Source organism: Mus caroli, unplaced genomic scaffold (assembly GCF_978045245.1).
Source record: "Mus caroli unplaced genomic scaffold, Mus_caroli_1 scaffold_13, whole genome shotgun sequence".
Taxonomy (NCBI): domain Eukaryota; kingdom Metazoa; phylum Chordata; class Mammalia; order Rodentia; family Muridae; genus Mus; species Mus caroli.
Genome location: NW_028227268.1, coordinates 58,515,917 through 58,660,095, shown reverse-complemented (window position 1 = coordinate 58,660,095; position 144,179 = coordinate 58,515,917). Strand labels below are relative to the sequence as shown.

The 144,179-nt window shown below is 42.9% G+C and overlaps 1 protein-coding gene across 1 annotated transcript; it reads left to right on the top strand.

Annotated features, from left to right (window-relative positions):
* The first annotated feature begins 49,865 nt into the window (after positions 1-49,865).
* Hs3st3a1 (heparan sulfate-glucosamine 3-sulfotransferase 3A1) lies at positions 49,866-137,019 on the top strand. Its single transcript, XM_021178009.3, has 2 exons — positions 49,866-51,304; positions 134,363-137,019. Exons 1-2 carry the CDS (start codon positions 50,745-50,747, stop codon positions 134,982-134,984), a joined length of 1,182 nt encoding a protein of 393 aa, XP_021033668.1. The 5' UTR covers positions 49,866-50,744; the 3' UTR covers positions 134,985-137,019.
* Positions 137,020-144,179: the final 7,160 nt, after the last annotated feature.

Here is a 144,179-nt window from a genome sequence, read left to right as displayed (position 1 = left end):
GGGGCATAGGGAGTATAGAATCTCATCTATAACAAATAACCCAGTGAACTGTTTTTACATTAAAAATTAAACCGTCTCTCTGGGTTCTCTAAAAAGAACATCAGTGTACTGTGAAAGTACTGTGTTTACATTTTGACTTGACAAATGAGATTTGAGCCAAGGTTGCCTTCATTCATGCAATGCCTGTTCTTTCTGTTACCTATCTTTCCTCAGTAGGCTCAGATTTAGAGCCATGGCTTAAATGATAACACAACATTATTTTCTTCTTATAACCAAATTATACCCTTAAATTTAAGAACAACTCTAAATTGATCACACACACACACACACACACACACACACACACACACACACACACAGGTGCTCACGAACATGCATGTAGGCACACACTGGAAAGAGAAAGAAAGTGAAGAAGAAACACACATACAAAGTGGGGAGGAGAGATGAAAGGAGGGAGTTAAGCACAAAGTATTGAATTATGTAGCTCTTTCCCCCATAGAAAGGTATGCTTAACCCCTAACACTATATGTAGGGACAAAGATCTATAAGGAGGTAGGTTAGTTACTTTTCTATTGCCATGACAAAGCACCATGACCAAGGCAACTTATTTAAGAAAGTGTTTAAGACCAAGGGGCCTCTCTTCCCAATGATGGCTGACTAGGCCATCTTCTGCTACATATGCAGCTAGAGACACGAGCTCTGGGGGTACTGGGGTTAGTTCATATTGTTGTTTCACCTATAGGGTTGCAGACCCCTTCAGCTCCTTGGGTATTTCTCTAGCTCCTCCACTGGGGGCCCTGTGTTCCATCCTATAGATGACTGTGAGCATCCACTTCTATATTTGCCAGGCACTGGCATAGCCTCACTCAAGACAGCTATATGCCCCAGTACAGGGGAAAGCCAGGGTGAAGAAGTGGGAGTGAGTGTGTAGGGGAGCAGGGCAGGGGGAGGGTATAGAGAACTTTTGGGATAGCAATTGAAATGTAAATAAAGAAAATATCTAATATAAAAAAAGATAGGATCAAACGCTAAAAAAAAAAAAGTGTTTAATTTGTCATATGGTTTCAGAGGGTTAGAGTCTATTGTGGAAGATCAAAGTCATAGAAGCAGGAATAGCTGAGAACTCACATATTTATCTGTAAGCAGGAGAGAGAAAGCACTGAGAATGGCGTGAGTAGATGTGAAACCTCAAAGCCTGACCCCAAAGACACACCTCCTCCAACAAGGCAGCACTCACTGAACCTTCCCAAATAGTTCCACCAACTGGGGACCAAGTACTCAAACAAAAGAACCTATGGGGGCCATTCTCATTCAAATCACTACATTGTACTCACTGGCCCCATGAGCTGCTGGTCAAATCATAATGCAAAAATGCATCCAGTCCAACTTCAGAAGTCCCCATAGTCTTCTGTTTCAACTCTGTTTTTATAAGTCCAATGTTCAACATTTTTTTTTCTGTTACTCATGGCAATCTCTTAACTGTAACCCCTGTAAAATAAAACAAACAAAACAAACCACAGAGTTTCGATATATAATGGTACAGAATATGCATTACTATTCCAAAAGGGAGAAGTGGAGGCACAGTGAGGAAATACTGGACCAAAGCAAGAAAAAAATCCCATCAGAGCAAATTCCAAATCCTTTAACTCCATGTCTGATGTCAGAGGGCTTAGATGGCTCTACCCTTCAGCTTTGCCAATAGCAGATAACAACACATTTCCCTCTCTGGGTTGTTCAACTTTTTGCATGCAGAGCTCCGTGGAAGATGTCTCATGGCTCTGGCATCTCCAACATCTTGAGATTTTCAATGCAATCCGGGGTTCAGTTTCATAGTTTCACACAGTGGCCTCTCAGGGACTCCATGCAGGGACTTCTCTGTGTCAGTAGCTCTCCTGAACCACGGAAGAAGATTCCAGAACCACTTTGCTCTTGTATCCTTCATGACTCTAAAACCAGAACCACATGGATGACATTGAAAAGTTCAGCTGCCTCCTTGAGATGGAGCCTGAGCCCTTTTAATCATCACATTCCTTATATTTTAGGAATTTAAATATAATTAAATATAATTCCTTAGGTTTAGTAGAAAATTCCTTAGGCTATTTTCATCCACGAGTTGAAATCTTAACTGGGTGGGGCTTTACCCTGAGGGCACCCTTCATTTAATTCAGTTGAGGACCAGACCTCCTCTTAGCCTCTATTTCTTTCAGCGTAGTCTCGAACAGAAGTTTAGATTTCTGATGCTCCTTTTCTCTTCACATTATACATTTTGTATTTATATTTAAAATACTTGCTTTCTTTTCTTTTTTTTTTCATTGTAGACCTGCATGTGAGAGGTTACTAACAACCACACAACAACATGAATAATAGACTGTCTTAAAATCTCTTTCACCAAAGAATTCAGTCAATTACTTTTCAATTTAGCCTCAGGCGAATTCTTAGGTCAGGGGCAGAAAGCAGCCATATACTTTTCCAAATATCACAAAAATGGTCTCTTGCCTAGTTGCTAATATTGTTCTCCCCTGAAACTTTTTCAGTTGGGCCTCCACAGTGCACATAGCTCCCAGAACTACTGTTTCCCCAGATCCTACTGTGATGGCCCATTAAGTTCTGCTTACACCATTCAATTGCTTTCCTACTCCAAAGTCCTTAAGTTGTCAACATTCTTCCAAAAAACCAGCATGGTGAGGCCTGTCACAGCAACAGCCCACTTCCCGGTACCATTTGCCTTATTTACTTTATTATAGCTATGATAAAATATCATGATCAAGGGACTTATTAAAGAAAGCATTTGATTGAGATTATGGTTCCAGAGGGTTAGAGTCCATGATGGAGGAACAAAAGCATGATAGAAAGAACAGCTAAGAGCTCAGATCTTCTCAACCAGCAGAAGACAGAGTATAGTGGGATAGGCATGGCTTTTCGAAACCTTAAAGGCCACTCTCAGTGACACACCTCTTCCAATAAGGCCATGCCTCCTATTCAGTCATTCCCAAATTCTTTCCTAAATAGTTCCAACAGTTGAGGTCCAAGTATTCAGACATGGGCCTATTGGGCTATCCTCATTCAAATCACCACAGAGGTAATTAATACTAAGTAATACTACCAAACCTTGCTCTGGTAGGGTGAGCATCTTTATAAGGAGAGATTCCAAAGTGATCACGACTTCCATGCACATGGACCAGGGTGATACCCCCATGAGAGTAAGTAAGAAGGCAGCTACATACAAACTAGGAATTTTCTCATTAAAGTCCAACCACACTGATACTTTAATTTTTGATTCTCAGCTCCCAGAACTCTGAAAAAGTAAATTTCTACTTGTAAAACTACCTAGTCTATGGCCCTCTTGTTATAGAAGCTTAACCTACCTCATACAGTCCTGAAAATACTAGTTGATTATTCTTAGCTGGTGCCCTTCACCCTGAAGTGTTTCTGTTCTATTAGAAGTCAGAGTTACCACAGTTAGTTGAGTCAGAGTATGCGGAACCACACGTGCTCAATAGGCTATTTAAGTAGACAAAATAATAGAGGAGGGAGTGAGGAGAAGGCTGATTGGATAAAACTGATTGCTGGACAAACATGAGATCCCGAGTGGGAGTCTTCAGCATCCACACAAAAATCTAAGCATGATATTGTGCAAGCTTATAGCCCCAGTGCTGTGGATTGTGTATGTGTGGGAATGGGGGCAGGGTGAGGGAGAATCCCTGAGCATTTCTGGCTGTCAGCCTAGTTCAAGATTCAGGAAGGAGAAAGAAATCAGTCTCAACTGAATTCCATGGGGAATAAGAGACCAGGACATGTCCTACCCTCCTCTAGCCTCCATGCACATGCATAAGGGTATTCACATACTACACACAGGAGGAAGACGAGAGAGGAGGAAAAAGAAGGAAGGGAGAGGGATCGAGGAAGGGAGGGAGAGGAGGAAAGAGGGAAGGAGGGAGGGAGTAATGAAAGGAGGGAGAGAAGGAGGGAAAAGAGGGAGGGAGGGAAGGACGGAGGGAGGAAAGGAGGAAGGGAGGAAAGGAGGGAGGGGGGGAAAGGGATAACCCAATCAAAAATAGAGACAAAGTAAGTGAAAATCAAAAGAGGGAGATTTCTGTAAGGCTGTGAAGAGGAAAAGAGGCTGAGAGCCATGCCTGCCCCCCAAATCCGTCATTGAGACATAAAGTTCGGGTTTAGACAGCGGGGAATAAAACTACTACTCATCTCGATCCCACCCATCACTGAGTTATCACTTTCTGGGCTCCAATCTCTTCAGCAAGGCGGCTTGGCAAGTTGTCGGAATGATGTAAAATCTCTTCCTCAGAGACAAGTTTCCCCTGGCTTCAGCCTTTTCCTCTGGGCACAAGAGTTTTGGGGAGACTTCATTTTTTTTTAGTGGTTTGAAGGTCATTTCAATAATTTGAAATCCAGGGTGCAGGCACAAGAGTCCTTTCAGATTATCATTATTCTTGCCAGGACAGGTTACAGTTGTTTAGACAGTTCTGACTTTCCTTCCAAAGCTCCAGTGAACAAGGCACAAGGCTTGACTTTGTAGCTATATTTCATGAAGTGTCATTATCCTTCTGCCATAGACAACTAATGGATGGCTGGGAGGAAAGATACAATTTGGAGGCAATTAATTCTGCTTCAAGTCCCAATTCACCAAAGCTGCATAGCACTTGAGTCCCCTGCAGCTTTACAGCAGCCTATAGGCAGCTTGGGTTCTTCCTCATGGTTCCACTCTGCATAGGACCTGCCTTTTCTTTCACTTTCTGAGCTCAGGGGCAATTGGCTGGGTGATGGGGCTGCCCCTACTTCAGTTTGCAGGGCCCACAGGCTGCTTATGTCCTGATTTACAACACGGAAGAGGAAGAGAGCCCCTGGTACACTGGGGCTTCTTCACACTTGTCAATTTGTCGCCACCACAGCAGGGCTCAGGCTGCCATCTGCTTGTGATGCTGCAACAGGGACACTCAGCAGCCTCCTGTCTTTCCCTCCTCCCCCACTCCTCCCTGCAGCTGCTTGCTTTACACTGAACTGGAAGTTGGATCAGCTGGCTAAAGATGCTTTGCTTACTCCCATCATCCTAAACAAGAGGCAGAGGCTGGCCCACAGACATAACCTCTGGGATTCCAGAGGCTTCATCTTCCCAAGGGGAAAACGGTTGTTAGGCAACTGCTGCTAAGAGATCAGCTCTTAAGCCCCCAACCTCTTCTTCTTTTCTTAGTATAGGATCACTGCAGCAGAAAGCCCTCTGGGAGCAGCTAGGCTTGCTGACTAACTCTGGACAGCGAGTCTAGGCAAGTATCTCTTATCCCTGATTCTACCACCTCAGGAGGTACATTGCTGTACCCTTGCCTACATGGTCTTAAGTCAAACTCAGTCACTGACTGGCTGACTTTCTAATTTGGGCATAGCTCCCACCCCAGTGTACTTGCCTCTCATCTTCTCATTGGGGTTATTTAGGGCTGTTCGGTACAGCACGACAGCTTAGCCAGGACCTGGGCAGAGCCAGTCTCTGCAAATGTGAGTGTTACATTGAGCTTTATATTGGCATATTTCACTCACCCCCATTTATAGTGACCAGTATGGATGAGGGGAAATCAAACAAGCACAGGCAGGTTAACATGAGTATGAATGGATCCACTCTACGAGGCGAGGACAGCAGCTCACACCTGGTGGCAGCAGTTCAGGCTGACGTTCTGTGTCATTTCCATACATTAACTCCTTACAAATTTCACAATATCATGAGGTAGTTACTATCTCACATGAGCACACATGGGGCCTGCAGACATGAAATAATGCCATGGCCACATAGCTGCATACTGAAATCTTAACGCTGGTCTGGATTATTGTACTTTGGGTCTAAAATGCCCTCCGTGGCCTTCGAGATAACGGCTTGAGCTTCTGTTTCACACTTTTGGGAGGTGAAGGGACCTTTCATAGGTGGGACTCATAGAAGGAAGTTAGGCCACTGGAGGTAGGATTATGGTGGGTGTACTGAGATTCTGGTCCTTTTCTTCTCTTTGCTTTCTAGACGGCATGATGGGCCTCTTATCACAGTCACCATCAGTTTACAACTCTCCACAGATTCCAAAGTCACAAAGGCTACGGACTATGGATTGAAATTTCCAATGCCATGCACCAAAATAAACCTTTCCTCCTTATCAGATCTCAGCTTATTTTGTCACTGTGACAAAAATAAGTTAATTAACACAACATGCTCATAATGTCAACACTACCCCAGCTTTACATGGAGGAACAGTGTGATGAGCCCAGAGGGTCTGATTTGACAGTACCACATAGAGCTCCATGCCGACTTGAATAAACTTTCCCCACCTTGCAAAGGAGGAAGCCAAGAGTAAAGTGACTTCAAAGAGTGAGTTTGCTGTGCAAGTTTGAAAACCAAGGGGGATTTGCTGAGCTTTGTCACTGTGTTCACACCAGCTAGTGACACTCCACATCCCACACTTTAGTCTGATTCCCATATCCTGAAGTCACCTGCCACAAGTGCCTCACAAGACTAAGGTAAGGAACACTTAGGGTAAGGTTCAACTGCAGCATCCAACAGAAGTGGCCTAGCCTGAGGTTCTTGCTCTGATGGCTGACTCCATGATTATTTCCGCTGCTTGTTGTCTGAAGGGCACCAAAGCATGCACATAGGCCCGAGGTGAAATCCTGCACAGATCCCATTCTGCACATAGGATTCCTGCTTCTATCCCATGTCCTCACAGATGGGTACTAGCATGAAGTATAGACAGTGGAAGAATACTCCCAGGGAGGGTGATACCTGAGCACTCTGCATGAAATACTTCACCGTGTATGGAATTTATGGTAAGAGAAAAGAGAGACTATCTGCAGTGTTCCTGAGCCCACATTTCCCAGATGTTCAACCTTCATGTCCCAGAGGTTCAACCTTCATGGCAGCCCAGTGTTTGGAGTCCATTGCCAGGTGTCATGTTAGAGGTACCCGAAAGACATTTTCAGGCAAATGGCCTTGAAGATGGCACAAGTTCAAATGTCATGCTAATGAGAAAATGGGATGGCATCCAACCAGGTACTAAGCACATAAAGTATGAAAACAAACTAATTTCTTAAACACAGTCTCCAAGAAACAAGTGTAGTTTAAGCCATTTCATGCGTGGGACTTAAGTCATAGCCCGGAGTAGACTTGGAGATTGATTTGAAACAAAGAAACCATTTTTCTGTATTGTATTGTTTTTCAACACAATATATACATACACCAAGTAGTTTGCAATATATATCGCATATACTACTTTATTTAACCTTCAATGAGTCCTTTGTAGGCTGTCTTAAGTAACTTGGCTGATGTTTCATAGCAAGTAAGAGAACAAAATTTGAGTTTAATTTTTGTGTCATTTGTATCAAACCTATGCTCTTTCTACATGATATCATTAGATTTCCATCTCTTAAAAAGGTGGCTGAAGAGATGGCCCATTGCTTAAGGGCACTTACTGCTCTTCCAAAGGATTCCAGTTGTATTCCCAGCACCCACATCAGGTGTCACTCACTGGCCTGTTAACTCCAGCTCCAAAGGATCCACCCCTGTTCTAGACTCCCCAGCATGTGACTCAGGTGTATGCCCACTCACACACACGAAAATGTAATTTTAAAATAAGTCTTTAAATGAATGATCTCCTTAACTTCTTCCTGTATCTTAACAAAGATTCTCAAACACATTATATGCTATGCAAGTATTAGCATAGTCTGTGTAAGCACTACCAACCCTTTTCTGTTTATCTTAGGGACCCAAAAACTCCCACCTGCCTCACCCCTTGGTATTGCCAGATGACATGACTTCCTGTAACACAAGATTTCTAGAGCAAGTCTTTGAAGTCTTGAAAGTGGCTTTGCTGAGACACCTGCAGACCTTTCTTACGAGATCTACTTGAATCCCATAGTGGGACTAACCCTTCCTTTGTGCATATCCTGGATCCCATATGTTTATGGCTCCTGGGTTTTTACCCTGCCTTGTTTGAACCCTTTCTGCATCTGCTCCACTGGACCATGCTCAGCTGAGGGACTCTTTGTAGTCTCCCCTTGCCCTTCCCTGGCCTCAGTTCATGGTGGAGCAGTAGCATCCTGACAGATAGTTAGGCTAGATAGGTCTATAGCTGAGCTCAGGACTTTGCAAACTGACGTTGATTCTCAGCTACAGTGACCAGCCACCCTGAATGTTTTCATACGAGAACTTAAGCCAAGCACCCCGAGACATCCCTAAGTCTTAGACAGATTGGATGGTGGGACACGCCATCCTTATGAGATGAAAATCAAAACCAAACAGTAGAGGCCTGGATAATTAAACTGTATAAAACACCATGAACTCTCTGCCTAGACATCATCTATCTTGAAACACAGAGACTTTCTGTGGTTCAGAGCCCCGTGGAGGGTATGTGAAAAATACAGATGGCAGAGCTCACAGGGGTTCTGATTCCCCAGGTCAGGGCTGCACAGTGAAGGTGCGCTCCTGAAAGACGGCCAGACAGCAGTGTGCTGCTAACACAGGTTCACAATCTGAGATGCATGCGCCAACCACTGATGGTGCTTCCTGCTGGGAGTGCCAGATTCCCCCAACGTCGATGACACCGGAACCTTCTTGCCACTAAGCCTGACCTTGTACAGCCCATTGAGCTATTTCATTCTTCTAAAGTCTTGATTGTTCAGAGAAGGAGGGTGAGCGATAGACCAGCAACATGGCCACCATTGATTAATGAGCCCCCCGCTGCCCTTGTGCCTTCAGGACTCACTGGCATGCAGCTTTTGCCCTCCAAGCCCTGCATTTAGAGGAAAGAAATAAGAGGTCTCTTTAGAAAGCCTTGAAGGGCCAAGGCGAGAGGGGTTGGGCAAGGCTACAGATCACTGGGGAAATACCAGCCTGACCCTCTCCAGCCCTCAACAAAACCTTTTCTTGAGTGATTAGCCCCAGAGAAAGGTGATTTGTTAAAACCCTGGGTTCGTGGCTTTGTGTCCCAAGGCTAGGACATCTGGCAAGAGCCGGGGAGCTCTCTGATAGCAGACTGGAGCCCCCTTTCTCATCCACTGGACTGTGCATCATTGAAATACTGGTTACTCATTTTCATGCTAATCCCTGAACTCCCAGAGCAGATGTGAAACGTTTGGTTCTGTTCTTGCTCACTTGTAAAGAACTAATGCAACTTTTTTTTTTAAAGGGAAGGGCAGTGTTGGGCTGGGAGAGGGGTGAAGGTGAAGGGGGAAGGCAAGGAGGGGCCTGGCGTGAATTCCAAAGAGAAATGGAGGTTTACTTCAGTGGCTTTCTTTTTTGGTGGGCCTGAGTGCAGCAGGTTATGTGAACTTCAACCAAACCGATATGAGCCAAGAAGTATACATGAATATTATGGTAGGGAGATAAATCCAGCGTATAATGCAGACAACATTTACATAACAAAGGCAGAGAGACACAGGAGACTCTACTCAGTGAGATCCTTGGAGGCAAGATTTTTTTTTTTTTTTTTGCCCTTGAAAGATTTTCTTGACAGACATAGGTCATGTTTTTATTACGTTATATTTACAACAGTATTAGAAATAATGCTAGCTTAATTGGAAGGTGGTGGTTGTCCAAGGGATCTACTTCTGTTTCAGTCCACAGTCCCCTTTTATTATTGATGGAGAGAGCAAGGGACTGATAAATAACTTCAGAAGCTGTCAGGCGTTTAATACTGTTACTCTTCTGCGGCTCATTTGGCCGAAGTGCCTATATTATTGATGAAATGGTAATTCTGTTAATGACAGCATTGATTCCCTCCAATATCCAGATTTGTTTTCCACACTGTCATCAAGAAAATTCCCAGGGAGAAAGACTTATGATGCATTTGCTGATGGCGCACTGTCCCTCTTACGCAGGATTTGTGGGCTGTTTAATGCATGCCACAGACAGAGGCTGACACCCGCGAGGTATGCCAACTCAGGATTGTTTACACCTCTCCCCCAAATGTCCACTGTGCCCCACTAGCTCCCATCACTCACCTTAACAGGTCTGCTGCCTCCAGAGCCTCTGCATGCTAAGTGGGCAGGCATCTATCTCTGACCTGTCAACTTTTGTCAGTCAGTGGCTTAGACATCCCCAGTCATAAGAGTGGCCTGATGGCTTCTTAAACATAAGACCTTTCATGGGCTCCTTAGAGTCTCATTTCATAGCTACAGTAGGACCACTAGAACCCCAGGTGAGTCTGGCCAACAGGAATATCTGGGTTACATCGCTAAAAGATGTTTGTGAGTTGTTCATAGGATGAATGGACACCTGTCATGTACGCTGAGCAAAGTGCCCTTTGTCCTGGCCTTTCTCCTGCCACAATGCTGCCTGTGTTCCTTTGCAGGTCAGACGTTTGGACCATCTCTGACTGTTAATGCCTCAGAGCACTTATTATCCAAAGGGAGATGTGGCATTTCTAGAAATTTTTCTGCAGACACCTCACCCTCACCCTCCCGAGAGGCTTTCTCTCACCATTCTCCATGCCTAGGGAGAGACTTCAGGAGCCATTCAGGCTTTGCCTCCCGATACCCTAGAGGAAAGTGTTCTCAAAATAGTGGCTTGAGATGCTGATAAATACCATTATTTTTAACTTTAACACCCATAGAGACCCAATTAAGGGGGCAAAGGGTTAAAGCATAAGGCAGGCTCTGGCCTTGAGGCCACCACTCCATAATGGCTTGTCCTGAGATGAGCACATATGAGTCCTTTTTGCATGATAATTTCTCTGAGTGATCATCTCATCTATACACCACACAGGCTTGAATACACCACACCCACACCCACCCACACCCACACACACACACACATGCACACACATATATACATACACGGAAAGAGTCAGATGTATACATATACCTTTAAACCCCTCACACTTATTTTCAAATATCTACCTCTGCTTATGAGCCAAGTCCACATGTCTTTTCAGGTCAATACTCTGCTCTTCTGAATCAAAGGCGACATGAGGTACTATCCAAATGACCCTGAGTACCTATATACGAAGGAGAGTACTTCTCTGCCTCCTGAATCTAACTGAGCCATAACAGAACAGTGTCAGCAAACATCACAGCCCTGTAGACAACCCAGCAGTGACAGCTTGCTTACACCCCATAGAAGGATTACCCCTTCCCCTAGTCACAATTAGCCCACCCAGCCTGTCCCTCTTCCTGCCTGGATGTGCCAGTCATCGAAACCCTCTGGCTTGGATGGTCTCTTTCCTTTCCTTCTGCCTATAAAACCATAACCTCTAAAGAAAGCCCCTTCCATGCAACCTCCTACTCTCCTGGGCCTTAGCAGAACCTCACAGTCATGATTGCCTGGTAGTGTCTACTATTTGCAACACAGTTTTGCATTTAATGGTGTGACATGTATCACTTAGCATCATTCAAACCTACCCTTAGCTCTCTGGCATTCCACTGACCAAATTCTATGTCTATGCTGGATCTTTCCTTGCTTTCTTTCACAGTTAATATGCATTCACTGCCTATTCCATGTTCCTACATTAGTGGGCTAGCTACCAAAGGTTGGCTGGATGCCACCCTTTGGTTGGAGACCCTAGTTATCAAACCAGACTAGCTGTCACCCTTAAGGCTCAGACTTCCAGTTGCCTCCAAAGAGAAATTATTTCCTCAAACATAATCACATATATTAAGGTTTTGATTACCATTGCCGGGATACCTTCAAATTGCAGCACAAAACACAGCGTTCTTGAGTTTGGCTTCACGGCATTTTCACTGTCATTCTCAAATCAGTCAAGTGAAACAAAGACAATATTTACCATCAACTGAAAACCTCTTCTGGGCAGACACTTTAGCAGTCCTTTATATAATATGAACACAATCTGCGAGCACAACTCAGCCCTGAAAGTCTCTTTAGGAGTGAGCATCGTTACTGCACCTCTGATGACCAAGAGACTGGAGCAAGATTAGGTAAATAGCTTACCCAGATAGGGTAGCTTAGGGATGGGGAAGCTGGGTTCCAACCCAGGGAACTCAGCTCCAGGACTCAACACTGCTCACCACTGGGACTGTTTCTAGAACTGTTGTTATGTGATGTTGCAAATCTCCTTTGTATTTTTAGGGTTTTCTTTTTCTTTTGAGACAGGGTCTCACTATGTAGCTGTGGCTGTCTGCCTCTAAAGGCCAGGCTGGCCTCAAACTCACGGAGAGTGTGCTTCTGCCTCTCCCTCCTGAGTGGGATTAATCTGCTGGTATTAAAGGCATGGACCACTATGACTAGCTCATTTGTATTTTTAAATTATTACATTTTCAGATTTGATTTTCTTACTTAAATCCGATTCCCAAACTACCTAAAAAGAGCTTCCTTTTTACAAATTAATATTATCAGTTTAAATTGTATTGATTTTCAGATTTTTTTAAAGTGCTAGCAATTTTAGAAGATTTTTTTTCTGTAAGTATAAAAATGCACACTATTTTCTATACCTCTGACTATAATCTTTACATTGCTTTTCTGACCGGTGGTTCCAGTAGGTTTATAGTACTTTATTTATGAGAAGTGTTCCTTCAGAATGTATGTGCATCACTCTGCTGTTTATCGGCATTTGACTTACAGCAAGGGCTGAGGCTAGCAGCTATCCCTGTTCGGGCCACTTTCCTTTCTACCTGAGTCTCCTGAGTGCCCTGTCTTTAGTAGCACCTCCTCACAGGACAAAGATTCCCTGTGCTTGCCTTTCTTGACAATTCTCCTGCACTTTAAATCAGCTTTAGCAGTTGGCTACATTCATTCTGCGCTGTATTTCAAGAGCAGTGAATATTTATATATTTAATTGTATTTCTTTCTTCTCCATTTCTATTATCACCTTTCTGTGTTTACTCTCGCTCCATGGTTTCACTTTCCAAGGTTTCAATTACCAAGTCATTCACAGCTTACATATAGTAAATGGAAAATCCTAGAAACAACTTTTGCTCCATTCTAGGGAAACTTCTCCTAGTTGTTTTCTCTTTTCTTTTTTCTTTTTTTGTCTTTTTTTATTACGTATTTTCCTCAATTACATTTCCAATGCTCTCCCAAAAGTCCCCCATAGCCCCCCCCCCACTTCCCTACCCACCCATTCCCATTTTTGGCCCTGGCATTCCCCTGTACTGCGGCATATAAAGTTTGTGTGTCCAATGGGCCTCTCTTTCCAGTGATGGCCGATTAGGCCATCTTTTGATACATATGCAGCTAGAGTCAAGAGCTCCGGGGTACTGGTTAGTTCATAATGTTGCACCTACAGGGTTGCAGATCTCTTTAGCTCCTTGGATACTTTCTCTAGGTTCTCCATTGGGAGCCCTGTGATCCATCCAATAGCTGACTGTGAGCATCCACTTCTGTGTTTGCTAGGCCCCTGCATAGTCTCACAAGAGACAGCTCCTAGTTGTTTTCTGTTCCCCATCTTCCTGAACACTTTTTATTTCTGATGAACTTTAATATCTGTCCCTGCTCATACCACCAACCTTCTCTTCTGTAGTCCTGCACGCTCCCATTTCCTTTCCATCTATATTGTCTTCTCATTCTTTTTTTTAAATTAGGTATTTTCTTCATTTACATTTCAAATGCTATCCCAAAAGTCCCCCATACCCTCCCCCAGCCCCATTCCCCTACCCACCCACTCCCACTTCTTGGCCCTGGCATTCCCCTGTACTGAGGCATATAAAGTTTGCAAGACCAATGGGCCTCTCTTTCCAATGATGGCCAACTAGGCCATCTTCTGATACATATGCAGCTAGACACAAGAGCTCCGGGGGGGGGGGTACTGGTTAGTTCATATTGTTGTTCCACCTATAGGGTTGCAGACCCCTTTAGCTCCTTGGATACTTTCTCTAGCTCCTCCATTGGGTGCCCTGTGATCCATCCAATAGCTGACTGTGAGCATCCACTTCTGTGTTTGCTAGACCCCAGCATAGTCTCACAAGAGACAGCTATATCTGGGTCCTTTCAGCAACATCTTGCTAGTATATGCAATGGTGTCAGCGTTTGGAGGCTGATTATGGGATGGATCCCCTGATATGGCAGTCTCTAGATGGTCCATCTTTTCGACTCAGCTCCAAACTTTGTCTCTGTAACTCCTTCCATGAGTGTTTTGTTCCCAATTCTACGAAGGGGCAAAGTGTCCACACTTTGGTCTTCATTCTTCTTGAGATTCATGTGTTTTGCACATTGTATCTTGTATCTTGGGTATTCTAAGTTTCTGGGCTAATATCCACTTATCAGTGATAATTCAGTACATATCATGTGAGTTCTTTTGTGATTGATTGGGTTACCTCACTCAGGATGATGCCCTCCAGATCCATCCATTTGCCTAGGAATTTCATAAATTTATTCTTTTTAATAGTTGAGTAGTACTTCATTGTGTAAATGTACCACATTTTCTGTATCCATTCCTCTGTTGAGGGACATCTGGGTTCTTTCCAGCTTCTGGCTATTATAAATAAGGCTGCTATGAACATAGTGGAGCATGTGTCCTTCTTACCAGTTGGGACATCTTCTGGATATATGCCCAGGAGAGGTATTGCTGGATCCTCTGGTAGTATTATGTCCAATTTTCTGAGGAACTGCCAGACTGATTTCCAGTGTGGTTGTACCAGCTTGCAATCCCACCAACAATGGAGGAGTGTTTCTCTTTCTCCACGTCCTCGCCATTATCTACTGTCACCTGAATTTTTGATCTTCGCCCGTCTGACTGGTGTGAGGTGGAATCTCAGGGTTGTTTTGATTTGCATTTCCCTGATGATTAAGGATGCTGAACATTTTTTCAGGTGCTTCTCTGCCATTCGGTATTCCTCAGGTGAGAATTATTTGTTTAGCTCTGAACCCCATTTTTTAATGGGGTTATTTGATTTTCTGGAGTCCACCTTCTTGAGTTCTTTATATATATTGGATATTAGTTCCCTATCTGATTTAAGATTGGTAAAGATCCTTTCCCAATCTGTTGGTGGCCTTTTTGTCTTATTAACAGTGTCTTTTGCCTTACAGAAACTTTGCAATTTTATGAGGTCCCATTTGTCTTCTCATTCTTACTTCTTTATTTTACTTCACCAAGTACTCAGCAAATACTCTGATAAGTCCACTTTCCAGTGTTATCTAGAAACTTCTAGTTTTCCTGCGGTCTGATGTCCTTCCATTTCCTGTTATCCATCCAAGTGTAAGCTCTGTCTAGGAGCCATGTTTGATTCTAACTGTTTTTGTTTGTTTGTTTTTTGCATTTCTTTGAACTTTGTTTTTTTTTAATTTTTAATATTTTTATTACATATTTTCCTCAATTACATTTCCAATGCTATCCCAAAAGTCCCCCATAGCGCCCCCCACTTCCCTACCCACCCATTCCCATTCTTTTAGCCCTGGCATTCCCCTATATTGGGGCATATAAAGTTTGCAAGTCCAATGGGCCTCTGTTTCCATTGATGGCCGACTAGGTCATCTTTCCATACATATGCAGCTAGAGACAAGAGCTCCGGGGTTCTGGTTAGTACATCATGTTGTTCCAACAATAGGGTTGCAGATCCCTTTAGCTCCTTGGGTACTTTCTCTAGCTTCTCCATTGGGAGCCCTGTGATACATCCAATAGCTGACTGTGAACATCCACTCCTGTGTTTGCTAGGCCCCGGCATCATCTCACAAGAGACAGCTATATTTGGGTCCTTTCAGCAAAATCTTGCTAGTGTATGCAATGGTGTCAGCGTTTAGAAGCTGATTATGGGAAGGATCCCTGGATACGGCAGTCTCTAAATGGTCCATTCTTTCATCACAGCTCCGAACTTTGTTTCTGTAACTCCTTCCCTGGGTGTTTTGTTCCCAATTCTAAGAAGGTGCACAGTGTCCACACTTTGGTCTTCATTCTTCTTGAGTTTCATGCGTTTATCAAATTGTATCTTATATCTTGGGTTTCCTAAGTTTTGGGCTAATATCCACTTATCAGTGAATACATATTGTGTGAGTTCTTTTGTGATTGTGTTACTTCACTCAAGATGATGCCCTCCAGGTCCATCCATTTGGCTAGGAATTTCATAAATTCATTCTTTTTAATAGCTGAGTAGTACTCCATTGTGTAAATGTACCATAATTTCTGTATCCATTCCTCAGTTGAGGGACATCTGGGTTCTTTCCAGCTTCTGGCTATTATAAATAGGGCTGCTATGAACATAGTGGAGCATGTGTCCTTTTTACCGGTTGGGACATCTTCTGGATATATGCCCAGGAGAGGTATTGCTGGATCCTCCGGTAGTACTATGTCCAATTTTCTGAGGAACCGCCAGACTGATTTCCAGAGTGGTTGTACAAGCTTGCAATCCCACCAACAATGGAGGAGTGTTCCTCTTTCTCCACATCCTCGCCAGCATCTGCTGTCACCTGAATTTTTGATCTTAGCCATTCTGACTGGTGTGAGGTGGAATCTCAGGGTTGTTTTGATTTGCATTTCCCTGATGATTAAGGATGTTGAACCTTTTTTCAGGTGCTTCTCTGCCATTCGGTATTCCTCAGGTGAGAATTCTTTGTTCAGTTCTGAGCCCCATTTTTTAATGGAGTTATTTGACTTTCTGGAGTCCACCTTCTTGAGTTCTTTATATATATTGGATATTAGTCCCTTATCTGATTTAGGATAGGTGAAGATCCTTTCCCAATCTGTTGGTGGTTTTTTTGTCTTATTGATGGTGTCTTTAGCCTTGCAGAAGCTTTGTAGTTTCATGAGGTCCCACTTGTCAATTCTCGATCTTACAGCACAAGCCATTACTGTTCTATTCAGGAATTTTTCCTCTGTTCCCATATCTTCAAGGCTTTTCCCCACTTTCTCCTCTATAAGTTTCAGTGTCTCTGGTTTTATGTGAAGTTCCTTGATCCACTTAGACTTGACCTTAGTACAAGGAGATAGGAATGGATCGATTCGCATTCTTCTACATGTTAACAACCAGTTGTGCCAGCACTATTTGTTGAAAATGCTGTCATTCTTCCACTGGATGTTTTTAGCTCCCTTGTCGAAGATCAAGTGACCGTAGGTGTGTGGGTTCATTTCTGGGTCTTCAATTCTATTCCATTGGTCTATTTGTCTGTCACTATACCAGTACCATGCAGTTTTTATCACAATTGCTCTGTAGTAGAGCTTTAGGTCCGGCATGGTGATTCCACCAGAGGTTCTTTTATCTATCTTTTGCTATCCTAGGTTTTTTGTTATTCCAGATGAATTTGCAGATTGCACTTTCTAATTCGTTGAAGAATTGATTTGGAATTTTGATGGGGATTGCATTGAATCTGTAGATTGCTTTTGGCAAGATAGCCATTTTTACAATGTTGATCCTGCCAATCCATGAGCTTGGGAGATCTTTCCATCTTCTGAGATCTTCTATAATTTCTTTCTTCAGAGACTTGAAGTTTTTATTATACAGATCTTTCACTTCCTTAGTTAGAGTCACGCCAAGGTATTTAATATTATTTGTGACTATTGAGAAGGGTGTTGTTTCCCTAATTTCTTTCTCAGCCTGTTTATTCTTTGTGTAGAGAAAGGCCATTGATTTGTTTGAGTTAATTTTATATCCAGCTACTTCATCGAAGCTGTTTATCAGGCTTAGGAGTTCTCTGGTGGAATTTTTAGGGTCACTTATATACACTATCATATCATCTGCAAAGAGTGATATTTTGACTTCATCTTTTCCAATTTGTATCCCTTTGATCTCCTTTTGTTGTCGAATTGCTCTGGCTAGGACTTCAAGTACAATGTTGAATAGGTATGGAGAAAGTGGACAGCCTTGTCTAGTCCCTGATTTTAGAGGGATTGTTTCAAGCTTCTCACCATTTACTTTGATGTTGGCTACTGGTTTGCTGTAGATTGCTTTTATCATGTTTAGGTATGGGCCTTGAATTCCTGATCTTTCCAAGACTTTTATCATGAATGGGTGTTGGATCTTGTCAAATGCTTTCTCCGCATCTAACGAAATGACCATGTGGTTTTTGTCTTGAGTTTGTTTATATACTAGATTACGTTGATGGATTTCCGTATATTGAACCATCCCTGCATCCCGGGGATGAAACCTACTTGGTCAGGATGGATGATTGTTTTGATGTGTTCTTGGATTCGGTTAGCAAGAACTTTATTGAGGATTTTGGCATCAATATTCATAAGGGATATTGGTCTGAAGTTTTCTATCTTTGTTGGGTCTTTTTGTGGTTTAGGTATCAGAGTAATTGTGGCTTCATAGAATGAGTTGGGTAGAGTACCTTCTGTTTCTATTTTGTGGAATAGTTTGTGAAGAACTGGGATTAGATCTTCTTTGAAGGTCTGATAGAACTCTGCACTAAACCCATCTGGTCCTGGGCTTTTTTTAGTTGGGAGACTATTAATGACTGCTTCTATTTCTTTGGGGGATATAGGGCTGTTTAGATCATTAACCTGATCTTGATTCAACTTTGGTACCTGGTATCTGTCTAGGAACTTCTCCATTTCATCCAGGTTCTCCAGTTTTGTTGAGTATAGCCTTTGGTAGAAGGATCTGATGGTGTTTTGGATGTCTTCAGGATCTGTTGTTATGTCTCCTTTTTCATTTCTGATTTTGTTAATTAGGATGCTTTCCCTGTGCCCTCTAGTGAGTCTGGCTAAGGGTTTATCTATCTTGTTGATTTTCTCAAAGAACCAGCTCCTTGATTGGTTGATTCTTTGAATAGTTTTTCTTGTTTCCACTTGGTTGATTTCGCCCCTGAGTTTGATTATTTCCTGCCATCTACTCCTCTTGGGTGAATTTGCTTCCTTTTGTTCTAGTGCTTTTAGGTGTGTTGTCAAGCTGCTAATGTGTGCTCTCTCTAGTTTCCTTTTGGAGGCACTCAGAGCTATGAGTTTTCCTCTTAGAAATGCTTTCATTGCGTCCCATAAGTTTGGGTATGTTGTGGCTTCATTTTCATTGAACTCTAAAAAGTCCTTAATTTCTTTCTTTATTCCTTCCTTGACCAAGGTATCATTGAGAAGAGTGTTGTTCAGTTTCCATGTGAAGGTTGGCTTTCTATTATTTATTTTGTTATTGAAGATCAGCCTTACTCCATGGTGATCTGATAGGATGCATGGGACAATTTCAATATTTTTGTATCTGTTGAGGCCTGTTTTGTGACCAATTATGTGGTCAATTTTGGAGAAGGTACCATGAGGTGCTGAGAAGAAGGTATATCCTTTTGTTTTAGGATAGAATGTTCTGTAGATATCTGCCAGATCCTTTTGATTCATAATTTCTCTGTGTCCCTGTTTAGTTTCTGTTTCCATGATCTGTCCATTGGTGAAAGTGGTGTGTTGAAGTCTCCCACTATTATTGTGTGAGGTGCAATGTGTGCTTTGAGATTTACTAAAGTTTCTTTAATGAATGTGGCTGCCTTTGTATTTGGAGCATAGATATTCAGGATTGATAGTTCCTCTTGGAGGATTTTACCTTTGATGAGTATGAAGTGTCCCTCCCTGTCTTTTTTAATGACTTTGGGTTGGAAGTCAATCTTATCAGATATTAGAATGGCTACTCCAGCTTGTTTCTTCATACCATTTGCTTGGAAAATTGTTTTCCAGCCTTTCATTCTGAGGTAGTGTCTATCTTTTTCTCTGAGATGAGTTTCCTGTAAGCAGCAAAATGTTGGGTCTTGTTTGTGTAGCCAGTTTGTTAGTCTATGTCTTTTTATAGGGGAGTTGTATCCATTGATATTAAGAGATATTAAGGAAAAGTAATTGTTGTTTCCTGTTATTTTTGTTGTTAAAGTTGGCATTCTGTTCTTGTGGCTGTCTTTTTTAGGTTTGTTGAGGGATTACCTTCTTGTTGTTTCTAGGGCGTGGGTCCTGTCCTTGTATTGGTTTGTTTCTGTTATGATCCTTTGAAGGGCTGGATTCGTGGAGAGATAATGTGTGAATTTGTTTTTGTCGTGGAATACTTTGGTTTCTCCATCTATGTTAATTGAGAGTTTGGCTGGGTATAGTAGCCTGGGCTGGAATTTGTGTTCTTTTAGTGTCTGTATAACATCCGTCCAGGCTCTTCTGGCTTTCATAGTCTCTGGTGAAAAATCTGGTGTAATTCTGATAGGCTTGCCTTTATATGTTACTTGGCCTTTTTCTCTTACTGCTTTTAGTATTCTATCTTTATTTAGAGCATTTGTTGTTTTGATTATTATGTGTCGGGAGGTATTTCTTTTCTGGTCCAGTCTATTTGGAGTTCTGTAGGCTTCTTGTATGTTCATGGGCATCTCTTTCTTTAGATTTGGGAAGTTTTCTTCTATAATTTTGTTGAAGATGTTTGCTGGTCCTTTGAGTTGAAAAGCTTCATTCTCATCCACTCCTATTATCCGTAGGTTTGGTCTTCTCATTGTGTCCTGTATTTCTTGGATGTTTTGAGTTAGGATCTTTTTGAATTTTACATTTTCCTTGATTGTTGTGCCAATGTTCTCTATGGAATCTTCTGCACCTGAGATTCTCTCTTCCATCTCTTGTATTCTGTTGCTGATGCTGGTATCTATGGTTCCAGATTTCTTTCCTAGGGTTTCTATCTCCAGTGTTGCCTCATTTTGGGTTTTCTTTATTGTGTCTACTTCCCTTTTTAGGTCTAGTATGGTTTTGTTCATTTCCATCATCTGTTTGAATGTGTTTTCCTGTTTTTCATTAAGGACTTCTACCTGTTTGATTAGGTTATCCTGTTTTTCTTTAAGGATTTGAAACTCTTTAGCTCTGTTCTCCTGCAATTCTTTAAGGGATTTTTGTGCTTCCTCTTTATTGTCTTCTACCTGTTTACCAGTGTTCCTTTGTATTTCTTTAAGTGTGTTATTAAAGTCCTTCTTGAAGTCCTCTACCATCATCAGGAGATATGCTTTTAGATCCGTGTCTAGCTTTTCCGGTGTGTTGGGGTGCCCTGGACTGGGCGAAGTGGGAGTGCTGGGTTCTGATGATGGTGAGTGGTCTTGGTTTCTGTTAGTAAGATTATTACGTTTACCTTTCGCCATCTGGTAATCTCTGGGGTTAGTTGTTGTCGTTGTCACTGTTTAAAGATTGGAGCAGAAGCTGTGTTCCACTCACCAGCAGTCTCAAAATCCTGTGGCGGGGGTCGTGGGTAGCTGGCAGTACCCTGGTGCTGGTCCAGCCGGAAGAGGCCTGTGGTCCTACTCAGGCAGGTTTTCTGCTTCCCTAACTAATGCAGTCTCAGGTCCCGCGCGCAATTGGATTGGAGCAGAAGCTGTGTTCCACTCACCAGAAGTCTTAAGATCCTGTGGCGTGTGTTGTGGGTAGCTGGCGAGTGTCAGCCGACCCTGCGCCCTCGCTACCCCGGTGCTTTTCTGACCGGAAGAGGCTTGTGGCCCTATGTAGGCCGGATTTCTCTCTCCCCAACCTGAGCAGTCTCAGGTCCCGCGTGATTGGACTGGAGCAGAAGCTGTGTTCCACTCACCAGCAGTCTCAAAATCCTGTGGCGGGGGTTGTGGGTAGCTGGCGGGTGTCAGCCGACCCTGGGCTCTAGCTACCCCGGTGCTGATCAGGCCGGATGAGGCCTGTGGCCCTCGAACTTTGTGTTTTTTATTGTGACCCTAATGAACTCAGAAACAAGAGTATAAAAAACAGGAAACAGAGTCTGTTGCATGAAGAAAAACAAAGCACACAAATTAATCTCAAATTTTGTTTTCTTAAATAGTTAAAGCATGTAATAACCCTTGGGCCACAAGGAAAATGGAAAGATTAAATGTGCTAAGTTGCCTGGAAAAGAATGAGTGTCTTTTTTTCTTATATTACTGTCTGCAGATTTAGTTATCCCAGGCTGGTACATGGGTAATATGAAGGCTTTGCATATAAAAAAAAATTTGTGTTGGAATCCCACATCTCACATCATTGTAAAGTTTCGAATACTGTAAGCAAGTCCTTCATTTTTAATTTTCATTTCAAAAGAACGAACCCCCACTGACTCCCTTTAAATAACTCCCTAACAATTCTTCAATGGCATACTTCTGGAAGTTTCCAGAGGAGGTAGGAATTATGTTGGTTCTGCCAGTGTTACTATGTGTGATCACATAGGATATGAACATGTCCCATTCACTTGGAGAAACAAGGCCTCCTCACCTTCATCTCTCTCTCTCTGTCTCTCTCTGTCTGTCTTTTTTTTCTTTTGGAAACAATGTTTCTCTGTGTAGCTCTGGCTGTCCTGGAAATCACTCTTTAGGCCAGACTAACCTGGAACTCAGAAATCCACCTGCCTTTGCCTCCCAAGTGCTGGGATTAAATGTCACCTGATGCCCTGATTGCCACATCTGCACCCAGGAATTTGTATGATTGCTTTCCCCCATATAGAGACCATTTTATTTAGAAACGACTGTAGAAGCCTCCTTTATCCATGGTTTCATTTTCCATGGTTTCAATTACCAATAGTCAACCGCAATCTACATATTAAATGGTAAATTCTAGAAATAAACAACTCCTAAGTCTTAAATAAGAGACATTCAGAATAGCTGGCTTAAATCTAGGACACGCCTCTCCCTTCGGTCAATGTACTCCCTCTCTGTAGGCTCCCCTCCTTTAGGATCACGTAGGAACCATTTTGGTTATTAGCTGACTGGTTTTATGTTTGTGTTCTAGTCATCCTTATTTTAACTAATCACGGTCTTGCATTAGTTACTTGGTTTATTACTAACTTCTCCAGGGCTTACTCTTTCAGAGGCATATAGTATCTGTTATGTCAAGTCAGGGCATGGTGTCAGGAGCAGGAAGCAGTTGACCACATTTTAATCCATACACAGGAAGTAAAGCAAGCAGGAAATGGGGTGAAGCCATAAATCCCTAAATTCTGCCTCCATGACATACTTCTTCCAGCAAGGTTGCACCTCCTCAAGGTCCCATAACCTTTCCTGCAAACAGTGTCACCACCTGGGGAACAAGTGTTAACATGAGTTTATGGGGGGGATATGTTTCATTCTAACTGCCACGGACTCCAAGCATGAGAGAAGTGGTTCTGGCCATTTGAACACCCCAAAGAGGAGCCTCAGGATACCCATCTGACATCATCCCAAGAAGGCTGAACTTAACACACAAGATACTTTGAGAAAAACAGAGCATTGTCATACAACTTATATTGCAGTATTTTGTTCTATTGCCTCCCTTTAAAGACTAGCTTTAAACATCATTTACTGTATGTACTAAACTATAAATTAATCTTTAACACAGGCTTGAAGGTTTAGAATTTTACAGCTTTCATAAGTCTGCCAAATAAGTTCCTTCTTCATGTTTTTCTCATTATAAAAATGTCCTACCTTTTTCAAGTGCCCAGGGTATTGATTTGGAAGTAACATTTCCTTCCACCAAATCTAGAAGAATTGATTGTAGAAGGCAGAAAGATGCCTGCATTGCAAAAGCATCCTTCTCTGATATTAAAACCTTTTGTCTTTTATCTATCTATCTATCTATCTATCTATCTATCTATCTATCTATCTATCTATCTATCTAGTGTGTGTGTGTGTGTGTGTGTGTGCGTGTGTGTGTATGTATGTATGTATGTATGTATGTATGTATGTATGTATGTATTTCCATGTAGGTGAGTGCAAGCACATTCTGCAGCACTCACATGGATATCATAGGACAACTTGTATGAGTAAACTTCCTCTTCCTCCATGTGGGTCCCAAGGGTCGTACCCATGTCCTTAAACTTGGCAGCAAGTCCACTTCACCTCAACAGCCCTCAAAGCCGTTCTTAGAAAGGGCGTTTCTACTTTAACAACATTATAATTTCTTCCTACTTTTTGCCATTCCTTGTTTAAAGAGGGGAGTGTGAGGCAAATTGTAGAATGAGCAGCAAAGAAAAATGTGGTGGAATGGGGGCAATGGGGAGAAAGGCTCGGCTTGCTCAGGCCAGAGACTCTGGCATTAATGTTTATTCCCAGCCATGGGCTTACATATGGTATTTGTGAGTGCTGTAGGGGGTCAGGGTGTGAACCTTTCTATGCAGGTCAAATCCTCTTGCTGCATCTCATCTTCTCTGTCTCAGCTTCCCAACCTTAAAGTGGGAATGAGAATTACTCTGCAGGGTTGTAAATGGAGCCAAAAAACTTGAAAAATGAGGCAAGAGACAAGTGTGTCAGCATCACCATCTCTTAGTGACCAGTTCCAGGTGCACAAAACGACATCTTGTGTTAGAGGTCATGCTGGATCCCATGCTTCAAGCGTCTGAATTTACTTTTATTTTTCATCTTACAACAGTACTCAGGTGACACACTACATTCAGAGATCTGAAGTTTCATCTTTGCTCAGGCTGGCGACGTGGCTTGGAAAAATGCATAGTGCTGGGTATCAGTAGCAGAGGCAGTTCCCAACAGTCATCCAGTCATCCAGGGAACAGCCCATTGGAGGTGCACCGAGGTGCCGAGCTTGACCGTCCAGTAGCTAGGCTTATTGCATCAACTCAGAGTATATTCAGTTTATGATGGGCTTATGTGGATGTATCTCTGGTCACCCAAGCAGCATCTGTACCACCAAATTTCTGGTCAGAATTTCATCTGTGCCTAAGTTTCCAAATAAGTGTTAAATAGTAAATGTATTGAATTGAGAGAGTCATCACTTAGTGATTAAATATTAGATTATAGCTAAACCATGATTCAAGCACACATGAAATTATAATTTATGCCTATTTTCCTTCTGCCGGTAATCCTTCATTATGTCAGTTTGGTGATATAAATTTAATTCCATTAAACTCCATCAGCTCAAAATGGCATTGCACTTCAGCTGTGATTGATACTGGCCTAAGCATTCTGATGGGGCATGTGGCAAAGTCAGTTACTCAGTGGAAACCATGGGCTACAGACAAATGCATATTGCCCTGTGAAGTCATTCACATTGGCCAAATTAGCAAAGACCATTTACTAAAGATTGTTGGGTTTGCCTTATTGTTGTTGTTGTTGTTTGTATTTCTCAGACAAGGTTTCACTGTGTGGTCAACCTCTGAACACATACTTCCATACTCTAGAGTCGTAAGTGTTTCTTTAGCCATCAGGCAATCTCAAGTACAGAAGAGTGGAAAAATCCATCCATCCAGGTCAATGTTCACATCACTTGGACCTTTTAAGCATTCTGTACCTGGTTCACTAATCCAGGTTCCCAATTGAGTAGTGTAAGATTTAGGATTTGTGTAAAGAAAGCATCCACCATACAACCAATACCAATTACACTGTTTGCTCTTCCAGAAGTCCTGGCTTCGACTCACAACATCCACACAGTGCCCCTCAAACCATCTGTAACTCCAGTCCCAAGGGATTCAATGCCCTCTTCTGGTCTCCATGAGCACCAGACATGCACATGGTGCACAGACACACATGAAGGTAAAATACTCTACAAAAATAAATAAATCTTTTAAAATATTAAGATGAGGATTAGAATGGTGTGATCAGGGTCCCTTGGCTGCTAGATACCTAGGTTGGGATTTGAAGTCAGGTGAGCCCACAGGTATAGCTGTTCTCACAGAGGTCCTCAAACTGGTCCTTAACCAGTTTTACTAGGTTTAGTAAACTGCAGTAGGTATACAACCTGCTACACCTTAGCCTCAGTCAGGGAGAAGTCCTAAGGGCAGGAGGGGCAGTGGCCCATAGTTTATGTGCTCCAAAGGCAGAGTGGCTGACTGTGCCAGGTAGTTAGGTTCATTGGGGAAGGGGAATCTCAGATGGGAAAAATGCCTCCATCACTTTGGTCTATTGGCAAATCTGTGAGACATTTTCTTGATTAATGATTTATGAGGAAGGGACTAGTCCACTTGGGCAGTGTCACCTCTGGGCATGTTGTCCTAGGCTGTATGAGAAAGCAGGCTGAGAAAGCCACAAGGAGCAAACCAGGAAGCAGCATTCCTCCATGACCTCTGTTTTCCATGCCTCCAGGTTCTTGCCTTGCCTTTCTTTCCTGGAAGACTATGCCTGTAAGCAAAATAAACTCTCTCCTCCTCTAGTTGTTTCTGGTCATGGTATTTGTCACAGCAATGGGAAGGAAGCTAGGTTAAGTGTCAGTACACTTAAGACCTTCTGCTATGTTGTTCTCTGCTGTGGAGGGTTTCATTAAAATGTCCTTTTTCTAGTGATCTATTGCTACTTGAACATTTTGTGCTATGTTCTCAGATAAATGTTTGTGTGTGGATCAGCCTCTTTCATCTTGATCTGATCTCTGTGTCACACCAAGAGTTACAGGAGGAGTATCAACCACCTTCATGAAAGGCTACTAGGATTTTAAATAGAATTTCTTGAGAATGGCATGGATTTAAGCTGTACATCTTTGGCAAATATCTATTTATGCCACTGCAACAACGTAAGTGGAACACTACAAATTTTCATTCATGGTCAGAAGCCACCAAAGGTATGATTACAAAGACTCCACAGTTGGCTTCCACTATTTAGGCTTTCCTGTGTATTGATTATCCCTTGAAGGGCATGAAATGCCAATTTCTGTTCAAATTAAAAAAATATGAGTGAAGCAAAATTCATAATAATCACTTTTAGGTATTTACCAAGGGACATGCAAGCACATGTCTATGTCTCTTAAAAGTCTTAAGTATGAATGTGCATAGCAACTTACATGAACAGCTCCAAACCAGAAAAAATTTCCATATATCCAGAACATGTAAATGGATAAGCAAACTGTAATACAGCCCTATAAACAGAGCACAAATGTCTGATTGAAAGTAGTCAACTATTTATAGTCATAACAACAGAGATGAATTGTCAAGTAAACATACTTAAAGAAGTCAAACTGCAGGGGACACATATGGCATTGTACTAATTACATGGAATCCCAAACAATGTAAAGACAATATAGAGCCAGGAAGAGGATCAGGGCAGAGACAGAGCAGGAAGATATAAGAAGGGAGTCACATATTTCTTATCTTGATTATGATTATGGGCATATTTATGTGTCAAAAGCTAAGATAGATACATTTTAAATATATGTATGCCAATTACAGCTCAACATGCCCCAGCAGTTAAGAGCAATTGTTTCTCTTGCAGAGGACCCAAGTTTGGTTTCCAGTCTCCATGTTGGGTGTCCTGTAACTGTTTGTATTTCCAGCTCTAGGTGAAGTGATGACCTCTTCTTTCATCTGGGGGCATCCCACCTACATGCAGGCACATATGTGAGTGAGTATACAGTATGTAAAGAAAACACAACCAACCAAACAAACAAACAAAAAGCAGGCTGTTTCATCAGGCATTGTGGCGACTTCAGCATCCACATTGAAAGTACATTCTGAATGTTGCTCTCTATGCTGTTTTAAAATCCCCCTCCTCCTCTCCAACAGTCTCCTTACCTCTTCTCTGCCACCCACTGCCACAGTCATACCCAACCCTACTGCTTTACAAACTACATCGGGGTTCATTACTTAATGTGTTATGAATTGAATTGAGTAGATCACAGCCCATGACTTGTGATAGAATTAACCACAAAGGACAACAGTATTTCTGATACCATCTTATTGCATCTTGGTCATAGAATCAATATGCTTAGAAGCTTGTGAAGGTTGTCAGCTCCGTGAGCAGTTTCCAGGCTCCAATCTTTAACTATAGGTTATCATCACCAAGTCTTAAAGATGTGACCTTAGACTTTCTTATGGCCATAGCTATGGTGTTTCCAGAGTCCTGTAGTATCTGGTCATGCTCTCATACATATTGATTTTTACAAACTCACTGACATCTTTTCTAAAAAGCCCATGAACTTCCACACACTCTCTTTCATTACACCCTCCAAAATTCTCCTTTCTTCCTTTCTTCATGGTATTTGTAATAGGAATCCCTCCACTGACTTAGGTCAGCTTAGACAGCTAGGCAGGACACAAGGAAGTGCCCCTATGTTGATTTAAATGTTTTTAAAGGTATATGAGCTCTCTATGCTCTATGCCTGACAAATCCACACTCCCAGATGAAGGAACAAAATTCACACCTTTGCCTCCTCTCCCAAGCCTCCTCCACCAACGTCTTTCCTCTGGCTTGAGAAAGCAGAAACTGTAAGTTTAAAATGGGCAATGCAAAACTTACTGGAGTCCTTGGAGAGGTAGTGGAGTGAGACAGAATCACCTGTGTGTGTGTGTGCGTGTGCGTGTGCGTGTGCGTGTGCGTGTGCGTGTGCGTGTGTGTGTGTGTGTGTGTTGTGGTAGTGGTGGTCAGTTTGTGAGATGCTTGGGGGAAGAAAAGTCAGTTCCTCATCTTCTTGCTCCAAAAGCTGTATTACTGTGTACCTATGCCCAGGTGCTTAGCCTGAAAGTTTGCGTCTGGCTTTCTTACACCTGTGTACCACCCCACCCCTGCTTCTTGTCTACCCAAGGACTTAATTCCTATAGTCTCCTCTTTCCCCTTTAGACCAAGTCCTTCCCATCAACAGACAACATCATAATGTATCATCCTAACTCTTCTTTACCCTCCTCTCCCATTCCCATTCCCACTCCCACTCCCACTCCCACTCCCACTCCCATTCCCACTCCCATTCCCATCCAATTTCTCTGCAGTCACCTGTAATTATGTCCTCTGTTAAGATATTTTCATTAAAACCAAATATACTCCTATGGATAACATTTCTTGTCTGGAGAAAATGAACTTCTTCCTAAGGCTTCCTGCATTGATGAAGCCATTCACTCCGAGCTCAGGAATAGTTGATGCCTTCCATTCCCCCATGAGTCCTCACTCCTGATTCTACTTGGCAGATAGCACTTGAGTGATATAGTTGATTCTTCTAGAAACAACTCTGTTCTTTATCTCTTTGTACTCTGCTCATTTTCTGTCTACCAACTGATGGTAGTGTCTGAGTTTTCCTTTCCAGTCCCTTCCAGATGTTTCAGCGTCCCACTCCAAAGCCTTGGTGCGCTCTTATTAAGAGCTGACTAAGTCACGGAGGCCCCTTCCTCGTGAGTGGGACTAAGATCCTTATAAGAGAGACTTTAATTCTAGTTTTTCCCCCCTTTCTCCTTCTGTCAAATGAGGACACAGCACTCCTACCCTCTAAACACACAGCATACAAGACAGTATTCTAGAAACAGAGAACTAGACCACTGCCTTTAGACCCACTCTATTATCTTAAGTGGGCCCCTCAAAAATGGCAGTGCCACCAATAATGCAATAATTTGCAGTATAGGCTCAGTTCTTGCTGCCTTCTGACAGGCTAAAACAGGAGGATTTCTGGCACATAAACAAAAGCCTAAAATCAGTATTTCTCAGACCGTTGTGAAGCAGTTTTCTTTCTGTCGGGTAAATACTCCTTACCCTATCTGCCCCTATAGCCAACTACCTATGACAAATGGGTCATCTAGTCCTCTGCTAACACATACCTGTAGCGCATATCACAGTCTGCCATGCACTTGTCCCTAGGCTCTTCTGGCCTACACACCTCCCCTACAGCGGCTCTTACTTCCAAGCCAACTCTCTGCTGCAACACCTGTCTCTTGAAAAGTGGCAAGACTCTTTACCTCCAGTCAGCTATTCTCTTAGTCTCCAGAGATATCCAAGAGAGCTTCGAGGAACCTCAAATAAACCTTTCTTCCCTCCCATAGAGTGCTTCAGTGCTTTTCCTGTGCCCTCACACTTTCCTGTGAGAAGATAAATTCCTGTTCTTCATAATTATCTAGACGCCAACACTCAGTGTTATGCAGCAGAAACTGGTGATGGTAATCCCCATATTTCTAGTCTGAGTATAAAACTGTCTCAATGCTTAGTATTTTTTTCTTTATACTTCTATCTACCCTGTGATGAGATCTTGCTCACTTTCATGGCTTGGACTGTTTTTAACAAGCTGACACTCAACATTTACATCTAGTCCCAATTTATCATCTGATCAATAGACATATCTACCTATTTGACATCTCTATATGGAGGTCTGGTGATCACCTCAAACTCAGAAGAATCCATTCTCCTTTGATTTCTGCTTTGAGGTATTCTACTCTAACTCATTCATTCATTCATTCATTCATTCGTAACAGTGAGCCATCTAGCTCTTTCATATTTGTATAATCACACAAGCATTCTCAGAGTTGCTTAGATCAAAACCAGTGAAACCACCCTTGCCTACCACTGCCCCTTAATTTCTCACCCTTACTCCCATTTCCCATCCTTGCTTGCACTCATATTCATCCTGTCCATGACTCCCCTTTATTGTTCACCTTTACCCATACCCCTATTTCTCATCATACCTAACCTCTACTCCATTTCTCAACCTTGCCCTCCCTCACACCTCTCACTCTTGCCCTCCCTCCCACTTCTCTCTCTTGTCCTCCCTCCCACTTCTCACCCTTGCCCACCCTCCACTTCTCACCCTCTCCTAGCTTCCTCATTCATTCATCATACCAACCCACCAGCAGATCTTGCTAAAAAGTACATACCACATGTGTCTCCACTTACCAGAGCCAACACCCCAAACAGCTCATGACAGCAAGATATCTCCTATGGAGTGTCAAACCAGTGCCTTCAAGTGGAGCTGCTGGTCCTCTGCTGTCTCCCTAAGTTTATTCTCCATGGAACACTAGATTAATCCTTTAAGCAGTAAAGCACACCCTGTTGCTCTTGCTCAAAATACTCTGGGTTCTACCAACAGAACTAAAAGATCTCTGTCCTCGTTTCCTAAATGATGTAGCCTATGTCTTCAATGTTATATGTGCTCAATGAAAGAGCACATGAATAATGAATGAATAAAGCAGGAATTCTTAATGGTTATACATGTTGGTATTAGTTTCCTGTGAATATGTTTTGGATCCACCTACTAAAAGTTAAGAGATCTTGAGAAATTAACTCTTTAAGGACTGGGTCTCAAGTGATAAGAAACCATTGCAACTTGTGTAAACTAAAAGGAGCTAATGAAACTTGGAGATTTTGCCTCTGTGTTCACCTTTGGATGCTCTGATGGCAGCTGTAGGATTTGTCTCATTTTGCCCATAACCCTCAGTAAGTACCCTTGTAGTTTTCTTCACTCTCAGGCAACATCCATCAGTCACCTGAATGTTGGTCACTTGCTTGGTTTTATACTAAGTGCTGTGGCTAAAGCATGGCTTTTTCCTGCTCATCTGTTTACTTGCTACTCTGATTAGTTTGGACCCACAGCTTCCAAGAACTAATCGCAGGGGCACCTCTCAAGAGACCATTCATACCTTAGACTGTTTTGAAGGTTCATAGGCACAGTACACACAGCTCAGTCCTTGCACAAGCAAGTTGTCCATTAGTGTTAACCTCACACAGACACAAACAGCATGACCCTAAATGTTTGGAGATGGGTAAAGCTCTACTTAGATAAATCTCTAAACACTTCTGTTGGTGAGTGTAGGCTTAGATGTTTTTAAGCCTACTTTTAATAAGGGTATTTAAGTGCTTTAATGTCTCTTCTATACCACCACCCACCAGAGGTAGTGGAAAGGAAAGGTTAATAGAGCAAGGAGGATGTGGACATGTTTAAGAGATATTTTTTGGAGTAAATCTAATCTGTGTGATCAGGAAATCAGCAGTTTAGTTTATATGAATCAGCAGTGGCAGCTTGATCCACTGGCAAACACCATTTAAGGATCAGCAACAGCAGGTCAATAAAGATGAAACTACAAGGTTCTGCCAATAGGCTGAGTCTGTGGAAGTGGCAAGAAGTCACCAGAATACCACCAGAAGATTTTTGGTTTATTTCTCTCTATGAAGTCATAACAAACAATGCCCAACAAAGAATGGTAAAGCACACCAATACCACTCAGAATCATCAGTGAAGACCAGCATCAGCAAAGCACAACGATGACCAGTAAAGAACAGCAAGGCATACTAATACCATCTAGCATCATCCACTGTCCATTGGGCTATATTTATACTTTCTAAACATCACATGTTCTCTCAAGCATCCACCCAACAAAACATCACATGTCCCTTTTCCAGGCTGCCTCCAGAAAAATACTCATAAGACAGTTTCCAGAAAAACATGACATGACAAAACTAAGTCTCCAAAGAAATCAGAAAATTCCACTTCAGGTGAGTAAGAAAAAAGACAATAAAAAAAATACATGATCTGTTCTTGCTCAAGATTCTAGACTTGTACAACAAACACAACTGAACAAAAACAAAAGGAAATAATGCTGCATGCAAAAATAATCAGTGAATTGGAAATTATGGATGCTAGTTATATTTCTCATGGCTTAATAAAATAATAGCTCAACTGACAAGCTTTGAACTTTATACAGGACTTGACTGATACAATGATTTTTACATGCCTATAATGCCTAGTTGTTATTACATTTCAATAATTGTATTATTATGGAAGGATGTCAAAGAACTAAATTACATGGGCAGCTCCCCTTTGCATATCCTTCCCTTGTACTTGACAAGAGTTGGGTGTTTGGGTCTGGAACATAGGTTAATGGCAAAATGTTAGCCTTGTAAGCATAAAACCCTGGGTTTACTTCCAGACACTACAAAAAGAAATAAACCTTTTTATTTTCTGTTAGTGCATTTACAGGTGTACACATCTGTCTTCTCACCACTTGGGGACATATACTATGACATGCCCACATTTCTTTGGAATTTGCTTTATCATGCAGCTAAGGAGTTGATAATAAACCTGGTAGAGGCATAGGTGTCAAACTCACCCAATTTTGCAGCCATAGTGCATTCCCCAGAGAGGCAGGCTTTTAACTATTTAGCTACTTTATTCACAGATATCATCAATCCAGCATGTCAGTGGACACAGTCTTAGGCACACGTGCAAGAATTTCTTGAGCATAAGTCCCAAGAAGGGCTACTATTTCTGTACCGATTGAGTGTGGAAACTTTCCTTTCTAGCCACTCAATACTTTCCCCATAACTCTTAGATTTTCTATCTTCATTTTGTTCTTGGAAACGTTTTCTGTCTCTGGTGTTGTTAGTCTGCAGTTTTGGGGACCACCTGGGAATTCACTCACATATTCTGAGGTTCCCTAACAGGAAATTCTACTACTTATTTTCCACAAAAGCAAAAATAAAGACACTTGCTCAGTTTTCTCCTCTTTCTACTCAGAGATATTAGTGCAATTCTTATAAATTCCCAGAGTAGCTCTGGGTGAGTAAATGAAGGTATTGACACAGAAGGTATTCTTCCACTCTGCTCCAGCCGAATTAGATTATCTTTTATTTACTGTAATAAGCCAATAGATTTCATAATGGGAAGGAAATAAATTGTTTTATAACTTTTCCTACTTTGTCATATTGGAAAAGATGTTCTCTGTGAAGAAATTGCAGTCATATGACAGAGGTCAAACTATTTCTTTAAATCTTTGTATTACATTGTGTGTGTGTGTGTGTGTGTGTACATATGGAGGTTAGAGGACAACTTACAGAAGGCGGTTCTTACCTTCTGAAGTATAGGTCCTGGGGATTTAACTTGCATCTTCAGGCTGGGTGAAGGCAAGCACCTTGGTTGTGAAGCAACCTATCAACTTGACTTTATTTATTTATTTTTTTTGTGAAAACAAAATTGCCTTGATGCTCACTGGTCCTAATTTTGCTCATGGAAGGTGATTCTGCTGTTGTTTATGTTACAGCCATTTTACCTCCCAGGATTCTTTCTGATCTTACGTTTTTCTGCTCCTTCACCTTAAGTTCTGTCTTTTTCTAGTGGTTCAAACTGGGTGTAACCAAATGTCACACCTGGTGTTTGTTTTGTAAATGTCAAACACAATGGGTTCATATTAGAATCTGCCTAATATTTGGCTAATCTGTCAAGCATCCTTATATTCTTGCCTTGGTTTTTCCATGGGGTCTGGTTACTATGGCAAAGGCAGGAACTGCCTGCCAGAGCTCAGTAGACAATGTCCTCTGAGAACTTCTGTCAATGGACCACGAAGCAAGCAGTGAGGTGGGATGAGAAGAAAAGGCCCCATGAAACTTCCTATTCTGTCCATTTGCCACAGTCCACCTGCTGCCTCTGGCCTTGGAACCACCCAGGGTCACTCTTGTCTCCCAAATGCTTTTCTCCAGTGTACTCAAGGCTGCAGGAAAACTTGTACTTGTGCCAAAACCATATGCTCAGCTACATCTGATTTCCATGTCCTTGTAATAGCAAAACTAGTGCCGTCCTAAATATCCATCAACAGAAAAGTGTTAAGTAGTGAAACAGACAACCCTCCTGGGCACTACTCCAAGGCAGCAAAATTGAATGAATTAGGATGTCTGTCAAGTCTAGGTTGATTGTGTCTCCCTATCCACCACCCCCCATTTTGCATCCACACGTTATGGATCCTGTCCAGTTTACATCATCCTATTTTCCCTTTCTATCTGTAATTCCATTGGTTCATTTTGAGTGGGGAAGAATCTGTGAGTATGTGAGCATGGTCACTTCACCACATTGATATTATTTCTTGTTGGTAGTTTAATGAAAACTTAGAGTCAAGAAATATGAAAAGTCAGAACACAATGAAAATGGGAACAATTTTAATGACTCAAACATGGGAAAATATTAACAATAATGGAAATAGCAAAATGAATAAGGAAACTGTTTTTTAAGTTTTATTTATTTTTTATATCGTTGTCACAACCTAAGCTCGAATCTGCCAAAAGGCTTGAAGTGATGTAATTCTCTATGTTTTTAAAAAGGATTTTATTAAAGCCTGGCCTTTCCCAGGACCACAGTAACAAACCTGTAGATAAAAAATCTTAGTAAAGCTCTTGTAAAATATAAAATAATCAATAACAATACCAGACAGATGAATGAAGATATTTAAAAATTCAGAAAAGTTGATGTGACATGAAATGTCACTGGTTCACAGAAGGGGAAAAGGAAATATTTCACTACTTGTAAAAGACACCAGAGAGCAACTGCCACTTAGAAAAAGTGTGTACTTTGAATACTAGAAAGAATGTAGAGGATTCCTTAATAAGGCTTGCTCCTCTGTTGGAGAGGAGGACCAACAACATACTGAATGATGGTAGGCAGAAGTATCCTCATCAGTAACACGGACAGAGCAGCCACAGCACTGCCATCTCTGGACCACACACTATCTTCACTGTTCTATCCAATAAACAGCCAATGCAATGAACAATGTGTTGTTTGGAGAGAGGATTTTCCAGAGGTGCCCTACACAGATGCCAGATACTGAAGACTCCTACGCAAAGGTTAGGACCGCGCATACATATCACATGACGTTGGTTGAAAATCCTATGGGGTAGAGATTAGCTCACCAAATAAGCGTCTGAAGATTCAGGCATATATAGAATGAGTGATACAGAGATTTTTTTATAAAGACCAAAAAAAGTGTTTCCTGTGTGATAAAATGGGTTTCTTGAAAGAGACTGAGGACATAAGGTATTCTTGGGCAAGGTTAAACACATGGACATGAACCATGCCGTAAGTAAATGAAAAGAAATGCTTAATTTGGGGGTAAAATAAATACACAGAATTGATCAATTCACCTTATCATTGTGGTGTCTTAGCGTGGGCTTCTTCAGTAAATATTTATTCCTCATGCTTCTCAAGCCTGCAGTCCAAGGTCAGGTAGCAGCCTGGGTGGGAGCTGATAGGAACACATCTCCTTTATTCTCAGAAATGTTCTTGCTGTATTCTCAGGTTGTAGGGAAATGACAACCCCTGCCCCCACGTTCTCTAACAAAGGCAGTAATCTCATCCGTAGGGCATCCGATTTCATGATCTCCAAAGAATCTACCTCCACACACTATGGATTGCATCTTCCACATAGAATCTGGAGTGGAACTGACTTTCTATCCACAGTAGTTGGTTTTGAGGTCATAAGATGACTTCATAAGTCCATGACAATAACATGCTATTGTGATCAACCAACAATAACATAAAGTGCCTCTGGATGAATTTCATGTGATCATATTAGGTACAAGATAGACCTACACTTTAGAGGGACATAGCCATTAGAGGTCTTGGGAAACTAGCTCATTGCTGGGGTTGGGAGGACATTAGATTGTTTCCTTATGACAGGTACACTGATGAGGTATGCACTACAGCTTGAACATGGTTTGTCCCACCAAAACTCATAGTGAGATTTACTCGTCATGGCCTTGAGATTGGTGGAACCACTAAGACATATGGTACCCTGGGAACTTTTCCCCATATAGCTCTTACAAGAGTGCTCTTCGGGGAGAGCAGCTTGCTCTGAGGCACCTGTTCTTCCTCTGCTTCTGCTTGTGCCCTTTGCCGTGGTGCCTTCAATGTAAAGACTTCAACAATCACATATAGTCTTCCTATGAAAGCCTTATGTTTTCAGTGACATGAGTCTTAAAAAGCTACACACTCATATGGCTGGCACGGTTGAAGGTTTGAGTTATTCTCAGGCCTTAAAAAGAATGAGCTGTGTGTGAGAGGTCACCCTTATAAAAAGCTCAAAGGCGAACTTGAACCTATAGTGTTTAATTAGCAAAGTTTAGTATTATCTTTGCAGGCTCAGCTAATATTATTCTAACAGTTAAAGAGTCAGGGGCTATGGAGAGCAGTGGCCACCAGGTCAGTCAGGCCGGTAAAGTGTGAAGTGATCCTGTTTTAGAGCTGGAAATGAAATACACCTTCAGAGAACTGAAACCAGGTCTCTCTCCTCCTCCCTCTCCCCCTCCCTCTCCCCCTCCTGCTTCCCCTCCCTCTCATCTACCTTCTCTCCTATTCTCCTCTTAAACTTTAGGAAGCATGGAAGAATCTGTGAAAATAGCATCTGTGGGTGTAAAAACTAACAAAACTGCAAATGATAAAATCCCTCAGAGAGGACATCACCAGGGCTTTCAAATTGGATGATGCTTATTAGCCCTGCAAGTGTGAACCAGACCAGCAGGAGCTGAAGGCTGGGCTAGCCTGTTTACAGTAGTCAGAGAAGCTGTAAGTTCCTTAAAGAGGTAGCTGTTTAGCTAGGGAGACACCCAGCCTCCTGGTGGAGGTCACCTCCTTTCCAGTCAGGGAGCAGGTCCTGCAAGCCTGGCCTTACAATTTACTAACTAGTCAGCTCTGGCCTGTGTTTGCTCTTCTTGTTTAAATCCCAGTTCCTCCATCTGTCAAGTGGTGTGTGCTCTCAGTGGGTCCTATGAGAACTGACACAAAAGATGCCAGGCACTGATCACAATAAAAGCAAAGACACAGTAGCCCTTCTGTATTCTCCAAAGGCGTGTTCAAGTGCTAGCCCTTAGTGCCCACACATACAATCTCCTTTAGAAATGCCGTGTTTCTAGTTACTTCTGATTTTGCTGTGGAGAATATATTTTGGCTCACAGTCTCAGAGGAACTCAATGTCTCATGACTGGGAAGGCAGGGCAGAGCACCTGACAGCAGGAACCCAGGGTGGCATACCAAGGAGCAAAGAAAAACCCGCTTCAGGAGCTGGGCATTTGGAAAATACATTAATGAATGGACAACCTACTCCTACTAAACAGATATCACCTTCAGAAGATCCCACAGTCTTCTAAACACTGCCACAGCTGGGGACCATAGGCTCAAAACCTGTGCCTGTATATTACATTCCAGACTCAGACCACCCCAATATTGTGTTTTTGCAAATTGAGATATAATTGAAAATGTGGCCCTATTGGATAGGATAAACACTAAGTTCAATCTATGGTACTCTTACAAAAAGGACATAGATACAGACACACAGAGGGAAGATGGCCACATGGCTATGGACAGCCATCAAGGAATGTCAGCAGCCATTAGGAGCTTGGCAAAGCCAAGGAAATATCCTTTGCAGAGTCTTCCAGGGTAGCAGACCTCTCTTGCATCTTGAATTTGGGACGTTCAACCTTGAGAACTATGAGAATATAAATAAATGCTGTTTTAAGTCACCTAACTTGTAATAATCCATGACAGCAGTCCTAGGGGAGGAACACAATGTATACTTTAATTGGTTCATAATATTCCTGCAAAGGGATATTGTGTAAGAATCAATAATATGACTAAACATGCACATTTGCTTTACTATCACACTCTAGGTCTTTATTTAAAAAAATAAATAAAATGATACAAGCATTTGTCTCAGAAGGTCTGGTACAATATACCACAAATTGACCTGGGAAAAGTCGGATGCCCATTATCTGGAGAGAATGGCATGGGGTCCTCAGTCTGCTCGGAAGCATGCAGTAGAAGAGAGTATAGAGGAAGGAGGAGTGTGGCCCTTGACACTGGCTCGATCTGCAACCCCGAAGGGAAGAAAGCAAGAGCCCTCCTCCTCTGGCCAGCACTTGCTTCGTATTCTGCTGCCTTCCTATGCAGCCAGGGTTTTTATGATTCTGCAGGCTCTGTGAAAATCACTATTGTTTCCATTTGCCTGACATGCTTTGAGAACTTGCTGATGGTTTGTTATAGTTTAAGTGTTTTTAAAAAATCAATTGCAGCTGGGCGTGGTGGCGCACACCTTTAATCCCAGCACTCGGGAGGCAGATTTCTGAGTTCGAGGCCAGCCTGGTCTACAAAGTGAGTTCCAGGACAGCCAGGACTATACAGAGAAACTCTGTCTCGAGAAAAAAAAAAACCAACCAACCAAACAAACAAAACAAAACAAAACAAACAAACAAAAAACAATTGCATTTTATTTTAAATGATAATAAAAAAAAATCATGGTCTTATGACACAAGAAAACTTCACATAGGGTTGCGGTGCCTGCAAGGAGTACCCCTTCACACAGAAAGTTCTGCTCTTGTTGGGATAAATTACGTGACTCGCAGAGAGAAGGCAATTCATGAAGCAGGAGGAAATGCTTGCAAATCACACATCTGGTAGGAAATTAACATTCGGGGCTCATAAAGAATACAGAACCAAACAGTAACAGACACCCACGTCAAAGTGGATTTGAATACACCTTTCTCCAGAGGATGTACAAACATCCAGCAGCCACCTAAAACTGGGCAATGTCCTTTTCGCTTTATTTTATTAGAAAGGAATAGTTTCCTGTCTCCTTTTGTGACTCATACATCATATTCCCTACAGTTCATCCTTCCTCCTCACCTGGTGTTAGCTTCTCTTGGTCTCCTTTGAAATGTTGGATTATACCTGTTTGTATAAATAGATGGACATGTTATTGCTTACTCATTTTATATCTTGAATGTTCCAAAAAGGCTCCTGTTTTCAAGGCGTGATTACCATACTTAAGACACTGTTGGGTGGTGCTAGAAGCTCTAAGAAATGCCTAGAAGTGCAATTTAGTAGGAGAAGGCTCAGTCACTAGGGACATGTTCTGGAAAAGAATACTGTGCCCCAGTTCTCTCTCTCTCTCTCTCTCTCTCTCTCTCTCTCTCTCTCTCTCTCTCTCTCTCTCTCTCTCTCTCCCTCTCTCTCTCTCTGCATCATGAGATGAACAGGAGTTGTCCACCATTTGCTCCTGCCTGGGCATATTGTGGAACTATAGACGGAAAGCAATAAGACCAAGTGGCTATGAATCAGAACCATAGGCCAAAACCAAACCTTTCCTTCTTTTAAGTTAACTCATCTCAGGTCTTTTGTCACAGTGATGGAAAGTTGCCTCCATTCACTCAAGTAAAGCCACTGAGTAACTGTGGGGCATATGCAATGCAGAGTATGCTACTTCCAGTTAGTAGTCTTGTATAGTTACATTCATTATTTTTTTTTAAATCAATCACAAGAAGGGGAAAGATGAGTCCTAAAAAGCCAACCAATGGAAATCTCTTGCAGCAAATATGAAATAATTTATGTGTGTCTGGATCCTTATCAGGATGCCTCCCTGTACTCCAGAGAACAACAGCACCAACAAGACGCTTTTGGCTAAAGAAATAGAGGCAATGTGTCATTTGATATAGCTCAGGTTTTAAAATTTTTGTTTTACTTTTTCAAGCCGTGTGTGTGTGTGTGTGTGTGTGTGTGTGTGATATGAGTCTAGGTGCTCACAGAGGCCAGAAGGGGTGTTCAATAGCTGTGGAGCTGGGTGGGTTCTGGAAACCAACCTTGAGTCCTCTACAGGATCCACACTAGCCCTTGAGCTCTGAGCCTTCAGTTCCAGTCCCAGTACCTCAGTTCCTAAAAGCCCTGAAATCTAGTAAGAGCTATTTAGATCAAAGGAGATTATACTGTCCAAATTTAAAACTGTATTTAATTGTAACCCAAGGCAGTGCATATAAAAATTCAGTCACTGGGAGTCCTTTACTTTTAGTATTTAATATTGTGACTGGAAAAAAAACCTATGCTGTTGTGCAGAAAAATATATAAACTAAAAACAAAACAAAATAAAAACCCTTTAAGCCTTTTGTTAAGAAATGAAGCAGGTAGGAAGGTGTTTTAGGCTCTGGCACCTGATATCATTCTTATCAAACCCACAGAGAAGCTAACCTACTTCAGTGGGTCCTGCAGACACAAAGTTTCAGCCTGCAGGCAGTGTGCAAAGCCCTTCCCTGTGCTCTGTGACAGGTGTATTATTTTGTATTGTTTTGAGAGCCATATTAATCCATCTTCTGTTACCCAGAACACCGAAGACCAGAGTGTTTATAATGAAAAGGGTTTTTTTTGTTTGTTTGTTTGTTTTTTTTTTTTTAGCTCGGGTTGTGGTCTAGGGTTAAAGGCTGTGTGTAGGGATGTCCTGGTTGGCACAGTCTCGGGGAGACCTGGAGGATGGCAGACATAGCCATGATAAAGGCCGAGTCGGATAAAGATGGAGATAGACATTGATCACCATCCAGAACTACACATTCACTTGGAGACCAGTGTCTCTCATTCCTAGTGCAGTCACTGTGAAATAAGCCTAAGTCCCCCTTAAAGACCTAATCACTGCCTTTAAAGACCCCACCACCTCTATATCCTCATCCTGGGGGATGAAGCCTCATGTGAGTTTTGGTGATAACAAGTCACAGTCAGACCTCAGTGTTAATTAACCCACTGTGTGCCATTTCAGAATCCCTCATCTCATTTCACAACCCCTCCTTTGCTGCCTCTAGATCTGCTGTCTGAAGCCTCCCCTGGATCCATCATGAGGTAATATACTTGGCAATGCCTGGCTTTCGGTCACCACATCTCTCCTGGACTATTTTCTGTGGCTCTCCTGGCTTCTCCAGATTTCCCATACCTTTCAGTCTTGTCTGAGCCCCTCTTCCATCCTTTTGGAGTTTTGAGGGGAGGCTTCCGAGATGGGCCTCCTGATGAAGAGCATCATAGACCTTCTCCCCTCTGGCAGCTCTGTACTGGAGACTTCCCCTCTGGGTTCTTTCTGGAGGTCAATGCCCCAGCCTCCATTATGATCAGATTCCCTTGTCTCTGCTCCAGCGCCTGTTAGACTTGTGACTTGAACAGTTCCTACTGCCCCCGCTCTTCTCTCCCCTGCCTTCCTTGCCTACAGTCCTGAGCCTGTTTCTGACCCTCTTGCAAAGGCGTGAAACCATGACACTCACTCCTACAGACTCTCTTACTACTCAGCTCTGCTCTTTATATCCCTTACCCTTTAAATGGCCATTGAAAAGATGACTTTATTTTTTTTAAATAAAATTTTTAATATAAATAAATTTTTAAAAATTTACTATGAAGGCATATGGCATCTTTAAAAATAAAAGTACAAATATTCATATTAAAATAAAAGCAACCACAGGCCTGTGCCCTTTGTTTTTGGAAAGTAAACTGAGAACACATGGAATAACCACATTGTAGAACCACCTTTCAGCACTATGTGACAGATTTAAACGTGGTCTCAAGTTAAGCCAAGCCCCAACTCCATGCAGCGGAGGCCCCAGCATGCTCAGAAAGCATCCATCCTTCCAGGTTCCAGACAGCCAGTAGCCCTGTAAAGCACAGACTTGGATGTTGACGCACTCTTGACGCATGCTCTTCAGAACAGTGGATATAACCAGGTAAGGAATAGGCAAAAGGAATCAATGGTCCAAATGGTTTGGAATACAGTGGCATTAAAATGATAGATTTAAAAGTCTGTCTTCCAACCCAGAGTTCTCTTTCCTTTGATGCTTAATTTTTACTTCAGCCAATTTTGGAAAGCTGGAAATGTCTACTCAAAAAAGAAAAGAAAAATCTCCCCAACGCCACTGCTTGATAAAGCATCTTTCAAAACCTGCACCCATTTCTTTCATATGTCACAGAGCAGGAAAGAATAGACTAGGAACAAAAGCAAGGAGTGTGTGCTGCCTATGTAATTATCAACCTTTCCAATTATTTTTGGCCAAATCAATAATTCATGAAAATTACCATTTGTCAAGACCTTAGTTAAAACCCATCCCTTGAGGAATGTGGTTCCCAAGAGAGATGATAGAACAAAGAAAACCCCAGATACTTGGTGAAATATCTTCCACCTGGTCTCAAGCTAAACCAAGCCCCGACTCCATGCAGCTGAGGCCCCAATATGTTCAGAAAGCATCCATCCTTCCAGGTTCCCGACGGCTGCTAGCTCTGTAAAGCACAGACTTAGATTTCTTGATGAATGTTCTTCAGAACAGTGGGTATTACCAGGCAAGGAATAGGTAAAGGTAGTCTGTGGTCCGAAAGGCTTGCGATGTAGTGGTGGTAAACAACATTTGGTGGTTCCATTTCTGCAAAGTCATCTCGGAGTTGATGGTATGCTAATGTGTATCACAAATATTCCAGAAAGGATAGCATTTCCCAGATGGATTTCCATCAAAGATTGATGGATTGTTTTATGGAAGGTTTCCCAGGATCATTTGGGGACTTATTGGCCTCTTCTGATATTGCAAACAACAAGGAAAGAAAGAACTGAGTCTCCCAAAAAGAGAGACTTGCTAGGATCAAGCTTTGGTGCACAGCGAGATGACAGCCCTCTGATCACTGGCTCTTTGTCTCTTATCCTTTCCTTCCTTTCTGCTCCAAGACATTTCATTCACTGAGAACACTTCTGATAATTACATTCTAAATAAGTGCTTTATTTGTTTTGATTTTCAAATCTGGAGCAACTACCTTCTCAAGTCCATTACAAATGTCGTATGTCTGCAAGGTCTTTCCCCAAATTCCCAGTGATTCACATTTCTCTGGAACCCACCCACCACAACTCATAGCTTAACATCAAAACTATTTTTAGTCATTACCTCACCTTGATATTGAAAATGATTTTATGTATAACATGAGATTAGGAAGAACTGTATATATTTTAGACAATGGTAGGAGAGTGAAACGGTGTTCCAGGTTCATCTTCCCTCGCTAAGAAATAACTTACAGCTCCAGCTCAAGCCTGGTAGTGTCTTGATTCAGACACTTGCTTGGCCAATGCCTGCTGCCCAGGCATTAGTCCTATTATATTAGTATGTCCCAAAGTCAGGGCACATGCTAAAACAGACTTTCAAACATACCAGGTAAACTGTGAAAGGCTCAGTTCAGTGTGGGCAAACTTTGGTCTTCTTTCTCCCTTCATTGGCTGTATCTCCTCCATCATAAAATGTTACTCACTCTTATTTGTAGACCAGTTTAGATTTTCATCCTCTGATCTTCCCTTTGATAATGCTTTCATTACATGACTTCATGTCTGGCTCCAAAGGAGAGCTTCAAAGTGTGCAGTTGACTTTTAGTTTTTTCAGTTCATCCAGCACACATGTCTCAGAATAATTACTTGTATGGTTTTTCTTTGTTAGTTCTGACTCTAAGAACTAGAAACCAGGCTCTTGAGTTGGAGGTCTGAAGATCTTGGATATGAGCTTTCTGTATCCTTGATTTCATTTGTTTTAACTATAAAAATACCTGATATTTTGAGTCCAAGTAACCTTCGGATCCAAGAAGGGCTAGATCAGACTTCTAATCTCCTAATAATGTTGGGATTAAAATAAGTTCAGAGCAAAATAGTATCCATTCGCAAATAATAGACCTTTTAGAACCTGTACTGGGAAGATGTGCGAATACAAAGTCAACACAGGTGGATTTGCTGAATGAGAACAATCAACTGAATTTCAAAAGCAGACACTGTAACAAAAATCAGAACTAAACAAAATAAACAAAACACACACACACATACACACATACACACACCCCAAACCTGGTGTGTTACATCCCTCACACAGTAGACTGTGTGGTGAATTTTCTCCTTCTGTTTATTCTAGGCTCTCTAGAGTTAGGCGACATGGCCACTGTTCATTAGGCTACCAGCCTAGAAGCAGGAGAGTACATCCAGACAGACAGGTGAGAGTAGATGTGTCCTAGCTGGTCTCAGCTGGTGAACATAAGCAGCCCTAGCTGGGGTCACAGGTCAGACCACCGAAGGGATAGCTGGTGCAATTAAGGGAGCCATGTGGCTCTGAAGGCTCAGTGAATGTTTAAAACACCACCATCGAGGCAGGGTTCATCAACATGGGTAGTTAAAACTCCCAGGCGAAGATGAAGCTAGCACTTCATGCCAAGTTTTCTGAGATCTTGCTTTTATCATAAAGGAAAGTTGGGCTTCAGCAAGGCTGAAGACTCAGGCTGCATCCTCCTAATCTGGAACGACTTGGGAAATGACAAGAATTCCTTACCAGCGACTCCAGCAAGCCCTTTCTTGGCGTACTCGTATCATTTACACCAAACGCCCTGGATAGGAAAATGGACTATGCTGCCTATAGCCAAGGAGTGAGGCCAGCGTTATCTGGGGTTTGGAAGAAGAGTTTGTCCAGGAGGCTGCATGCTGATATCTGAAGAAGGCAGATGCTCACCACAATCCTCATAGTTGCCTCTCCATGTAAAAAATACCTTCCTGCGGGTCTCACACTCATCAAGGCAAAACTGGTCTGGGAAAGTACTAGAATCCATGTGAACTGGCTTAATCCAATGACACAAACTAGGTAGAGGCTCAAAGCACGCCCCTCCATCTGAAAGAAGACTCTCATCACAATCCACAAATCTTCAGCAAGTTCGGCTATGATTTCAAGTTTTGTTTTTCAACCCCAGAATTTGTGGGCTTGAAAAACACTTCCACAAAGTCCTGTGCTAATGACATTTCAAGGCAGAACCTTTGGTAGGTGACTAAGTAATACACATACTGAATGGTTATCAAGGGAGTATGTTGGTTATCACAACAGTGGGCATGTTATAAAAGACAATTGGGCAATTCCTTATGAACCTCTCACCATAAAATCACACTGTTCAGCCAAGCCTTGGAACTGGACTGAGACTTTTCAGCCCAATAAGGCTTTCATTAGAGAAGCCCTCCCTTGGGCTTCCTCTCAGCCTCTGGGACTTCAGGGGAATTTTTTTTTCCTTACAAACTACACACACAAACACATGGCTATTTAGTTATAGCAACAGAAACTAGACCATCCTCGTGAATGCATGATTATGAATGTGTTCACAACTCACAGGAGCCAACAATGCCTAAAGTTTGCTTTCCCCTTGCTTCTCATACTACAGGAGAGTAGGGAAATTGTGTAAGGTCATCAGAAATTTATTGATCATGGTATTTCTGTTTGTTCTAGAAGATGGTTTCTGGAAATAAAGTTCTAAAGCTGAAATGGCAGAGAGAGAAATATTGGGTGAAATTAACCAGAAAAAAAAAAAAGGTGTGTGGCTTCACCACTGTATGCTTCATAGTGAGGTGTAAACCAGAGGGAGAGAAAAGAGACCAGAGGAAAATGTAGAAGGCTGGAAAAGGTCCTGAAGTTAAAGGTAATAGAAACACTTACAACAACAACAAAATAGACAAACAACATCAAAAAAGAAACAATAAAACAAAAATTAAAAAAAAAACACAAAATAAAACAGAAACAAGATTCTGCTTATGGAGAATATACATTTTACAGATGCTTAGAGTCCTCTAACAGATATTTATTGACTGCCTCTTAGGGTCACCATGTTTACCAATGTTACTCAAAATACAGTAGCGGCACCCCATTCTTCCAACACATTTTGAAATTGATGGCCTCCTCTACTGGCCCTTCATTTCCAGGAAATAACTGAATGTCATTTTTGCTGTCTGTAATAAGGATGGTCACTCCATTGGCTCCTGTCCTGACTTGGTAAAAGAAAAAGCTCTGTTACAGAGGCAAAGGTAGCCATGTCTATGTTCACAGACAGCCTACCACAATGGGGACTCTCATAAAAATCATACAAGTTATTCAAGATCTGGCTTCTACTTTTACCCCCTCATTTCTTATGGTCTCTAGCTCTCATTAACATCTTGCCCAGGCTAATCACATAGTTCATTCCCATTGAAACATGTGCAGTTTACAGCAAAGCACTGTCCCTCCTGTCTCTTAGTCTTTCTTTTTCTCATTGAATACCCCTCCTGACTTAGTCGGGGGTTTCTATTCCTGCACAAAGCATCATGACCAAGAACCAAGTTGGGAGGAAAGGATTTATTCAGCTTACACTTCCACATTGCTGTTCATCACTAAAGGAAGACAGGACTGGAACTCTAGCAGGTCAGGAAGCAGGAGTTGATGCAGAGGCCATGGAGGGATGTAACTTATTGGCTTGCTCCCCCTGGCTTACTCAGCTTGCTTTCTTATAGAACCTACGACTACCAGGCCAGGGATGGCACCACCCGAAGTGGGCCTTTCTACCCTTGATCAATGATTGAGAAGATGCCTTAAGCTGGATCTCATGGAGGCATTTCCTCAAGGGATGCTCCTTTCTCCGTGATAACTCCAACTTGTGTCAAGTTGACACACAAAACCAGCCAGTACACATCCCCAATCTTGTAGCTGTTCTCTTGATTCATTGGCTCATTCAGCACATCTCCCCAGGACATATCTTTGCATCAGATAATATGTTTGATCTTGAAGGTGTACCAGCGAGCAGTGAGGTACTTATAGCCTAAGGGGGAGGTATAGGTGGCTAGTCGTCTCTGTAACTCTGGTCCTTTCTGAGGTTCTGAACCAGGATCTTTCATCAAAGGAAAGAGAGGAGATGGACGAAGAAGATGAATTTTGAGTTGGAATCTACAGGATTGTTAAACATGAACACCATTTGACTTGAGAGAACAAAAAGGAGTACCATCAAGAACTGAATGTGGAACATACAGTCTGGTAGTTTGTTGAGTATAGCGCTATCCTCTGATGAGCATGGGTAGAGAATTTTTCTCACGAAGCTCATAAAACCCATGTGTCCTCACAGGTGAGACACCATCGATCTCTTTGCAGTGTTCCTTGTTCCTGCTGCAGGTAGATGACCTGAATACTTGATACTAGCCAGCTTCTGAGCTTTCTGGCTTCTATGTTGGTTAGTCCATCAGGGCACACTGACTCTAGATGTTCCAGATGAAGGCAGGGATACAGAAGGGGAAAAGTAAGCGACAGTGAAGGGGACATTAGGGTGGTTTCTTATATATGTTTGCTTCCTGGGGATGGAGAAATAAAAAGAAAAGTCTATCATGATGTTATATGTATTATCTATCATCTGTTTATTTGTACATGTGTGCATGTGCGAGCTCACACACAGACACACACACACTCAGATTCCTTTCCTAGAAGGTCATCTTAGTCTAGCTTTGTCCAAACACTAAGGTACAGTCCTTTGCTTTACAACTGGCTTTTTCTAGCTATGATTCCCCCTCTGCTTACGATACATCTCACCTCTGTAGATGTAATCCTCATTGCTTCGAGGCAACTAGCCCAGGAGTCCTGTGATAAACTCAGGCTCTGTCTCAGCTACTTCTCTGTAAAATTCTTTTGTTCATAAAGCTCCCATGAGTTATCTTTATTTAAATGTGGGTGTCTTACTACTGCCCAGAGGACCCCCCTCCTCTGAAACAGCACTGTCTTCTGGGCTGTCACTTTAGTAGTGACAAGCTACATGTGGGTACTGAGCATCTAAATTGTGGCTTCAATTAAGGTGTGCAAAGAAGAGGAAAATACACACTGGTATCCAAAGGCTTGGATGAAGAAGAGAGAAAGAGAGAGAGAGAAAGGAGGGAAGAAAAAAAGGAAGGGAGGAAGGGAGGGAGGGAGGGAAGGAGGGAGGGAGGGAGGGAGGGAGGGAGAGAGAGAGAGAGAGAGAGAGAGAGAGAGAGAGAGAGAGAGAGAGAGAGAGAGAGAGAGAGAGAGATGTTCCAATATGGTTTCTGTTCTTCACACAGAGTGCCACAGACTGGGTCAATATGCATAATAGCCATTTATTCAGCTTATGTTTCTGCATGCTAGGAAAAGTCTGGGGGCTTGGGACCACATCATTCCTATGCATGATGTATATACTATGTACAATATCACCTTATGATGAACTACAGGTGAACTGGGAGCCCAGTGCTTTCCAGATGAGAAAACATATATTCTGGTGACCATCTGCACAACAACACACTTTCAGAGCAACTTTTAAATGGCCTCTGTTTTTGTTGTCTTCCTTCTACAAACCAGACTGAAATACACAGAGGAAAGTTTCAAAACACATTAAACCTTAAGCTTCAAAGTGGTTTGTCAATATCCAATTTTCAGACATAATAGGACATGGAAACTTGGCTAGGCATGTTGCTCATCCTGGGCAAAGGCCAGTGCTTTCTGGTCTCTGCTTCTAAACAGATCTTCATTGGTCTGGGAATCAGCTGTGACTGGTAGTTTATGAACACAGCACTATTCTTACCCAACAGGCCACATGTGATCCAGTTCTATCCAAGCAAACTTAGAATCAGTAGGGCCCCTGTGGAGGCTGAAAGGCAACCCCCTAACTTACACTTCCTTGGTCAAATGGGGGATGAGCAGGAAGAGGAGAGAAAATCTGAGTGTCAAGGCTGGGCAGCCAGGATTCCTAGTGAGTTTCCTGAGACCTAGCTCTCTTGACTGCTGGACTCTTATTAGCATAGGGAGGGGAGGGGTTAGGGAGTGTGGCAGGAAGATGTCTACAGAGCACAGGATTGGGCTACAGTGACCAGGGCACAGCCCACATTGCCAGGTATCTTGCAGGAGACAGAAATAAGGAAGCAATACGATTAGGACAAAAATGAAATATCTGGTGGTGGAAGAGATGGCTTGGCAGTAAGAGCCCTGGCTGCTCTTCTAGAGGACCTGGTTCAATTCCCAGCACCCACATCTAGGCTAACAACTAGGAACTCCAGTTCAAAGAGATTTAGAACTCTCCAGCTGGCACCAGATACCCACGTGGTGCACTGACACACATGCAGGCAAAACAGCCATACACATAAAATACAAATAAATGAAAAATTGAAAACAAAACCACCACAGAGTAACAGCCAAAGAAAGCAATCAACCCTTCAACATCTCCTGAAGATTTTACTACTCACCTCCCCAGGAGCCAGCAAGGGGCAGATTTTACCTCTTTGTGACTTGCTTTGGGGGCACAGGAAGGGTATCTAGGGGTCAGGGGAAAAAAGAGAAAAAAGGAACCCGTTGTTTAGGGAAGGACTCTTAACCCTCAAAGAGTGAAAACACATTCACACATGTGGGTGGTGCACATATGCAAAGTATTAAACTTTATCAACAACTGGTTATACGTATTTGGAATTGTACTTATTATTTTTTTTAAATGTAATTTCTGTTTTGGTGTATTTATTGATCTATTTTCTAAGGGGTTCCTTTCTAGGTCCTATGAGACTCTTCATCTTTTAAAATAAATCCAAAGGAAAAACAAACAAACAAACAAACAAACAGACTTGTAAGGGTCCTCAGTGGACAGGGAAGTGGAAGGCATATCTGTACTGAAGTTGTCTCTTTGCCCAGACAAATGGGGGCGTAGCCTGCCAAGAACTCCTGGAAACAAAACTTCAGAAGTCTCTGGGATGAGAGGGGATGGAATGGGTGGGCTGGAGAAGGGTAGGAATACAGAAGCTGGGACCAGAGGGAAGCAGGAAGTGGGGGTCTGGGGGTGTTAAGGCTGCTAAGGACTAAACTGAGCTGGAGAGGTCTGAGAACCCCCCAATCCGGCAAGGGGTGGACTGGCTGGGCGTTAGACTCAGGCAATCATACAGGCGCTGTAAGTCTGACAGCGCCCAGAGACCTAGGGGTGGAGGAGGAAGGAGGAAAGGAGAGAGGGAGTGCGAGGAAGGGGCGTCTCCTCTGTCGTCCGCGCCCTCTCCAGTGTATTGGGCGGTGCCTCGTCACCTTTTTTTCCCGGTCCCACCCCTTCTGCCTCTCTAGCCCGGCCCCTGCGCCTCTGCTCTGCACCCTGGAGCGGATCCCCGCGTTGGTCTGGCCTGGGCCGTTGACGTCACCACCAAGTTTGCTGTCCTTCGCGTCCCACGTGTGGCGGTAGCGGCCAAGGAGGCTGCGGGGAGAGCCTAGGAGCACAGAGGCAGCGGTGGCTGACAGGTCCCGCGCAGCGGGGCCCCTCCAAGCTGTTCCCAGCTGGGGCCCCAGAGGAGTGGGTAGACTTCCGGAGCGCTCAAGAGGCCAGAAGGCTTGAGTCCCATTCGGACAGAGGGACTAGGGGGACTTTGCTTGCTCGCTTGCTGAGACGAGCTGAGCTAGGACTCAGGGCACGCTCCTGGGCGGGCCAGGAGAGCAGAACAGCTAGCGACTGGAAAAAGGGTCACTCGTCCTAACCGGAGCGCACACAATTCTTCGGCCCGGGAGTCCTGCGCCCGCTCCACGGGGGACTGAGCCAAGGATGCGCTATCGTTGAGCCAAGTTCCGCACCGCTCAGGACCCTGCTGAGCCGAGCACCTTCGCCACTGCCGCCGCAGAGACTCCCTTGCCCGGCGACTCTCGGAGACCCAGGGCGCGGAGCTCTGTGCAGCTAGGCTCAGGACTTGGGCGCGTTTCAGACCCAAGACCATGGTTTCTTAAGCACGGCCCCGCACCCCTTTCCTCCTCGTCGTCCGGGGCCCGGGACCCCAAGAAGGGCTCGCAGTGCTTGGTCCCTAGCTCCAGCCCCTGCTGTCGCCCGGCGGGGCAGCTCTCGGGCACGCAGGGCGGTTCAGGCGATGCGGCCGCGGGGCAGCACGCTGACTGGCAGCGGGGATGGCGGAGCTCCCAGCACAGTCGTGGCCTAGCATGGCCCGTTCGCCGTCCGAGGTCGCCTCTGGCTAGGATGGCCCCCTCGGGTCCCACCGGCGCCCAGCCCAGCCCGGCGGAGCCACTGTCGCGCAGCATCTTCAGGAAGTTCTTGCTGATGCTCTGCTCGCTACTCACTTCCCTCTACGTCTTCTACTGCCTGGCGGAGCGCTGCCCGCCCGGCTCCGGCCCCGTCGCGGGGGTCCCGGGGCGCGGCGTCCCTGCAGGACCCAGGGAACTGGCGATGTGGCCCGCGGGAGCGCCAAGGAAGCGCCTCCTGCAGCTGAGGCAACGGAGAAGGCGCGGGCGGTCGGGGCCAGGAGACAGCAGCGACCAGGACGAGCAGAGCCCTGGGCTGGCCGCCGCACCAGGAGGCTCCGGGGCGGGAAGCAGCGTGGCCGAGGCCCAGCCGGGGACCCTGGCCTTACTTCTGGACGAGGGCAGCAAGCAGCTGCCGCAGGCCATCATCATCGGCGTGAAGAAGGGCGGCACGCGGGCGCTGCTGGAGTTCCTGCGCGTGCACCCCGACGTGCGCGCCGTGGGTGCTGAGCCCCACTTTTTTGACCGCAGCTACCACAAGGGTCTCGCCTGGTACCGGTGAGCGCGGGGACCCCCATGGGTACTTCTGAGCGCTGGCTGTGCAGAGAGGGAGACTAGGAAGGGATGGCATAGGGGAAGCAGTAGCTGTCCCCATCTTGGGCTCCAGTTCTTTCCTTCTCCCTTGGGGAGGGGCAGATGGAGAGAGGAATGGAGATCTTGATTTTAATCCTCAGGGCTCCCCAGTTCCCCAAACATTCTACTCCTTGAAATCGCCCTAGTAATTAGATAAAGGAAAAGAAAAGGAAAGATGAGAGTTTCCTTTTAAGTTAGAAAACTGTTCCTCATTACTGGGCTTACCAAGGGAATCCAGCGTCTATTCCTTTATCTTTGGGGTAATTCCCTGTGGTTAACATGGGTCTTTGCTCCGGTATTTATTTGCCTTGACCCTTTGCCAGATAGTTGTCCAAGGTGGTAAGTCATCTAGAGACTTAGTAAAAGTGTCAAGAGGCCGTGTAGTTTGGATAATCTATGTCTCAGCAAGTGCCAGCAACTACTAACTGGGTTTTAAAGAACACTTCGTTGGTAATACTATCAGCCTGACAGAAATTTTTCTAAAGATCTCCTAGCCATTATCTTTACAAATAAGATAGTTAATTTTATAAGGGGGGGGGGGGAAGAATCATGGGGAAATGCGCTGGATACAATTTAGGAAGTAAAAGTCATTTACGGGATAAGCTTATTTGCCACTGTCAAATTCAGATCACCTATAATATCAGAGTTAGCCAAACTCTAATAAATTCTAGCGTGGCCGGGATTTGGTTTGTGGTAAAAAATACTGATTGTTTCCCCCTCTCCTTCAAGTTCAAGGACAAAATTCATATGGTTAGAATTTTCTCATTTTTATAAAGTTCAGCCTGTTCATAAAATATTCATTCTCATTATAACTGAAACAATATTAGAAAAGTTATGACACAGTTGAGGTACACGTGGAAGGAACCATTCATAAAATACAGATAGACATGATGTGACGAGTTTATTCACTTGTAGAGTCAAGAACATGTTCAGATTGATTTCGGGAGCTGAATTTATAGTTTAGTCCTAAAAAAATAATAATCAAATTCAAACATTAAACACTTCTAAAAACAGTAACTTCCCAGTCATTGGAAAGAAAAACAATCAGCTTTCCCCTGATATAGCATATATATCATTTAAAATCATCAGCCACTTAAATATACTCCCTCCCCCATGCTTCTGTCATTTATGCCCTATCCTCTGGGAAGCTCTTATGCAGTGACCTGTTGAGTCTGGACAACAGGTCCTTCTTCTGGACACAAAGGCTGTTCTGTGCTATTCCCCAAGGACACAAGAATGAAGTGATTAAAGACCCCTAAAACTCTTATCTAGAGCCGCTCGCATTGAATGTGGCCTCATACAGTGCAGGGAGAGACCCATTTCAAGCCATCAGTCTGAGACATACAGGCCTGCCCTGGGCTCTGAGGTACAATTAAATATAGTGAAACATTTAGTACTAACCCCCTTCATTTTTGCTTTGCCCTACTAAACTTTATTTCCACAAGATGGGATTGCTTCTTCTTACTCCAGTAACGTCTGTTTAAGGGCATGGTATATCTACAGACCTGGATCTGATTTTCTGTGGAACTTTCTGAAATCATGTAAAAGCAAGAAGGTTTTGAGGTAACTCGAAACACAACTACTTAAAAAAAAAGCATGGGAAAAAAAAAAGAAGAAAAAGTCATAAACTTTAAGGCCGCCCTGTCCTTTAATATGAAGAAAATCTCCTTGGATTGTTTATCCAGTAGAGGAGTTTTATAAAGCAATTTATGGTGGTTACAAAAATAACTGCACAGTAGGCTTCATGGTTTGGTGAATTTAATTTTCCAAGTGTCGGAACAATGTCTTTGTTTTAACATTCACAGTGGAGTGGGTTGTTTTTTATTGAATGCATAAATTTAAGCTCACTGAATTATATGAAAAACTCTTATTTAAGAGGACCCAACCTGTGGAGCCTGGATTATGGGATTATTTAATGAAAATTTCCCCACAGTTTCTTTTCATCTTGACTCTGAACTTGGAGTTTGATGTTTGCGAGAAAGACTGAAGACTGAAGTCTCTATCAGCCACACAGGCTGCCTTGAAGCTGCTGTTCATTTTGGCTACTTATATTTACCTAATATTCAGAAGAAGGGTCTGGTGAGACTGTTGTAAGTTGTCCCAAATTTGCAATATAGAATTTTTACGCATACTTAAGACCACACACACACACACACACACACACACACACACACACACACAGGGCAGGGGCAGGAAAAACCAACAACAACAAAACCAAACTTTTTATTTGCACCCTGAAGAAAGTTAGAGAAGAGAAAAATATAGGTGATACTTTTGATGCTTAGTGATATGGGGAGTCTAGTCTGTCTGTCTGTCTGTCTGTCTGTCTCTCTCTCTCTCTCCTTCTTTCTCAGTCACTATTTGTCCTAACAGTTTGCGGTGGGAGTGCCCCCTACTGTCCTCACAAAAGGAGAAAGCGTTTGCTTTAAGGAAGTTTGAAGAAATCGCTTCAAGAGGGAGTTTGAGAGTTAGAAATTTCTGTTGCTGAGGTGTTTCTCTATTTCTACCATCAAGATGAAAATAGAAGTGTAAGCTGTGTTTCCAGAGTAGAGTATATATCCATCTTTGAAAAAAAATATAGTAAAATGAAAATGAATTTGTTACTCAAAATCTCTAGACAGGATATTATTCTTATTGATTTAAAGTGTTTTAATGTTCCTACCAAACACCTAAATTGTTTCTTATATATATATAACAACTCAGCACACTCCAGTAGAAGTATCTGGGTATGAAACTCCTCATTGTTGAGTTTGAAAACCATCTCCCATGACTTCATGGAGCAGAGAGTATTAATACAACAAATGTCTATGGCTTGTGTGTCATGGGATAGTACTCATTCCAAGTGAACAATATCCACTTCTAGTGCATGAGTGGTATGATTATAAAAGGGAGTGTAAATCCTTTTCCTTTCTTCAAAATGTAAACATCTTTACAGAAAGTCAAGACTGGATCTCTCTACTGTAGTTCCAGGGCAGGTGAGCTTTGAACTGAATGAAAAGGGCCCTCTCCCCGTTTGTCTATTACATCAGTACCAACTAAAAGGTATTCCATTTTCCTTACAGAGACAAAGGATACTTATTTGTAAAGTATTTCAATAAACTACACATGAACATGTATATGTTCACATATATACACTCCTTTTGGTATCTTTGGGGCCATTGGTCCCATCCCCCTGCATGTATCACACTTTGCAGATGCTCCAGTCTCTCCTATAAAATACTACAATATTCACACATAACTTAAAGCATCCTCCTCTGCACTTTAAATCATGTGTACATTATTTATAATGTGTGATATGACATAAATGTTATGTAAAGAGCTCCTACAGTATTGTCAAAGGAATAATAGCAGAAAAAGTCAGGACATATTCAGCACAGATGCAATTTTTTTTTCTGTAGGTTTCATGTAGTTGGCTGAGCCTCTGGGTATACAACCTATAGATACAGAGGGCCTGCTGTGCATCTGTCTGTCTTCTATCTATTTATACATCCACACATGCACACATGCGCATAAGTGGCTCCTTGAATACTCTATGCCTTTATTTGGACCATATTTGGAAGCATTTACTATGTCATCTTTATACTACCACGTCCCATATCTTAATTCCCATCATTAGCAAGACTGGACCATCTCAGTCAAGAATATCACATTATCACATACAGAAATGATGAACAAGTACTTAGTGTGAAGACTTGAAGCTCCAAACTTCATCAAAATATGAAAAAAATTTGACCTTACAACATCATAGACCATGGCCTTCTTTTTCAAGGCCACTGGAGTGATGACTTGAACAAAGGCACTTCTGGTTTCTGGGAGAGCGCTGCATCTCGTGGCAGCTGGGAACAGCTGCACAGCACCTCCAGGAGCCAGTCCCACCCTCTGGGCCACCATCCCTTTCTTTCACAAAGAGTTTGAAACTTAAGCCAAAGGAGGTGCAGATCCTGGCCACCCATGCAAGGTCGTATGGAGTGAAGTCCAGAGTCAATGTCCTTGAGTAAGCAAAGAACCAGGGCCAAGAGGACTCTGAGCCTAGGGAGTCCACGTGTGTAGAGAAAAAGGGAGGCATTTCCTCCATGAATATAATTCCCAGGAACTCTGAGTGACTAGACACTTCCCACCTGCTCTCATTGTCTGGAATTCTGGGCTTTCTCCCCCATAGATATCATTGGCAACTTAATCAGCTGTGCATGTGTGTGTGTGCTATACATGTATATGTGTGTGGAAGTAGAAATACAATAGAAGGGGGGAGGGGTGGCATTTGTATGAAGAACTTCATTAAATGATTGGGGAATATCTAAGAAATGCTGGGTATAGAAGAATTGCAATACCTCTTGTAAAACCTCAGGTCTGCACTTCCTTGTGTGTACGTCCCCTTATGATCTGAGGGTTAGAGCATGTAGATACACTTTGTGTGTGAACGTGAAGACCATCTCTGGGTGGAAATCCTCCCACAGTGTTATGATCTCCTGCTCCCCGTCCCCCTTTTAGCAGAAAACACGCTGGCCCAAATATTTGTCTCACATAAATAAACTGGTTGATTGGCCAGGGAAGAATAAGCGCCAAGTCTGTATTTTAGAGGGGTCATGGGAATAAAGTCAGCCTGTGCAATTAATGACAACAGGGTCTAACCTTACATAGACCAGATGTTCACATCATGAAGAGTGTTGGTCACAAAGCAAACAACCGTCCTTGATATAAACAACCATAAGAAGTGGTCGTCTCTCTATGGGACACATTTGAGCAAATATAAATTGTACCCACCATCAGTTCCATGTCTGGGTCCAGGCAGGGACCCTGTATACTTAGCTATTTTTATGGGGGAGAGGAAAAGAGCTTTACCCCCACCTAATAGAGATGCGGCATATAAAGAGAACTTGTTTTGCCAGGCACAGTGACTTACCTCGTAACCCAGAACTACGGAGGTTGAATAAGGAAGACCTCAAGTTTGAAGCTAGTTTGGTTCCCTAGTGAGGAACTACATAAAAAACAACACCCTCCCAAACAAACAAACAAACAAAACACAAAACAAAACAAAAAACCCAAAATATAAAACAAGGCGATCTAGTGTAGTTTCTTGGTCTCTATTTCCCAACAATATGAAACCCTGGGCATCTAGGAACTTTGTTATCTTCAAGCCATGAGTTAAAATTGTGCAAGTTTTTCTTACCAGACATGTGCCTTTTATATACACGCACAAGAAAGTTTTCAGAAGCATCACTTCTGCCCGATAGCCTTCGCCTTAATCAGAGGCTTCACACTTGAAAGTTTGTGTTGATTTGATTTCTGTGGGATATATGGATACAACTAGTAAGCAAACATATGTGAACCCAGTGCTCAGATCTCTCCTAATTCCTGCTTCCAACGATAGATACAACTCTTGAGTAGCTGATATTTCTCAGGCACCTGAACACGCACGATTGTCCAATGGGTCTCTTGAGTTCCGCACTGCAGAGTACAGTTTTAGCCGGTCTCAGGAGTTGTCAGACAATGGCAGATGTCTGGCAGGAAGGGGGGAGTGTTTATTAATAATGCAGTTAAGTACTTGCCATTAGGAATGCAAGAGAGAGTCTTTGAAAGGATATAAACAAAATTCCTTCTTGCTTGTGAGCCACCTACTTTGGATGTGTTGTATAGCGCCACCTAGTGGCAAAATACTCAGTAAAATTCCCTGACAGAACTTCCAGACTAATTGTGTTGGAAAGGAAAGGAAAGGAAAGGAAAGGAAAGGAAAGGAAAGGAAAGGAAAGGAAAGGAAAGGAAAGGAAAGGAAAGGAAAGGAAAGGAAAGGAAAGGAAAGGAAAGGAAAGGAAAGGAAAGGAAAGGAAAGGAAAGGAAAGGAAAGGAAAGGAAAGGAAAGGAAAGGAAAGAAGGAAAGGAAAGGAAAGGAAAGGAAAGGAAAGGAAAAGAAAAAACAACAATGAACTTAGATAGCAGGTATCGTCCTCTTAGCCCAGCTGCTGCACTGAGCCTCTTTAGGTATGGGTGGTTCTCTCTCTCTCTCTCTCTCTCTCTCTCTCTCTCTCGGCAGTTTATTTGTTGGAGAGAAATAAAAGACTTGACTTGACAATAAACCCAAAAAGCAAGATACAAATGATTAGAGGATTTATATTAGACATGTGCATAAGGAAGGAATGCCATATGCCCAGATTACTTTTGTTAGTGCATTTTGCCTCTGTTTCTGAAAGCTGGCTTCAGATGAAAACGCTTCCAGATGACTTTATGGCAGGCTTATTCCTTCCCCTGTGTGGTGCGGCGATGGAGGAGGGTCTTAATAGAACAGGAGGCACACAGAAGCCAGCTTAACCCTTCCAGCACTTGTCCTGTGCCTACCAAATGCAGGACAACTCTTGGGATGGTGATGACATCGGTTAGAGATGCATTTCTGGGCCTGTGGATAGGTGGGGTCAGGTTAAAACAGCAGAAGGAGTAGGGACATGACTGGAAGCCTGGCAGAAGTGACCTTAATCAGTTAACCCGGGGCCTCTTTTGCTGAGATCTTCTACGTTGTCCTGATATTATTCATTGAACATAATATTATTTCATCTGTGGGTATTCATCCACCCCCATCCCCTGTGTCCAGAACCCATGTAAATAAGACAGTCCCAAGATTCCAAATTGAGCTTTGCAACACACTGGTGCAGTGTGACTTGAAAAACGTCAAGGTGGCCTAAAACCTGGTAAGGCGCATAATCTCTTTCACATGGGAGAAGACAACAGTGACTCATTATTAAGAAGCATATACATTTAGGGAGGTGTTCTCTTAATTGGGGCCTAGAACAGAAGAATAAGTGTTTGTGGAGACAAATTAGGCACACATGAATGCTGCAGATAGTTGAATGAATGGCATTATGTGACAGCCTCCATATAGCTGAGGTTCCACTTACCGGCGCTCAATCATAGTCTAAAAATACATCAATGGGGCATTCCAGAAACAAACAATTCACGATTCTCAAATTTGGAGCCTTTTTGGATAGCAGGATGTGGCATGGTGTTCTATGGGACATGAGTCACCCCTGTGTCTAGTGTACTTAGCAACCATCTCCCTTCCCAACTCCACTGTCCTAGTATCCTCCGTGCTTCTGGGAAACCAATCTTTATTCTACTTAATATGAGACAAAGCCCAGGAGTTGGTATGCTGGCGAGTTGGACATGAAGAAGAAGAGGCACAAAGTGCTTCCCTTAAGTGAAAAGTCCAAATCTGAGTCAAGGGAGAGATTTCTCTCGAATCCTGTGTTAGTGAGGTCTGTAGCATGATGAGTCTTCTGTCTGCAGAATTCTGAAGGAAAAAAAAAAAGAAATCTGTACAAATTTTTTCTTGTATGCTTCAAAGTGCAGAAGCTGTGGCCACAGCATGGAAGTGCTCAGTGGCTAGGTAAAAGCCATTACATTTATGTGTGAGTGCATATAAGTGGTTTGCACTTAGTGCTACGTTACGTTGGACACTCTCTGGGGTTCTTGGAAGAACTCTAGGGTGAATAGAGGGAGAGGTAGGTTCTCATGTTTGTATGTGTTGTTTCTTGTTTGCAGATGGCATCTCTGTATGTAGCCTAGACTGGCTGTCTCAGCCTCCCAAGTGTTGAGGTTATAGGCAAGTGCTACCACATTCAGTCTAGTTAACTGAAATGGATACCTTGGTTTTCACCAGTGTGTTGTACTTGACCTACGCCTGTGTAATGATGCCTCCCTGGGAGGGGTAGTTTATATACCAAGGATTTCTTTGTGCTATTTTGTGTATCTTAAATAGCTAAAATTATCCTAAACCCCCAAATGAAGACATCAAAGGAACCAAGAAGAGCTTAGGGAACGGGAAAGGCAGCTTGTGCTACACACAATTCTGTGTCTCACGCTCCTTTACCTCAGAGGCCGCTGTGGGCTGGGCTGGCTGCCTCCCTTCTTGCAGTGCCTCTTGGTCCCAGGCACGATGAGCCTCCCCTCGACTATTTTTTTTGGGGGACAGGGAGCCATGGTGCAGATGACAGGACTTGAGGAAGAGAAAGAGCCAAAATAGGAGTCAGGCAAATGAGACACATGGCTTTAAATTTTTTTAAAAATATCTATCATATATCTATCTATCTATCTATCTATCTATCTATCTATCTATCTATCTATCTATCTATCTATCTATCATCTATCATTTTTATGTGCAGGTGTTTTGCCTGCACGTAATGTCTGTGCCCCATGTGCGTAACCTGCAGGAGTGTTAGATCCCCTGGAACTGGAGTTACAGGTGGTTGCAGATTACCATGTGTGTGCTGAGAACTAAATCCAATTTCTCTGCAAGATCAACAAGTGCTCTTAACTGCTGAGCCATCTCTCCAGAGTCACCCCCCCCTTTTTTTTTTAAATTTTTAACTACAAACATATGAGAAGTAGGTCTCAGAGCTGGGGAAGCTGGTTATGGGGTATAGACGTTAGTAGGGTTGACAACATGGCTTGGAATATCCTGACCAGCCTATGTAAATCTCCTCATTAACTGGGCTCAATGTCTCTGCTATGGTGCAGACGCTCCCAGAGCAACCTGAAGCTATTTCTACATTCCAGGTTGGAAGAGATGGAGAGACCCATTGTAGAGTGCAGGAGAGTCATGGTGGAGGATGCATCCTATAGCTAAGTGGCTTCCTTGCTGAGTTCACTGTCTGTACTGCCAGCATTATCAGACTTGCAGCCCCTGCCTAGGTGGCATACTGTCATTTTTGTGCTTCCATTTTTAACCACACAGTTGTGTTATCTGGGCTTCTCATTCAACAGAGTGCTGACAAATCTTCCTTCAAAGATCTCCCCTCTGGTATTTATAACAACTGTAAAAATAGCTTCATCCACATTACTTTTTTTTTTGGCTTAAAGCGAAGCAACAGCAGCTCCTTCCAGAGCCCCCAGGAAGCCAGTAGCTTTTCCTTTCAAAGGCTGATTGGCCAGTCTTTGGTGAATCTGATTTAGGCATCTTTGTGGATGCTTGTGCAAATAAGATTAATTATGTGAATCAATACCAATCAATTCTCTACTATTGTCATCCTTTGCCATTTTAATGGGTAACAACATGTCTGAAAGTTATTATTATTATTTTTTTTGTCAAAACAGCAAACCAAATATGTGAAACGTGTAACAGGTATTTGACAAAGCTCGCCACTTTTGGTATAAAGTAGCTGAGACCTGTTGCATTGAGCCTTCACTGTGTGCTGAACGAGATGAAAGGTAGCTAGTCTGAATGACGTTATGAGGGTCAAGATTTTAAGCATTTCCTGCATGCTACATAAGAGAAAACACAGGTTTGGAAAGGAAAGTAACTTACCCACAATGATAGAATGGCGTGACTCCACATTGACCCACATCTAGCCCTCCAGTGCGCTTCACCCCCTGGGCATTCTTGGATTGTCCCACAGAAATGTCCATATGTTGTTCCTGCCCAGCTATCGAGTCTTGGTCCCAAAGATGATGACAACTGAAGGCAGCCCATGCAGTAAAGTGACTTGGAACTATTTGATTCTGATCAAGGACCATTAACTATAAAATTGGGCAGCACATCAGACTCGAGCTGAAAAAGCAAGTTTGAATTAATATCATTGTTAGCTTATTGAAATAACTGAAGCCATCTCAGGCCAGGCATTGCATGAATTCTATTGTGTATATTAATAATACTTTACCAGTCAATGGGCTCTCTCCATATCCATTAAAGAAAAGCAAGAATCTCTAGCCAACCTCTTGAGTGAGCCAAGCAAGGAGTGTCTGAGCTGCTGCACACAGAACCCAGTGCACTGCCAGGACTGTAGTCTAAAGGGTGCTTGCACTCTGGAGAGGGCCACGGTGGGGTGGTAGCGGTACCCAGGGTCGAGAGTTTCAGGATAGTCCTGAGGTCTCCCTTGTGTGTAAGGATTCCCAGCAGGCCTTCTTCTTGTAAGCTGCAAGTCTCTACCAAAGTGTCTGTCTCACTCACCTTTGGACTGATGTTTTATTTTTTTGTTATTAAGGTATGCTAGTACCCCAAGTCAGAACACAGCCCACTGTTAAGCCAGCAGTATTCCATTTCATGATTATAGTCCTGTCTCATGGTCATTGTGAACACAGAGCTTGTCCACAGTGCCCAGGCCACACCTACGTATGCCTAGCTATTGACAAGTATGCTCCTTAAGTTACCTTTATTTAGTTTGGGTTTACACGCAACAATGACAGAAACTCTGCGGAGCTGGGGCCAGTTGTGGGATAAGTTTTAGTTGCCCAGAATTGGTTAATTAAAGCCTTGACTCTGTTTGAATCTGGTCTCTCCTCATTTGCCTGGCTTTTGGCTCTTCAGCATTTTGATGCATGTTGGTTTGGGGATCCCTCTAGCTTGCCTGCCTCTTAGATCCTTGTAACCAATTTGTGTTTTATGGTGTTGCCTGCTTGTAAAAGATTAGCAGGAGAAACTGGAGACCAGACCGGAAAGGCTTCGTTTCTTTCTATTTTTTTTTTCTTTCGGTTTTCCTTGAGTGTTCAGAATAGGAAGCAATCAATCAAATTATGGGAATAATATTCCTTTGCCATTTTCAGTGTTCTTATGTGAATTAGATTTCTTTTCTCACTAGGAAATAGCAAAGTTGCCAGGGTGGGTTGAATGGAAAAGTCAAAAATGACATGTTTGTTATTGTCATAAATTCTTTTAGATTCTCAGTTAAGTTTGGGTGTTTACAGAAGAGATCAGATTAAAGTGCTTCTAGTCCATAGAGCGATGGCTCCCAGTGCTACCTTGCTTAACTGAAGCTGTGTTAGCCCTAACTTCATGTTGAAAAGTTCTAGACAAGGGAAGGGAGGGAAATGGTCCTAGAATGTAGTGATTTTATGTCACAAACAGTGATTTTAAGTAAACATAAACTCATGCTTATTTTTCTTTCTTTTGAAAAAATTTTCATGACGGACTCTAATTATTTTTGTAGTTTCTTTCATCATCAAATGTGGGTTTGCTTTTCTTTTTCTTCTTTTTTCTTTTTTTTTCCTTTAAGAAATAAAATTGGTTTGTTTTTCTTCCTAATGGGGCCTTGCTCTTTCTTCTTGGTGTAGGAGGCCTTGGGATTGCAACAGTATCTGTTTAAAAGGCTTTTCCTGAAGCCAGAGGGTTGGTTAGTATGCCCTGGGAGAGTTTAATGATGGAAAGAAAACAAATTGGATCTGTTTTATATTTGTATGGGGGGAGGTCATAGAGACCTGATGCTTGCGAAGAAAATTCTTGGGATTTTCAGGTGTGTTTGCCCCGTGGTGAAGAGGAGCGATAAGAGAGTAAGTGTGGGAGAAATTATTTCTCTGTTTCTGCTGACTTTGGCGTGTAGAAAAGAAGGCTCATCATTTCCATCTCCTTTGACATGTCAGAAGAACATAGGAATACTCACTCACGCCTGAGTGTGCCAGGCTGGCATCTGTCTGCTGGAAATCCACAGGCAAAGGAAACAAGTCCGCTTGTGTGCCCTCATCCAGTCTGAGGAGGCAGATGCCTGCCTCATGCACACTTCTTCGCTGAGGCCAGGAGTTAGGTAAAGGTAAGGTGGTGGGTGACATGACACGTGTCTCTTAGGACACTAGTGTGTAATAAAACCGACACTTTAAGAAGTAGAGATGCTATACAGCTATGGCGGAGTATAAAAGAGAACCTTAGAGTGGATCCCACATATCAGAAAGAGCCTTATCACTTAGACAAACCTCATTTTTGTCACCTGCTAAAAACTTTGGATGTAAAATATGTTTGTCGCAATAATAATAATAATAATAATAATAATAATAATAATAATAATAACAATAATAAGACACACCCCACTGGGTCAAGACTCTAAAGTAATTTTTTAAACTGGAGAGGGCCAGACAACTCACACTGCAGGCCTTATGGACACTGAAGTTTGGCCCCTGGATGCCCAGCCCTGCTGTTAGCACCTCTGCTGCCACAGACAAGGGGGCACTGCCAGTCTCTTGCAGACTTCAGGCTCCAGGTAAAGCCTTTCCATAGCCATGGTGCTTCCTTTTCCTTAACCTCTCGTCCCTTCCGCTGAGCACCGGCCAGGGACACTTGGGGGGACATGTGAGAGGAAATGCAGTCCAGTAAGTTCCATCCCCGTCCCACTCAGAAGCCCACAGCATGCCTGCTGTGGTGACAGTTGGTTTAGCATTCTCTGCCCTGGGACAGCATGGCAGTAGCCCAGGGAAATGTGAAACATGCAGAATGGCTCCAGATGAGGCCATTTTGCAGAAATGCAGTTATTGGCCCAGCTACAAACATTCTGTCTTGGAAGGGACACACAAACACCAAAGTAGCTGTCGCTTGTTTCTTTATTTTCAAAGCTCGATTATCCATTTTGATGTTTCCTAGACTTTGAACTTGAGTGTGTTTGGTTTACTGCTCTTCGCTGGCCACGCCCCCTTCTTCCTTTTGCTCTCTTGGGTACTTGGGCATCAGTAATGAAAACACAATGACGGAAATCTGGCTCACTGCCACCAGACCTACAATTTGAACAGCAGCCTCCCAGTGTAGATGAGTTCTCCGTTCTGTCTGTGGAGGTGAAGAGGTGTCAAGTTGAAAATGAAGACTGGGTAAAGATGTTCTGAGGTTCAGGTTCAATAGATGATGTATTACAAGAGTTAGGGCTTTATTTTGGGCCACTCTTATCTAACAGGAAAGTAGACATGTAATCCAAATATCCATAGCACAAAAGAATGGGAACCCTTAGGGAGGTGGACATGCTAATTATACTATTTGGTTAGCATCATTTGTATAATGTATTGGATTATCGCATTCTATTTTATAAAGAGGCACAATTGCTACATCATTAAAATAATTTTTAAAGCAATTTAGTGGAAATTATCTTTGCAAGTTAAGCATTCTGTCTAGTGCACACATTTAAATGGTATGGATAAAAAGACAAAAAGAATCTAACAATAATTTTTTTTCAAGATAGGGTTTCTCTGTGTAGCCCTGGCTGTCCTGAAACTCACTTTGTAGTCCAGGGTGGCCTCGAACTCAGAAATCCTCCTGCCCTTGCCTCCCAAGTGCTGGGATTAAAGGCATGTGTCACCACTGCCCTGCACAATATTATGATTTACAATAATATGTGTATAATATAACACCGTATGTACTCATAATAAAAACAACTAATAAGCTTGCTTGAATGCATTTCTGACTGACACAGATCTCAGTTCTTTTTAGCCTTCCTTTAAATGGTCCATGACCTCAGGACATTGGCTGCCATCATGCTTCTATGCAGCTCCTGGGGCAGGGCCCTGTGAGAGGGAACTGGCGATCTGTTGGAGGTTTGGCTTTGCATGCTGCCTTGACTTTGGAATCCCAGTCCTCATACGTAGCATGTGGATTCATAGTCACTTGGGTGCCTATTGAGGGATCTAGATGATGGTGAAGATGCTTTGTCTGTAGAGCTTATAAACCTGTGGAGAATGCTATCAGTGATGAAGGGATGGGCAGAAACTGGAGACTATTTGAACATTTTATCTTGAGTATATTGTAGTTGGTATTAATGAAAGTGGTGGCAGTGGGCGCAGGAGGAGGAAGGACATATATCCATCCAAAAGAATGAACTCTATTTAGATATGAAAGTGCAGCTGCCTGCCAGAGTGCATGAGTGTGTCAGAGCAGGCTAGCATACACTGGGCGTGGCCTTAGTAACCCCCTCTAATCCTGTGACCCTTCAGTACAGCTCCTCGTGTTGTGACTGCCTCCAACAATGGATTTACTTTCATTGTTACTTTATAACTGTAATTTTTGTACTCTTATGAATCATAATGTAAATATCTGATATGGCAGCTATCTGATATTTGACCCTGTGAAAGAAATGGCCATCGACCCCAAAGGGGGTCACACATAGGCTGTGAACCATTGTCTTAGAAGGTCATGCTAACCATGAGCCCACTGAGTGTTAAACAGAACTCAGCAGTGGATAGAAAGAGTTCACAGTTTGATCTTATGGAAATAGATTCTTCAATACATGTTGAACATGCAAATATACTTAGTAGGAACTCTATAGGTGTCTATGATTTTAATTTTAAATAACATTTAAACAGTTGGGTTGCTATATGTATTTCTTTAAATATTGGGTAGAAGAATAGTTTAAAATGTCAATAAAATATCAAAATATATATTTAGAACTGAGTCCCTTGGTAGATGGGTGTTTATTGTAAAATTCTCTTGAACCTGTTGTCTTTAGAATTTACCTAAAATGTTGGTGTGGAGTAAGGGGTGGTCTCAAGTTCAATGCAGTGGAAAGTTTGTGTAGAAGGTTGAGAATATTTGCCTTGTCAATTAAGAAGTCTTTTGTGACTTTAAGACTTTGTAGGCTGTGTGGTGCACAGAAGCCAGTAATAAGTTGATGGGTCAATGGGAATTCATCAGTGAGGTAAGATTCCCAGGACCGTATCATGTATGTATCTGACCTTTGGTACCTCCGGAACAGTCCTGGACTTGAATTGACCAGTGAGTCTTCATGATTGCCTTGTGAGCACACTGGCTACTAATCAGTAGAAACAAATCTTTCTGAAATGAAGAGGGTTGACAATTGTGTTGTTGGGTTTTTGGTGGGGAGGGGTTGTTGTTGTTGTTTTGTTTTTATCCTGGTTTGTACATTTATGTGGTTACATATGGTGGTTATTTCATTAATAGTTTCTTTGTCAAAGAATTCCAGCTAAGTTTGTATTTTTTACCAAATTGTGTGTGTGTGTGTGTGTGTGTGTGTGTGTGTGTGTGCCTGAGGAGGCCAGAAGAAGGTATTGGATCCCCTAGAACTAGATTTACAGGTATAAGCCATAGTAGGTACTGGGAACTGAATGTGGGTCTTCTGGTTGAGAGGCCAAGACTCTTCACAGCAGAGTCATCAGTGTTTGTGTTCTTTGAAAGGATGGAAATGGTGTTCAGTGTTAATTGTAGAACATGCATGCCATTCCATGTGTTCATTCTGTCTTCTTGAACATTTTGGTCACATGGTGGTTGGCTGCTCCTGAAGGAAACAAACCATGAAGATTTGTTTCTGTGGGTGACTAGTCAGAGTGGTCAGAAAGGTCATATCAGCCTGTTTTAAATTCCATGTGTGTGAAACAGCAAAACTGACCTTGAACACTTGCCGGAAAGTCCCATGAACCAACGAAGAAATTTATTGGACGTTTAAAAGGTTTCGGCCATTGGTTATATGTATTCTTGTGGGTTCTCCATTCTTCACTGTGAACACCAAACCACAGTCAACATTCACACTCTCAGACATGGTCCTGGCACTTTATTCTCCTCCCTGGACATTTGGTGTTGATGAGCAAGCACTAGAAATGAAATAAAATAAAGAATGCTCAAACATGAGAAAATCAAGCCAGCTTATTCCCCATCATCTGAGTCACAAATTTGCTGCTTGTGGCCCCAAAATACACTGTTACAATGTTTGATTGCTCGTTTAATTGATAATGATTTTATTTCTCCAACTCATAGACTTTCACAGAGAAGGAACCTGGAGAATATTTCCTGATGAGCCTGATTTAGAATAAGCATAGTTGTGGGTAGTAATTATTCCTCTGATGTCTATGTTCAACATTAGAATATTGTAAATAATTTATTCTTTACCACAACTGTCTTTATGGTCTACTGACAGATCCATTGGGGAGCAGAATAGCGAGTGATTCATGAAGGGGAGTTTTTAGAGGGTGAGAGGGAAGTGGGCCAAGGGGCAGGTCTGGAAGATCTAGAGAATCAGGAAGGAAGAAGCAGAATCCTCTTGGTTCAAACTGAAAGGTTCCCCAAGTCATCGCTGCTGTCAGTCAGCCTTTGTGTAACTCTCCCTGCAGCTTAGCAGTGACAGCACTGTAATTGCCTCATCTTGTGAGTACAAATGCCACAGATCTCTGGTTAGAGGAGAAGACAGGCAGCAGAGGGGAGAGGGCACTGCAGGTGGAGTGCATTCAGGGCCAGCATTGCATTTGCTCTGTCAGTGCAAAATGGCCAGCAGGAAGAAAAGTGTGATTTAAAAGCAGTTTTGAGTCCAGAAACTTAGAATACCCAAGATATAAAGTACAATTCATAAAACACATGAAACTCAAGAAGAACGAAGACCAAAGTGTGGACACTTTGCCCCTTCTTAGAATTGGGAACAAAATACCCGTGGAAGGAGTTACAGAGACAAAGTTTGGAGCTGAGACGAAAGGATGGACCATCTAGAGACTGCCATATCAGGGGATCCATCCCATAATCAGCCTCCAAACGCTGACACCATTGCATACAATAGCAAGATTTTGCTGAAAGGACCCTGATATAGCTGTCTCTTGTGAGGCTCTGCCGGGGCCTAGCAAATACAGAAGTGGATGCTCACAGTCAGCTATTGGATGGATCACAGGGCCCCCAATGGAGGAGCTAGAGAAAGTACCCAAGGTGCTAAAGGGATCTGCAACCCTATAGGTGGAACAACAATATGAACTAACCAGTACCCCCCCCCCCCCCCGAGCTCGTGTCTCTAGCTGCATATGCATCAGAAGATGGCCTAATCGGCCATCATTGAAAAGAGAGGCCCATTGGTCTTGCAAACTTTATATGCCTCAGTACAGGGGAACGCCAGGGCCAAGACGTGGGAGTGGGTGGGTAGGGGAGTGGGGGGTATGGGGGACTTTTGGGATAGCATTGGAAATGTAAATGAAGAAAATACCTAAAAGAAAACAAAGATATACTTATACATATCTAAAAGCACTTTGCAATATTAATACCTGTTAATGATGAAAACTCTCAAGTTTCTTTTAAAAAAGCAGTTTTGAGAGACTAGAGAGACAGTTCAGCCATAGAGGTATTTGCTGTGGGAGTAAAAAATATGAGGACTGGAGATTAGATCCCCCACAACCTGTATAAATATCAAAGGATCGCCTTTGGAGGCAGAGAGGAAGGATTCCCATAGCAAGCTGGCTAGGTAGACCAGATGTATCGTGAGCTCAGCGTCGAACTGAGAGTCTCTGCCTCAATGAATCAATCAAGGAAGACTCCTGATGTCAACCTTAGGCCAGCATGCACACACATGCAAGCATACCCTGCACACATGCACATCCATACTCGTGAGAGCATGCATGTGCATATAACACACACACACACACACACACACACACACACACACACACAGGAAAAAAGGAAGCAATTTCAGATTCTTTTCATTGTCAACACTGGTATTTCCTGGATCTTCCCCAAGAGATGGATGAGTCTTGAGGTTCCCAGATGGAGAATGCATGCACCCGTGCTCCCCGGCGTCTAGCCTTGGTCCTCTTTGTGCCTGAGGGTTTTAGTGATTCCTTGTACCCTTGCTTGAGCACATTGTCAGCTTGAACATGATTTTGTTCCCTTGGCTTTCCTTCATGAAGATGCCTTTTAAGGGATGGTCAGTAGTGTGGTTTTCCCAGAAATTCAAGCCATCTACTACCACTAGCAACTGGCTGGACCTCATGGGCTGTGCAGCCCCTTACACGCTACCCACAGCCAAACAGGGTCCCTGTGTGTGTGCACTCACTGAGGGTCACACTTGCTGACAGTGTTGGAAAGCTGTGGCAGTACTGTAGATGTACTTTCCCCTTGACTGACCCCTCCATTAGAAGAAACACAGCATGGGATTCATTGATAAAATACTTCGAGGAAGGAAAGAACAGTGCCCTGCAGCTGTGAAGAGGCGACTCTGTGACGTAGTTAGATATCACTGGATGAGAGATGCTTTTTTCTACGTATATGGTTTAATTGTTTCTCAAACTACATCAGTGGATAGGTTGTGTTTTGGCTCTAATATTATAAACGCAGTTATAAAGCAGCAAAGGGGGTCTATGGGGAAGTGAAAGCATTTGTTGACAAGGCTGACCCAAGTTAAGTCCTTGGGTCCCATGTGGTGGAAGGGGAGAACTGAGTCCCGCTGACTGTCCTCTGACTTCCGTATGTGTACCATGGCTTGCCTGCCTCACTCCACCCCATGCACAATGCAGTTTAAAAATCTTTAAATAGCAAAGATGCACGAGTTCTCAGAAGCACTTTCCCAAGTTGGCTTAGACTACCATGATACATGAGCCAGGTTTCAAAGCTTTGGCCAAATCATCGCCCTTTAAAGTAGGAAATTCAAAAACATAAATCACCAGTTGGATATTTAAGCAACTTCAGTGCACTGATGTGAACATCTGACTTTCCTATAGAACTATCAGAATTCCAGGGGACAGACTGGCTCCATGCTGGGAACTCAGGGAAAGCCATTTTCTCTCCTCAAGGCCTCCAGAAGCCTGAACTGTTGAACCCGGATGTGAATGATGAGGTGCCATGCTTCCCAAGGTAGTTTCTCTTCTCTAATCTCCACCAGGGAGAAAAGGAAGTGGGTAGCCGGACAAACTCTTTCTCGGGAAGGCCTTTTGTGTTTGTTTGTTTAAGTGAAGGTAGTTTTCAAGTGAGAGGAAGGCTTTCTGCTGTTCTCAGGTAACAGCGAGAAAATGGATGAGTCTGTGGGCTGGGTTTTATTGGCAAAGGAATGTGGAGATGGCAGTTCAAGAAAATAGGTGTCCCTAACCCGGAGCAAGGAATTTAAATTGTTTAGCAGTATATGCTACGGGAAAAAAGAAAGAAGGAAAGAAGGAAAGAAGGAAAGAAGGAAAGGAAGAAAGGAAGAAAAAAAGAAAGAAAAAAAGAAAAAAAGAAAGAAGGAAAGAAGGAAAGGAAGAAAGGAAGAAAGGAAGAAAAGAAAGAAAGAAAGAAAGAAAGAAAGAAAGAAAGAAAGAAACAAAGAAAGAAACAAAGAAAGAAACAAAGAAACAAAGAAATGGTAGAAAGAGGCAACATTTCACGTCCATATAGATTTTTGAGCTATATCTACAGTGAAATGTAAAAGTGCATTAAATTTTTTTGCTATAAATTAGAAACATATCCACTTGGAATGTGTGACTGAATGTATTTTTATAATACTTGATTCCTATTGAAAAATGATGGAGTTTGCACTAAAGCACAGCCCTCTGGGAATGGAACTTATTAATTCATATTTTAAAAGCCTTATTATTAAGGAAAAAAAAGCACACTATTGTTATACCCAATTATTGGGATTAGAAATGACCTCAGGGTTTTTTAGCCCAGTTCTTAACTGATTAGCATTTTAAAACACATTCTGGAGCTATTAGTCTGTGCACAACACATTTTAAATTTGTTTTTACTTATTTCATGTGTGCGAGCGTTTTGCTTGCATGTCTGTCTGTTCATCACAGGCGTGCACCGTCCACAGAAGCCAGAAGAGGGTGTTCGATCCCTTGGGCCTGGAGCTGTAAACTACCATGTGGGTGCTGGGAATTAAATCCAGGTGCTCTGAAGAACAGTAAGCACTCTTACCTGCTGAAGCCTCCAGAGAATATTCTAAGATGCATCCTCACACACTGACATAGTATAACTTGTTTGGACAGTAAACTTCCTCAATGTTCATCAAAGAGATTGTTGTCCTTGTGACTGGTAGTTTGAATACAGCGTAGTGCCTGTGAACAATTTTAGGAGAGTTATTTTGTTAGCTCATATTCACATGTGTTTATTTATTAGGAACACAGCGTCATTCATTCTATATCATTTGACTTCTCTCCAGGGAGCTTAATACATTTTTTAATCCATTGGAGCATCATGGGAATTTTATATTTTCTTCTGCATGAATCCATCCATAGAAAAATACAGAAAACTGTCCCCACCGAATGCAGCCAACAGGGACAATACTCCCACAGTGACTGTTTCAAACACAGCTGCCCAAATAGGTATGGCAAGCCCACTTAGAGAGCTCTCATCTCAGCATTCCACAGTAACACACAAGCTGCAATTCTTCCAGTGCCTGCTTCCTGGAGAAAACCTTAGAGACTTTTGTGCTGGTGGCAGTATTTCAGAACTGATCATTTATCACTCAGAAATCATTGCTAGCGTTGTTGCTGATTTTTTTCCTAATCGGTGCAATTTTCTGTGATTGACATTTTCACACAATGGCAGAACTGACTGCCTTTGCTCCTCCATACCTAAGACCTAGAAACAAACAAACAAGCAAACAAACAAACAAACAAGCCAGGACATCCCCTTATGGCTAGCTTGATGTTTGTCTTGTCACGCATTGCCTATGTGACACTGGTGTGCACATGGTTGTTTCATATGCCGCAGCCCATTCGAAACATAGGGCCAAAGTAATTTCTAAGTGGCAGTGTGAATTCATACCCTGAGCAGGCTCTCACAGGTAGAAATGTGAGTGAGTTCTTGCTCCTGTATGATGCAGAGTAAGATAGGTGCAAATTTTCATGTTAACGGAAAAAGGTGTCCAATTGCATGGATGTTTGATTTTGTTACAAAAAAGATACAGTGTGCTACTCTTGGGTAGTTGAGATCTTGTAATTGTGTCATGGGGCCAAAAGTGCCAGCTTTCTGACAGCCTGATGTTTTCCTTGGAGTTTAGATGGTGAATCATTACAGGTGGCATGAGTATCACTGATAATGGACAATCAGCATCTATTTTTGACTTATGAAAAAAATTCAATTTCAAGCAACTGCCACTCTTGCAGATACTTTGTCTATTGACATGCTGTTGGCTTTGCTCTTATTTAGGGAAGTGGGTTCATCGCTGCCTGAAAATATGACTCAGCATTCAAGAGCACTGGCTGCTCTTCTGGATGACCCAGGTTCCATTTCCAGCACACACGTGGTAGCTCACAACTTTCTGAAACTCAAGTTCCAGGGAAGTTTGATTTCTGCTAACACCACACACATGTGGGGCACAGAAATGCATGCAAGGAAAAGTCACTTGAACATATAAAATAGAAATAAATATTAGCAGAAGAGGGCCCATCCAGCGTCACACTAAGAGGGTGAATGACAGTCTTTCACTTCCTTTCATTAAGTTAGGACCAAATCCCTTGTCTTCCCTGAGTACTGTGATCCCTACAATTGGGAACAGAGGCAAAGGGGCCCCAGGCTTCAGAAAGGGTTGGAAAAATAAATCAAAGTTCACCATGGAAGACCTGGCTTGTAAATGGACTTTAAAGACTTATTAAAATGAAATTAAAAGTTTCATAGATTCTGCTCTCTGGGTTCCTGTGAGTCATCTGCACCAGCCACCCTGCTGTTCAGCGTTTAACACAACTCCAGCATTTCACTTCCACAAACAGAACTGTCATGGCCCGACTTCTGTCATCACCGTGACAGAAGAAAACTCAGGCCAGGCTCTTTAGCTTTGGTGGTTTTTTTCCTCTAGACCTAAAGTCTGTGTTGCACAGAAGTGACTGAGAAGGGGGGGGGGGGGGCTCAAGCGAGGCTGATAGAAAGGAATTCATGGGTACACCAGGCACTGGGAGGGGAGAGCACTTTAGAGGACTGGGAATGTAGACCAGGATTTGGAATGAGTATTGATGGAAACTTCAGCTCTGTCCATCAATAGCATCTTAGGTAGGGCATTTTATCAAACAAATACCTGCTTGGCCAACTGTCAGCACCAAACGTGAAAATTGTAACAAATAATACCACACAGTTCACTGGCAAGACAAAACACAACAAAATAAAGGCATTTGGGAGAAGGTTATTTTCTTTTGGATCAATGAACTAAATCTTAACATATCTCTTGATCTTCTGTGGAGCCGTACAAATTAAAATGAAATGCCCTAGATTCCATGTAATTTTAAAGGTTCTTTTAGGGTCACTTCCAGCACTGGTGTGGAGGTCTTAAAGAAACCTCTGTAAATTATTATTATTATTATTACTATTATTATTATTATTATTATTATTATTATTATTATTATTATGGAGACAGGGTTTCTCTGTGTAGCCCTGGCTGTACTGGAACTCACTCTGTAAACCAGGCTGGCCTCAAACTCAGAAATCTGCCTGCCTCTGCCTCCCAAGTGCTGGGATTAAAGGCATGTGCCACCACCGCCTGGCTCTGTAAATCCTTTGATACTCCTTCCTTCAAAAGCTGGGGTAGAATCCTTTTCTTAACTGTGGGGCTGTTCCCACTCACTCACCGACAAGAAACAAGACTCAGTGGTAATGGCTGACTTCCTCTTAGGAGTGGCTTTCAAAGACTGGGCTGTGGGTCTTATATTGGCTTAGCTGTCAGAAATTGCGGAAATTAGCTGCCTGGTTTTGTGAGCAGTTCTGCGGAGAAGCAGCAGCATGGTAAGGAGGTGAAACCTCTCCCAAAAGGCCATGTGCATGGGCTAGTAATGGGTCTATTGATCAAGTCAAGCCCCGATGTGGCTGTGAGTGGCTGGACTTTCAAAGAAATATGCCAAGCCAGAACCACCCATTCTTGCTGCTCCAAGGTTCTCCACATGGGGCATAATCAATGATTGTGATTGTAAGATGATTATTATCCACAGTCAATATTTCCAGCACCACCAGCTCATGAGGCAGAGTGTCTCAACGCTGACAGGTTCTCAGAAGCTCCTTAGAATACAAGGTTCTGGATCTGAAGACCAGGGATGACTCTAGTGAGTCAGGAGGCCTAAGGAAAAGCCTGAGAATTGATGTCCCTATGTCCCTACTATGATCCCCTGTGGTGCTGACACTATAGTTGGGGACCATCCCATATATGCCAAGCCCCTTAACTGTTACAGGACCTTGCTGTGAATGAGCCACCCACAGCTGGGGGTACTTTCCCACTCACTGCACTGGGAGCCTTTGTCTTCTCCCTTCATTGAAGGGGATGAGGTATAGCATTGGACAGGGAATACTTCCCAGGCTTCAAAACCTGCTGGGCTCCAGCTCTCTAGTCAAGCCCCGCCTACTTTCCATTCATTCCTTTCCAGTACCATTTTCTTCTCCTCTTACCATATATTGACAACTCTCTGCTTGGGCTCATGCTGTTTGGGAGTCTCTGAGACTGTCAAAGGAGCTAAACTTATAGAGTGTTGTATCATGTAAGAGCTATCTGCCAAAGTGGTTGCTCCATTCTTTTCCCTGTCAGCCCCTTGGACACAAGTCACAATTGCACGGAATGGAACAAACAAGGTTTTCTTAGTTGGAATAAGGACTGAAAAAGATGTAGTAGACTCATGGGCCCAGGATCTCTTTCTCCTTCCTTAGAAATTACCCCACTCTTATCTGACTAATGCATCTCACCAACAAAAGCTCTATCAATCTGGAAAATTAGGAAATCAAAATAGAGGCTTAGAAAAATCATAGCTTTCTTCCTTCCATTTTTCCTCTTTCTTTCTTTCTTTCTTTCTTTCTTTCTTTCTTTCTTTCTTTCTTTCTTTCTTTCTTTCTTTCTTTTATTTTGAACATCCTTATGAAACTTTAAAAAAAAAGCTTTTAAAAGGCAAGTTTTATTCTTCCTTAGTATGGAGTGCAGTTTAGAGAAGAATCACAAAGGCCCTAAGAGATAGCGTGTGTAATAAGACAGGAACTATATAGATCTGTATCAGTTTCTGAACTGGCGAAAGACTCTTTAATGAGACAGTACTGGGGGGGGGGAGTCTCCTTAATGAGACAGTACTGGGGGGAGTCTCCTTAATGAGACAGTACTGGGGGGGAGTCTCCTTAAGGAGACAGTATTGGGGGAAATCTCCTTAATGAGACAGTATTGGGGACAGTCTCCTTAATGAAACAGTATTGGGGACAGTCTCCTGAGTGTAACATTATTTGGGGGAAATTCTTTAGAATGAGTCAGTACTTTAAAAAGTGGTAAGAATTACATCACCAGTGAGTCGTTGCAGAGAAACTCCAGTTGAGATAACTGCAAGTGGAGGAGGAGGCCTAGGGAGGATTGATGTGACTGGAGTGGATATTTTGTCTATGAGAAGAATTTCAAGTTAAAACCAGAATGAAACAATAGAACCTCGTTTTTAAAATGTATGCAATTTTTTTCCCTATGGGAATGGCAGCATTTTTGAGCAGGGTCATGGCAGGCAAAGACATTTAAATACTTAGGAAGTGGATGTTGGGTAGATGTGGGCTAAATTGATGCAGAGGATACTGGATGTGTATGGAGAACACTGGGGATCAAACTCCAGCAAGAGGTCTACTAGTCCATTTGAGTTGTCAGAATGAAATCACTGTAAACTGAGTGACTTGAACAAACTGTTGCTGTTTCCTGCTATCTGTGCTGGAAGCCCCAGGTCACACCACTAGATACAGAGATCTAAAAGAGACACCCTCCTAGTTTGTAGACTATTACATTCTTGATGAGTTTTCCCATAATAGAGAGGACAGAGAAAATGATCTAACCACTCATAGTCTTTAGAAGCTATTGACTCCATTGTGCCCATGACCTCATTTACATCAGATACCCCAGGAAGGCCAATCCCATCACACTTGAGATTAGGGTTTTCATTCAGGAATTTTAGAGGAATTAAGACACTAAACCTTGGGTTCCTGTATGAGAGGGGACACTCCTCCAGGCAGAGGGCTGTGGGCACAAAAGGTGCTTCCTGGAAGCAGGAACACTAAAGATTAAAGGGGTTTGGCAGCCGGGATGGCAGGATGACAAATCGCATGGATGACCAGTATTTGATCATTCAACTTTACTGGATCTGATTGTAATATTTTTCCACATCCCCTTGAACTCCAAGGTTATGAATAAGAGAAAAATCCCTGTCTGTCCTTTGGATTAGACTGTTAAACTCAAGATCACATAATATTTGAAGATTGGCTGTTTTCTTCAACATAGGTAACTGTTAACTAACCCTTTTCATATTTCCCACATCCCTAATAGGATGTTTAACTCCTTGAGTCGGTGTTTTTCTCATTTAAAAAAAAACTGGGTGTGGTTTTGGCACAGCATAATTACCTGGGAGAAACCTAAATGTTAGTTGTTTAATCTCCATCTCTTTAATAGTGTACAATAAGAGATTGGGTCTGAAGGTTGGGCAGACAAAATGACCTAGAAGATTGAACACATCCAGGACCCTTCCTCTAGGAAGCCCATTTCTATGAACAGAAGCCAGAATGTTCAATAGCCAATTCTATCATGAACTCTACTTCAACCTCAGGTTTGAACCCCTGTAGCATTTTTCACAGCTCGTTGCTAACCACCATCAGATGTTGTCAGCATCGTTTTTTCAATCACCCCCACAGAGAGAAAGGGTGGGAAAGGAGAGGGGAAGAGATGGGGAAGGAGAGAGAGCTGGAGGGAGAATGAGAGGGAGGAAGATGGGAGGGGAGGGGAGGGGAGGGGAGGGGAGGGGAGGGGAGGGGAGGGGAGGGGAGGGGAGGGGAGGGGAGGGGAGGAGAGGAGAGGAGAGGAGAGGAGAGGAGAGGAGAGGAGAGGAGAGGAGAGGAGAGGAGAGGAGAGGAGAGGAGAGGAGAGAGCACTGAGACTCTGCTGTGTAATTTAGGGCTTCTGCCACTGAACCTGTCCTTTATTGACTCGTTTGGAACAAGTTGTCTTCCTTCATAGGACTTTGTTTTGGTCTTTCAAAAAGGCACTTGATTTAAACCTTAGACATCGTTAAACAAATATCCCTAAGTGAAACCTAGATTTATCAGAAGCAACAGTTTTGACATTTTCTCATTTTAGCATAAAAAAGCAAGAACTGGGTTTCAGAGTTATTGGCCTAAGCAGAACACAGCCAGCCATTCAGGTCAGACACTGGAGTACCACGGTGGGAAGATATCAAATAACCAAGCCCACACTTGTTCCATTACTGCGCATCCTGACTATGGCTGGATTTCTCAAGGGCAGTGAGAACATTTGAATGTAGGTGGTTCTTGAAGATGCTGTCACTTTAGAGCCAAAGGGGATCTCAGGAGGGTGGAATGACTGTTTGATGACCTGCTAACTCCCATCTTCTGTGTGGTGCTGTTCTCCAGGAGGGATTAAGAATGTCTCTCAGAATAGAGCTCCCAGCCTACACAGCTAGGACACAGCTCCTGGGAACAGGAAGGTGGGCAGAGGCAGGAATGGCTAGAGACCCTTTTGAGACAGAGATGGATGCATATTGTGGCCACAGTGAGGTGGCAGCCTGTCTGGAGTACGTAGCCTGGACATTTACTTTAGAAGCCTCTTGTTTACCTTGACGAAGTTTCCAGCACGAGATGGACTAAACTGGGGGGAGGTGCCATCTTCCCCCCTGCTCCCACTGTGGATAAACATGAAAATGTTGTGTAAAACAGCACAGCTGCCCCAAACAAAACAAATTCTTGCAGCTAAAGTTCCAGAAGGAAATCCTACCCGTATTGGGGCAATGTTGCAGGGGACAAGGGAGAGTGAGCCACAGAAGGGTTTCAGGGAGGGGCCTGGGATTCTCAAATTCACAGGAGCCTGCATTTTCGGGGTTTAGGGTTGGGGTCATAGGCGAATGAACTGTGGCTCCCATAAAAGCCAAATGCCCTGACAAGCTCCATGCCTATCTTCATAGATTAGAAAACACCAAACTTCCTGGGCTGAGAAGAAAGTTTCAAGAAAGCTGGCTTTTTCTCTAAACAAACAAATGTCAAAACAAATGAAGTCTAAGGAGTTAAATCTGTAGGGCTGGGCTGTGTTTCCATGCTTCCTGGGTGTGTGATGCTCTACTCAGGAAATGAAGTGAGGAAACCACAAGTTAAGAAAGCATCCCATGAACTTACCTCAGGACCACTGATACCCTTGCTGTCTTTGGTAGTAGAGAATCTCAAGCCCTGTTCCAGGTGATTTTCACAACTTGATTCTCAGGACGCTTCCCATGCTGGCCCACCATGATCTAGGATGAAGATTACTGTACAGTAAGGAACAGAGTTCAGTCATGTCAGGAACGAAACTCATCCTGAAGACAACCTGTGGACCCAGCAGGTCTGAGCAGACCCCAGACACCACAGAACACTCACAGAATAAGATACACTCATGCCTGCTTCACACCATTGGACAAATAAAATGCCTGATCATAATGCAAAAATAAGAGGACAGCATAAATCAGATTGGGGAAACAATCAAACCAAATGTGAAATAAAAGTTACAGGACATCGGGGATGGAGAGACCCCTCAGTGTTTAAGATCACAGTCTCCTGGATCCCATGTGTGCATGCACAGGCATAGACACACCTAGGTCCATGGTATATGTAATAAGTCTCCAGTGGTTGGAATGTGAAGATCATTTGGTAAACAGACCTCTGGTTAGCAGCTACCCCTTGCCATGCTGAGAGGAAGAGTGGATTGGGAAGAGCCGAGATGATGAACAAGGAGCCTGCAGGTTGTGAGTAGGCAGAGACTACAAGACTCATAAAAAAGTAAAACATTTGTCAATCAACAACAATTTTTTTTATTAGTAGTAAAATTAAAATAAGGAAAGGAGAGGTAGTGCTCAGTGTTGAGACCTTGAATCTTCATTGACCGGGAGACTGCAACGTAAGCATGAGATCTTAAGTTTATTACTATGCAAAATAAGTTTTATATAAGGACCAAAAAAAAAAAAAAAAAAAAGAAATCATCTAAATGGGCAGGGATAACACAAGCTGGGAATGTTAATCACTCTAGTAGAGGAAGCAAAGAGACAAAACTGTGGATAGAAAGCATTAAACAAAATATTAATAAGTCATGATTCATGTTGTAAGTAATCAAAACAATAAATACATTCAGATGAAATGGTAAAGCTTCCTCAGCTTGGAGAACCATCTCTGAAAGCTAAGCTCTTGTCCAAAAGATCCTGATTAGTTTGAGAGCCTGCCTTCCAGCATCTTCTAGATATTTCAATTCTTGTGTCTTCTATAACAGGCTTCTTATACTATTTTTTAATGATTGTTTTTACTTATGTATAAGTGTGAGTACATATGTCACATACATACAGGACCCCGAAGAGGCCAGAAGAATGTATCAAATCCCTCAGGACCTGGAGCTACAGCAGGTTGTGAGGCACCATGTAGGTTTTGGGAACCAGACACCAGTCCTCCAGAAAAGCAGCTGTATTTGTATTTCTGGGCCCCTCTCTCTAGCTCCTTTTAAAACATTTTAGGCTGCTGCTGACCCATTGACCCTGAGAAATTATTATGCAATCCTACATCTATTAAATCAGCATGCAGATGAAATGGTAACTGATAATAAATTATAAAGAATTGTGTTTTAAACAAGTCTCCTTTGATGAAAACATAATTTTACCACTTATTAAAGATGAAAGCAAAGTTAACTTTTAATGAGGTGGATGAGTATGCTTGTTTTAGATAAAGAGTTGCATCTTGGCTTAATACTTGATGCTGCAAGGTGTACAGCATCTTCACCATTTTCATAGATGATTTTGGTATTCTTATATTATGACAGTCAGTGGTGAGAGAAACCTGCTTCATAGAAAGGCATATAAAAACTACCAGAAATAGACCTACTGCCATATCAAAAATTGTTGAAATTCTGTTCACTATAAGCCAAAAATTCATTGAACAATTTTACTTTCAATAAAATATTTTATTTCAGTAAAATTTTCAATTGAAGTTCAAGACAGCAATTCAGACTGTAGTCTTCATAATCAAACACTTTGACACGGAACATCCCAAAGGGATGCTAATTTGATACCCTACATGCTAGGGCTTAATGGTAGGAAACTATTAAAAGTCTGCTTTCTATGATTAATTTGCTGTTTCTGTAATATCAGGAACTTTCTGGCGTAGCAAAAACACCACAATTCAAAGTGAACTTGAATCTAAGCCTTGGTGTTTGAGGCAGTGTTCATTGGTGTAGTATGGTATGGGACATGCACAGTTTGTGAGCATGCTGTGTGATCCAAACCAAGGCTTCAGTGAGGTTGTGTGGCTCAGTGCAGGCCAGTGCTCCCCCAACCAGCTTGAATCCATTGTGTGTGAATCGATGTTGGACCCTGTGTGTCAAACATTACTGTAATGAATGTTTTGTGAACCGCCATTACCACTTACCAGACCCCATATGAGGCTGTGACCCATAGTTTAAGGTGCTTGTGGGGTGTATATAACTGTGGAGAGGTAGAATGGAGCTACATATCTAAAGTTGGCATTAGCCACAGCATGAGGCGCTGCTCTGGGGCGGGGGGTGGGGTGGGGATGAATGAAACGTGGGGAGACAAGGTGCTCAAAGTCATGCAGACTCATCTTCAGGAAAAGCACTTCAGATTTTCAGTGTAGGCATGCATCCAAGTGCTTTATTGCACAACAGTAATTTGGTTCATGCATTGAGCCATAATCAATAGTAAAAATGATGTACCTGGCACCAATACTCATAGGTGCTGTTCTGTGATATTCAAGCTATGTGCTTACTGCTGCTTGATAATATCTTATAAATGTAGTGTGTAGGAGGTTGTGCCAGGAGGGTCTCTGGAGGTCAACACAGTAACATAGTGGGAGAGTTAGAGGGGGAGGAGTGAGGGAGGGAAGAAAGAGAGAGACAGTGAAGGAGAGACAGAGAGACAAAGATAGAGCGACAGAGACAGAGAGAGACAGAGCTGGAGAAATAAGAAAAAGAACAGCCATGTTCCTTAAGGTACATATCCAGTAGTAGGAAGGAGGAGGGGACGCCTTTCAGTCCAATCCTGGGGCTCTGTGACCCTAGGGCAGGTTTTAGTGCTTTGCTGGGTTTTTCTGTCCTCTGGATTCTATCGATTTAGTGATCCTTAGAACCAATGAGTGTCAAAATGAAAGAACCAGCCAGACTTCCATTGAACTGTATCTAGATGTATGCCTGTGTCATCACTGCACAGTGGTGCACAGTGCCTGGATACGGCCCTTATTTTCTCAGTTTACCTGTATTTCCTAACCCCAGTTTATCTAAGAGACCTAACTCTGCCTCCCCTAATCCCAGCTAATGAGGATCTGTGTGAGTGTGCAACGGTTTCAGTGGGATAAAATCGGTACCAACCCACACGACTACCCTTCCTGAAAGGGCAAAGAGCTAGCCTCCCATTGAAGGCTCCAGTTCCTGTTCTAATCCCTCCACTTCCCTTACGCTTCAACCTCAGTGTCCTTCGGCACCATGGCCAACCTGAAAGACAGTTGTCCACTCTTTCCTGGGGATTTGGTGCTGTTGGGGAAGCTTAATTCCTTCTGTCTCACAGGGAGGGAGGTGTCTGTGAATCCATGAAGAAACCAATAGGGGCTTCAGGTGCCATCTGTATTATGCAGGACAGTAGGCATATATTTTCCCACTATGTATGAAATCCCTGGGAATCTGTGGCATCTTGATCAGGGTCCCGTTAGGTCCCCTTAAATTCCTTCATCTCAAGAGTGAGAGAAGCCTGCAACTGGCTTTATTCATTTAAACACTGTGTGCACCTGATATGTGAGCCCCTAGTAAAGAGAAGCTGGGGCCTTCCAGGCGTAGGAAGTTAGGGGAAAAAATCATCCTTTTATGAACTCAAATACTGTGCTGTCATAGGTAAATAGAGGATGGTTTATGGCCACAGGGCACATCGATCAGCTTCATAAATGCAGACCTCTGGAGCTCAGCTGGGTGCCTAGATATTTGACTCTTTGGATGGGGTTCTGCCCAGTGGAAATGCTTGCCAGTGATTTCCATCAATGTAGAAAAACAGAACTTACAGCTCATAAATTCTCTGCCTGGCCAGACCTGGGGATTGGGGATGGGCTGGGGGTGGTAGGGCCTGGGGGGAAGGGCTGAAGACAGAGCGTGGAGGATGTTAAAGGAGCGCCATCAGGATAATGTTTCCTCAGTTTCTGAATCTGTCTTTCACTCTGGACATTTTTATAGGGTCATTCAAAACCCAGGATGTAATGGTGATCAGAGCCAGAAGGGAGGGGGCTGCAGTGTCAGGAATTGGCTAGCATTACATCCCCTCCACTCTCTGTCCCTCCTGTGTGCCCTGGCAGCCCTGTTGGTGACAGGATGTGAAATGTTTGCAGAATGGATTGGCATGTCTGTCTTCGGAAGACACGTTTGTCCCTGCCCTTCTTGGCTTGTCCTGGCCATGTCTGTGTCTGTGTCTGACTCATCTCTTGGCATGAGTCATTATCTTAAAAACCCTCTCCCAGACTGCCCAAGCTGCTTTTGACTAGAGACAGAGCTGAAGTTACTGCCCAAACATTCCTGCAAACATGGGGTGGAAATTGTGATGGAATGGGAGAAAGAAATGGTGGAATCCAATCAGTTATTTCTTCAGTTTAGGGATTTGAAAGGGTCTGAACATCGATCCTTGCTTGCAGCTTTGCTGTCTGGAAAAGACATTTGCTGCATGACCCTGTCCGCAGTCAGGGGCCAAGCTCCTTGGCCTAACAGGCACATCTGCCTTCAGTGCCACCCAGTCCAGACAAACCATAACCTCATACTGCTGTGCATATATCCTCTCCAAAACCCATGTCTGGAATGTTGGCACCAGTAAAATGTACAACCCACCTCCCCTGCCTCCTCTCTCTCTCTCTCTCTCTCTCTCTCTCTCTCTCTCTCTCTCTCTCTCACTCATCTCCCACTGGAATTCCCTTATGTTTCCAGCTTTGTGGGATGTCAGATGGCCTATAGCTAAAGCATTGAGGGATGGTCCAGGTTTGCTACATCTCAGAAGGAAAGATTAGCAGAGAGAAGGATTTCCCTCAGAGGGAAATCAAGTAGCAAAGGGCAAGACAAAAAAAGAGTCTAGCATTCTTCCCCAAGATGAGAGAGTTAGAGATGGTCATCAGAGGCCCACAGCCACAGTTCTCGAACAGTGGGCCCCCTAGCTGGTTATTTATTGGAATCACCTGGAAGCTTATAAACACTGTGGGCTCAGTTTCATCCCGAGAGACGTGTATCTTATCCATCTCTAGGTGGGTCCTAGTGCAGATTTAGAAGCTCGAGAGGTGATTCTGTGGTGCTTGGAAGAATTGGGGCCTTTTGCCTGCGATGTGCGCTGAGCAACTTGGAAGTGGGACACTTCCTCTCTGGTCTCCCACTGTGGGTCTCACACACACAGGCCCTGGACATTAGGCACTTCAAAGTTCTGTATGCATTTTACTCTACTAGAACTGGAGTTTGTAAAATAAATCAGTGATTTTTGTTCATTGACTTATGTAGTTGCTATCATTACACCATATGATAAGTGCCACTATGAGCCCTCATATAGAAAGAGTAACACTATGAGGCATTGTAACACTATGTTCAAACAGTCCCCGAGATCTACAGTTGGATCTGGGCCTAGACCATTATTGCTATTATTATTATTATTTATTATTATTACTATGTGTCTAGTATTATGTATCAGGTTACTTAGGGTTTCTATTGCTGTGAAGAAAGGCCATGGCAACCCTTATAAAGAAAAACATTGGAGATAGCTAGCTACAGGTTCATAGTTTTAGTCCTATTAGCATCACAGTGGGAAGCTTGGCAACATAGGCAGACATGGTGCTGGAGAAGAAGCCAAGAATTCCACATCTGGATTGGCAAGCAGGATATATATATATATATATATCTGCCTTTCATATATATATATATATATATATATATATATATATATATATATATATATATATATGAAAGACAGAGAGACAGAGACAGAGACAGATAGACCATGGGCCTGTCTCAAGCATCTGAAACCTCAAAGCCCAACTCAGTGAAACACTTCTTCCAACAAAGCCACACCCACTCCTACAAGGCCACAACCACTTCACTAATGCCACACCCACTTCAACAAGACCACACCCACTCCAACAAGGCCATACCTCCTAGTTGTGTCAGTCACTCTGAGCCTATGGGGATCATTCAAACTGCCTCACCAAGTCTGTTTTGAACCACTGTATTATATCAATGGGCACTTTGTTATTAACTTTTCAACAATACATGATTTTTTTCCCAAGGGCTATTTTTTGACATTGACATTTTCTATGCGTTTTCATGGCAGTTATTTAGACATATATTTAGGTTTTGAATGGTCAATTCTTTTATTTTCAGATCTCTGCATTCTCCAGTTCTTAAAAGAATGTATGAAATATATGAACTTTATAGACAAATTCTCACTACTTGAGGTGGCATCTATTGTCTTCAGGAAGCTGCAGACATAGTGTTTAAAGGAATAAACTGGTCTGGTCACAGGGGAGCTGCTTGCCATGATCTTTGCTGGGACTCTGCTTAGAACTGTCAGTCATTCACTTTTATACTTTGAGTTTTATTATCTAATTGGCTTTTGGTTTTTAAATTCTGTATTTGGAACTTTAATTTTGATTTCTGTTTGTATTCTTTGTAGTTTAGACAACAAGGCATATTTTTTAGCATTTAATTAAGATTTGCAGGTCCGATTGTTTTTCCAAAAATTTTTAACAAATAAAATTTCCATAGAACATACCATTTGTGAGTATACGTTTTCCCTCACACCCAAACTTAAGGTATTTTCTGGTGTGAAGACCTCAGTCATTTTCTTTTTTTCTCTTCTCTTCTCTTCTCTTCTCTTCTCTTCTCTTCTCTTCTCTTCTCTTCTCTTCTCTTCTCTTCTCTTCTCTTCTCTTCTCTTCTCTTCTCTTCTCTTCTCTTCTCTTCTCTCTCTCTCTCTCTCTCTTTCTTTCTTTCTTTCTTTTGACAAGAAGTCTCTCTTCCTAAAACACCAAATGTTGACCATGTGCTTATCCCTTTGTCCTGTCTCAAGAACTCTGGTCTTGGTGGATGTTTTCAGACTATGACCCTATATCTTGAGATCTTAACGTAGCTTACGTGCCTCATAGGGCTGCCTGCAGCATCCCCCACCCCCACTCCCCCGCCTGTCTGCACCTTTCTTCTCTGTGATATTTAACATTTCGGTGTTTTGTTTTGTTTTAACTTTTCTGTTTCAGTTTTTGTTCCTGATGGCACCCGTTTCCATACCATATGCAAACTCCTGCCTTTCCGCCCACTTTTGCTCAGCCCGACTCATCTCTGCTTCTGGAAGAAGCACTTTTGTTTCTGTGAAGGCTTGGGCAGCTTCACTGAGGCCTCTCCTCGGGTTCAGTCTACTACATTTCCTCTTCTTTTTTTTTTTTTTTTTTTTTTTTTGGTTTTTCGAGACAGGGTTTCTCTGTATAGCCCTGGCTGTCCTGGAACTCACTTTGTAGACCAGGCTGGCCTCGAACTCAGAAATCCGCCTGCCTCTGCCTCCCGAGTGCTGGGATTAAAGGCGTGCGCCACCACGCCCGGCCACATTTCCTCTTCTAATTTTGGCTTCTACCGCTCCCCTCATTCTTAAGGCCACTCTTTCTCTGGCTGTTGTGGGGCTTTATCTGGTGACCCTGGCTCAAGGGTATAGTCTGTCTTCTAATTCACTCCAAAGGAAGAGTACACGATTTGTCTCACACAAGGGGCGATGCAGCTAGTGAAAAGCCCATTCTAATTAAGTGGTTCCGAGCTGCCAGGAAGCTCTGCACATTCGCACACAGGAGAAGGAGCCCGGGTGATGGTCCAGGACCTCCATTCACAGCTGCCTTCTGCCTGAGGCATCTTCCAGGATTGCTCCTGTCTGGAGGCTCCTTGTGTTTGTTTCCTTTTTGGATGACTTCTCTTTGGGGATTTAGTTTTCCTGCCTTGCTCTCTATGCTGTGACCTGCTCTTTCAGGGAGACTTTTCCTGTTCAGAGGGGTCTGTGGTGATTGCCTGCGTTGCTGCAGTGTGACTATCCTGAGTTCTGTGAGTTTTCCTTAATTTTATAACCCTGCCGAAGCTTTGGAGAGCGAACTTCTGGTTAGCTCACACTTCTCTATTGTGCCATTCCTCTCAGTTGCCAAACAGAATTCCTGTGAGTGAAATGGGTAACGCTGACGTTGATGCCACCCATTTAAACAAGGCTGGCTTCAGCTTCCCTTCCTCCCACTATGTGAACCCTGTTTAGCACAGCAAATAGTTTGGAAAGACTTTCTGGAATGAGATGGAGGCTGTACCAGGCAGGAAGATACCTGAGAGACATGGGTTCAGTATGTGCACAGGGAGACACGTATGCTTTGTATCAGCGGATATGTAGGCTATAAACTGGGATGTGATTCACCAGAGAAGCCGGGAGACTGGGCAGAAGAAGGCTGCTTGAATGGGTGGGGGACAATAGAGTTTTTCAGGTGTAAATGCTGGCGAATTCTTTGCCGGTCTCCTAGATGCCTCTGAATAAAATTTCAGGAATGCCAGGCTTGGGTGTCTGGGGTTGGACTGAGCACATCAGGAGACATGGTCAACTCCAGTGGGCAGTGCTGTGTGAGAGCCTTGCTAGTTTGAGATAGTAAGGTATAGAGGGTTTCAGGTGGAGGGGATGGTAAAGCAGGCTGGGGGAGGTGATGGAAATGATCTTCCTTAGAAGCTCAGGGATGGTTCTTACTCCTCCCAAGCAGGTTTGGAAAACTTTCCTGTTTGAAAAATCAATCCCTTGCCTTATGTCTCTTTCAAGAAGAAAGTTTGAGTATCTGATTGCCTTGCCATGTCAGGGACTAGGCTGCCTTCCTGGATGGTGGGGGTGGGGTTTGGGGATGGGGGTGGGGGTAACCTGCTGATTACCATTGTGGAAGTAGCACAGAGCTTGTGAGCTCTCAACAGTATCACAGAGATATCAGCACCCGCTGACAGTGTGCGGGGCGTGGGGCCATCAGACATTAGCTCTGATGATGACTGGATCTTGGTAAACTCTGTGGCATTTTCCTTCCCCTTGTGGGCACTTTTGGTTTTTTATTTTTAATAGGCTTGATACATTATACTTTGCTCATTTGCTACTAAAATTGGGACCAGTAGAGCAGTAACTGGCAATTACCTCCCAAGTGCTGTGAATTTCCCTGCTGCCTCTCTGGAATGTGTGCATGGCTCCAAACTGTTCATGCAACTAGAGCCTGATCCTGATCTCTGCCGCAGGCTTGGTGGAATTGAAGAAACTCTTTCCTTTCAGCTACATAGCCTAGTCACACAGCTTTAGGGGACAAAATTCCTGTAGTCAAATGGCTTTGGGGATGTATGGATGAACCAGGAAGCCCCAGGATTTCTTCTTCTTCTCTCTCTCTCTTTTAAAAATTATCATTAGATATTTTCTTTATTTGCATTTCAAATTTTATCCCCTTTCCTCATTTCCCCTCCAACCTCCCCCACCTTATCCCCTTCCCCCTGCTCACCAACCCATCCACTCCCACTTCCCTGTCCTGGCATTCCCCTACACTGGGGCATCAAGCCTTTACAAGACCAAGGACCTCTCCTCCCATTGACGTCCAACAATGCCATCCTCTGCTACATATGCGGCTGGAGCCTTGATTCCCTCCATGTGTACTTTTTGGTTGGTGGTTTAGTCCCTGGAAACTCTGGGGATACTGGTTGGTTCATACTGTTGTTCTTCCTTTGGGGCTACAAACCCCTTCAGCTCCTTGGGTCCTTTCTCTAGCTCCTCCATTGGGGACCCTGTACTCAGTCCAATGGATGGCTGAGAGCATCCACTTCTGTATTTATCAGACATTGGCAGAGCCTCTCAGGAGATAGCTATATCAGGCTCTTGTCAGCAAGCACTTGTTGGCATCCACAATAGTGTCTGGGTTTGGTGACTGTATATGGGATGGATCTCCAGATGGGGCTGTCTCTGGATGGCCTTTCCTTCAGTCTCTGCTCCAAACTTTGTCTCTGTATCTCCTCCCATGGGTATTTTGATCCCCTTCTTCTTCTTCTTCTTCTTCTTCTTCTTCTTCTTCTTCTTCTTCTTCTTCTTCTTCTTCTTCTTCTTCTTCTTCTTCTTCTTCTTCTTCTTCTTCTTCTTCTTCTTCTCCTCCTCCTCCTCCTCCTCCTCCTCCTCCTCCTCCTCCTCCTCCTCCTCTCCTCCTCCTCCTCCTCCTTCTTCTTCTTTTTTGTTATTCCCCCACTAAGAAGGACTAAAGTATCCACACTGTGGTCTTCTTCTTGAGCTTCATGTGGTCTGTGAGTTGTATCTTGGGTAGTCCGAACTTCTGGTCTAATATCCACTTATCAGTGAGTGCATATCATGTGTGTGCTTTTGTGATTGGGCTACCTCACTCAGGATGATGTTTTCTGGTTCCATTCATTTGCCTAAGAACTTCATGAATTCATTGTTTTTTAATAGCCGAGTAGTACTCCATTTTCTAAATGTACCAAAAGGAGGGCAAAAGAATAAATAAATAAATAAATAAATAAATATATTTTATAGAATAAATCTGTCTTTACAAAATTTCTATGTTGGCATCCTAGTCTCCATTGTGATCAGGAGCAGGGCTGTGGCCTTTGGAAAGATATCAGGATTAGGTGAAGGCATTAGGCTGGAGCTATCCTGGTGGTATTAGTGTTTGCAACAACCCAGAAAGAGGCCAGTGTCCTTCCTATCTCTGCTTTATGAGTGTACTACAATCCCATGGGCATTTGCAAACCAAAATGACAAGACATTTGGCCACATCTTGACCCTGGACCTTCCAGACCCTACAGTTATGAGGAACACAATGTTGCTCAACTCTCACCATCTATGGTATTTTGCTACTGAAATCTAGACCCGAACAAGTATATAACACTAAGATGTGGAAAAATAAGTTAGCAATGTGGCTATTACAATGAGTGGAGTTAGGGCAGTATGGATTTGGACTATGTTTTTAAACATGGAGACTTAAGCATTTACACATACAAACATCACATCCGGCACAAGTATGCTTGTTGTCTCCTTACAAATACGATCCTCCAAAAGCTCTAAATTGTTGCCCAAGGTTAGAATCTGGTTATGAGCTCAGTCTCATGAGAATGTTCCAATTCAGATACTTCCCTACTCATGAGTTCTGTCCTCCTGGGATATAAATTAGGGCTCCTGTGATCCCCTTCTCAGACTAAGTAATAGGCAAGAGCAACTCTCAGAATCTAGCAAACATTTAACTTACTGGGACTGGGCAAGATGAGAGGAATGTTTAGGATGAAGCAGGGCGGATGGAGATAAGAGCATCCTTGCTTCCTTGGGCTACCTCACATTCCCAGAATCTGTCCCATGCTCGCCAGCCCAGAATTGCTCTGACTCTGGCTTGAATTTCTATGAACACTTATTATATAAGTGAGATTCTATGAATCATTGGTCCTTGATGTTTAACTTAATCTCTAGCTGATTTGCCCTCCTCAGACATTGATAGATTGGAACCTCAGGTTTCAGCCCTCAAAGCCTGTCTTGGACTTTCTGGCAAGTCTCTATTCTGAAGCATCAGGGTCCACAGTCACTGGCCATTTTGTTATCCTACAAAAGACATTAATCTATCTCTCCAGGGATTCCAAGGGTATGGGAGAGAGAGAGAGAGAGAGAGAGAGAGAGAGAGAGAGAGAGAGAGAGAGAGAAAGGATTGGAGTTTTATAGGTAAGACACACAGTGTTGAAGATTTGGGCAGATACAGTTAATAAAGTTAAAGAGTCCCTTTCCCCCCTGATGGATAGGAGTGAGGGGCAGGTCTCTGTGAAAGAGACTTGGCATCAAACTGCACAACCAAAAGGAAATTTGGTTGTCATTAAGTCTAATGTAATTCTTTGAGAGGTTTCTAGGCAACCTGAAAAACACGAATTCCATGTGAAATAAGTCTGCTCAATGTCACATTCCATATGATCTTGGAGCTTCACCCAGCTTCTTAGCGCATTAAGAGATCTGAGGGATCTTCGGCTAAAGACTAAACACTCTTAATCTCAACTCTCCCCAAACTTATCTGTCTTCAGAATCCATCTTTCATGCTCCAGATATTTCATTCATTCAACAAATATTTATTGGACACCTAATATATAGAGCTATAGGAGGAAAGGCAAGGTTAGTGTGGTAGAGGGCAAGTTTTGAAAATGATGTCACCCTCTTTGCTAACGAGGTGAGGAGATTAAGGTTCTGAATCACTGAGCTTCAGTGAAGAAAAGGAAGTTGAAAAGAGACTCAAAAAGGGGGTGTGGGTTACATTGGGCGGTCAGGGCTCCAAGCCACCAGAGGATGAAGAGACTAGAGGATTGAGCTGGAGCTTGTTAATGGAGTTGGCGAGGCAGTGCTATTTTTTTCTGGGAACCCATCTATAAAGGACGAGTTGAACTTACATGTATCCTAGTAGGGAGCAGAGGGGCTGCCCAGGATTTTATGATGCTGGAGGAGGATGTTTGCTGGAAACAGCAGAGAAATGTGCACATGTGCTCCTGTATTCAAACAAAACCTGCAGCCAGCAAGGAGCTGGATGTAAAGGGTCACATGGGAGTTTTTGAGCATCGTGCAAGATTCTCTGGGTGGTGTGGGCATGGGCAACAAAGGTTTCTTCCATGGCTTCTTTGAAGAGATGACTGTGCCTCACTTCCAAAGGCTACCACTACTCAGACCCAGTCTTAGCTGTCTTACATCAGATGTGACTGCAATAACATTGTAGAGTGTGAGAAAACGTAACAGCAAATCTAAACCCTTTTCTATGCCTAGAGATGTTTAGCTGCCAGGTAAAACCAGAGAAGGGGTAGGCCTTCCAGGTAGCCAGGGGAATTGAACAGAAGAGAAAAGGCCAGAGCCCCAAGCTTTCTCATGATCATAAGCAAATGTGCTACACATTGCAGGGAAGTATGTCCTTGTGGAACAATGTCTATGGCCTCATTCACTCTCCAGGTCTTTCTCACCAGGCTTTTATTACTCTACACAAACTTGTATCATTAAGATATCAATTTTGTTTGGGGAATGTCTGCATTGGCTGAGTAATATGTCTGGGTAAGGCTAAGCGTTTATTCATGGGCGATCTTTGGTAGTCATTAGACACCAGCTTGGAGAGGAAGGCACGGTGCCTGAGGAATGCTAATGCTTCCCAGCTTGTCATTTGACAAACACACAGGCCATTTATTGCCAAGCTGATTATTTCAAGCCTCAACAACACATACATCAGCCCCCTTCACTCAAGATTGTCACACGCATCCATCTTTTCATAAACAATTATCTGACAAGGGCACCGAGAATTGATGGTCGGGGGGTACTTTGCACAACGTGAGTAGGTCACAGGATGCAGCAAGCTGAACACCCCTGTTAGCATCATCATTTCATTAATCAGACTGGGACAATGACCCATCGAGTGAGTGCCGTGTTCATAGACAATAATCAATCTGGGGGCTTTTGTGTTATCTGAGTCTTGGCTGCATCCCTGGGTAGAGGATGCTACTGTGCAGGTCCCCCTGGAAACCTTAGGTCCCTGCTCATGCCATCATTGTCCCATTTATAATAATTATGCTTGTTGTAAGGACCAGGGTGTGGGAGTTGCTGTGTTTGTGTTGTTACCATCTGGTCCTTATTGCTCACCTGAGTCACAGCCTCTTGTTAACACTTCTCCATAACAGTGCCAGTCAATGAGCACACAAACAGGCTGGGCTGGTCCAAAGAATAGGGGGCTTCAGTCATTGTTCCAAATAGAGGGCCTTCAACTGGTGACTTGTAGAAAAGGCTGTTTGCTTTCATTAGAAGGGTCACCTCAGACTCTCCACAATTGAAGACTGGATTAGTTTATGCTTCTCTATTTCCATAGTTTATCCTCATGTGTCTTACCTGTTTTGGAATGGGGAATGCCTTGCCCATCTCACTTAAACCTCGTGTTGTTGTTCTTTTTATGTAATACACATTTCTAGCATTGGGATTTGTAAATGTCTCTACTTAGTTGTCTTCTCAGGGGACACACATTTACATTTATGCTTTCGATTAAATTGAAATGAAAATATTTTTTGCTTATCTTCACTTATGTATATCTATAATGCCTCATACTTTGAATTATGTATGTATGTTATCTGTTTAAAGTATTTTCATTTTATTCTGCAAATAGCCATTATGATGATGATGGTGATGATGATGGTGATAGTGATGCTGGTGAGGATAATGAAGTGATGATTGGTGTTGGTGTTGGCGATGCTGCCGCTGCTGAAAGGTGAGGTTAGTGTTGATGATGATGATAGGATCCTGGTGACACTAATTACGGTGATTTATTTTAGTTATGTGTATATGTATATGTCTGTTTGTGAAATCTACATGTGAGAGCAAATGCCCACTTAGTCCAGAAAAGTGCATCAGATTCCGAGGAGTTGGAGTTACACGTAGTTGTAAGATGTCTGATGCAGGTGCTAGGAACCAAAGGCAGGTCCTGTGCAAGAGAAGTACCTACTCTTCATGAGTGAGTCATCTCTTCAGCCCCACAGCCTTTGATCTTACAATTTCCAAATATTCCTACATTTCTTTGTGATTCTCGACATTGAAGCCTCATCTACAAATCAGCATTTTTGAAGGATAAGGATATAATTGTGATATAAGGATAAAGATCTTTCCCCTTCTGACTATGGCAGAGGGGAAAATAGACTCCTCTCTATTCGACTTCATGCAGCACTGAGCACAGCACTCCTGCCAACGAATTCTCCAATAGATGTCAGCCAAACATGAACTTCAGTTCCCACACTTTGGACCTAGAGATAGTGAGAGATCTCACAGGTTATAGGCTCAGTCTCATCAGATGACCACTTTCTTTAGATGTTATGTTTAGGTGGTAGGTTGCCACCTACGCTTCTGTCAAATAGCTATAGTGGTGTCTCATCACCCACTTAGGGATTTAGTTATTTGTTTGTGGAACACAGGCAAATCTTTGATTATATTTGCCTGTTGCTGGGAAAGTTGTTACAAAAAAATGTATGATAAGAGGAGGGTCAAGATGCACAAGGTCCAAGCATGTGGGAAGATATTGTCTCCGACAGCACTCCTGGGTCCCTCTGTGTGCTCAGTTCCCTAGGAACTCTACAGAGTGATCCATTTAGAGGTTTATAGATGCTTCTTCATATTCAGTTGTGTTTGGTTCCCATTTTGCCCATTTGTGATCCATTGGATCTTTGTCCCATCTCTCTTTGCTAGTGGGCCATGTGCAGGGAGGAGGATGAAAATTCTAATTGTAGGATCACATGCCTTATTGCTTTGGTAGCCAGTTCCTGTCTTAAGAATACCAGCCATCATCCATCTTGTGGATATTTTAAGAGAAAGGTAAAATGTATTTCAATAACAAATTATTACAGGCTGAGTGGCTAGTATTATTATTAGTAGTATTGTTGTTGTTGCTATTGGTGGTGGTGGTGGTGTGTGTGTTGCTACAGTTTGCATGTGGAGGTCAGAGGATAAATTTTGGACTCTTGTTTTCTCCCTTTACCACAGGTTATGGGATTCAAAGGAGCTCACATCATTGAGCTTGAGCTCGAGGAACAGATATTTTTGCTGTTGAGCCCCCTTCTTGGTCAGCACAATATCATTTTATTCGGATACAGCTCTGAAGGCAGGGAGTTTAAATCAAGGTATTGGCAGGGTCAGTCTCTCCTGAGTCCTCCACATAGTATGTGCACACATGGCTTTGTATGCCGTTACCCTGTGCAACCCTGTTCCTGGTGCCCCTCCCTACACAAAGACATGAGTTCTACTGGATCTGGGCCTTGCTCTTAGGTTTTCATTTGATCTGCTAACTCTCATTTATAATCTCATTGGGGGTTAGGGTTTCCATGCTTTTTAATGCTTTTTTTTTTTTTGATACAACTGAGACCATGGCAAGTAGCAGTGAAGTCAAGCCCCCCATTTCATAAACAGACTTTATTAAATGTACAGAAAACCAGTCAAGTCAATGCAATTCACAGGTGCAGAGAGCTTAGGGCCACGTGAAATTCCTGACCCTCATTTCCTTTCTCCAAGTGGCCAGTCAGGATTTGTGTGCACAGAATGAACACTATGTAAATAGCCAACACATGATCCTCTAGCCAAGATGTTCAAAGGTGCAACCTCAAATGACATGGGAACGTGTCAAGAAAAAGAAACAAGGGGTACGATGCCATTAAAACGTGAGTTCTCATGGGTCACAGGACTCTTGGAATTGACTACTGCAGCACAGAATAAACCAGGGGAACCCCATTCTCATCTTCTGAGAGGCTGGACTCATAGCCTTTGTTCCTGGAATGTGTGTGGAAGGTGGAGACTAGGACCGTGTACACTGGTTCTTCCATTCCCAACATGTTCTACCAAGAGCCAGAGAGACAGTGATGAATTACCCAAGGTGAGGTTAGAATAATTTAATGAAAAGAGGTGGAAATGGGATCTTTAATTTGTAACCTTTGGACTATGGATAAAAATCCATTAGTAGAACACAGATTAAGAAGTCTAGAGCAAGATTGCTTGGCTTTACTGGCCATGGCAGCATATTGGCACATGGGTCAGAATTAACATCTGAGATTTTTTTTTTCAAACTTTACAGCTGGGATTTCCCCCTTGGCCTGGCTTCTTAGCCCTTTTGAGCTGAGGAGACTGGAAATCTTTGGCATCCACTCAAAACGCATTCAAAGCACAGGGCAGAACCTTCAAGGAGGCCTTTGGGGGCTAAACAGGTCAGTCTGAAGCGCTTACATCATAGCTTTCAGTTTTAAAAAAAAAGTCTTTCATAGCAGCAGTAGGGAGAATTATATCACAATGTAAAAATAGCTTTAGCAGGATTTACAAACCACATGTGTTCCCTTACGCAGGTGCTTTCAAACAGTTGATGACCTGAGAACTCTTAGTCCAAGTGGGCTTTTAAACCGAAATGAAAATGAACAAAACTGATAAAAGTGGATTTCTCTGTCTAAATATGAGGCCTGGGACATTTTCTTCCCATTTCTGTCTTCTCAGCAGCCTTTGGGCGATGACCACCAAGATTGTCCTAGAGGATAGACTGAAGGCTTTTTCTATGAGAAGGTGACCTTCTACAGGGAAACTTGGTTGATGAGCCACAGAGATCATGAATGAAATTGGCTCATAAGCAGGAAGTCATGTATCTCCTGAAGTTTGAAAAGTATTTTTAAATGGTTTTTCAGAAAAAAATAAAAAACAGAGCTGGAGGAGGCAGGTTTCCCTTACTGCAGGAAAATTTGAAACTGACTGTTGAAAGAGAGTTGCTGAGGAAATAAATATATTTTATCAATTAGGCATACATTTTTCATGTGATATATGATGATAATTTTAAAAATGCCAATTTTTGTGAACTGAATCCCAAAGAGATAATTGGATTAACAGCTGGCAAGGGTTTTACAAGGATAACCGCTCTTAGCCCTGAAAACCAACCCCCTCCCTCAACTAGACTCTATTTAATTCTCTTTTCCTGCTCACCTTTGAATTCCCAATGCGAGCTCAGAAAGAGGAAGTTATCCTGCTCAGTGTTAAACACATAGGGACACAAAGTACTAGAACATTAAAGATTGCCACCCAAGGACATTGTGATGAGTTATGACAGTAAAGTCAATTAAAAATAAAAACCCTCCTTTTTCTTATGAAAAGGCATATTTAATTCATCCTGAGGAACTAGCTTTCCTTGACATAAATGCTATCGCTCTGAGTCTTCTTTAAGTCTCAACCAAGCTGAATGGAGAGAATTTAGATTCATTTACTAAGTTCAAACTAGAGAACAGTAGCCATGATCTCCTTATACTCCCACAATGTCAAATTTGAAACCTTGTCAAGTAATCTAATCCTATATAGTTGGCGGTGACTTTAAAATCAAATGGACAGTAACACTTGTACATAAGAATTCCGAAGAGTCCTTCAGACTAGTCCTAGAAGCTCAATGAGAAAATACTCCATTGTCTATAAATGAAAATGTGGCTGACATGCTTCTTTTCCTGAGACACTTAGAATCCAAGGTCTCTTCTGATTTGAGGAAGTAGCATAAATAACAGAGAAAGAAATTGCATGGGCTCAAACTCCTATGCAAGTTTAATATTTCGGCCACAGACCAACTAGTTGGATTCAGACTCCAACAAATTTAAAATAAGGATGGAGGGACAACTATTAGGCAACATTAAAAGCAAAGGGCGTTATTTGCACTGCTCAACCTTTGAGGTAAACATTTGGGAGAGGATGCTATCTGCCAGGGGTCTTTAGCACCCATGTGACCTTTAATGTCCTTATCCTTGCTAGAGTCTGAGTGAAGAAGAGCAGGGAGGGCTAGTTTGGTAGACAGTCTCCAAGATCTACCAACAGTTCTTCTCTACCATATGTGTGTATTCCAGCTCTCCCACCAGGACCTAGAATCTAACAATTTCACCTTCTGTTGAATTGAACTAGCCTCACGAGTGCATTAGCATTTGGTGGAAGTAATGGCGTGCAGGGACCAGGAAGTTTCTCCTCCATCTCACTTGGAGCCACAAACCACCGAATAAAACACAGTTCTGAGAGAGAGAGAGAGAGAGAGAGAGAGAGAGAGAGAGAGAGAGAGACCTCACCTGTCCTCAGCTCTTCAGCTGTCATGGCTAAGAACACAAGTGTGGCAGGAAGTCATGTCCGCCATGATAGTTCCAGCTCAGCTCTCAGCCAAATTAAAGTGAGTGATTGGTTGAACTTCAAATGCTCAGCAGCAGCTTCCCAACACTTCAGAGTCAGAATCAGGTAACTAGCCACTTCTGAAGTATTCTGAGCCCTGCCTTCTGTGGTGCTTTCTGGTACAGTGAGATATAACCAACATCTAACAAGAAAGGCTTGATGCATTTGTTCTGTGTCCCCTCCCAGGGCCATTTTCCTTCCTGCATGGAGGTACTTCTGTTTTGCCATGTCCTGATGTTACAGAGACACTTAGTGAAAAGACAAATCAAACTGCCAAATAAAACCCCAAGGACTTGCCAAGGGGTAGACCCTGCATGTGTTTCTGTGTTGCTTAGACAGGTGTTCGGGTTGAAAGGTGTTGTTCAGAGTCCCTTTACATGGCTCTTGGCTTTGTAGCAGTGGTCACCAACGCAAATCATAGTGTCAAGTATTTTAAACATACACATACCCACACACCCACACATATACACACATACCAACATAAACCCACACGTACCTTTCAACACACACACACAAGCACATCATTGAGATGGCAGTTTCATTGTGTATCCCTGGCTAGCCTGGAATTTTCTCAATTCCAGACCAGGTTGTCCTCAAACTCATTGAGGTTCTCCTTTATCTACTTCCTCAGTGCTGGTATTAAAGGCATCCAGCATCATCCCTGACTCACATTGTTTCACTGGCACATGGTTTTCAAATCCCATTATAAAGGAACAGCTGACACAGACTTACTACTTAGAACATTTCAATAGCCAAAGAAATGGCTCAGTAGGTAAAGGGAACCACTACCAATCTTGCCACCCTTAGTTCCTTCTTTGGGTCCCATTGGGATGAGCTGTTTTAGTGTTCTTCCAGACCTTTACCTATGTGTCATCACACACACACACACACACACACACACACACACACACACACACACACACTATAGATAAATATTTACAAAAAGAAGAATTTCAAAACACAGGAGGATTAGAGATGAGGACCAGAAATCAGGATTGAAACAGTGATAAAAAACAAAACAAAACAAAACAAAACAAAACAAAACAAAACAAAACAAAACAAAAACCAGGATAAACTGAGGGGACTTTGGAAGAGAAAATAGCACCAGAAAAGCCGGCAGAAAGTGATTTCAGTGGCTTACTGGTGACTTGTGTCAGAATCAAGTGGCCGAAAGCCAGATAGGAATGGAACAAGTTAAGTAAAATACAAAATAAACTTATCTGGAAAAAATAAATCATTATTTGTAAACACCAGAAGTATCTTATCCACCCATGACCACTGTGAGCATCATCTCTGGATTACACCCCCTTCTGTTGGATTGAAACACAGTGTGTAAACAATGTCATTTCAAATACTAAGTGTGAACTAATATGCGTTAGTTCCAAAAGTCAGTTCAAATTCCTGATAAAGATACCTAAGCTGAGATTTCAACTTTGCAAAAATGTTGATGTCATCAAGTGGGCACTGAGGAAATACAGAATTCTTACAACTTGCAGAACTTCACAGTGACCTTTAGCCTGTGAATTATAGGCAAACACTGGGCCACTGCCTTCTCCCATCCTGCCCTGTCTCCATTGGCTTCCAGAGGCAACATTGCTCCCCACTGACAAGTGTCTGGGAGATATTTTATAAGAGTTCTCAGTGAGGCATCAGTTGTCTTTAATACCTGGGAGAAAATTGAATGGAGGGATTCAATTACACGTGTGAAAAATGAACCTTCTGCCCAAGGTTTAGCCACAGCTAGTCGGCCTGTTTTAGAACTGAATTATAGGTGCAATACATTTGCCAGAGACACCGGCATTAATTTCTCTCAACCCATTCAGGATTGGGAGGACAAGGTAGGAGGGAACAGAGACAAAATAAGATAATAAGAGATTCATGTTGATTTATTCACCTTTGTGCTATGTAATGGGGGCAGGCGGAAGACTGCCCCAGGAGTGGGGAGTGGGGAAAGATGAAGGAGCTGTGGAAGGATGGATTGCAGGGCAGGCAGCCAGACTCCAGACAGACAGTTGGCCTTAGGTGATATAAGATGTTTCTGTGTCTCTAGCTGCTGTATAAAGATGCACATGCATAAAACATGTGACACTTTGCAGCCAGGGTGAGTGGAGAGTCCCCGTGTCATGCAGGAAAGGGCTCCATTCATCACTTGCATTTTAGCTAGCTCATTCTATCAGTTAAGGTTAACTGAGCCCAGGTAGAGTGGAGCTGCCACTTGGACCCTGTGTGTTAGGTTCTGGTAGTGAGAGAGAGATTGGCTGTGGCTCACCTGGGCAGACAGCAACGTGCAGAGGCAGAATGGAGAGGCCATGTGGAGATGTGCATATGTGAGCAGTCCTAGTTCCAGAGAAGCTCCTGTCCCTTGCAGATTGACAGGCAAACCTGTGAGTGACACGTGGAAGAGCTCTGGGCCACAAATCTGTATAGTCACTCTCATAGAGTTAGGAGGCGCACTGTGAAGCCAGGACAAAGGGGGGGGGGAGTATAGGAGTCCTGGGTAAAATGATTGGGAAGGCTGCGAGGCAGATATGATTGTACAGAGAACTGGGAGATGACTTAAATGGTCGACTACTTACCTTACAAACAGGATTAACTGAGTCTGAATCCCAAAACTCACGTAAGAAAGCTAGCCACGGTGCTGCATGTTTGTAATCCCACCAGTGGGCGACGAGAGACAAGCAGATTCCTGGGGACAGCTGGCCAGCCAGCCTAGCCTACTTGTCGAGTTCCAAGTCAGGCAGAGACTCCATCTCAAAAGAAAACAAACGAAGGAACAAACAAACAAAAAACACAGTTAATGATGCCAGAGGACTGATACGTAAGGTTGTTCCCTGGCTTCCTTAGGCACGCACATATGCACATATATGAAACACACAGACATATACATACAAACACACAGAGGTACACTGACAGGGATTGGGAGACTTTAGACTGCAGCACTAGAACATTCCAGTGACAACAGAGCCCTCCTCAGCATGGGCCCTTGTCTGTGTGGCCTTCTTAAGATGGAGGTGAACATACTTTCAACACATCCTGACTTCGTGACTGTATGACAAGATCTTCCCTCTGTGTTATAGTTAGCTTCTTGGATGTGAGCCCGCCCTGAGAGGCTTAGTGGGTCCAGATAGCAATGTTATTGGTAAAGTGGATTTTAGTTTACAGATTGTAGGTCTTAATTCCAAAGAACTTCTCCCTTTTTGTTATCTCCCCAATGCATCTGAGATATGAGAAGGCTTGGTACCTTCTCTGGTACCCAAGAAGTTAAGAAGGAGAGAGATGGTTGTAATTTATTTTAAGATGTTAAGAAAGATTTATTTAAAAAAAATATTTCTTTTTAGCAAGAATGTATCCCATTCTATTTGTAAGAAAAAAATCAAGTCTACTTAGTGAATTAAAAATTAACTTTCAGTGGGTGTGATGGTTCACATGTATCTTTAAACCTAAGCCTTTATTTGAAGCCTAAGCACCTTTTAGGTTTGAATCGGAAGCTGAACATCTGGGAGAATGAATTGGAATGAGACTAAGTGAGTTCTTCTTGAATGATGCCAGCATCCCCGAACCTAAGCCCACTGGTGAGACTCCTGAAGGCTGAGAAGCAGCTTTCCTTTGTTGAGATGCTTCTGAGCCACTGTAAAAAGACCTTGCTAATCTGGTACACATTTTATTTCTGGTATCTGTAAGAAAATCTAGAATAATTCCGTAGGCTCCCCTTTTTCCTGGTCAGGAAAATCTAGAAGGTATAGGCCAGCAAAGTGGAAGCAATTTGATATCAATTAACTTTTCATTCTTCACTGAACACACACACACACACACACACACACAGTAGTTGGGGAGCACACCACAGTTTAGCTACCCAGTTTTACAGGTTTTACATCTCACTTTTTCTATCTATCTACCCATGAAGTATGCTCTATTCTCTCCTTTACAGATTTGCATTACTCACTAAAAAATGTCTGCAACTCTGGAATAAAAGCTGAGCCATGTTCTATGCATACATGCACACACCAGAGGACACTTTGAGTCCCTAAACATTACAGCTGTGGGTGAACAAAGGGACCTTGGACTCCTGCTGCAGATTGCATGTGGGCAGATTATTCTAGGATATCTGTGCAGGGCTTGATTTTCACATTTCCATACTCTTGCTTTGTGATATCATTGTTAAAAATGACACATTGCTGAAGTGCCTAGTGTCCTATGGAGAAAATGCACACGCCATCTAAGCATCCTACAGGCCTATGTTACAGTGCCACTGACTACTGTTCAATGTGGATGAATAAACAAGGTTGGGAATTGGACAGTCCTGATATAGAGACCAGAAACTCCCTGTATTTGCCCTAGAAGCAATGGATCTGTATTCAGTAACTCTGTTTTTCCAGTGTCTTTACATAATGAGCCTTCTGTACCAAGAAGTCCTGAGGGTGTGTTCTGTGGCCCTGACTCTGTGCTCTGTGGCTCTGCAGGTTGAGGTTGCATGCACTGAAGAGCCAAGTTCTGATGACTGCAACATGTCCACAGGGAGTATGCTTATCAGCAGTAACTGCTCTTACAGTTAGTCCAAGCACCTTCTTACTGTGTCTTCCTTACTTCTCTCAACAACACTGAAGTTAATTATTAAATCCACCTGGAGAAACAAAGTATCGGGTCAGCCCAGATGCTGAATGGCACAGTCAGAATTTTGAACTCTTATCTACATCGCCATGGTCCTGTCATGTTCCGTGGTCTACAGTGGTAAGGGAGAAACTTGTGTCTGTTAATATATCACAAAGCAAACAACTGGGCTGGCTCCAAGGACGGGAAACTGAGGGGCAGACCTTAACTGAACTGGAGGTTACCATCCTGGGCCTCAGTAAATGGCACTTTTGTTCTGCCTTGTTGTGTTTCTTCCCTTTTGGCTCTTGCTACCCCATTTGCAGACCCTGTCCAAAGCTGGAGGAGATGGTTGCCAAAGTGATGACTAGGGAAGTAACATCTCCTACCCCAGCTCATTCAGATTTCTCCAGGCTTTCATTATTCTCATCTGAACTCTTTGCCAAGGATGCGTCCCCTCTTAAATGACAGGTATACACAAGGTTAATATAAACATAAACACACCCTGACAACTCTCTGTGCCTGCTGATGTTCTTGAATTCCTTTCAGAAGTCTGGGGACATTTCTAATGCAGGATCTGTGTCCCAGGCAATTTTCTTGCAGACAGGACTGAGACAATGATATCTTGTCTCTCCGTTCCTTCGGGGTACTGCGAGAATGAGATAATATAAAATCACCTTACACGAACGGGATCTGGATTGGAGCAAGTCATTGATGTGAACATCACTTAGGAGCTTAATTCTTTTGTGGTGCCTGAGGGCAGCTGTAAATTGGCGTGTGAATGAAAGTGGTTGCTCAGGGGTCACATGTGTGTGGAACTCCTTGTTGTTTCCTTAATGTCACCTATCATATTCAGCTTCAGCCCTACTGAAAAGCATTGAACACATGCTGTCATCCCTTTTTAGTTGAAATGATGAGAATGGGTCTAGAGAAGGCATAATTACTCAAGAAATCAAGCGGCTATGGTGGTATCACTGGGCATCTAGAACGAAGCAGAAGCACTGTGAATTTGAGGACAGCTCAGGCTGTACTTTGGGGCCAGGAACAAGCTTAGTGCAAGATTTGCCTAGCATATGTGAGGGCCTGGACGTGAGCCTCAGAACTACAAAACCAAAGCAAAACAATACTAAACAAAACAGAACAAAACAAAACAAGTTTGTTACATGGATTGGATAGATTCTCTTGAATCTTAGGGGTGTGTGTGTGTGTGTTTGTGTGTGTGAGTGTGTGTGTGTGGTGTGTTTATACAGATATGATGTAATATAAAGTGGCATTCTATATGTAAAGCATATATATTCTACAACAAGAAGCATACAGGTTTTATATGTGTGGTATATAAAGAAAGCATATGTGCTTTGACTGAAGAAAGCTATAGGAATATATTGAATACTTTTCAGCGATGCAGTGACAGGCATATGTTTAGACTGTAGTATATATGCTTACATATATGTTTGTAAGTACTTACAAAGTACCATACTGACTACTGGTTTCATGTACTAACTGGAACTATCCAACAGACGAACTAAAACCTCAGCATGTTCTGACTACTGAATACTGCTCTCAGACACATCTCTCTTAATGCTCAGAAGTCCCAAATCTTAAACTTCCCTCTGCTGGCCTGTGGGGAATGATTGTCCCCCACCCCACCTTCAATGTCCTGTCCAAAGGACTGAAGGACTGCTTTTCTCCCAAGTCCCTAATGCGCAGATTCCTTTCCTAGGTTGCTGTCTGCCATGCTCCTCTTTCTTTGAGCCCTGGGATTCTCTTGGAAAATCAGTTTTCTCCCTCTATTGCCTTGATGGCCCGGTTGCCAAGCACCCAGCTCACTTCTGCCCAAAGTGCCAAGCTGAGCTCCGTTTCCCATTTTCTGGAACTCTCCTTTCTTCTTTATAACATGCCTCTGACCCTTGTCAGCCTCAGGACCCTCTTTAGCAATCTGAACTCCAGACTCCTTCCTGGTTATCTCCCTGGGCCTGTGCTAGCTAGAATGCCTCTATCTAAGTCCCCACGTGCTGCAGATAGCAATCAGATCCTTTGTAAGTGCAAGCAGAAAGAAGCATGTGTGTAGCCAGCACTCTGGAGGGCACAGGCCATCTCTCCATGTGCAGGAGACCCCCACATCCTTTTTATGTAGCTTCTTCTGCAGCTTTAACACCAACTGCCAGAGAAGTCAGTGGTGAGAGGCACCGGCTCTCACCCTGCTAGCAGGCTGCTTCAGCTCATCTGGCTGACAGGGCTTCCAATGTGGCTTGATTTTCGACTCTAATTACCAGCCTCTAATTCAAGCCGGGTCTTCAGATCATTCATCTTTTAAGTGCTCAGCTTCTGAATCCCATTTGGTTCCCTGTCCTCGTTCGCTTCCTTGCCTCCTCCCCTTGATGTGGCCAGAATAGTTAACTTGGACAATTAGTAAATACTGAATCATGGAGTCAGTGAATGGGGCAAGTGTCTGTGTGAGGTATACAACTTCCTGAGTGGGTTTAATGGAAGCCTAAAGAGATTTTTCACAGATTCATGGGTTTTCAAAGGAGAAATTTGCATATTAATAAGAAGCTGTTCGGACTGATTCGCTTAATGTGTTTAGAGTAAGTATAATTAAATGTCAAGGGAGATATATCATGAAGTAATGAAGCTGAAGCCAATTCATCAAAAACAAGGTCTGGGGAGAGACATTTCAAATAATAAACAGTTCTCTAACCTTCCTTTTTAAGGTGATTTGCTTAGTCTGGCCTAAGATTTACATGTTTTTTGAGACTCGGTTCAAACAAAGATGCTGGGAACGGGAGTGGGGGTAGGAAAGAGCAATGGACATTTTTCTCTATTCAGGTTTCTAACATTCAAGGAGGTCTTTCCTGACTGCAGGACTTTTAAAGGGGATAAACAGATTCAGTTTTCTTTTCCCAGATATTGGGATGTAGCTAGAATCACCATCCTTCACACTTCCCACAAATACAACATCCATTTTTAAAGCCCATTTTGATGAGAGGGCATGTGATCTGCCAGGATGGGTGGCCAGTCACCCAGGAACTGCTCTGCAAGAAAAAGTGTGTACAGTCTCACCCCAAGTTCTGGATGTTGATGAGTGATCTCTTTACCCATGAGTTTGTCTAAAGAATCAGCGACTGTTGAAACAAACTCAATCCATGGCTGACATTGAAGTCACTTTGTGTTTTATTCTCTAAGCATTGGGCTGAATTAATCAAGTCAGGCTCTTGTCCAAGACACATTCCCTTGTATTCAGGATGATTTCAAGATGGCCTTGGGGATGGTCATCTCAGCTGGCCAGTTGGAAACTCAGTAGCATCTTGCCTCTGCTAATCAGAATATGAAATTCACTGTGTTCACTCACAGAAAGAGAAGAACAATCAGGACTCTCAGTTGCCTACCAGAATAAAGTCTCAGGGCTCAAGTAGGGGGGACTTGAGTTGGTGCTGTAAAATCACCAACTAGTAGGGTTAAAATGCCTGCCTTGTACTGATTGTCACTCATGAAGTGAAAGCCACACATGCACAATACAAGGACTGGGTGGCTCACACTTGTTCTGACTGCATATTTTACTGATTCTGACTGGGAGAGGGTGGGTAAGCATAGAAAGTCTATGATTCAGGACTACAGTTTAAATTAAACTGTCACATGATGGCAAGTTCCTCTAATACTTACAAACAGAGGCTACCATGAGAAGCATGGAGAACAATCTGTTTCATCCCAGCAGGTTATCTGAATAGGATTGTTAAAACTACTATAGTCCACTGACTTTAACAGTACTGCCTTGGAAAGTTGTCTTGAATTCAATTCTACACTCTTTCTTACTGTCAAGTTGACTGCACAGGTGGCTCTTTTGTTGTCTGGAAAGTAGAGACAGCCATGCCCTCTTTGTTTAACTTTTGTCACAGTTAGAAATGGTGTAAGTGAACTACATAGTTTTTGAGATTTTTGTCTTCAGCCCAAGACTTCATGAAGCCATCTGCTTTGGACTTGATATCTTCCGACCCAAAGACATGGCCAGATACAATGAGCCCCGTAGTTCCTTATCGACTTCACTGAAACCTAAAAATCAGAATAAGATTTCAGCTGGGACTATGCAGGTCTGAGCATGAGAGTCTTTGGGGCGTGGGGGTGCTTTGGGTTGCATCTATTCAAAGTGACATGAAGGTAGGTATGTCTTCTTTAAGAATGAGCTCTCCTGGTCCTCCCTTCTGTCCTGATGGGCGATTTTCCTCCCTTGGTGCACACGTAGAGATGTCTGATGGATAGATGGATGACAGGAGTAAATTTAAATGTCTCTACCACTGGAGTGCCTCCTCAAAAACATGTGTTATTAACTCGATATAGTAGGTGATCCTTGTAGACGAGATGAGGTTGGCTGTAACACTCACCTGCTTAGACACCCTTTTACCTCATGGTGTGGCTTTCAAATAGTTCTAAGGGAGGAAGCACTATAGCTTCGCTCACCCTCATTTGGACGAAGATGTCATTGGATTACATTGTTTTCCTAGCTATAGTGGATACGCTTGAGTTACTGTTTTCTTACAAACAATATTAGTCGTCTCCAGAAAACTTCACACAAGGTTACCACATTAATATCATAAGTGGTAAGAATAGAATATTGAATCGTGACACATACCCCCCCACACACACACACATGATAGGAATATGCTACACAACTTCCCTCAACGTCCCTCTTCTCAATGTGATTGTTTGGCAATCTGGCAAGCCATAAACCTTGACCATCCTATTTATACGGTAAAAAGTGTGTTTCCTACAGTGAGTTTCCCCTCCTACACAGCAGACTGGGTGCTCTCAGCTCCCACTGTTATCAGGGGATCTCCATCTCAGAACAAGTCTGCTAAGACTGTTTTGTGTGTTGGATTGGGATCAAACCCCATCGTTAACTTCATGTTGGAGGACAGGCACATCACATTCAAAAGCAAGAGATGAAACTAGAAGGTGATTCTTCCCTTTTTTACTATCAAAGTTTGGTTCCGAAGGCTTCTCACCTCCTAAAAGTTGGCCCACAAAATATATTATTCCCTGGAGTGTGGGTTTTTTTTTTTGTGTGTGTGTGTGTGTGTGTGTGTGTGTGTGTGATCAAATACAAATGGGAAATGAATTCAAGTAATGTAAACAGAATTTTGTAGTGGTCTTTTAAGGGCTGTGTTTCTAGAGATCGTTGTGGGAAGCCAAGCTGGCTTTGTGACCTACAATATTTCCTGCAGTGAACTAACTGGAGAGCACTTATCAAAAAAAGTCACAGGACACTATGCACATAGGCTTGAAATCTAGCTAAACATGGATTATTGCTATTGCAGCTTGTTTAATGAATAAAAAAACAATGTGTATAAATGAGGTCTTCTTTAGAATGGGTGGTCCTCATTGTTAGAAAGTGGTCTTAAGAAAATTATTGTAAGACCCCATGAGGAAGCCCTTTTCTATCCTGAATGAGTAAGCTGCCCATTTCTCTCCTAAAAATGAGAGCGGAGAGAGTGGATTTTATATGATAGATTGACATTATGATATGATTGATTTTGTTGTACCATGGGACAAACAATTCATTCTCTGCCTAACAAATAGCAGGTGCTACTTGCACAAGGAAACCACCTACATAGAAATGAAATATTTTTAAGGGGGTGGCTGTCAAAAGTTCTGTGTTCTGGAATTCTACATACTTTATTGCTCTGGGTAGCTCATTATTCTCTAAGGATTGGCATTTTCCTTTATTGGAGTATGCAAACCAATAGGCATGTGTAGGTGGGAGGACCTACAATGGCTGTGGCTGTTGATACTGGATTCAGTGCATTTTAGCTTTCCTCCCCAGGCTAACCCCATTTTGAAGTCCAGTGTCAACCCTATACCATGACACATATCCTGTTCTTCACATTTCCATTCTTCAGTGTATGACTTTGTCCCTGAAACATCTGTTTTCTTTTTTCTACCCTCATACGCTTACCTATCCATCAAAGCCAAACTCCAAGACTACTCCCATCATGTTTCTGATTTTTGCTTGCTCGGTAGTTAGATTCAGCCCCACCCCTCAGCTCATTGTCTGTTACTATTTGGTTTCTCTGAGCAACAAATTCTGCAAGTGCAAAATGTGACTCAGAGAGAGGTGTCTGTAAAGGAGAAGGATGGTAAGAACGACTGCTCAGACTGCCAATCAGACAGTTCCTGCCAGCCACATGTGCTATGCTTTCTAATAAAGATGCCTGTCCCAAATATCTGGCACTGTGCTAATCTTGGATGCAGCTACCTTATTCTGTCACTGATTGACACCCATCTGGAGTTAAGCATATTCTGAGGTGACCCCAAGGGCTCCAATGGCAGGTGCCTGTCAGCTGACCGTGTTTCATCCAGGAATATAGCAACTCCTCTCTCAAAGGATGAGCTGAAGGGTTCATCACTAGATTTACCTCACGTATCTTGTGGCTCATAGGTTTAGAATGTTAGATGATGAAAGGATTTGGTTGCACTGTTGTTTTGCACGTGTGGAAACAGAGGCTTCATGCTGGGACTCAAGCTCCTTGCTTTGGAGGATCTGATCCATACTGAACTGAACCTCGCATCAAATCCTAGCAGCCAACTCAACCTTCCCCACCTCTACTCTGTTACCAATAGCATGTGTCAGTGTCCATTTTTCTAACTACCCCCATGCTCTGTTTCTTCCCTGGTCACCAAGGGGCATAGATACTGGATAAGAAAACCCTTTAAAGCCTGAACTAGGTCATTGAGCTCCTCTTAGATACTAAAAACAGTGTTTATTGCCATGAAATAGTTGAATTTTGTTACTTGAAATCCACACAGTTACAGATAATGAAGGGGAGATCGAACGCACCAAACAGCTCATCTGCAGCAAAGGGGTGGACTCGAGGGACTGGAGGGAGTGGAGGTGGTCTGTAAAGATGTTTTAGTAAAAGAAAGAAGATCAGTGAGCAGATTAGGAGTAAACCCAAGCATCTGTCTCCCTCTCTGCTCTCAGTAAAGAAACTTCAGGGCATTTCCAAAGTCCCTGTGTGTGCCTTGTGGTGGAACCATCTTCCTGCTCTTTGGGGAGGGAGCTGCCTCACAGGGGCCTGGGCCACTTGAGTGGTGACTGGTAATGCCTTAATTACCAGGCCCAGAGCAGGTGATGTCTGGCTGCGGGTCCTCAGGGCTACTGATTACTCAACTCCCCCTCTACAAGGAAACACTTTCCACATCAATAATTAAACAGAACAATTAGAGCGATTTAAAAAGTATAATTAGGCAGAATCAACTCTGTGTCCCTGGAGCATCCTTGCTTTCTCTTCCTCATGTTTCACGCCCTCCCTCATCTTTCTTTAGAGCATCATTTTGGGAATCCAGCAGGCCTCTGTTCTGAATCTTTAAACCCCAGTGGGGCAGGGGAGAATCCATTTACAAGCACAAAGGTGAGGGATAGAAGGTAAGGACAGACACAGACCATCTGTTTTCTGTTCCTGACACACTGTTTCTGACACACAAACAGTCTTGGTTCATGGGGTACAGAAGGGAAGATGCAGAATGAACATGGGGCTAGCATCTGCAGCCAGGATCTAGGAATCCCTGGCATAGGGTCCCCTGTCCCTAGAATGGTGACAGATGCTATGTGTGACTTCTTGATGGGAGACCATAGATCAAAGATGTGAGGTCCCCCTACCTACTTCTCTGAATTTATCTGTACCCTGTGCTGGAAAGAGTCCATTGTTTCAAATTTATTTATATCTTAAAGAAATGACTGTCTTAGCCTAGTTTTTGTTGGTATCACAAAATAAGCAAAGTCTGGGGTTATAAAGAAAGCGTTTATAAAGAAAGCATGGGTAGTGGTTCTGGTGGCTCCAGGTCCAATTAGCAAGGCTGGCATCCTGGTAATGGTGTTCTAGGTTGTTTCACAACGTGTAGAGAAAATTGCCATGTGCAGAGGGAGCCAACCATGCTAGTGACCTGGCTTTACAACAGCTCCTCTAGGAAGAGCTCTCACCCCTGGAAGACTCCCTTGGGTCAACACTGATGCAGTTGTGAGGTTGGGACTCCTTAACCACTCATTGGGTCCCACCTCCTAAAGAAGCCACTACACTGGGGATCAAGCTGCCAGTTGTGAATACCTAGGGATAAACACTTCCAATCCATAGCTTGACCCAACCCCAAATGTGAAAACAGTGAGAATTGGTGATGCCTCCCAGCTCAGTGTAGAGATTTAAATGTTATAGTTTATGTGTCTGCTCTTTTCTGAGATCCCAGGATAAAAACTGAACCAACGGTTATCAACAAAGAAAATGTACTGTCTGTCATGAAGCAGACTGTCATTGTCCACAGGTCAAAGATCTCTTTTAGTTAGCATTCAGAGAAGGCTGTGCAGAGGAACTGCAATCAAACCAGGAGCCAAGAATGGAATGCCTCTCCTACGAGAGATGGTGAGAGGCAGCCAGAGGCTCACATACCAGGGCCCAAGGGACAGCAGGCTGCAGTGCAGTGACCAGGTCAGATCTGAGACCACTCAGTGAAGACAGCAGGGCCAGGGCAAGTCAGTGACATTCAGACCTGCAGATGACAATTTCAGGGTCCACGGGGTCCAAGGAGCTGACCTCAGACCCTTCCCGGAGGTCACATAAGGGGCAGCTAACCTCTCCACTCTGCTCTAACTTCCTTCTTGGCATACTATTTCCTGCACCCACTCCCTACTTCCTCCCCACGGGATATTTATTTGACTTTCAGCTTGACAAAGGAAATCATAGAAAAGAAAGTAATATTTCTCTTCTCTTCCACCCTGGACAGATGTCACAAGAAGTCAAGGTGGGGGGTGGGGCAAAGAAGAATCTCTTTTAGGGCTAGCTAAATATAGGCAACTATAGATTCACCTCCGGTGGCCTTAGAGGTCAGGAGGGAGAAACCTGATCAGACGTAAGGCTGTGTCATTCAAAGGACAGGCTCAGTTGGAGGAGGCAGAGTGAGAATGTCCTTCTTTGGTGTCCTTCTGTGATGCACAATTAAAGCATAAAATGAGTGAGAAAATATCTGGTTTATTTTCTCTAGAGTTCAAGCAGCAATTTAAAAGATGTACTGGGCATCAGGAATAATGAAAATGCCCCACAAGTCTCCTGATTCTAAAAGAAAATATTTAATCAAAAGATATAGAAAAAAATAAGCAAAAAATCAGAACAAAACAACAAAAACAACAAAACAAAAAATCAAAACTAACCCTCACAGGGAACTAGAGAGCAAACAATCTGCCTCAAAGAAGAAACAGGAAGTTGGCATTACACGTCTTAACCCAAATAATACTCGAGAATGCACTGGCCTCATTGAATAGTCTGAAGGAAAACATTTTTGTGGCTTAGGGATTTTTTTTATCCATCATCCTCAGCACTGGAGAGACAGCTCAGTGGGTGAAGTGTTTGCTGGGGCAAGCATGAGGACCTGTGTCCAGATCTCCTCACTCATGTAAAAGCCAGGAATGGTGGTGTACTCCAGTAACTCCAGCACCTTGTATGGGGAGAAAGAGGCATTCTTGTGCTTGCTGGCAGCCAGTCTAGACAAATACAGGAGCTTCAGGTTCAGTGAGAGACTTTATCTTAAAGCATAAGGTAGAAAGCAAAGCGGTGGAGGAAGACAGCCAACATGAACCTTTGGCTTCTATATGTGCATGCATACATATGTGGTGTCTCCATATGTGCATGCATACATATGTGGTGTCTCAAATGATCATGGTGAAGACAGTTAGGGCATCCCAATAACAATGAACCTCATCTTTTGGGGATGGACACAGATCCTGGAAATGTGCTTTTTGGCATGCCAGTGATCATGTCTTCTGATGGCTCAGCATCTTTACTTCTGTCTTTGCAGAGTTAGACATTTGATTGACACTGTCATGAATCGCTCTTGCAATGATTCCCTGTGCCTGTTTGGTTTGTTATCTGTGTGTCCCCCCTCTCATTCTTCATGTTTTTTGTTCTTAAGCCCAACCCCTATATGGGAATGCCCAGAGTGCAGGGCTTGTCCTTACATCATTACATCTTAGTTAACCGAGCTTGTTTCCTTCTTGAGAAAACAACTGCGTGAACTATATCACTTTATATATTCCTTGTTTATTTCCCCATCATCCACAGAGACATAGGTACAGATGGCTAGGTCACTATATTTATAGAAAGGAAATATGTAAGAAAAACATGGATACAGCATTATTTGGGCCTTTCAAAGACTCTTTGAGTCCTAGACTCAGGTTCTAGTCCCTTCTGTTTTTATGTGAATGTCTTAGTTGGTATGACTGCTTATGTTTGACTTCTCCTGTCTCAGATTCATTCATTTTAAACCGCAAAGCATTTTGCTGGGTGTGGTGGCAGTGCACACCTTTAATTCCAGCACTCAGGAGGCAGAGGCAGGCAGATCTCTGTAAGTTTGAGGCCAATGTGGTCTACAGAGTGAATTTTAGGACAGCCAGAGCTACACAGAGAAACTATCTCAAAAAACCGCCCCGCCAAACCAAACCAAAAATAAACCCACAAAATTTAATCAGCATATACAACATTAAGTTTTATTAAGATGTTATTCAAAATTACTTCTGTTGCTCTTCCTTTCCCATCTCCCTATTTCCCAGATCAGCTCCTACCACTTCACTCTCCCATCCTCCTTTCCACTGCATGGTATGCACGCTGTCTACCCCATCTCTTCCAGCACATCTCTTTCCCTTCTGCTGTCTCTCTCCTAGTCTCATAGCCTGTGGTCACTTAAACTGATATATATATATATATATATATATATATATATATATATATATATATATATATCACATACACACACACACACATGATGCTGGACTATGTACATGAGAGAGAACAGGCTATACTTGTCTTTCTGGGTCACCTTCATATAATGTAATGCTTTACAAATACATCATTTTTTTCCTGTAAATTCAATACTTCTATGGCTGAGTTGAAATTCCTTTGTGTGTATATGGCACATTTTCATTACCCATCCTTCTGTTGGTGGACATCTGGACTGGTTCCTCTTCCTGGCTAGAGTGAATATGGATGAGTGGGTGTCTTTGTGGGAGAGCAGAGAGGCCTCTGGGCATATGCTGGCGAATGTTATAGTTGGGCTGTATGGAAATTCCTTTTTTATTTTTCTTGAGGAACCATCACACTGATTTGCATAATTATTGATGGTTCACAGAACTGTGCATAGGGGTTCTTCTCTCTCTCACATCCTCACCAGCATTTTTGTTGTCTGTTTTCTTGGTGAGACTTCTGACTGGAGTCTGCCTCTGCTTCTTACTGTGGTCACTTCTGTTTTACTTCTCACCTCTTTTACTTCTCAGATATGATGACGTGATTGGATTTCTTCCAGACACTGCCCACATCACATGCTGCCCTACCACAGGCCCCCAAAGAGTGGGTCAACTGATCACAGCTTGACACTTCTGAAACCATAAAGCTTTCTTTCTTATAAGTTCACAGTCTCGGGCACTTTATCATCTTGCTGGGATGCTAACTAACATATTTTATTTTACCAATGCATACTTGCTTAAGTTTTCCATATGCTTATGTCCCCAGATGACAACTGATGCCATTCCTCATGGGACTAGTCCCAGTGTCCTACCTCCTTTTCTGTTGCTGTGCTAATAAACACTGTGAATGAAAGTAACATAGGGAGGAACGTGTTAATATGATTTCACATCCAGGTCATTCCAGACCATCACTTAGGGAAGTCAGGGCAGGAGCTCAAGTAAGAACTGAGGCAGAAACCATGGAGAAACACTACTGACTAGATCCCTCTCTGGTTCCCTCAGCTAACTTTCTTACACAGTCCAAGCCCTCCTGCCTAGGTGGTTTGGGCCTTCCCACACTAATTAACTAATTAATTAATTAATTAATTAATCAATTAACACATTAAAAAATCTCTCACAGACATGGACACAGGCCAGTCAGATCAAGATAGTTCTACCAAGGTGCCCCTTTTCCAGGTGCCTCTAGGTTGTGTCAAGTTGACAGTAAAAATAGACCAAAGGCACCTGGTATCCATCAAGTAGCCTTGCATCCTCTCTCCATGTATATAGTTTATATACGTGAAACTTAAGGAGACATCATTCAGTAGAGTGTGTCTTCAGATAGGCAGTAAGACCAGAGATGGAGTTTTGTTTCAGTCTTTCCTTTACTCCTTTTGTCCAGACTCATTGATCTCCTGGATGACCGCTGGTGTTCTCTTTTGACATCCTTATGCTGTCTATGGTAGAGGTTGAATGTCAGGCTTGCCTTAATGAGATAAATAAATAAACAAATAATCCATGTAACAAGCATTTGGGAGGAAAACTGAATTAAATCAAAACAAACCCAGAATAGTATACAAGAATAGTATACAGTATACTAACAGAGGGCAACGAGAAACATCTAAGTGGAAAACAAAGTCAACACCTTCACAGTAATACAAATAAATAATCAGCCTTTTAGAGATTTGTATTATTAGTATTACTTCTATGAAAATGTAAAAAAAGCTATAAATAAAAAAGTGGTTATGAATAATGTTTTATCTTGCATGGTAGTGTCTATTTTATATCTTACATTTCATTATAGTCTTGACTTTTCTTTTGTGCATGACAGAGTTTTACTCAGAGATCCATCTGCCTCTGCCTCAAGAGTTCCAGGGATTAAATGTGTGCACCACCATGCCCAGCAAGTCTAGTATTGAGATGTTTTTTTTTTGTTTGTTTGTTTTTGTTTTTTGTTTTTTGAGACAGGGTTTCTCTGTATAGCCCTGGCTGTCCTGGAACTCACTTTGTAGACGAGGCTCACCTCAAACTCAGAAATCCGCCTGCCTCTGCCTCCTGAGTGCTGGGATTAAAGGCATGCACCACCACGCCCAGCGTATTGCAATGTTTTAAGGCAGCTGTTAGTAGCCAAGAGACAGTTTGGACTCTTGATGACCTTTGGCTATGTCTGGAGACATTTCTGGTTCTATCACACCTTGGAGGAGGACTAGGGAAGGGAGGGTGCCACCCAACACCCAGAGGGTAGCTATGAACACATATAGGGATATGCTCAAGGCCCACAATGCATACCACAGCACGGTATGAAGAACTTCTCTGTGTCTATACTGCCAGCTGCATTGAAGTTGAGAAACATCCTAAGACTTCTCTTGGTTGCCAGGGGGCATGGAACCTTGCCTATAATGGCATGCCAATGTTTCTTCCAAGAGCAGTGTTAGCCCATATAAGGGCCTTCCCAAGTGAACCTAGTTTTCTGTATCATTGCACTTGAAGGACTGTTTTTCAAGTTTATAGCATTGCTCAAGACTTGGGTCTTCCAGGCCATCCAGGGTACTTTGAGGTTAAAACATTAGTGACTGCTTCTCTGAGTGCTCATGAAAGCTGATTCATCACTCAGATGATTAGCTGTGTTGGTCAGAACTAATGAGCTTCGGGTGCCAGTAGCTGGTATTTGAGCTTAGTGGGGCATTGAGAGTGTAGCATACTCAACTTCTTTCTGACCTGCCTGGGCCTCTGTTGCTTCCAAACCCAGCAGTGAGAAAACTGCTGAAATGGCTGTTTAGTTCCCATCAGGCTAATTACTTCTTTTCCCAAGATGAAGTCTATATTGGGAAAGGCTGGGGCATCAGAAAGCACAGGACATCCTGCTCACTGGGGCAGAGAAGAGCAGGCTGTTTTGTATGCCTCCAAAGAAATCGTCTATTAGAGAGAATCTGAAAGCAGAACACAAAATACAAGGGCGTCTAATGCCATCTGTAGGTCAGCCCAGCCAAGGGGCAGGTTCTGAGTCATGCAGAGAGGCAGGGGTTAGGGAGATGGTAGGTAGCTGCTTCCCTGAGGAAAGAAAGGCCAAGAATAGGTCACAGGAAACCTACAGAGCCTTCCAAAATGATAGAGAGCTTGCAATGGATGGATCTGCTTTGGGATAGAAGGTTTGAAACCATCACAATAGCATGTAGAAACGATGGCCTGGTTATATCATGAGCAAGAGAACTCTTTATAAGCTTGGTGGACAGATCTGTATATTCTTCTGTGTTGTTAGGGGTAGTCACTATAGATTGGTTTTTCAGACATGCATTGGTTGGGAACAGTTCCAAAGGAAGTCAAAAGGGTAGGGTCAGAGGTTTGAGATCCTGTTTAGTTGATTTAATGGCAGGTATCTTGGGTAAGGTTTCTATTGTTTCACAGAGACACCATGATCAAAAGCAAGTTATGGAAGGAAGGGTTTATTTGGCTTACACTTCCACATCACTGTTCATCACTGAAGGAATTCAGAACAGGAGCCCAAGCATGGCAGGGATGTGAAAGTATAAGCCAAATAAACCCGGATGCATAAGCTGATATGGAGGCCACAGAGGTTGCTTACTGGCTTTTTCTCCAAGGCTTGCTCAGCCTGCTTTCTTATAGAACTCAGGACCACCAGGCAAGGAATGGCACCACTACAATAAGCTGGGCTCTCCTCATCAATTACTAATTAAGAAAATGCCTTACAGATCTTCCATCAACCTGGTCTTATGGAGTCATTTTCCTAACTGAGGTTCCCTCCTCTGATGATTTTAGCTTGTGTCCAGTTGACATAAAACTACCTAGCACAGCAGACCAGTTACTTCACATTGCCTGGCTCTGAATTTCTAAGATGTCAGTGTGTGGTAGGACTGCTAGAAGCCCTAGACTTGTTCCCCCCAAAATATATTACAGATTAAGAGGTCTGGGAATGCTGGAGCTGTCAAGAGGAGTGCTTGTTTGATCTTGACCTGTTTGCATGTGGTCTCCACATCCTCCTCTTCCCAAAGCATCCGTGCTGTACACTAGGATATGTCCCTCAGAGACTGTATATGTGTGCCATCATTTTAACTGCATTCCAGATGGTTAAAAGTGTTTGTTGATATTTAAGGTAGGCCGATTGACCAAATCAAGTCAACAAATAATTTTCTTTATACGTTTGCTCTTGGCAAGAGTTAAACAATAGCCATATCTTCTCTCAGATCGTTGGTGGAAGTGAATGAAATAGCTCTACATTTTGGTATTAGGTTGTCTGTTAAATATCTTAACTATCTGAGTGATCTAAAAAAAGCCACAAGACAAGCATTAAGGGGTTTATAGATCATAGGACACTGCTGTTACTATGACTAAAATTCACTGTCTTCAGCTTCAGCACCATTCAGAATACCACCATCACCATCACTCTCAGTTATCTGAAATGCTTTTAACTTACGTTTGGACAAGATGGGTATTACCATGGCTTTTCCAATTGGAAACAGGCATAGTCATGAGCTAAATGACCCCACTCCCAGCTGGAGCCACTAGTATCTCCACAAAGGAGCTGGGAAAACTAGTGATTAGGTAGCTCGTTCATGAACAGTTAGCCCATCAGTGTTGAGACATGAGTAAAAGCTGGCTACTCTAAAGCTTTCGACATACAATGTGAGTACTGTGTTCCTTCAGACTATTTTAAAGCCAGGGTAGCCACCAGGATTAGGACTTCCTTATCTTATCTTATAAAGTTTGGGATTTTAAGAACAGTTAAGGGAAAGAAATGTATCAAGCCAGAGGTAGTAAGAATTCTGTTTCTCAGTGCTTACATTCTTGTGGGCCAGCATTCTCTAGAAGCACCCATTGTTAGTAAGGCTGGGTGCTTCTGCCCGTATTTTATTAAGCTTATAGTCATAAAATCTCAGTATACCAATTACCTATGGCTCAAACAATGCTTCCTGACATCACCAAAAACCGCAGACAGGCAACAACTACTCATTAAGCAGATCTGGGCCATTTAGCTGACGCATGCTACCTTAGAATCTCAGCTAGTCTGGCTCATGTGGTCACCAGTGGGTCAACCAGATGGCTTGAACTCACATGTCTGGGGAGTCAGCTGCTGAAGCCTGACCTGAAAGAGACTTTAGCTGTTGCAGCAGAAGGAGATCAACTTCACTTCATCTTTCATTCCCTAGAAGCTAGTCTACACATACCCTAATAGTGAAGGCAGAGCACTGGAATTTGCAGCAAAATGGGAAGGAGCTGAAAAGGATTATGTTATTCCCTTTCTGTGCAACTTGGCTGATCGTATTTCCTTACTATGGTGAATACAATAGGGATAAACATGTATCTGTGATTATCCTTGTAGGAGAATACTGAGCCTCACTTAGTCGGGTGCACACCCAGGAGTGGTATAGCTGTGTCATATGTTAATCCTGTTTTTAACTTTTGAGGAACATTCAATTCATTCCCATAATTGTATTAACTTTTACTCCCAGTAGCAGTGAGTAAGTGTCCCTCTATGTTCATAACATCTCCAACGTTTGCTTTCAGACTCCTCTATGATCCCCTTTGACTGGGATTAAGGTGGCATCTCTGATTTTAATATCCATATCACTGATGACTAGATGTTTATTGGCCATTTGTGGTCCTTCATTTCAATAGCCCATGTGATGATGGGCATTTCTATTTATCATATAATCTCTGCTACCAGAAGTAATCTACAGATTCAAGACATTCCCTTCCAAATACATTTGTCCTAGTTTGGTTTTCTCTTGATATGACAAACACTATGGCCAAAAAGTAACATGGGAAGGAGAAGGTTCATTTACTTTATAAGTTATAGTTCATCATCAGGAGAGGCTAGGGCAGGAATTCAAGGCAAAGAACTAAAGCAGAGACCATACCCAGAGAACTCTGTTCTCTGGCTTGCTCAGCCTCCTTTTGATACAACCCAGGACTGCCTGCCTAAAGGTGGCTCTGTTCCATATTGGACTGAGACCTTTCACCTCAATCATCAATCAAGAAAATGCCCACAGGCCAATCTTACGGAGGCAATTCCTCAAGTGAGGCCTCTCTTCCTAGATGACTCTAGTTAATGTCAAATTGACAAACCAGAATAACATTTCTCACAGAACTAGAAAAAATATTCCAAGAATCCAAACAGAAGACAAAAGACCATTAAAAGTCTAAGCAATCCTAAAGACAAAAAACAGCACTTGGAGATTTCACAAGAACTGACCTCAAATTATACTACAGAGCGATAGTGACAAGGACAGTTTGGTACTAAGTATAAAAAATAGGCTTGCAGTCCAGGAGAAGAGAATAGAATACTTAGAAATAAAATAAACCCACACAGCTGTGACCACCTAGTTCTTAGTCAAGGTGTCAAAAACATGCAGTGGACAAAAGACAGCCTATTTAACAAACAGGGATGGCAAATCTAGGTACCATCCACAGAAAGATGAAAGTAGATGCTCCAAGTGGATCAAATCAACTCCAGGTGGATCAAAGACCTTAGCTTAGATCCTAAAACACTGAAACCTCTAGAGGCCAACTTAGAGGATACACATCAAGGTGTATGTATAGGCAAGGACTTTTGGAACAGGCCTCCAATTGGACTATATCAAAACCACAAAGCTTTCTGTACAGCAAGGGAAATACCAAAAGAGCAAACAGAATGAAGGGAAATCTCTGTCAGGTACAGTTCAGGCAGGGAGCTAATATCCAGAATATACAAAGAGTTACACAAATTAAACACCCAAAAGTAGCCTGGCATTATTTTTCAGATCTAAGTCATTGCAAACAGACATAGCTCAGTCCTTTAATCCCTGGAAATGTTTTGCTGTATGCTTTTACCACAATGTGTTGTTTTTTTAAAAAACAATTCCGTAACTGTAGTCTCAGCAAATAATGATGAGTGTGCTTCCTGTTTTGGGGAATGCATTACCCATGCTACTTTTGACAGTCTTCTACATGAGAAAGATGGGTATATTTGAACTTGTATTTCTTTAATTTATTTCTTCCTCAGCAGGAAATGCTTCCATCTCTTTAACCTCCATGTTTTCACTTTCTTCAAAATGTTCCGTTTCTCAGTTGACCTGGATGAACCATTGTGGAAATCTTCTGATAAAATGAATTGTATGAAATGTGGGAGAGACGGCCCCTTGCTCGTGCCTGCAAAGCCTCCATTTTGTAGTCCCTGGAGAGGGTCTGAAGGCAGCTCATGGTGCCATTGTCATCAGCAGCCCATTCTCTGCTCTCACAATTCTGCTTGGTCAACCTCCTCTAAATCCTTTAGGTGGAACCAATATTCTCTGGATATAAAACCATTCGCAGGGTGGCCATTCTGCTACTGAAATGCATTTATCACAATGTCTGCCTCCTGTAGGGGGCACGTTCTTGAAGGCAGGAACATTGTAATCCAAGCAGCTCTATTTTCTTCTTTCTTTTTTTTTCAAACAAATTTTTTATTGGATATTTTCTTCATTTACAATTCAAATGCTATCCAAAAAGTCCCTTATACCCTCCCCTCACCCTGCTCACTCCCATTTCCTGGCCCTGGCAGCTCTATTTTCTAATAGGATGTTTGGCCCAAGCAGATCTACAGTGGTGCTTGCTAAATTAAAATCTTCGTTGAGAACAAGCCTGTTATGTATACAGTAATAATTCAACACAAATTGATCTACTGAGCCAGTCAGCAGGTATTTGTTAGATGTGTGCAGTGAATTGCATACATTCCCCAGCTTACAATGCTCCTACTTAAGAATTTTATTTTTTTGGCTTTATGATGTTTTAAAGAAATAATTTTTCAGTGAAAAAACATATTTTGAGTGTGGAGTTTTGGTATTCTTCCTGGTCTGGAGATATTCACAAAGCATTCCAATGATATGAGACCTAAACCACAGCTCCCAGCCAGCCACAGAATTGAAAAGACTAGTGAATTCAAGTGCTGATATGAGGGAATGCGGGTTTGATTCCCAGCACTCTACATGGCACCTCACAATGATCTGTAACTACAATCCCAGGGGTGTCTGACATCCTCTTTAGGCCTTTGTATACACATAGTACCATACCATACATACCAGGCATACACATAGCACACACATACATGCAGAGAAAGCAACTTTAGAAGTAAATTAAAAAAAAAAAGCATGGAAGTAGGAGATGGCGTAGTTGGGAGGAAGTAGGAGTCTTCAGAAGTGGGAAAGGTATGTAAGAGGGGAGTGGGGATTGGAGATGAATATGTGCATAACACACTGCATGCATGGATACAATGATCTGAAAAACAACATAACTGTGAAAATATTTTTAAAGGGCCTCTTAGAAAGCAGTTGTGTTCCCTCAGTCTCAGCACAGTGCCTAAAAGGCTGTGTCCCTGTAGTGGAGGAAGGGTTTGGGTCCAGGGCACAGATGGGAGGCGTCTGAGACATCTCTGCTGTGGCAGAGGGACAGAGTGCATGTGAACTGCTTCACCTGCAGGGTCTGTTCCTGACAGCCCTCAGGTTTATTTGGCACCAAGGGTCCTGTCTCTCTGCCTCATTTTTCTTCCTAATGACTTCTCAGGGTCCTCTGCATGCTCTCTGGGTCCACCCTTCACATCTCCAAGTCCCTGGACAGGGGTACCACTGAAGGCTCACACACCACATGCCTAAACATTTAAAAAGTTATAAATCAAGCTAATTCACTGTTAGATGAAATGTGCTTTTCCCCTTACTTTGACAAATATTCCTTGGTAACAATAAAACAGAAAAAATAAGCTTAAACCTATTGTTTTCGTATGTCTAAAAGTTGGCACAACACCAAAGATGACTCAATTTAATTATTATTGTTCATTTGGGATTTGCTGTGGCTGGGCCAGCAGCTTTTGGATGAGCCATAAAAATAAAGATATACACAAATCATGACCTATGACACTCACACACTAAGATTTATTTTTCAACCCCTAACTTCAGTAAATACTAATTATGTCGCAATCAATATTCCTCATATTAATTTTATTCTATTGACAGTAATGGTCTCAATCACAGACTGGGAAATGCTTTCTGAAAAGTTCCAGATAGTAAATATTTTAGAGCTGCATACCACATGTTTTCTATCCTTTCCCTATATGCAGCTCAAAAGCTGTATAGACTGTGAGAGGAAATAAGTATGTGTATACTAGCAATGGGTACATGGAGACAGGAAGGTCAGATGTTCAAGGTCATCTGAGGCTACATACTACATTTGAGCCTCTCAAAAACAATTAAAACTAGAGAACAGGGAAAGAATAAATGAAAAAGAAAAAAGGAAAATGAAAATAGTTTTGGCTGCCTTCACAAAAGTTTGAGAAAAAAAAAAAGCTAATTATCACCATTACTTGACTGCAGAAGGAAACCCCATACCTGCTAAGCAGCCACTCGCTGCCCCCTCCTCTCTCAGCCTCCGGCACTGTGGGATGCTTGTTACTTGTGTTTTACACAGATAGAATCAGAAAGTTGGAAAAAATATGTTGGTTTGAAGTATGGAGTTTAGTTTGGCGATCATAGATATAAAGAATTTTTGAAATGTGGAAATTATAATATGCTCTGATAGAAAATGTAAATTAAAGTGGAATGTAGAACTTAAGAAACCAAGTTTGCCAGAAATTTTCATGTGTCTTAATTTAAATGTTGTCTGTCAGAGAATGAAAGCCACCAGAAGACCGCAGTTGGCCACGTATCAGATGACGATATAGTACAGTCTAAAATATAAATTGAGTGAATCTGTGTAAAACTTTGAAATGCAACTTATTTAAAATAGACTCATTAATTTTTTTTTTAAATTGTGTAGTTTAGTTTTCCCGAGCCTTTTCCGTTTATTGCGTTCTGAAATCCAGCTTTGGATGCCTCCTAGGTGCTTATAGAGTCCATGTGATGAATGGCCTGCTTCCCTGAGACAGGTCAACCCGTTGCAAGCAGCACTCCTGGCCTCAGTGAGAAGCGTGCTTCTGTCTTCATGTGTGAGTGCTATGTGTTCATAGTGAGTGTGAGCACCTTCAGTCACAAACTGGATCAGGAGAGGCAAATCACACACACACACACACACACACACACAGAACAGTTGCAGGTTCTAACTAGCAGGAAACCTCTGCTCAGCACGTCCTTTGTCCTTCCCCTTGGCTGACTTCTTGTCCTACTCAAATCCTTCCCCAAATCGCAAGCACTTTCATTCATTGGTAACAGTCCATCAGGGCTTCCCACGCATGCTCATAGCAGATAGGGATTTCGTTTCGTTTCGTTTTTAGGGAAAGAGGTTTGGAGAAGCATTTTCCTGGAGCCTGAACGATCTTAGTGATGAGAGACTGTGTTTAGGACTATGGGTTGCACCGTGTTGCTTACTGGTGTGATGGCTTCTACCGTAAGTATGTGCATTTGAATGAGAGCCTCACGTCCCTTTCTGAACTGTTCGAGTGAACACTAGAGCCCTCTGTCTGTGTTCCCTTCCACAGATGGCTTTGCCCCTTCGCAGTGAATGCTCTACCATGATGATGGACACTCCCTCTTTGCATTCTTGAAGTTTGGTGGCAGCCTCATGCCATAACCCTGTACCCTGGAACTTTACCAAGTCTCGCTGTAGATGGAGGCTTTGACAAATACTTGGCATTGGTTTTGGTGCGATTTTGGCATTACATTTGTATTGTTTCCTATTACTTAAACATCAAGGAAACTGAGAGGCTTGCCCAGGATGCTGAAGACCAATTTTAGAAAGAGCATCCAGGGAGTCCTGGCCACCAGCTACCGCCAGCATTGTAACTTCAAGCTCTTCTCCTGTCCCAAACTTATAAGGCCTTTGATTTCATCACTACTCTGTGTCTACAACTCAGCAAAAGGAAGAAAAAAGTGGCAGGGCAGAGAGAGGTGGGGGAAGGGATGAAGAAGCCAAAGCCCACCACTGACAAAATGGAGCAAAGAGACTGACTCCCTGTGGTCTCAGATTTACACTGCTCCCGCCTTAATAGATTGTCCCCACTGCAAGCTTTCTGTTGTTGCTTGCCAAGTCATGGATGTACAGTCTGCCTTATCTCTAGCTGTACACATGCACGGGCCTGATAATTCTGGGCTGATGAGGCGGCCTTGCTGACGACCCTGCCCACAATAACACAGCAGCGATAGAGTCCTCAAACCCGTCATTTATGAAACTCCTGTCGGGGGCCAGGATAAGCTCAGAGGGAGTTGCCAGGGCTGTCTCTGAGGACCCAAGTGTTTACCCAAGTTGGCCCATGGTCTCCACGCTTTCATTAGAAACTCCACTTTCTTCTAAATAGTTGACTTAAGCAGTTAAAGCCCCAGGTAACCTGAGGAGAGCTGGATCGAATCTAACTTTAACAAGCACCCACGTTTAACAAATCTTCCTGGTTCCGCAGCCATTTAGGGAATGTCCCCCTCGGTTGTTGGGCTGTGTTTTAGTTACAGCTGTCTTGTGTTGGCATATGCCCATGGAGCTCAGTGACAAATGTTACTCTTCAGGAACCAACATCAGGATGGCTATGCTCTGGGCACAGTCTTTTTTAGAATGGACAATGTGAAGTAAAACAGACTAGTGAACTAAGGGTTAAGACACACAGGATCTCAGCCAGCTTTGTGTCATGGAAACTTTAGAACCAAGTGTGATGGGAAGTCACTGGGGAACTTGGGGGATTTCTCAGGGTCCCCTGTCCCAAGGCTACAATTCCATGGAGCATCTCAGAAGACAGCAGTGGGGAATATGGATGATTTGTCTCTTTTTCTCCCGTATCTGGGTGTCTGCTGTCTATCTCTAATCTCTTGGTTTGTCTTGTCTGTCTGTCTGTTAGTTGCTCATAAACATGCAAACCCCTCCTTGGGGCTTGTGAATTTCCAGCATTGGTTCTCGTGACCACGTGAAACGCTGCTGTTTTATTTCTGGGACTTGTCACAATTTTAACTACATTAAATGTGGTTTAGTAAGACTCATATTCTGTTCTGATTTTAGATGCTCCTAACTTTTTTTTTTTCAGAATACACAGACTTCATTCAAGAAATACACAGACTCATTCAAGAGCTTTTAACTTGACTTGTTCAGTAATTTGGCTAAAATGAGCATGCAAGTTCCTTTCTAAGAACCGGGGTGGGTGCAAGTTTTCTCGAATCTTTGTACTTCTGAGCATCCCGTCATCCTGACCCTGCTTCAGGTGAAGTGAAGCTTAGCTGAGCATAAAAGTGATTTTCTTTTCTTTTAAACTTTTATGATGCTTGGGCACTTAATGTAGTCTAAAGCTCCATCCTTAACTCTCTTCCCCAGTGGTAGCCTAACTGGGTTTTCCCTTTCTCCATGCATGTCTCTGAGAGTCTTTATTCCCAAACTCTAGCACACTTGCTAGTGTTTGCCCTGCTAGGGTAGGAGGCAGAAACTCGGCGGAAGAGCTGCAGGCAAAGCAGAGCAGTATAAGAAACCCCAGTCTCAGAGATGGCTTTCACCCTCTATGAAGGAGCAAAGTGGCATATTCCTACCCATCCATGTGGTTTCTTAGACACTGATGGTCTTACAGACATACAGAGGAGCTCTTGCTTCCATGGGTCAGATAGCACTTTGAAGTAGCAATTGTGACAACATAAACAGAGGTGGAAACTTCATCTTAAGCTATGTTTTATCCGAGAAGGAGGCTTTAGTGAAGTTCAGTGGGGGGGGGCAGTGAAACTTGTGGGAATCTGGTCTAGTTTTAGATCAGTGGTTCTCAGCCTTCCTAACGTCAGTCACCCTTTAATACAGTTCGTGTTGTGGTGATCCCTCAACTGTAAAATGATTTTATTGCTACTTCATAACTGTAATCTTGCTATTGTTATGAGTCATAGGGTAAATATCTGACATGCGGGATATCTGATACGTGACCTCTGTGTGGGTCAAGACCCACATATTGAGAACCGCTGTTTTAGATCATCAGTGACTGATATGATCATGGAGGTTGATCATCAGTGTTCACAGGCATGGCCACTTTTTAAACATGGGGCCCAAGATAGCTTTTTTCCTCCTCTTTCAAGGTAGTTTTTTGGTTGATGACCATAGATGTATATTCTGCCTTTCCCAAGTTTCTCCAAATCAGCAACCAAGAATCCTAGACTTTATCTACTCCCTCCGAGTTTTGCTCTAAAAATAAACCCAGGTGCCTGATGAATCATGAATCGGGGATAGTCAGAATCACTTCCATTCCTGTGTCCTTTGATCATTTAGAGTGTTGGAAGGCACTGACTGTCCACAGCACTGGAAAGTATCCCAGGCCCTCAACTGAACATTTAACGTCTCTCAGTATGATTATTAGAGTGTTCCATACAAGTTTGTTCAGTGTGGGAACTGGTTCATCACATCAGCCTCCCTCTCCCTCAGAAGCCAACTCAAACATCAGCAGGAGGAGTTTCCTGTGGAGAGTCACGAGTCCCGGTTTGAGAGGGGTCTCACATCCACGGCAGCAGGAAAAGAAATATTAACATGAGCAAGCCTTGGCCCCAGAGACAGCAAGCTGACAGCTCCCGATTGAATGTGGTTTCCTCCCTTCCAGACACACGCTTAGGGATCTCCAGGGACTACCTGCAGACATTGGCCATCCAGAGAGAAAGCCCTGGCTGCTGTAACTTTGCAGCCGGAGGCTTGCAGAAACAGACACGGGAGACAGACTGAGAGCATGCTCATGCAAACTGACCAGATTTATCGATCCCTTAAGGTAAATCGCCCTTGAGTTGCAGCTCAGCACTTCCCCTTGCAGCTAGGCTTCTCTTGTAGAGGGCAGCTTTTGGAACAGGCAGCTTACATGCCAAGATGAATGGGAGGAAAGAAATGCACGTAATAATTAAACATTTAGACACAATGTCCAAGATGGCCAGTGCCGTTGATAGAAGGAGTCACGCCGTTGCTGCCTGGGTATTTGGAAGGGTTGATAGAACATGTATTATAACAGGAGAAAGACCTAGAATTTTATTCTGGTCCTGTCAGTCATAACTAACTCTGGACAAACCATGTTGCCTCTCTGTCTTCTGAAGGGAAAATTCTCATTTTTAGCTGCTCCAGTGGTTGTGAGACCAGAGTGATGATTCACCCCAGTCTGTGTGAAGTGGTTCATAAGTGTCCATTGTCTTCTTTCTTGTAAGGCTCTTCCTAGGACCTAAGCTTGAATCTTGACTTCCCTGGCTCTGTTACTTGTAACACAGCCCGATCTGCGAACTTCATCTGATTTTGAGGAAGCATGAGATAGATGCAGGTCTCCTCTGTCACAAACTTGCTTTTATCAAATGCAAGAATCCACTCAGCCCTCAACTCCCTTATCTTTCTGTTTCTACTCTTCAGAACACCTAGTTAGACAAATTAGTGTCCTGAATCATACAGGGAACCAATTGTGCTTTGCTGAACAGAGGCCCAAAGAATTACCTAAAATCACACAGCTTATTAGTGACAGAAAGTAGCTGAAATCTGTATTGTTTCTCTGCGTTCTGAGTTTCCTATGAAGCCGTACTGACTGTCTTCACAGGAGTGTGAAACAGCCACATTTCAGAGCAACACCAATGCTGTCTCCCTCTGTGTTCTTGGGAATAAATAACCTCTTTTTACAAGCAATTAAAACGTCACCAAACAGAAAACTACATACGTGTTTCTATTTTCTTTTTTGGGGGGATGAGGGTGGGGGTGGGGAAGGATTACCACCTGCACAGCACCCAAACTTGCTAGTTTGTAAAGTCGCCATTATTTGTGCCTTTAAGCCTTTGTAATCCTCATTGGAAACACCCACGTCACCCCCACATAAATCATCTACAGCATCCTCATGTCCCTGCTCTGAACATGGCTTTTACTCTCCCCTCCTCTGTCCTTGCCACCTTTGGCGATAAGCTCCTCACACCCGGATTACATTGGAAGAGCTTTCTAAAGCATTCGTCCACCTAACTTCACCTGTACAGTCATTGGCATGTCATTGATTGTGTCCTCATCATGTCAGTCCAACCCAGTGGTTCCCAACCTTCCTAATGCTGAGACCCTTTAGTACAGTTCCTCATGTTGTGGTGACCCCCAACCATAGCATTACTTTTGTTGCTAGTTCATAACTGTAATTTTGCTACTCTTATGAGCTGTAATGTAAATATGTTTTGCACTGGTCTCACCTGTGAAAGGTGCTTAGACCCCACAGTGTGACTCATTCATGGCACACGGGTTGAGAGCCACTGGTCCAGAGGCACATAGTAGTTCACATCGGCAGACAAGTATTTCATCTCATTGTCTTTAGTCCTGAGCCCAGGCCTTTCTGAATCTTCCACAGTGTTCTGGATCACTCTCTTGGGATCTCTTTTCTCCAGTGGTTGGTTGCCCAAGCTGTTATTTTAAGTCCTTATCTGCGGATTCCTTTTCTAAACCCCTTTCATTGCTGGCTTCTTATCTGACGCAATAGGAAGAAGAAACAAGTCCCAAGCACAGAGAGGACCGCTTATTACCATCTAGGCGGTATTATTATCAGTATACATTCAGTATTATATTAGTATTATTATGTAATACGTATTAGTATTAATTAATTATATTGGAGGAGATCATAGGTCCAGTTTATCTCTCTTACAGATCTCCAATGATAAAATGAGAATATTATTTCTAAAGCCTTTTGCAAGTACCACTTACAGAGCTATCATCAGATAATCCCTCTGTACAGGCCAGATTCTTTAGCACCTTCTCTGTGGCAATGACCATCTCTGTGCCCCAGATGTGGGAAGAGGCATCCACATGTATGATAAAGGTTATACACCTCCCGTTCTTATGGTTTATCTGGGGTAAGAGCATAGTGGTCATGGGTCGGGTCCAGGAATCCTAGATAGGTGAACCCTACGATTTGGCGATATGCAGGGTTTGGCAAAAGTGATTTATTTTTTTGTTTGGCCTTTATGAAACACATGCTTTTCTTGGAGCCTTATGGGGAATTGGCCATTTATTTTTTATAATATGTAGTGAAATATTTATTCAACTATAACATAAATACATAAAACTACACAATTTGCAGTGTACAGCTCCCCAACAGGTTTACACAAAGTGGATACACTGTGTGAGGAGTAACAGGACAGGTGGACTCCATCTCTTTAGAAGCTGTTTTGATGTATCAGTCAGTCAATACAGGAGCTTCTTGTTTATTTGTTTTGTTTTGGTTTTGTTGGCTTTATGGTTGTATGTGTGTGCGCGTGCACAACTGCAATTGTGAGGGGAGGTACACACAAGAATGCGGAGGCTCACATTTTTTTTTTATTTGAGACAGGATCTTTCACCTAACTCAGCCAGACATGAAGTTCACCGATTAGCTGAACATGCTGGTCACTGGGCCCCAAGGATGCTCTTGTCTCTGCCTCCCCAGTGCAGGGTTACAGACACACAGTGCTGTGTCTGACATTTTTTGTATTTCTGGGGATCTGAACTCAGGTCGTCATGCTTTTCTGGCGAGCACTTTGCCAACGAAGCCATCTTCCGAGCTCTGATCACCAACCATTCATGGAGCATGCTATTTTAGTTATTTTTCTGTTGCTGTGATAAAACACCACGGCCAAGGTGATCTATAGAAAGAAAGGTTTATTTGGGGCTGACAGATCCAGAGGGATATTTATGAGTCTGACACCATCACAGAGAAGAGGCAGGCCTGCAAGCACCATGCATGCATGACTGCAGGAATGCTAAAAGCTTACATCTCAAATCATCAGGAAACCAAGAGAGCATACTTGGAATGGAGTAGGCCTTTAAACTCTCAAACTCCACCTCAGTGGCAGACTTCTACCACCCAAGACCATGTCTCCTAAACCCCCACCAACAGATACACCAACTGAGGATCACGTATTCAAGTGCCAGAGACTCTTGGGGACTATCTCACTCAAACCACCATAGAGGTCACACGGCAGACGCAGTGCCAGGACTGGCTGAGATGATTAGTGTTCTTTGTGAGACACAAGCAGGTGTGATTGGCAGATGTGAAGCCATCCATTCTGATTTTGCTGTGTTGGGCGTATATGTTGGGTGTATTCGGGTTTTGATGAGTATTTGGGTACCTTGAATTTGGGACCATCATGAGTATGTGACCATGGATGGACAGCTATGCATTGTCACTAGTTGCTGGGGATATGCATTTGGCTCTCGTAAATGGTGCCAACCAGTTCTGGAGTCACTGTGTCTGCTTGCACTCCACCAGCAAGATTCCAGTTGCTGTACATCCTCACTCACACTGGGAAAACCTCAGTTACTTTTCCTCTAGCTGTATGGGTGGATGAGTCAGGTTGGGGTATTGATACAGGTGGTATTAATTTTCATTTCTCTGATAAATAATCAATCCAAATAACTTCTCAAGAATTAATTAAACATTTGAATACTGTGTTTTTATGGAATTGTTATTCAAGGCTTTTGCTCATTTTCTTTCATTCTGTTTATTTATTTAACTTATTGATTTGCAGGAGTTCTTTGTGTATTACAGATATGGCTCTTGACAGACATACAGTTTGTAAATACTTTCATGCTGGGGTTTGTCTCTTTACCCACATGATGGTATCCCTTGACGAACATCTTTACTTTTCATTTACTCCAATTTATCATTTTATTAATTTGTTTCTTCAATGCATTCTAAACATTTTTTCCTCCTTCAGAATCATTAGACTATATTTTTGTAAATTTTCAGCCTGCTTATATCTACAAGCAATGTAGGATTTGTTTGAATGTACTCTATAGTAAGAGATGATCAGTCAAAATTGAATAAATGCAATTTAATAAAAACAAATAGAAAAAGGAGTATTTATCCATCCATCTACCCTCACCCATCCACCCATTCATCCATTCATCTGTCCATTCATCCTTTCATCCATCCATTTATCCATCCATTCATTCATTTGAAGCTATAGCTGGAGAAAGGTTGGTACTAGTTACATAGGGAACACAGGGATCAAGAAGACAACATGAGGACAATGGGAATCCAGGGAAAATAGGCTAATATTGGTAAGAATGCCTGAACACATGGGTCCCTTTGTACCTTCTTATTTAGATTAGAAGCATACCAAATGTAGTTGCTGAGTGGCCTGGGAGGCTACTTCTGGATGATTCTCCCAGTAACAGAGGTGTCTGTATGCAGACCAATGCTGAAGCATTGGCCACCCAATCCAAAGGGGCATCCTGATTCTTACACTATGCCAGAGGCCCCACATAACGGCAAGTGTGGTGTGTCCCCTCCTCAGTGGGGAGAGAGAAAGACCTCCAGGCCATTCTAGCACTCCCACCAGAATCTATGGTCTTGACCATTGGCTTTGGTAGAAAAAAACAATCAACTTAGCCTGCCTGTCCTGGCTTGTTTGTCTCCAACATTTTCTGTAGTGTAGACAGCTACAGGAACAATCCCTAGACCCATAGAAATTACCCAATGACATATCAGCTCCAAAATGATGGTGGCATGACATTCGAAGCAGACACAAACTTTGATGAACAGCTCTTTCTGGTAACTGTATCCAATTGAAGACTATGCTCACCTCTCCCAAAACAACCAGTCAGTCTGTGTCTCTCCAAAGACATTGACCAGCTCATGACATTCAAGCCAAGTTTCCTTAATGTCTAAACCCACTGGGCCAACGCTAGATAGCCCAGGATCATGGCAGAGAAGGCATCTCCCGGGTTCTGTTGTCTGGACTGAGGGGGTCCTCCTGCCAGTGGGACTCAGGTCACTGTCACCACTCATTTCAGAGCAATGCTGCACTGCGCAACCCTCTGGAGCAGAGTTGCTCTGTCAGTCCTTTACAGGCCAGATGCCTAAGCCTTGACTTCCCTGTTGAAATAAAAAACCGAGCTTAGGTAAATCAAGTTACAGCTTGTCTCTCCCCGCCCCATCCTGTCAGCAGTTAGAAGGTAGAAGCCACAAATTTCATTTTCTGATTTCAGATCAGTTCTACAAATGGTCAAAATTATTTTATTTCCCTTTGGTCTAGCAAGATGAAAGTGAAACCACAGCCCCCTTGCGTACTTATTAGCTGGAGTTTAGTCATCTTTAAGCCAAAAGACTTAATCTAGATAGATCCACCCCTCAAAGCCTTTGTTCCTTCTTGAGGGCTTTAAAAACTTGCTGTAAACTGTACCCAGCATAAAGTGGTCTGTCTCTGTGTCCTTAGGTTTAAGGGTATTAGCTACATACACACACGTTGTGCAATCAGTCTCCAGCTCTTGATCCTGGGTTGTTATCCATGGTGTAATAAATTCTTTCCTCCCACTGAACCAGTCGGATTTCCCCATCCCATGGATGACAGGAGGTGATAAGGATGACTTTCTTGAGAAGTTCTGTTGGGCTGTCTCTTTTTAAGCACTTCTTTGAGATAGGCTTTTAAACTACAGATTCTTTTTCTGCAGTTTAGTAGTGTTTGTTTTGGGCAAGCACAATCTGAAGCTTCAATCTCTGAGAAAGGCTCCTAGGGATCTATTTGCTCCAAGAGACAAGCCAGCTAAGAACTCCCAAGAGCAGTCTGCTCTCTCTTTCAGATTCCAGGCAAACTATGAAGTAAACTAGTTATAACTTAGAGATTATAGACAAGGAGACAGGAATCTGCCCCTGTGTTTTTAAGTCAACACACACCCCTTGCCCCTCCAGAGTATTTGGTGTTTTCTTAAAGCTCAACATTTTCCCATAAATTTGATCAAATTTCTTTTACTGGGAGATTCCAACCAGCTTTGGCCAGGTTTCCTGGCTTGTGTTGTACAAGGGCATCTTAAGTTCCAGAAGTGCTTGATCTAGCTGATTCCTCAGTCTTTGGCATGCACAGGTGAGGAAGGGCAATAGGCATCTCAGGTATTTTGCACCCATTTCCAGCTGTGCTCACCTACATCTGGATCTTAAGGTATAGTCAAGAGACGGTTAATAGGGTGCATCAATTTATAAAATAAATCACAAAGTTCTTTCAGAGTTAAAAATAGGAGTTGAGCACCATAGCTCAAATATACAACTAGCGTGCCCACCTCAAAGAAGAGTAAAGTCACTTGATTAAGATTTCCAAAATGACAAACATGGGAGGAAATCACTATTGTGTGAGCTGAAACATTGTTAGCACTAGGCACACAAGGCTGAGGAATGTGTGCCAGAAACAACCCTCATGAGAGAAGAAATACTTGCAAAGTAATTGAGAGGATGTCTGCCAATTGGCTTTAAAGCGATCCAGTTGGCATAGTTAGGGAGTAGATGGGGGAAGCTCCTATATGAAACTGGCCATTGTTGTGCATTCCTGGAGGGGATATGATGTGCATGAGAGTCACTTGACATGCTTTGTCTTTTATAGTTGACATGTTCCACTTATTGTCTACTTAGCAACCAGTGAAGATGGGGCATGTGCTAAGACACCAGCAAAGAGAAGCATCCAACACTAAAAGTGCTCACAGGGTGCTGAATGTGTGCTAAAAATACACCCTTTAAGTCTGAATGTTAAATAGATACTACAAAATTAGGGAAGCAAAACAGCTGTTAAAATGAACAATAAATACAGCTGTCAAAAGAGAAAGCAGAACTCTTCAGTGTAGCTGATAGGTATTTATGAAGAATGGCTAGAATCCTGGTACTTATGAAAGTTGGTCAAGTCCCACTTGAAAAGGAAGTCTTGAAAAAAGAAATACCTTCTTTATGGCTTGAGAAGACAAATTGGAAGCAAAAAAAAAAAAAAAGCAATCAAACCCATTTTAAGGGACCAACAAAGCAGGACTTAAGGGGGGGCAATTTTAATACTAAAATGCAAATCAGTGGATTAGAAAAGGGGGCATAACCAAGAAGGAATAAAAAAGGGAAGAATGCAGGAACCGTAGCTGAGAATGGAGCTCTAGCTGCGAGTACTCACTACATGGTTCCCAGAAGAATTATAATTGCCCCAAATCACCACAAGACAAGACAGTGTTAGTGCAGCAAAGGGACCATCCAGGGAAAGAGGAAAGCACCCACAGATCACACTACCCTTCCTGTCCACAACACAGACATTATCAGTCCTAGATGGAAGCGACTCCAAGCAAACTCCAAAGGAAAAGAAAAGAAGCTAAGGCATTTAGAGCATGATAATCAGTTTTCTAACCATTACAGACAAGATGGAACCCTCAAGAGTTGTGCAGATAACTAGTTTGTGTTAGACAAAAGCCATTTCCACTGCACCCATGAGGTTTGCCCTCCTCCCAAGAGCACTAGTTGGGGACGGGTCTGAAAGGCAGATTAATACCAGCCCCTCATGCTACCTTTGCTTTCCCTACATGCCCTGTACCTTTGCATGCAGTTGCAGTGTTAAATGTGTGCTCCTGTGTGCTGTGCTCTGGTGCCTCATGGCTGCCCTTTCCCTTTGGGGCCTCCACTACATAGGAACTTTGATAATGTGGCAGCTAATGTGATTGCCAAGTTAGCCACTACATGGCTAATGGACAAATAGTACATACAGCATGGATGTGCTGGGCAAAGGAAAGATTCGTGTCCGGCATAGACAGAGGGGGACTCTGGGAGATTCTCCTATGCTATTTGGAATGGCTTGTGGTATAAACGTTATGGATTGCTTATTCCTGGAATTTCTGTATAATATTTTAGGACTGTTGCTGGAGGCAGGTAGCTGGAATTAGGGATGAATCAATCATCATTAGGGGAGGACACACTTTGATATTATGCTGAAAAGAAGGGGCCAAAAAGATGACTAAGTGGGTCAGAGCACTTGTTGCTCTTTCAGAGCACTGGAGTTCAGCTCCCAGCACTTGAGTCCTCAGGGGGCTCACAGCCAAATTTGAGTCTAGTTCCAGATGAGCCAATGCTCACTTCTGGTCACCAGAAACACCTATGTACAAACTCACAGGGAGACTTATAATTTAAAAAATAACAATAAATATTTTTAAAAGATCCCATTGTTAATGAGGAAATCCTTGTTGAGAGACATTATTAGCTTTTGTATGGAGGGCAACACTACTCTAAGACTTGAGACAGCCCTGGACAGAATGGCATCCGGTATTTTAATGCGTTTTGATAGCACTATAATTGTGTTTGTGACAATGTAATTCTCTTTCAGGACACAGAGACATTGCATACTGTAGTTGGATAACTAACTAACAGAGCCTTTATGCTGTGTTGGGAGCATTTCAGAGCTCTTGAGGTGCATTCAGTAATTGCCACAAAAACTGTATGACAGAGGAATTATGTCTCATGCTTGTCCCAATGGTATGGAACACAGACTTATGCATAAAATGCAAATCCGAGTGGAAAGCACAGTCAGATTCACTCACTAGCACAAAACAGACGTTATTTACATTAGGAATTAAAATTAAGTCGGATGAACTCAGAAACTTCCTAGTATAGGTTTGTCTGTATTTTCTGCTATACAAAAAGAACAGGATTATTGTTTATATGTATGTTCACATATGGCCACTAGTGTTAAGATTAAAAGACATGCTCAAGGAATGCAGAGCTCAAGGAATGCAGACTGCCACCAGGCATTCAGGAAGTCAGGGAGCTGGAATTGCCACCCACAGGGGAAGTTTGAGCCCAGACTGGGTGGCTTTTTCCAGTTCTTGGGGTCCGAAAGGGGACTTGGCTCACTCTCCAGATTCTAACACGCCTTCTTGCTTTCCCTCAGGGATCTGATGCCCAGAACCCTTGAGGGACAGATCACCATGGAGAAGACACCCAGCTACTTTGTGACCCGGGAGGCACCTGCGCGCATCTCGGCCATGTCCAAGGACACCAAGCTCATCGTGGTGGTGCGCGACCCGGTGACCAGGGCCATCTCGGACTACACGCAGACGCTGTCCAAGCGGCCGGACATCCCCAGCTTCGAGAGCCTGACGTTCCGCAACCGCAGCGCGGGCCTCATAGACACGTCCTGGAGCGCCATCCAGATCGGCCTGTACGCCAAGCACCTGGAGCCCTGGCTGCGCCACTTCCCGCTCGGCCAGATGCTCTTCGTGAGCGGGGAGCGGCTGGTCAGCGACCCGGCCGGCGAGCTGCGCCGCGTGCAGGATTTCCTGGGCCTCAAGCGCATCATCACCGACAAGCACTTCTACTTCAACCAGACCAAGGGCTTCCCGTGCCTCAAGAAGGCGGAGGGCAGCGGCAAGCCGCACTGCCTGGGCAAAACTAAGGGCCGCGCGCACCCCACCATCGCGCGCGAGGTGCTGCGGCAGCTGCGTGACTTTTACCGGCCCTTCAACCGCAAGTTCTACCAGATGACCGGCCGCGACTTTGGCTGGGATGGATAGCAGAAATAATTTAAAAAGAAAAAAAATAATATCAAAATATAATATATTTTTTTACCAGTCGGTAGAGAAAAGACAGTTTAATATTTGTGTATTAAGAGTATGTGTTGCAGTATTTTTTTTCCTTCCGGTCCCCGTGGATAACCAGCACCAAATATGTGCATAGCAGAAAAGACGATTTCATGTATCTAAGCATCTCATATGTCCCGTTCCTTTGCGTTCTGAGCTTTCATTCACAAAGAATGAGCACCAGTACCCCACTAAACTGTTTTAGGACCCCCCCCCAGGGTAAACTTCTCTTGTTACCCACAAAGACCTGATAGAACTGAGAGTTGGCCTTCCGGTTTTCTTTCTCCTGTGCCACTTTTCTCCTAAGTCGTTTCTCAGCTAAGATACTCAGTATGCACAGGGCCGTTTTCGATGGCAGTTTTGACCCTTACACCACCACTGCAAGCATGTAGTGTGTTTCTCGAGATCATCATTTTCTAGTTCAGAGATGAGGGAAACTGAGTCTCAGCGAGGTCGAATGACTCATCTTAAAGCTGGACAGTGGATCCTGGACAAAATCCTGTCTGCCGCTGCTTTTTCTCTATTTTATGACACCGTCCCGACCCCACCCGGCTAGAGCATATAAGACACCTGGAGTTTTAGAAGCTCCGGAGTGGTCCGGAAAGGACAAGGGGGACTTGTCACACTGCAATGTGAGTCCCGGGCTGGCCTATGGCACACAGCCTCATTACAAAGCTGTATTCAAGGAAGTCACAGAGATGGGGACACAAGCCCTCTAGGGAGCCTATCTTGCCCCTTGGCTGATCAAAGGATGCTTAGACAAGGAGATCTGACCAATGGGTGGTCATCTGAGTCCCAGAGAAATTACTGAGCTCTTCTGTTGAGAGAAGATGGACAGATAGAACCAGGAGTGTCGCAGAGTAGCACTTACTAGCTGTTGGTTTGACTTCTTTATTTCTTTTAAAAGAAAAACCCAATTCAATTAGAACTTATCAATACGAATTCCATTTTCCTTATTTTAGAAACAAAAAACCCCCCTTTTCTTTGTAGTATCTCCGGTCTGACCTCAGTTAACAACTTCTTCCCAGCTCCCCCATTTTTTACAGATTGAAGCTGTCACTCAGTCACTTTATCCATGTCCAACATTTCCCTCTCATATGAATTATAACCTAATGCTCATTAATGTTTGGAAAATATTCTAAGAAAAGAGACATGGTTGTGGATGGAATGATGATGTCTCCTCCCTTCCCTGTCTAAATGGCTCAAATGAATCAATGGTTTATTAAGAGTACTCCTTGCTCTCTGAGTGGGTATTAACGAGATTAACATTAATGGGAATTAAATTGGTTTAGCGAGGAGCACATATGTGCTGATCATATAAAACATTCATAATTACTCTGTCAGCGCCATTTTACCACAGGTTTAAGACCATGAGGAACATGTTTGCTATCCCATCAATATTTCTCTTATCTGCTGAAATTTAAAGGGCCAGACACGCTAATACACTAAAGGAGTGTGCTGTTTTCTCTGCTGTCAATCAAGAGAAACTAGAGTTTGTTTTACAATAATGCTGGGTGACCATGGGTTTGTCATAGGCACCCCGTCAGGGATGTACATGCCTCTTAGGAAGACTAATATGGCGTTAAAATGAAGTGAAGACATCATTGTAAGTTTCTAAATATTTTGTCATCTTTGGATTTATTTGCTGATATCTCATGAATGGGAATTAAGCCCTGAACTCAGGTCTCCTTTTCCACTTTGTCTCCGACATTTCTATGCCCTTGGTGTCCAGAGCCAGTCTGTTTTTAGTCGCCGAGAGCCATCACCTGTGGCCACCAGAGACTCACTTTCAGCTCTGCTCATCTTTTGACTTGTTTGTGTTTCTGAATCTTTTGTATTCCCCTCTCTGCCCACCATTACGCAAAAGCAGCTTGCACAAAACCCAGAATTGTATCGAACAGCTGCACTCAGCAACCTCCCTCTTTTCCCATGGAAGAGATAATAAAAGAACAAAATTGAATGCAAAGGATCTCTTGCATGTAGGTGTTTTTTGTTCATCCTATTTAAGAGAAGAATGAAAAGAGTCCTCCAGGCAAACTTTCTAACTTGTAAGATTCCCAAAAGGTGTCTAAAGGTTTGGATCTCGGAAATGTATAATGAACAAGACTGGGGTTCTCTCTTGGTTTTGCAGAGGACAGGGACAAAAATGTTTCTGCCTTCAGTGAGAGCTCACTCTCCTGCTGTGAATGGAATTGGCATCCCATGCACATTGTCCATTTAGCTACCCCAAACAATAGGCTTTGATCTCAGGTGGAACACAGAGGTGGGAGGGGTGGGAGGGAAGGGAGTGGGAGGTACGGGGATTGGGGGTTGGGGGTGGATGGGTATCCCTCTTTAAAGCCCTCTTCTGTAAAGCCATGCCACTAGCCCTGAGCTTTTCATTGGGCTGGAACATTGTTCAGAACAGCAGCCAGGCTCAACCTTTTGTTTTGGATCATAGGCATAGTATATAAGAGTATCACTCAGCACCTGAGGTGCATTGATTTTATTCCAACATCTGGGCATTAATAAGTTTCTAGAAACATAGGTTTTAATTAATTTAAAAGAATTAATCACACTCTAATTTTCTCTTCTCTCTCTCTCTCTCTCTCTCTCTCGGTACCATCTTCAACCTTAAACACCACTGATAATGTGGCTCAAATGTCCATCTTGCATTCAAATATAGGGTTTAAAAACACAGATGAGTCAGTAAATACCAAACCCCAAATTTTACAGCTGTAAATGGGACGAGTCTCTCCTAGCATCCTTGTCTATTATGCCAGATGAGTCATATTTGAGCCATACCAAACCTGCCGCCCACAAATGTGTCTGTAAAATAGTAATGCTTTATAGTCACAGAGCAGAGGCCCCTTCACTGGTTGAGAGCAATTATTACTTTTCCAGAGGACCTAAGTTCAGTTCCTAGTCCTGACATTGGTGAATCACAACCACCTGTAAGTCCTGTTCAGGTGATCCAGTGCCTTCTTCTAGTCTCTGGAAACACACACACACACTCATAACTCATGCACACACTCATAATGCACACACTAATACTATACATACAAACACATACACAATACACACACATTTGAAAAAAAATCTTAAAAAAATAAAAGTGCCATATCATTTCCCCGTAAACAACAACTCCCCCTTCTCGTTAGCATTGCTTTACAGATGAGGAAGTTATGATGAAAGAGTCTGATCCTTAACCAAGATTACTTCCCATCCCTCTTCTGTTGTCCCCAGAGATAAGAGCTACTGGTAGCTCTCAAGGGTAGATGTCTTAAATGCTACTAGATATGCTGTACTACCCAGATGAACATTCAAGGCAAAAAAAAAAAAAAATGTGTCAACCAAGTTGTCAATCATGCTGAGACTCATGGCATAAAATGAGGTAAGTCTGTCATAAGGCCGGCGTGTCTCTATGAACCAAGCATACATCTCTATTCACGTTCTCCTCCCACAAGGCTGAGGCTGAATACAGATGTGTCTGCTTGTTGTTGATGATGTTCCAAAGGCCAGGGATGCTTTGGTAACACTGATGTTCCCCAAGGGGGTCTGAGGTTCAGAATGGTGAAGTCCTTTTGTATCAGTGCATTTTGACTGGTGTGTGACTAATAACCCATCAGCCCCCATTCAAGTATTTCTGTTGGAACTTGTAGTGAGGAGATGCCCTTTTGCAAAGAAAAGTACTAAAGAGAACAGAATGGGGCCTTCCCATAGCAGTTTCAGAAATAGCTCCTGCCAAACAGATGATCATATTTCCATAATGCAGATTCAGTAAACTTCAGGTGGGGAAAAAATGACCCAACAACAACGCCCAGGCTGCTTGGGAAAACGCCAGTGTTTCCTTAGTATCCCTGGCCCTGACATATGGTTATCAACATGCAGAGACATCTGTATTCTGTCTCAGGCCTGTGGGAGGAGAACATGAATAGGGAAATAGTAGACCTGTTTGTTAGATAATGGAGTGCTGGGATGGTAGCCCTTCCCTCAAAGACATGACGAAAGGTAGATCTGGGGAAATTTGAGAAATTGCAGCATCCTGAATAAGGTGATAACATAGCAGAGTTTAGCTTAGGGAGGAACTAAAGACTAAAAATAGAAATAGTTTCTTTTTTTTTCTCTTTTTCTTTCTTTCTTTTGTTTGTTTGTTTGTTTGTTTGTTTCTCTGTAGAGCCCTGGCTGTCCTGGAACTCACTTTGTCGACCAGGATGGCCTCGAACTCAGAAATCCGCCTGCCTCTGCCTCCCTAGTGGTGGGATTAAAGGCATGTGCCACCACACCCGGCTAGAAATAGTTTCTTATATAGGCCCATCGTGAGACCTTAGGCGATATTAGTGTGCTTTGAGGTATAACCAAAATCTTTTAGTTTAGCTTTCATCTGTTGGTGGTATTCTTTTAATAGCCATAGACTCAGTGATTTACTCTCCCCTAGTTTTCCTGTCAGGTAAGAAGTGGCAGTCAGTGGGGAACATGTCCTGTTGAATTGTTTTCCTCCCCTCATGTCCTGCTGTGGTCATCTAGTGCTCTCAAGGATCAAGTGTGATATGATTCAGTCCCTGGTTAGCTCCTCGATGGAACATAAGTAAGCCAAGGTTCTCAGTTGGGGCCAGCTTTTATTACTTCACATGCTGGCACCCTCTGGTCTATGCACTCCAGGCATCTCTCACTGTCACTTTATATGACACCTAGAGTGTTCATCACCCCTGGAATCTTGTCTTTGTTAGGAATGATGTGATGGGTTCTTTGGCTTCCCACTTCCTATTTCTATGTTCGCATCTCTATTTAGTATCCTTTCCAACCATTTGTTGCTGATTTGATTGAACTTTGGTCCCTGACTCTACAGGCCTTCCCAAATGCATATACTTAATAATGTTCATTCTGTTGCAGGCTCCTGGGGAAAGCCTTATAATCTACTTAAGCAACGGCTGTCAGCTTCAGTTCTCAAAAAGCAATGAGAATGCCCAATGTCAACACCTAGGGAGGTTCAGGTACCTTTGTCCCCCATGGACCTTCTCTATGAGAAAATGTCCTGAATGACAAAGAAGGCACATTGTCAAAATATACACTCTGTAGGAGATGTAGACATTACTAGAAGGCCAGTTATTTGCCTTCCAGTGCCCCACCTCCCCCTCTTTCCATCAGTAGAGGGATCCAGCCAGCAACTTGGCTTTCTACTCTGAAAGGCTGTCTGCTGCAGGTGGTGGTTTTCCAGAAACCACCTGTTTTCCCAGAAAGCACTAAAATTCTGAGTTTTTTCCCCCAAGCCTTTAACAGCTGAGCAAACAGAGTAGTAGGAAGCAGGAAAGTTTTCTAACAATTTCACTGTAATTTTTCTATAGGAACAAAGTCTTTTATTAAGAACATTAACTGATACCTCTAGATACAAACCTCATCCTTATCCCTGTCTGTAGGATCTGACCCTAAATCCTGCATCAGTTGTTCTGTTACTAACAGACTAACTATATGTTCTACAATGGTGCTATGGGTCCTTCCTATAGAATAAGGCAGCACCACTACATTCTGCATTTGTCTTAAATGTGTTTCCTTTCACTATAGACTTAAGCATAATGAGATGACCCACCATAGCTCTTTTCCTCTCTCCACAGACCTACTCCTGCCCACAAGCAAAGGAGTTATAAAAGCTCTCACAGCAACTTCCTATCTTGACTTCATTTGGTTTCTCTTAGATGCTTTAACTTGTGTCAAAACTTGCATCAAAGTTTGTGCATGGGTTTTGTATTTCTCTTTTCTTTTCAATGAAACCCTTAATTGTTATTCCCCACTTCAGGTAATGCTTTTGCTCCAATATCATACTTCATTTTCTATTCAGACTACTCAACCTTTAACTTGTCTTTTCTCAGCTTCCTTACTTTTCTCAGAATGTAAATCTTCAGCCTAGGGTAGGTTTTCATAAGGAAAAAAATCCCTTCCTGCCAACTTTCACCTGTGTTAGTCTAAAACTTTCATGTGGAAGATGCTTTCTTCTTCCCACTGTGAATATGAAATAGCAGAATACCAAACAGCCTTGGCTTCACCTCTCTAGGGTCTGCCAAGAGCAGAGCTAACCATTCTGCATCTACTCATAAATCCTGGTCTCTTTCAGAGCCCTTGGGACCTGCCACTTGATGAAGCCATCAATTAAAAGTGTAGTATAAGAAGATGGCCATTGATTAGTCCCAGCTACCTGCAATGATTGCACAGAGAATTGGAGGTGTGTCCCTTCCACCAGCCTCCTCTAGGTTTTCCCATCAATGGGTTGGAAATCTCCCCAACTCAGGCACATTACCTACTCTCAGTTTCCCTCATCATATCTTCAATGTTTGCCCCATGGTACCTTACCAATCTGCCCTCCCCTATCCCTGCTTGCTATGTCTGTGAAGTCCCTCTTAGTTACTTGATTCTGGCCCCATTTTTTTTCTACCTGATCTTTGCCAGTTTTACTGTTGAGTCCCTTGTCCATGCTGCTATTTCTGAGATGCTTTCTAGAACCTGAAGCTGCTCTGGGTCTTTGTGTCCCTGTCAGTCCATCATCTCCATTAGGGTTATGGCTTCCCATGTGCCATTGAGTCTAAGCAACGAGAATGATAGTGAATCATTGTAGGTTTCCCTTCTCCTAGGGGTCACTGGCACACAAGGATGAAGGCAGCAAGTTTGATGGACAAGGTTTCAGAAGGCCCAAGAATACAAACAGAAATGATGTCTGTCATTCTGGGATCAGCTTTGGGGAGACAGTTCAACTTTAATCAGAATTGTTGCGGCCTGCCCGCAGTCCACAACACGAACGGTTCAACTGAGAATGGCAGTTCGAACTGAAAAGAGAGGAATCTAGACGGGGCGGAAGAAACAATGGAGCCAAGACAACAAACATTCTGATCAAGGCTCAATTTTACTATTTTCAGACACTCAGTTATAAAGGAAGGGGGAGGGAACCCAACTTCCCGCCAAGTAACTCAGGGTCCAGTAGCAGGACGAACACGTGTGTGCCTCCAGGCAGCAAAGGCAGGTTCCAGCAGTAGGCGTGGCAGGACGAATGAGCAGGAAGCTCCACCCTTGAGCAAGCAAGTTCCAGGCTGGGGGAAGGGAGGCCACAAGAGTGAATCAAGAGTTACATAGTTTTAGGGAAGGAGATATCTAGGGTGGGCAAAGGTAATTGGCTGAAGGCTAAGTCACTGAAAATGCATGGGGAGACTTTCCTGGAATCTCAGGTGCTTGCTGATCAAGTTCTTAACGGGAGAAAGGGAGCTGAACCTGTGACCTAAGCAAGGCTACTTGATGTTTTGCAAGTAGAGGGTATATGGGTTTCAGGCTCCCCAGACAAGGTCAGAGGAAAAGCCCTGCTGACAAAGGGAGTCCACCATTTTGCATCAATTATGGGGCTTTCTGGTAATGTAGGACTTTGATCTTCACAGCAGGGCACCAAACCATGAAACTATATCCCTTATGTGGCACTCCATGGCCTCATCTACCTAGATAGCATTGCTTATCTGAGAATCACATTTTGATTTCACCTTTTTGGGGAGGGAAGTGTCACTGAGTGGTAGTTTCACTCTGTAGCCCAGGATGGACTTAAATTTCCAGCAATCCTCCTGTCTCAGCTTTGCAGGAGCTGGGATTTTGAGCATGTGTGCCATGCCTCCTCCCACCTCCTCTTTTGAATGATATGCTTCAGCTTCTACCAGTTCTTTCTACCCTCATGATGAAACTCTGAACCTCACGAACAATCTTATTAATACAATTGATTAGCTATCACTGGTGAAATCAACGGAATCACTCAACATTGTGGAACCTGCATTTCTTATTTATGCATCAAAACTGCAAAGATGACCAACCCCATCATTGGGGTCTTTTCCATCTCCACAAGTCTGGAGACATTGCATGTTTAAGTACTTATCTTATACTTGTTGGTGTTTTGCCACATGCAAAGATGTGAATTGTGAGTATACCAAGGATGCCAGAAGAGGGTATTGGATCCCCTAGAACTAGCGTTACATATGATTTTCAACTACCATGTGAATGCTAGGAATCAAACCAGAATCCTCTACAAGAGCACCCAGTGCTTTCAACAGCTGAGCTGTCTCTCCAGCCCCTGGGTATATTGTTGAATGAGGCTGTGAGCCATGACTACTTTGATTTCATTTTTTAAAATGATACCATTTATTCTATCACTTTGTTCCTCATAGGCACTGAAAACCAAGTTTGTTGTTATTCATGGATATCAATATAATGCACAGCTGTAATCTTGGGACTTGGGAGACTGGAGCAGAACACAAGTTCAAAGACAACCTAGGCCACACAGTAAGAACCTGTCTTAGGAGAAACAACAAATCTATACTTTCACTATCATAGCCACCAAATTATCTGTGCCACATGGCCAACAAGTCCTTCTTTCCTCCTTAGAGCAATCCTGTTTGTCAGTGTAAGAGGGAATGCCATGCCTTGTCTCTGATTTGTGTGTCTGTACATTTTCCCTGGCATTACCTTAGCCCTGAGCTCTAGGGCACTATCTGCCCTGCTTCTAAAATAGTTCTGTAAGAAGGACTCAGCAAGGACACTCTTAATAACAGTTTCTAAACGGAGGCTTTTTCCTGATCCATTCATTTTGCCCCTTTAATTTGCAGACTGCCTCGCCCACGTTGAATAGTAAAATATAACTATAAGGAAACTCCCTTATTTTTGTGCTGTTGGGGCTCTTGTCTCTTTGATTTGGTCCAGACAGGCTGCTTTTCCTTTAATGGGCTATTTTCTGCAAATTCTCATGCTCCAAGTCTTCTGCCTCTTGTGCCCTTCCTACTTTTGCTGAAGAACTGGGCAGGAAGGAGCCATTTTTTGCAGGCACTCTAAAGAGAATTCAGTGTTTGCAACCATTTAGGAATGAAGAATGTGTTTCCTGCCAGTGATTGGCCACTTGTGCCTTCTGAATCTAGGGTTTGCCAAATAGGCAGTGGGGAGAGGAGGGAAGGCTTCTTTCTGAGCAGGAAACTGGATCAGCCTGGACTTGGGTGAATTCACAGTGATTCTGGGGGCATTTTCTTAACTCCCATTTATCTTCTGGACTCCATCAAAAATTTTAATATATATATTTACCATCCTAACCACTGAATATATAATTCAATGTCCTAACTATATCAACAATGTTGTCTTACA

Coding starts and splice junctions, on each gene's coding strand:
- Hs3st3a1 (XM_021178009.3), top strand. CDS start 50,745: ATGGCCCCCTCGGGTCCCACCGGCGCCCAGCCCAGCCCGGCGGAGCCA. Junction 51,305..134,362: donor AAGGGTCTCGCCTGGTACCG/GTGAGCGCGGGG, acceptor GCTTTCCCTCAG/GGATCTGATGCCCAGAACCC.